General features: G+C 48.9%; 3 protein-coding genes and 2 long non-coding RNA genes across 13 annotated transcripts in view; 3 read left to right on the top strand and 2 right to left on the bottom strand.

Moving 5' to 3' along the window:
- Nucleotides 1–4,988, top strand: part of LOC311519835 (uncharacterized protein) — a 12,844-nt gene extending 7,856 nt beyond the window's left edge. For 2 of the 3 annotated variants that reach the window (XM_084626796.1, XM_084626797.1), the window contains exon 5: nt 1,406–4,988. In XM_084626796.1, coding sequence (XP_084482922.1) covers nt 1,406–2,454 — 1,049 coding nt within the window. In that variant the 3' untranslated portion in view covers nt 2,455–4,988. The remainder of the gene's footprint in view (nt 1–1,405) is intronic. The other variant, XM_084626798.1, reaches the window with a different exon arrangement.
- A 10,874-nt stretch (nt 4,989–15,862) lies between these two features.
- Nucleotides 15,863–24,112, bottom strand: LOC311520003. Of its 2 annotated transcripts, none has more exons than XR_014711444.1 (3): nt 23,998–24,112; nt 16,541–16,644; nt 15,863–16,221 (listed from the first exon to the last, which is right to left on the bottom strand). It is a non-coding gene; the product is annotated as an uncharacterized lncRNA (long non-coding RNA). The 2 variants fall into 2 exon arrangements; XR_014711445.1 differs by lacking the exon at nt 23,998–24,112 and adding an exon at nt 23,544–23,968.
- Nucleotides 24,085–54,099, top strand: LOC311520001 (uncharacterized protein). 3 transcript variants are annotated; one of them, XR_014711443.1, is made up of 5 exons: nt 24,085–24,307; nt 28,951–29,039; nt 29,834–29,950; nt 48,204–50,831; nt 52,158–54,099. XR_014711443.1 is itself a non-coding variant. In XM_084627150.1 (4 exons), exons 1-4 carry the CDS (start codon nt 24,111–24,113, stop codon nt 49,499–49,501), a joined length of 1,701 nt encoding a protein of 566 aa, XP_084483276.1. In that variant the 5' UTR covers nt 24,085–24,110; the 3' UTR covers nt 49,502–54,099. The 3 variants fall into 3 exon arrangements, 2 of the variants coding, with proteins under 2 accessions (XP_084483276.1, XP_084483277.1); XM_084627150.1 differs by having other exon boundaries at nt 48,204–54,099; XM_084627151.1 differs by having other exon boundaries at nt 48,207–54,099.
- A 1,435-nt stretch (nt 54,100–55,534) lies between these two features.
- LOC311520004 lies at nt 55,535–66,619 on the bottom strand. The gene is made up of 5 exons (XR_014711446.1): nt 66,533–66,619; nt 66,145–66,319; nt 60,056–60,110; nt 57,898–58,020; nt 55,535–56,550 (listed from the first exon to the last, which is right to left on the bottom strand). It is a non-coding gene; the product is annotated as an uncharacterized lncRNA (long non-coding RNA).
- Nucleotides 66,620–75,311: 8,692 nt separating this feature from the next.
- On the top strand, nt 75,312–121,534 carry LOC311520002 (uncharacterized protein). 4 transcript variants are annotated; one of them, XM_084627152.1, is made up of 6 exons: nt 75,312–75,461; nt 90,783–90,865; nt 93,940–94,066; nt 113,976–114,092; nt 114,460–120,135; nt 120,838–121,534. In XM_084627152.1, exons 2-5 carry the CDS (start codon nt 90,842–90,844, stop codon nt 115,749–115,751), a joined length of 1,560 nt encoding a protein of 519 aa, XP_084483278.1. In that variant the 5' UTR covers nt 75,312–75,461; nt 90,783–90,841; the 3' UTR covers nt 115,752–120,135; nt 120,838–121,534. The 4 variants fall into 4 exon arrangements, with proteins under 4 accessions (XP_084483278.1, XP_084483281.1, XP_084483280.1 ...); XM_084627155.1 differs by having other exon boundaries at nt 114,499–120,135; XM_084627154.1 differs by having other exon boundaries at nt 113,979–114,092.
- Nucleotides 121,535–142,858: the final 21,324 nt, after the last annotated feature.

Consider the following 142,858-nt stretch of genomic DNA (forward strand, 5'->3'; position numbering starts at 1 on the left):
CTCCCTTCCCCCCAACCCCTGCACTGTGCCCCCTTTGCCCCAAATGCCTGCTCTCCCTCCTGCACCCCAAATCCCTACACCCCCTTTATTCCTAACTTCCGCCCCCCTCCTGCACCCCAGCACCTGCCCCCTCCTATGCCCCTAACCCCTGCACTGTGCCCCCTTCACCCAAACCCCTCCCCCTCCTCCTGCACCCCAGCATCTGCCCCGTCCTGTGCCTTTAACCCCTGCACTGTGTCCCCTTCATCCCAACCCCTGCTCCTCCTGTGTATACCCCTTTCACCTCAACCTTTGCACTCCCCTCCTGCGCCCCAAACCCTGCACTGTGCATACCCCCTTCACCCCAACACCTGCCCCCTCCTGTGCCCCTAACCCTTGCACTGTGTCCCCTTCAGTGTTACCCACTTCACCTCCCTCCTGAGCTCCTAACCTCTGCACTGTGCCCCCTTTGCCCCTAACCCTTGCATCCTCCAGCACCCACTTGGGGAAGCTGACCTGGATGCACAAAGTGGCTAGCATTGCTGCTCACTCCCCCGCTGGACTGCTGCTCCTCCGCCCCCCACCGCCTTAGGGGGCTGGGATGGGGGGAGCAAGGAGCGACATCAGGGCTTCCTACATCCAGGTCACTCTCCCTGCGGGCTGCATACGGGGAAAGCAGGAGAGCAGCAGCTCCTGATGCCTCAGCACAGTCCCGGTAGGGAAGTGACCTGGATGCAGGGACCTCTGCTGTGTGTGTTGAAGGGAGGGTGTAAAGGGGAGTGTGTGTGTGTGCCTGAGTGAGCGCGCTGTCTCTTTAAGAAAGCACTTCAGGTCAGGAGCCTGAGCTAGGCTTGTTCAGACCCACAGATTCCCCTGTCCCATCACCCCAGCTTTGTGGAAATTGGTTACATGGGTGGTGGGGAGGGGGACACCCTGCCATCAATCAGCCCCTGCTACGCCCCTCACAGAGCAGTCAGGAGGACACTCCCAGTCCTGAGTGGCCAGGGATGACTCCAGAGATGAATGGAGGGCAGAGGGGTGGGGGGACAGGCACCCCTACTCCGGAGCCGTCACCTGGTTCCGACGTCTGGTCATCCAACAGCCCCCTGCAGATCGGGTCTCGCCCCCTCCCCCACGCTGCTGCTCGCCTGCCTGCTGTGATGGCTCCATCAGCCCAGTGAGCCCCTCGGCAGCAGGTCAGGTGGGAATCCGAACCCTGCACACAGCACCCCCTTGGGCGGGCAACCCATACAGTCCACCCTAAAACCCAGCCCCAGATGTGAAATAGAATTGATCCCCTCCGCTCTTCCCTATGGGGAAGAGTTTGGGAGAATTCAGTCCCTGATTTTTATTTTCTGTCTCTCCAGCTCTTGAGTTTTCTCTCTGCCTTTCCATCCCTAACTCTGAGATTTCCCTTCTATTCTAGCAGGTGATGGGGTGGTGAGTGAGAATGAAGAGCAGAATCCCCACCAGGAAGATGCTGAGCTAGTAGACGTGCATGGGGCATTACTGCAAAGATCCAAAGGGAATGTGTCCAGCCCCCATGAGCCAGGAACAGCTGGTGAAAGTTACCACAGACCAGAGAGAGAGCAGGGAAACCAGTCAGAGAAGAAAGTGGATAAACCCATTAATTGTCAGGAAACTCACAAGGACCTCAAGGAAACTACATCTCCGGAGAAGATCCTCAGGGAAAAGAGAGAGAATACATGCAGCGAGTGTGGGAAAAACTTCAATTACCGCTCTGCCCTTATTCGACACGAGATAATCCACACAAAAGAGAAACCCTATGAATGCTGTGAGTGTGAGAAAAGCTTCAATCATACCTCAGCCCTTATTCGACATCAGCGAATACACAGAGGAGACAGACCCTATGAATGCTGTGAGTGCGGGAAAAGCTTCACTCAGAGCTCAGACCTTTCTACCCATCAGCGAATCCATACGGGGGAGAGACCCTATGAATGTGGTGAGTGCGGGAAAAGCTTCAATCATAGCTCAGCCCTTATCTCTCATCAGAGAATCCACACAGGAGAGCGACCCTACGAATGCTGTGAGTGCGGGAAAAGCTTCACTCAGAGATCAGCCCTTATCTCTCATCAGAGAATCCACACGGGAGAGCGACCCTACGAATGCTGCGAGTGCGGGAAAAGCTTCACTCGAAGCTCAAACCTTACTACGCATCAGAGGATCCACACAGGAGAGAGACCCTATGAATGCAGTGATTGTGGGAAAAGTTTCACTGACATCTCCTCCCTTATCTCTCATCAGAGAGTCCACACTGGAGAGAAACCCTATGAATGCTGCGAGTGCGGGAAAAGCTTCTCTCAGAGCTCAACCCTTATTACACATCACAGAATCCACACAGGAGAGCGACCCTATGAATGCTGTGAGTGTGGAAAAAGCTTCACTCAGAGCTCAGGCCTTCTCTATCACCAGAGAATCCGTAAAGGAGATAAACTCCATAAAAACCTTTTCTAGAGCTGTCAGAAGATTTTTTTTCTTTAGTACTTTTGACAGTTCCCAGGTAGTGACCATTAAGGCTGTTTGCATCTTTTGCACACTGTAGTCCCTCAGCTCTCAAACGTGAATTGCCTACGTTTGAAGCCTGCCCATCTTTGGGGTGGATCCTGTGGTCCTTTCTATCAACTCCATTGTCCTGCGAGTCATGGGAGTGTGTGTCCTTTCTACCAGGAATGTCCATTATCCGAGATAAGGGGTGTCTTCAACCAGCTACGTCGAGGTAAAATCTAACTGGGCCTCATCACTGTGGTTTCCATGGAGTTAGCTAGCTTGAGTTTGCTTTCCTGATGAAAAAGACAGCTATTCTTGCAGTAAAGACATGGACCATGGATAGGGGGTTGGGTTATCTAGCACATTTCCTCCTGATCTGACCTAACCACCATCACATTTCCACGTCTAAACAAACCTGGAGATTCACATTTATACTCTTCCTTCCAGTGCAAAGTCATCCAGTTCCTCTTTGAGGACAGATTGCCTCATTGCCAGTTGTTCTCACACTACCCTGGATCGAGCTGAAAAGCAGTTATTTTGCTGATTGTTTTTCTCACTTAAAATATATTTAAATATAACAAAGAGCTGGAGCAGTGTCAGGGAAATAAGTGTCATTTCAGACTCTGTGACACTGGAAGGAGACGGGGTGACTCAGATATTCCCTCCTTCCCCATCACCCCAGAACTGTTGCCTCGTGTCTGAGCCATGCAGAGTTCACCCCCTCATATTCCTTCACTTCCCAAAGCATCTGGTGAGGTCATGTTCTTAGCTGTCTGTGCTTGTTAATGGTGCTTGGACATCTTTGATCCTAAATCAGAGTCAGTCTGGCAGGAGATGAAAGTGTCACAGGCATGGAAGGGGATTTCAACTGGATCCCAACCACACTTCAAATCCCATTTTCTGTCTATTGGCAAAGCCACTTCTAGGCAGTTTGGCTGTTTTTCCCCCCATTGTGAAAATTTTGTAAATAACATTAATAAGACAGACTGAGTGAAGCAGGTTTCAATGGATCATGGGGGAATCTCTCATCCTGATTCTGAGACATCAGATGTAACCTACTCTGGAATTTCCCTTCAAATGAAAATGAAAGTGTCTTCTACCTCGATGTGATATGGGTTTTGTATCTTTCATGAAGGCTCCTTGATCATATAACTGCATGTTGGTTTTGTTTGACAGAATGAGGCTCAGATTTATTGGTCAATTTCAGACAAATGACAATCATTTTTTACTTTAGGTTTGTTTTTTCCCTCATCCCTGCATGATGACATGGAGAAAATTCAAATGCAGTTCAGTCAACAAGAGAGAATACTCCAAGCGATTGGACATACTATCAAAGAAATAGTCGTGTTTTTAAATCTCCACTCTGAAAAGGTGAACAGCAGCAGATCCCAAACGGTGCAACTGACGAAAGTAAGTGCCCATGATCACAGTGTAGTTCAGTTGTGTAAGTCAATATTGTCTCAGACGATCCAGGGATAGACTTGGAACTTTGAAAAATGCCCAGGTGTTTGGTTCCCAAAGCATTTCTGACCTGGTCCCTGCAGGAGGTTACTCCTGAAGAGATCTCCTAGCTAATCCCAAAATTTGGGAAATGCTGTCTGTGATGACGTGTATCTACCCGGCACTGGCACTCCTAGGGTTAACTTCACCCTGTGGACTGAAGAAGCCACACCCCCTCGCCTTTCCTTGGCATGGTCCGACTGGAGACAGAGTATAAAAGGGAGCAGTTCAGCTCCGCCCGGGCTGACTGAGGAGGAGAGCAAACCTGTGTTGTGGGCTCCTGCCGGGAAGCTGCTCGACCCCAGGCTGCAGAGGCCAGCCGTGCTGAGGCTCCTGCAGACATGCAGTCGACTGCCAAGGATGGCCAAGAAGAGACGCCGGATGCTGGGAGACTACTGATGCTGGAAGTAAGGGTGGGAAGTGGCCCAGGGAACTGGACTGTTGAAGTGAGAGATCAAGCCTGGACACAGGAGTATTGGTTCCTCAAGGCCATGGGTCAGGACCTGGTGGGGTAGGGTGGTCCCAGGTCCCTCTAGACCCTGCACTGCACCCACCACTGGATGCGGTCACCACCTCACGACAACCTGTCTTGACCCAGGGGACAGATTTCTTCACCCCAAATCCCTGCCTTTTTATGCATCCTGCGACAGTGCCATGGGGTTGATACGTCCTTTCTCATAAGGATGTAGATTTGGAGGAAACAGAAGAGGTGTTTTTGTTGAACTCAACATGTGTGGGTGCTATAACTGTGTGTAAGATGAAATCAGTGTTGAATGTGAGATGGCTGCAGAAAAATAGCTTTTTTAATAGAAACCTCATCTCTTGTATCTTACAGAGATTCTGATCCAAGGCCTGTATCTAATCCCTAACCACAACTGTACTCAAGGGTTCACTGGTGGAAAGGGGGATTAAAAGAAAACTAACATTTTTGAGAGGATTCTTTAATCATTGAGTATTTATTGTTACCAATGAAAATGAAATTAAACATGGTTACTCTTTAACGAGGAAGAGATTTAATTATGTGATCAACTGAATTATACGGGAAAAATAAAACTTGTATTGTTTTTCTTTTAGTTAGTAATATAGGAAATGGTGGCTAATCCTGGAAAGCTTCTTTGATGTAACTTACCCCTTCCACCTAAAATGTCCTCATGTAAAACCTCACCCCACAGGTTGGGGTGGGGGAATGTGCCTGAGAAATAGTGTAGAGGAGAATACTCACAGAATCATAGAATATCAGGGTTGGAAGGGACCTCAGGAGGTCATCTCGTCCAACCCCCTGCTCAAAGCAAGACCAATCCCCAATTAAATCATCCCAGCCAGGGCTTTGTCAAGCCTGACCTTAAAATCTTCTAAGGAAGGAGATTCTACCACCTCCCTAGATAACACATTCCAGTGTTTCACCACCCTCCTAGTGAAAAAGTTTTTCCTAATATCCTAATTTTTCCTAATACTGACCCAGTATAGATTTTAATGATTTGGATTTCAAATTATTTTGTTTAGCTTCAAAGTCAACTTCTGTGTAGCTATGTTAGCAACAAGAAGGTCAGGGAAAGTGTGGAACCCTTACTGAATGGGGAAGGCAATCTAGTGACAGATGATGTGGAAAAAAGCTGAAATACTCAATTTTTTTTTGCATCAGTCTTCACAGAGAAGGTCAGCTCCCAGACTACTGTACTGGGTACCACAGTATGGGGAGGAGGTGAGCAGCCCTCAGCAGTGAAAGAATAGGTTAAAGACTATTTAGAAAAGCTAGACATGCACAAGTCCATGGGTCCAGATCTAATGCATCCGAGGATGCTGAGGGAGTTGGCTGATGTGATTGCAGAGCCATTGGCCATTATCTTTGAAAACTCATGGCGATCGGGGGAGGTCCCAGATGATTGGAAAAAGGCAAATATAGTGCTCATCTTTAAAAAAGAGAAGAAGGAGAATCCAGGGAACTACAGATCAATCAGCCTCACCTCAGTCTCTGGAAAAATCATGGAGCAGGTCCTCAAGGAAAACATTTTGAAGCACCTAAAGGAGAGGAAAGTGATCAGGAACAGTCAACATGGATTCATCAAGGGCAGGTCATGCCTGACCAACCTAATTTGCTTCTATGATGAGATAACTGGCTCTGTGGATGAGGGGAAAGCAGCAGACGTGTTGTTCCTTGACTTTAGCAAAGCTTTTGACACATATCTCACAGTATTCTTGACAGCAAGTTAAAGAAGTACAGGCTGGATGAACGGACTAGATTGTGGATAGAAAGCTGGCTAGATTGTCGGGCTCAACGGGTAGTGAACAATGGCTCCATGTCTAGTTGGCAGCTGGTATCAAGCGAAGTGCCCCAGGGGCTGTCCTGGGGACAGTTTTGTTCAACATCTTCATAAATGATCTGGAGGATGGTGTGGATTGCACCCTCAGCAAGTTCGTGGATGACACTGAGCTGGCGGGAGTGGTAGATACACTGGAGGGTAGGGATAGGATACAGAGGGCCCTAGACAAATTAGAGGATTGGGCCAAAAGAAATCTGATGAGCTTCAACAAGGACAAGGGCAGAGTCCTGCACTTAGGATGGAAGAATCTCATGCATCGCTACAGGCTGGATACTGACTGGCTAAGCGGAAGTTCTGCAGAAAAGGACCTGGGGATTGCAGTGGATGAGAAACTGGATCTACAGTGTGCCCTTGTTGCCAAGAAGGCTAACGGCATATTGGGCTGCATTAGTAAGAGTACTGCCAGCAGAAAGGAGGTGGACAAATTGGAGAGAGTCCAGCGTAGGGCAACAAAAATGATTAGGGGGCTGGGGCACATGACTTACCAGCAGAGGCTGAGGGATCTGGGCTTATTTACTCTGCAGAAGAAAAGAGTGAGGGGGGATTTGATAGACGCTTTCGACTATGTTAAAAGCAGTTCCAAAGAGGCTGGAAGTAGGCAAATTTCAGTGGTGGCAAATGATTTTATTAAAAGGAAAACTATTTGAGGAAATTACTTGTAAAACCTTTTAACCCATTAGACTGTAAGGATCACTGACTTCTCCACTTCTCAAATTTGCAAAGGAAAGGCATAACATCTGTCAAAGGATGTGTCCAGCAGATAGGAAAACTGCAATCATCAACCATCAATATCAAGGAAAAGGCTGAAGTCTGTTGCCTTTCCGGTCAAAAAGCCATCTAATGGCTGGTCTACATGCAAAAGCTATATTGACATGGCCACATCTCTCAGGGGTGTGAAAAATCCACTCCCCTGAGAGAAGTAGTTAAACTGACCTGAGCCCCAGTCTAGACAGTGCTAGGTTGTTGGAAGAATGCTTCCTATGTTTGAAGTGTAGACATAGCCTTAGACAGATTGATCCCCTATGGGAAGCAAGTCATTACATCAATTTGAGGGCTTTTCTCTGCCTTTTCAGTCCCTGCTACAGACACCACCTAACAACTATTCCTGGTCACGGGATGGTGGCATTTCCAGGGACCCTGGCAGCTCTAGCCAGCATCTTGGTGGCTATTTTCCTGCTCAGAGCCACTGGCTTCTTCTCATGCCTTGTCCTGGGGGCCCAGATGTTGCCTGAATGTGAAGGAGCCAAGATGTTGGTGACCTTTCCCTCACCAAGGTGCCTTTGCTCATCAGTCTCCTGAACTCCAACTGGATGTGGTTTTTGTTCTTCTGCACAGCATAGCCCATGGAGAACAGGGATCTGCAAATGTGCATTCATATTATACCTTTGCTTATTGATGAAAACATAAACTAGACACTTAGAGGATTGGAACTGATTTCAGCTGATGGACAGGTTAGCTAGGTTTTTATGCATTTACACAGGATAATGTTGTGTGTTTAAATTCATTCGAAATATCCTCATCCAATGGAACTCATGAACATACTGTACTGGAAATGAATAAGAAAATGTTTTTATTTAAGAAAAAGGCTTCTAAGGGGGTACTTGGATTTGAACCAAGGACCACTTGGACCACAGTTTAACATTCTGTCACTGCACTATACCCCCATGATAATACTATCTTGCAGTCAGTGATCTTAAGGACCTTGAAGGACGGACCCTGCTTCAGAGACCTGTTCCATTACCAGACTATGGGTGGTTTTGAAAATGGGGTTTGACTAAACTTTATATATGCAGGTAAACACCACAGCGTGAATACCCACAGCCGTGGCTTCTCCCACTGACATAGCTACCACCTCTTGGGGAGGTGGATTAACTACACAGAGGGGACAGCTCTCTCCCAACAGCTTAGAGCAGAAGTCCAGACTGGCTCCATTTGGCACATTGAATGGTAAGACACCCCAGTGACTGCTTTAGTTCTGTAAGTGTGTCCATGGCTGAACAGCGAGAATTCCTGCCCATTTCCCTTCTGGCTGGAGCATGGTTAGTGTGTTTGTGGTTAATTGTTCATTCCCTGCCTTGACAATTCAGACAGTCCCTTTTCCCAACATGTTGGCAACACATCAGTGATTCCAGTGGCAGGTTTTCTCTGGGGCACTGAGATTTTTGGGGGAGTTGGTGGCTCCTTTCCTTCCCCACCCTGGAGTAAACTCAGATTTTTATTCCATCCTTGATGATTCATGGAACAACAACAGCAGCATGAAGAAAGAGGAGAGCGAATATCTCACTGTCAGGGATGAAGGTAGCCATGTCCCCTCTGTTTGACCATTGCCAGGGCAGGAGACAAGGTTTCAATGGAATTGAATGCCCAGGCTCAGACAAGAGAGTCAGAAGGATTTTGCCATCTGCGGCGAGGCAGACGGGTAGGGCCAGAGGCGCCCCAAGGACTAGAGCTGGTGCGGCAGCCTGGGTTGGGGGGAGGGAGGAGAAGGGGGCAGTGGGACTAAGTTAAATGTGAGCTCTGCTCTAGGCACTAGATGTCAGTTGCCTCTTGGAGCCAGGGATTGAACCCAGGCTCCCATTGGGGTAACGATATGGCTGGGTTTCCCCCAGACTTCACCTCTTTGATGAGCCTGCTTCCTCTGTCCAGGCAGGGGTCTCAGGTGACCTGCAAAGGACAGATTTTTGCACAGCAAACCAGCTGCAGCTCAGCAGAGACCCTATGGGTCTGATTCCCAATTGGTCCCTGCCCAGCATCCACAGCTGATGGCTTCCTTCCCCTGCAAGCCCCAGCTGCCAGACCCCAACCCCCCAGTCCTGTGGAGAGGACTTGGCAGGGAGGTGGTGGGATTGTGTCTGGGGCTTCTACCAGGAGCCCTGCCATCATGACAGGGAGCAATACTGCTCACATCTGCATTGAGTACCCCCACTGCAGATTGCCCCCAGAGCACCAAACTGTACCCCCAGCAGCTCCACCTGTACCCCTCAGCTCCCCCTTGCAGGCCCAGTGGCAGCAATTCTGTCACGTCCCAGACCAACTGCACTGGCCCCCAAAGTGTGGGGCCTGGAGGGGTCACCACCTGCATGCCTAGGAGCCCTTTTAAATCGCCCAGGCCCCTGGGCAATTGCCTCCTTTGCCCACGCATCCACAGGCCTTCCCAGTTCTACCCCCCCAGCTGCCCATCTACCTCCCCCAACTGTATCACCCAGATTCTCCCCCCACAGTGTCTTATTTTTGGGAACCAGTCCCCTGACTTAACCGATTAGACCCCACTCCCCTCCCAGAGCCAGGCCAAAAACCAGGACTTAGACAGGAATGGGGATTGGCCTGATGCCCAACCGTGCCACTTCCCATTCCTCCTGTCTCCTGGCAGTGGGCACAAAATGGTGTGATGAAGTGGGACTGTTCTTAATGTTTCCTCTGAATACTGTAGGGGTGCCTCAGTTTCCCCTATGCATTTCGCAAGTCTCTACGTGGTGGGATAAGGGAGTGTAATTATTGCAGAGCAAAGGGCCAGTGTACATAAATGGCCGACACTCTGTTTCCTGTCAACTGATGCCCTGGGCCCTTCCCCCCTGAAAGGTGAGAGCGAAAGGGTTGGAGAACAAAGGAATCCGGTGACCTCCTGGCCTGGAAAGGGACAAAGCCCAGAGGAGGAGGGGCTGGAGGAGGAGTCAGTGGGGGCTGGCTGGAGACGTGAAGTGCAGATGGGGTTGTCTGGCTCACTGCCCCCCAAAATGGACCCGGCTGAGGGGTCCTGTTCTCTGTACCTACAAGCTCTGTTCTAGACCGTGTTCATAGAATATCAGGGTTGGAAGGGACCTCAGGAGGTCATTTAGTCTAGCCCCCTGCTCAAAGCAGGACCAATCCCCAATTTTTGCCCCAGATCCCTAAATGGCCCTCTCAAGGATTGAGCTTACAATGCTGGGTTTAGCAGGCCAATGCTCAAACCACTGAGCTATCCCTCCCCCCGTCATCTAATAAACCTCTGTTTTACTGGTTGGGTAAGAGTCACATCTGACTGCGGAGTTGGGGGGCAGGACCCTGTCTTTCCCCAGGACCCCGCCTGGGCGGACTCGCTGTGGGAAGCACACGGAGGGTCAGAGGATGCTGAATGCTCCGAGGTCAGAGCCAGGAAGGGGGAAGCTGTATGATCTTCTTGCCCTGAAGACAGTCTGCTCACAGAGAGGAGACTTCCCCAGAGTCCTGACTGGCTTTGTAGGGAGCAGTTCCAGAGCATCACCCAGGGACTCCGTGACAAGTGGTTCCATTATCTTCCCCCCAACCCCCTGCCGAGGGCATGGAAGTTTGCAAAGAGGGCAGGCAGAGCTGGAAAGGCCCCAGGTTCCCTGGGGCAGTCTTTCACCACCCCCACCCCCACCCATAGGAAACACCACTGGCTTTATGAAAGGGATTAGTGGAGATGAGAAAGACAATGCCAATCTAGGTGGCTTCCCTGAGTGACAGCTGGAGATAGAATCCAGGAGTTCTGGCTCTCAGCCCCCCCTGCTCTAACCACTAGACCTCACTCCTCTCTCAGAGCTGGGGGCAAACACCTTCACACCACTAAACAGTAACTGCTGGTCCAGTGGTTAGAGCAGGGGAGGGGGCGGGGTGAGCAATCTGGGATCCAGGACTCCTGGTTTTTGTCACTGCCAATCTATCGGGAGGGGGGCCTAACTTGGCATTGTCTCTCACCTCCCCTAATTGCTCTAAATCTGGAGCATGGTTCCCACATGCAGGGGTGGCTAAGGGGACACATGGTCCCCCAGAGGGCTTTCAAGGCCTGATCATCCCTGGGTACATTTCCACACTCCCTGCTCCCACTCAGATGGGGGAGGAGATGGGGCTGCCCTGTGCCTACTGCAAGGACATGAGAGGATCAGGAGGTACCTAGGGGCCACAATTGGGCATTGTGCCAGCCCATGCCCCAACTCACTCCTGGGTTCTATCCTGGCTCTGGGACTGCAGTGGGGTCTAGTGGTTAGAGCAGGGAGGTAGGGGACTTGGAGCCCTTTGGGGGATGGTTTCCCCTGTGCCTCAGTTTCCCCTGGGTAACCTGATGCTGATTACTGCCTCTCATGGGGTTATGGGAAAAGAAGGAAGTCTAGGGGCAGTGCGGGAGGCATCCTCTCATCTCCCACACCATGGTTCGTCCTGCTCCCTCTTGTGGCATGGTATCTAAGGCCTTGTCTACACTTGCAGATGTAGAGCACCGGGAGTTAAACCAGCCCTTGCAGACAGCAGGAGGGAAAGTGCTGCAGTGTGTTCACACTGCCAGCTGCATGCGCAGTGGCGTGACCACATTTGTGGCACTTGCAGCGGCATTCGGAGCACTGCATTATGGGCATCTATTTCACAGAGCACCTCTTCCCATTCTGGTGCTGAGGCTTGTGGGGGGGGGGGTGTTGGATCATATTAAAGAAGTTCTGTATTAAAATCACAAATGAGTTTGATTCCCCAGAGTTTAAATTCCAGGGTATTACTAATTAAGAGGTCTCTTGGTTTTTGGTACTGTTTCTCTCCCTCTATGTGTGAAACTTGCAAGCTGCTAACTGTGTTAGTACATCCTAAGACAGAGTCTGTTCTCAAAGCAATTCACACAGAGAGAGACTCAAAGCAATACTCTGTAACAACAGAAACAGCACCCAAGAGACTCCCCACCCTTTTGTTGTATTCATCTCGCTTTGTTAACAATTGTGATTAAAACAGAGATAGAGGATGTATGTAGATGGATGCTTGGTGTGGATAATAACTGAATGATCAGGGAGGTGCCAGCCTAAGAATCCAGTGTCCATTGGCTGAAGAAGGCGTCAAGTAGAAATAACCAGAGGACCCCCGGAGGGCAGACTGGAATCCACCCAACAGCCTCAAGAATGGGAAAACCAAAGAACAAGATAACATCTAGCAGCACGGAGCTGTCAGGAATGTGACATCTGCTGACTGATTCAGCAAAAGCATGATGAAACAATTCCCATAGACTGGCATAGGAAGAAATTCCTATAAAAATGGACTCTAGAAAGTGAGAACTTTGCGGTCTGATTCTGCAAACCAACTTCCAGGAGCATCAGATGAGCATCTGACAAGGCCCTGCTCCCTCCTCATGTCCAGACCACCTGGCCAGTGGCTTGGCATGAGCAACTCTAAGGCTGATAACTATGATAACAACCTTGCAGAACCTGTGTGTGTGTGTGTGTGTGAATGAATGTGTGAATAAATATGAGATTGAATGGAATGTTATAGCTATAACTAACTGCTTACTATGATTCTTTCTGTATTCACAATAAACGTGGTATTTTGCCTTTCCCCCTTTAATAAGATCCTGCTGGTTTTTATTTTATTGGTATAACATTTTGGTGGAGAATTGCGAAAGGGGGAATATTGGTAAAGAACCTCAGTTATTGTAAATATTGGTGTGCACACCGCCAGCTCTAGTGAGCTAGGCATTTCTATTAGGTTAACCAGACCTGCTGGACTCCGGGAAGGTAGCAGGGGACCTGCTGGCCTCCGAGAAGGTAGCAGGGAAGAACAGGTTAACCGGACCTGCTGGCCTCCGGGAAGGTAGCCCTTAATGCCATGGCTCATGAAACCATACACAGAGAGCCTTGACAGCAGGAAGGAGTGGTTCAACAACAGGCTGAGCTAGTGCAGAATGACTGTAGAGTGTGCTTCTGGCCATTTAAAGGCCCACTAGGTGCTGTCTGTATGGGAAACTGGACCTGGCTGATGACAACATCCCTACAGTTATAGCCATGTGCTGTACTCTCCATAACATTTGTGAAGGGAAGGGTGAGAACTTCACTCAGGCATGGACCGCCTGGAGGCTGAAATTGAACAGCCAGAGACCAGGGCTATTAGACGGGCCCAGTGCGGGGCCATAAGGATTAGGGATGCCTTGAGGGAACAATTCGATGCTGAAAGCCACCGGTAATGTGTGGTGCCCTGCACGGGAGTGAAGAACGCTGGTTCCAGTGCTAGCAGGCATCTGTGTTTGCTATGTATGATGCACTGACTTGCAGCGCCTGTAGCTTTCCTGGGCTGTGCTATCATTTACTTAATGCAATAAAGAATGTTTCCAAAACCAAAAACATTCATTTATTGGGAAAAAAACACAACTCCTGGAGAAATACACATCTGTGCTGTGTGGGAGGAAGGAAGGGGGCAGGGTGGGGAATAGAACAATCACAGATTTGCATATGTCCTGTTATCATAGTCAGCCTTCCTGTCTGGAGTGTCATGCCATGAGTGCTGCACTTCAGGCTGGCTAAAATGCCTGGTGATGGAGCTTGAGTGCAGTGGCTAAGGGTCGTAGTTTGCAGGGCTGGGCGGTGAAGGTAAAGGTGTTGGAGGTGGCTGGTGGTGATAAGAAACCAGATGTTGGAGAAAATGGGTTGGCGGTGATATGGGGGTGCAAGGGAAATAGTTTTGGGACACGGGTTGCGGGGGGGGAGGGGGAGTAGTGCTCTGCCTGCCTTGCTACGAGCACCTGCTTTGAGTCTGCTTGGCGCTCCGTAATGCTTATGAGCCGCTCCATGCTTTGGTGCTGGCGCGGGGGTGCCGGTGTAGTGTAGTAAAGTGCTCTCCATAGCGGTGTCCTGAGCATGCTCAATACATCTGCTGAAGCCACTTCATAGAATCATAGAATATCAGGGTTGGAAGGGACCCCAGAAGGTCATCTAGTCCAACCCCCTGCTCAAATCAGGGTTGGAAGGGACCCCAGAAGGTCATCTAGTCCAACCCCCTGCTCAAAGCACTTCCCTTCACCCTGCCCTTATTAGCCGTAGGATTCTGCGGACTGCTTTTGACAGGGGTTAAAAAGTGGCAAAGGGAGCGAATCGGAGCAGGGGGTGGAAATTGACTGGTCGGGGGGGGTCAAGCTTCTGGAGGCAGCATTAGGAGAGGGGCTAAAGGGTAAAACCAGGAATGAAGCGGGGAGGAGGCAGAGTTCAGACCAGGAGTGAGGTGCTGGCAGAGGGTGACAGAGGGCAAAACCCAGCACAGGCAGGGGCACAGGGGGTAGCAGTTACCCCAGTGGGACTGAGACACCGGTGCTTTGCAAAATAGTTTGTTGGGGGGGGAGGGGAGAGGCTTTTTTATTTGAGTAAAGTAGCTTTTTTGTATGGTCACACAAACGGAACATGCTCAATAACATCTGCTGAAGCCACTGCCCTTCACCCTGCCCTTATTAGCCGTAAAATTCGGCTCACTGCTAATTACAGGGGTTTTAAAAGAGGTAAAGGGGGCAAATCAGAGCAGGGGGGTGCCCAGGGTCAGAGCAGGGGGCGGAAATTGACTGGTCAGGGGGGTCAAGCAGCTGGAGGCAGGATTAGGAGAGGAGCTAAAGGCAAAATCAGGGCTGCTGGGGAGGAGCAGGAGAGAAGCTTGGGATGAGGCGCTGACAGAGGGCAAAACCTGGCACAGGGCAGGGGTACAGTGGGTAACAGTTACCCCAGTGGGACTGAGACCCCAGGGTTTCAAAAATGGTGGGGGAGAAAGGGGCTTTTTTAATTTCCCCTCTCACAGACAGCACCTCTCAGCATCTGCCTCCCAGGGCTGGGTTCTTAAAGGCACAGGCATCCCAATGCCTAGTCAATGCAACTCCTCTTTGTCTGATCTAAACTACTGAGCCCTGGTCTACACTATGAGTTTAGGACGGATTTAGGAGCATTAGATTGATTTAGCCTTACACCCGTCCACACTCCGAAGCTATTTTTTCTGACTTTAAGGGCTCTTAAAATCAGTTCTGTACTCCACCCCGATGAGTGGATTAGCGCTGAAATTGACCTTGCTGGGTCCAATTTAGGGTAGTGTGGATGCAATTCAACGGTGTTAGCCTCTGGGAGCTATCCCAGAGTGCTCCATTGTAACCGCTCTGGACAGCACTCTCAACTCAGATGCACTGGCCAGGTAGACAGGAAAAGCCCCACGAACTTTTGAATTTCATTTCCTGTTTGGCCAGCGTGGCGAGCTGATCAGCACAGGTGACCATGCACTCCCATAATCATAAAAGAGCTCCAGCATGGACCGAACAGGAGGTACTGGAGCTGATCGCTGTATGGGGAGACGAATCCGTGCTATCAGAACTCCATTCGAAAAGACGAAATGCCAAGATATTTGAAAAAAATCTCCAAGGGCATGTAGGACAGAGGCTATAACAGGGACCCGCAGCAGTGCCACATGAAACTTACGGAGCTCAGGCAAGCCCACCAAAGAACCAGAGAGGCAAACGGCCACTCCGGATCAGAGCCCCAGATATGCCGCTTCTATGATGAGCTGCATGCCATCCCAGGGGGTGCCCCTACAACTACCCCAGCCCTGTGTGTGGACTCCATTAATGGATTCTCACGCAACAGGGATGCAGATTTTGGGGACGAGGAAGATGAGGAGGAGGAGGTTGACACACAGCAAGCAAGCAGATAAACTGTTTCCCCTAACAGCCAGGACCTGTTTTTCACCCTGGATCTAGTACCTTTCCAACCCACCGAAGGTGGGCTCCTGAACATAGAAGGCGGAGAAGGAACCTCTGGTGAGTGTACCTTTGTAAATATAATACACAGTTTAAAAGCAAGTGTGTTTAATGATTAATTTTCCTCAAAGACTTGGGATGCATTTGTGGCCAGTACAGCTACTGGAAAAGTCTGTTAATGTGTCTGGGGATGGGGCGGAAATCCTCTAGGGACATCTCAATGAAGCTCTCCTGGATGTATTCCCAAAACCTTTGCAAAAGGTTTCTAGGCAGAGCAACCTTATTCCGTGCTCCCTGGTAGGACACTTTACCACGGCAGGCCAGCAGCACGTAGTCTGGAATCATTCCATAACAAAGCATGGCAGTGTATGGTCCCGGTGTTTGCTGGCATTCAAGCAACATCCGTTCTTTATCCCTCTGTGTTATCCTCAGGAGAGTATTCAGGGTCACCTGGTTGAAATAGGGGAATTTTATTAAGGGGACATTCAGAGGTGGCTGTTCCTGCTGGGCTGTTTGCCTCTGGTTGAACAGAAACCATCCCCGCAGTGCGGGGAGTGGTGAAGCGATCATCCCAGAGAGTTCTGTGTGTGGGGTTTGGGGGTGGGGGGGTGGTTAGTTCGGTTTGTGCTGCACGTTAACCCGAAAACCGCAGCCCCTCCTTTTAAAGGGCCAACCCAATGGGTGCTTGGTATGTGAAATGAGGGTGCTGCTGTTTGAAACCATTCCCACATGTTAGGAAGGTTAAAGAAGCCAAAAGACTGTGGCTTACCATGGCTGCCTGCAAGCCGAATTCTGTTGCCCGCCGGCACCTGCGCATGTGATCTCTCACACCATACCAATAGAAGGTCCTCGATATAAGAGGCAAAATGCGACCTTGTAAAGAAAGCACACGTGCTATGTAATGTTAACAGCTTGGTTCACCATGAAAGAGTCTACCAGTTGTTCTCTAAAATGTCTCTTTTTAAAGACTAATCTCCCTTTTTTCCCTCCTGCAGCTGCAAATGTTTCATTGCTCCACGTATCATCTCCGTTCCAGAGACTATCTAAGATTAGAAGCCGAAAAAAATGCACTCACGCTGAAATGCTCTCTGAACTCATGCAGTCCTCCCACACTGAAAGAGCCCAGCACAATGCGTGGAGGGAGACAATGTCAGAGTCCAGGAAAGCACAAAATGAACGCGAGGACAGGAGGGACGAGCGAGAGGAGAGGAGGCAGGATGCAATGCTGAGGCTCCTGGAGGATCAAACTGATGTTCCGGCATATGGTTGAGGTGCAGGAAAGGCAACAGGAGCACAGACCGCCGCTGCAGCCACTGTGTAACTGCCCGCCCTCCTCCCCAAGTACCATAGCCTCCTCACCCAGAAGCCCAAGAACGTGGGGGGAGCCCTCTGGGCACCCAACCACTCCACCTCAGAGGACTGCCCAAGCAACCGAAAGCTGGCATTCAACAAGGTTTGAAGTGCAGTGTGACCTTGTCCTTCCATCCTCCCCTCCTCCACCACCGCACCCAGTGCTTCCCTCTTCCCCCACCCTCCCCAGGCTACCTTGGCAGTTATCCCCCCAGTTGTGTGACGAATTAATAAAGAATGCATGAATTTGAAACAACAATGACTTTATTGGCTCTGCAAGCGGTGATCAAAGGGGGAGGGGAGGGCGGTTGGCGTATAGGAAAGTAGAGTGAAGCAAGGGGGCAGGTTTTCACCAAGGAGAAACAAACAGAACTGTCATACCGGAGCCTGGCCAGTCATGAAACTGGTTTTCAAAGCTTCTCTGATGCGCAGCACACCCTGCTGTGCTCTTCTAACAGCCCTGGTGTCTGGCTGCGTGTAATCAGGGGCCAGGCGATTTGCCTCAACCTCCCACCCCGCCATAAACGTCTCCCCCTTACTCTCACAGACATTGTGGAGCGCACAGCAAGCAGTAATAATGATGGGAATACTGGTTTCGCTGAGGTCTGAGTCAGTAAACTGCCCTAGATGCTTTTAAACATCCAAATGCACATTCTTCCACCATTCTGCACTTGCTTAGCCGATAGTTGAACCGCTCCTGACTACTGTCCAGGGTGCCTGTGTACGGCTTCATGAGCCATGGCAATAAGGGGTAGGCTGGATCCCCAAGGATAACTATAGGCATTTCAACATCCCCAACGGTTATTTTCTGGTCTGGGAAGTAAGTTCCTTCAAACTACTCAAACAGACCAGAGTTCCTGAAGATGTGAGCATCATGCACCTTTCCCGGCCATCCCACGTTGATGTTGGTGAAACGTCCCTTGTGATCCACCAGTGCTTGCAGCACCATTGAAAAGTACCCCTTTTGGTTTATGTACTGGCTGCCAAGGTGGTCCGCTCCCAAGACAAGGATATGCGTTCCATCTATTGCCCCACCAGTTAGGGAATCCCATCGCAGCAAAGCCATCCACTATGACCTGCACATTTCCCAGAGTCACTACCCTTGATAGCAGCAGCTCAGTGATCCCGTTGGCTATTTGGATTACAGCAGCCCCCACAGTAGATTTGCCCACTCCAAATTGATTCCCAACTGACCAGTAGCTGTCTGGCGTTGCAAGCTTAGAATCATAGAATCATAGAATATCAGGGTTGGAAGGGACCCCAGAAGGTCATCTAGTCCAACCCCCTGCTCGAAGCAGGACCAATTCCCAGTTAAATCATCCCAGCCAGGGCTTTGTCAAGCCTGACCTTAAAAACCTCTAAGGAAGGAGATTCTACCATCTCCCTAGGGAACGCATTCCAGTGTTTCACCACCCTCTTAGTGAAAAAGTTTTTCCTAATATCCAATCTAAACCTCCCCCACTGCAACTTGAGACCATTACTCCTCGTTCTGTCATCTGCTACCATGGAGAACAGTCTAGAGCCATCCTCTTTGGAACCCCCTTTCAGGTAGTTGAAAGCAGCTATCAGATCCCCCCTCATTCTTCTCTTCTGCAGGCTAAACAATCCCAGCTCCCTCAGCCTCTCCTCATAACTCATGTGTTCCAGTCCCCTAATCATTTTTGTTGCCCTTCGCTGGACTCTCTCCAATTTATCCACATCCTTCTTGTAGTGTGGGGCCCAAAACTGGACACAGTACTCCAGATGAGGCCTCACCAATGTCGAATAGAGGGGAACGATCACGTCCCTCGATCTGCTCGCTATGCCCCTACTTATACATCCCAAAATGCCATTGGCCTTCTTGGCAACAAGGGCACACTGCTGACTCATATCCAGCTTCTCGTCCACTGTCACCCCTAGGTCCTTTTCCGCAGAACTGCTGCCTAGCCATTCGGTCCCTAGTCTGTAGCTGTGCATTGGGTTCTTCCGTCCTAAGTGCAGGACCCTGCACTTATCCTTATTGAACCTCATCAGGAACCTTCCACAGGGCTAACACCACTCGCTTGTGAACTGTGAGGGCTGCTCTCATCTTGGTATTCTGGTGCTTCAGGGCAGGGGAAAGCAAGTCACAAAGTTCCATAAAAGTGCCCTTACGCGTGCGAAAGTTTCGCAGCCATTGTGAATTGTCCCAGATGTGCAACACTATGCGGTCCCACCAGTCTGTGCTTGTTTCCCAGGCCCAGAATCGGTGTTCCATGGCATGAGCCTGCCCCATTGCCACCAGGATGGCCAAATTTTTGCGTCCCGTACTATGAGAAGTCTGTGTCCATGTCCTCATCACTCTTCTCATCGTGCTGCCATCGCCTACTCGCCTGCTCTTGCAGGTTCTGGTTCTGGTTCTGCATATACTGCTGGATAATGCGCGTGGTGTTTAGAGCGGTCACAACTGCCGCAGTGATCTGAGCAGGCTCCATGCTTGCCATGATATGGCATGAGCAGGAGAGCAGAGTGGCAGTGGAAGCGGCGGGTGGATGACGATGCTGACAGCAATATGGCACCCGCACGGAAAAAGGCGCGAAATGATTGTCAGCCATTGCTTTCACAGAGGGAGGAGCAGGGGGTAGGCTGGCAGCAGATGGTGCAGTACGACGGCTAGCCATCATTATCTCCTGGGTGCTAGCCAGCAGACAGTGCAGCACTAGTGCTAGCTGTCATCGTCTCCTGGGTGCTTGCGGTGCTGCTGGCTGGGAGAGCAGCCTGAGGCAGAATGGCCTCCTCAAGGATTAAACTCACAACCCGGGGTTTAGCAGGCCAATGGTCAAACCGCTGAGCTATCCCTCTGCAAATAGTCCAGGCAGCACTGAATCTCCATTAGACAAAACTTAAAGAAGAGAATGACCTGTAGGAATGTTATCAGGAGGGCCAAATCGCACCTGGAGCTGCAGCTAGCCAGAGATGTCAAGAGTAACAAGAAGGGTTTCTTCAGGTATGTTGGCAACAAGAAGAAAGCCAAGGAATGTGTGGGCCCCTTACTGAATGAGGGAGGCAACCTAGTGACAGAGGATGTGGAAAAACCTAATGTACTCAATGCTTTTTTTGCCTCTGTCTTCACTAACAAGGTCAGCTCCCAGACTGCTGCGCTGGGCATCACAAAATGCGGAAGAGATGGCCAGCCCTCTGTGGAGATAGAGGCGGTTAGGGACTATTTAGAAAAGCTGGACGTGCACAAGTCCATGGGGCCGGATGAGTTGCATCCGAGAGTGCTGAAGGAATTGGCGGCTGTGATTGCAGAGCCACTGGCCATTATCTTTGAAAACTCGTGGCGAACCGGGGAAGTCCCGGATGACTGGAAAAAGGCTAATGTAGTGTCAATCTTTAAAAAAGGGAAGAAGGAAGATCCTGGGAACTACAGGCCAGTCAGCCTCACCTCAGTCCCTGGAAAAATCATGGAGCAGGTCCTCAAAGAATCAATCCTGAAGCACTTGCATGAGAGGAAAGTGATCAGGAACAGCCAGCATGGATTCACCAAGGGAAGGTCATGCCTGACTAATCTAATCGCCTTTTATGATGAGATTACTGGTTCTGTGGATGAAGGGAAAGCAGTGGATGTATTGTTTCTTGACTTTAGCAAAGCTTTTGACACGGTCTCCCATAGTATTCTTGTCAGCAAGTTAAGGAAGTATGGGCTGGATGAATGCACTATAAGGTGGGTAGAAAGCTGGCTAGATTGTCGGGCTCAACGGGTAGTGATCAATGGCTCCATGTCTAGTTGGCAGCCGGTATCAAGTGGAGTGCCCCAAGGGTCGGTCCTGGGGCCGGTTTTATTCAATATCTTCATAAATGATCTGGAGGATGGTGTGGATTGCACTCTCAGCAAATTTGCGGATGATACTAAACTGGGAGGAGTGGTAGATACGCTGGAGGGGAGGGATAGGATACAGAAGGACCTAGACCAATTGGAAGATTGGGCCAAAAGGAATCTGATGAGGTTCAATAAGGATAAGTGCAGGGTCCTGCACTTAGGACGGAAGAACCCAATGCACAGCTACAGACTAGGGACCGAATGGCTAGGCAGCAGTTCTGCGGAAAAGGACCTAGGGGTGACAGTGGACGAGAAGCTGGATATGAGTCAGCAGTGTGCCCTTGTTGCCAAGAAGGCCAATGGCATTTTGGGATGTATAAGTAGGGGCATAGCGAGCAGATCGAGGGACGTGATCGTTCCCCTCTATTCGACATTGGTGAGGCCTCATCTGGAGTACTGTGTCCAGTTTTGGGCCCCACACTTCAAGAAGGATGTGGATAAATTGGAGAGAGTCCAGCGAAGGGCAACAAAAATGATTAGGGGACTGGAACACATGAGTTATGAGGAGAGGCTGAGGGAGCTGGGATTGTTTAGCCTGCAGAAGAGAAGAATGAGGGGGGATTTGATAGCTGCTTTCAACTACCTGAAAGGGGGTTCCAAAGAGGATGGCTCTAGACTGTTCTCCATGGTAGCAGATGACAGAACGAGGAGTAATGGTCTCAAGTTGCAGTGGGGGAGGTTTAGATTGGATATTAGGAAAAACTTTTTCACTAAGAGGGTGGTGAAACACTGGAATGCGTTACCTAGGGAGGTGGTAGAATCTCCTTCCTTAGAGGTTTTTAAGGTCAGGCTTGACAAAGCCCTGGCTGGGATGATTTAACTGGGAATTGGTCCTGCTTCAAGCAGGGGGTTGGACTAGATGACCTTTTGGGGTCCCTTCCAACCCTGATATTCTATGATTCTATGACCTGAGTCACTCCCATTTATGTCCAGGCGCTCCTGACAAACCTCACCAAGATCTGCCAGGAGCACCCCAATCAACCTCACGGAGGCCGGCCAAGAGCAGCCAGGAGACGATGAGGACAGATACCAGTCATACTGCACCGTCTGCTGCCACAAGACAATGAGCTGCTGCTGTGTAGCAATGCAGTCCCACGTCTGCCAGCACCCAGGAGACGTACGGTGACGGTGAGCTGAGTGGGCTCCATGCTTGCCGTGGTACGGCGTCTGCACGGGTAACCCAGGAAAAAAGGCGTGAAACGATTATCTGACGTTGCTTTCACGGGGGGTGGGAGGGCTGATGACATGTACCGAGAACCACCCGCGACAATGTTTTTTGCCCCATCAGGCATTGGGATCTCAACCCAGAATTCCAATGGGCGGCGGAGACTGCGGGAACTGTGGGATAGCTACCCACAGTACAATGCTCCAGAAGTTGACACTAGCCTCAGTACTGTGGACGCACTCCACCGACTTAATCGTCTTATGGGGGGGGGACACAATCGACTGTATAAAAATCGCTTTCTAAAAAATCGACTTTTATAAATTCGACCTAATTTTGTACTGTAGACTAGATGACCTCCTGAGGTCCCTTCCAACCCTGATATTCTCTGATTAGATTCCAGGGCCTTGTACCATCCAGAAACATATGCAGCAGCGAGAGGTCCTACTTTGTAAAAAAGGACATCTCATGTAGCTAATTCAAGCAGTCTCACATGTAAAACCAAACTGATAGCTTTCTTTAACAGTGGAACAAGCCTTGTGGATGGGGGGAAGTGGTTGGCATGGTCTGTCTTGCCTTTAGTAAGGCTTTTGATACTGTGTCCCATGACCTTCTCATAAACAAACTACGGAAATGCAACGTAGATGGAGCTAAAATAAGATGGGTGCAAAACTAGTCTGAAAACAGTTCCAACAGCAGTTCTCAGTGATTCACAGGCTGAAAGGGCTGAGTCAAGCTGAAAGGGCATAACGAGTGGGGTTCTCCAGGGATCAGTTCTGGCTAAGTTTCTATTCAAAATCTTCATCCGTGATTCAGATAATAGCATAGAGCAGTGGTCCCCAACCTTTCTGTGGGAACAGCACATTCCTATTCCCAACAGACTGTGGCGAGCGCCAAACACCCCGCCGCCAAAATGGCGCCGAGAAGTGGCAGCGGAAAGAAGCCTCGCTGCCGAAATACCGCCGAGAAACAGCGACACCTGGGGGTGGCATATCGGCGGGTGGTTCTCAGGTGGCCGCACTCGGCGACGGCATTTCGGCGGGCACCGCGTTGGGGACCCCGGCACAGGGAGTACCGTTGCCGCCACAGGGTGCCCGAGGCAAGCAACCGCTGGGTTTGCTGCCCGGTGTGCGCTGCGCCCATGATCACAACGGGGCGGAGAAGCAGGGAGATTTATTTGGTGCTCCAAATAGGGCGCAGGGAGACTGGGCTGGCTCAAACCCTGCCGCCCCGCACGCAGGTTCCAGTATACCTTTGCCTACCTCACTACACACGCTTACGCAACCAATGCCCCGTTGCCCCGTACAAATACCGCAGCCAATCAGCTAAAGCAGCCAGTTGGGGTTTTCCTCAGCAGCGTTATCCGGGCCTTATTTGGCCCCATCGCTTACCGGCTTTTGCTAAACATTTCCGCCTCACCTATCTGCTTCCCAGGCCGAAGCTGGCCTTGGCTGGCGAGCCGAGCGCGGAGCCGCCTGCCCCCGCGCGCTGGCTCCCTCGGCGTCGCGCCGGGTCCAAGGAGCAAAGGGGCCTCGGTCTACTGGGGCCCAGAGCAGGAGGGCTTCCTCGGCGCTGGCGGGCTTCCACCCCCGCGAGTCACCTAGGGCAGCGCCCAGCGCCCAGCGCCCCCGACGGGGCGGGCGGACGGGGCAAGGGCGGCCCCGGGCGGGGGCCCGCGGGAAGGGTGCGACGCTGCCGCCCAAGCCCCGGGCGGGCGGCCGCCCCGCTCCCCGCCGGGTTAGGCCTCCCGCGGCGCCTTGGGCCCGGTCGCCGGGAAGAGGTGGGCAAACTGGCGGTAACGGCCACCGGCAGCACGTTCCCGGGGGGGGGGGGGGAGCCACAGCGGCCCCGCCCCCGGGTCTCGCTCCGGTACCTGGAGGCTGCAGCTCCCCGGGCCAGGCGGGGGGAGGGGGGGGGTGAATGAAGGTCTCCCCGGCACAGACCCTTCGGCCCCACCTCTGCGCATGCCCCACTCGCCCCCTGCGCATGCCCAGAGCCGGGAGACACAAAACCCTCCTCCGCGTCCCGGAGAGGCTCCGACGGCCCCGCGCGAGCCGTAGCGCCCCCCTCGCGCCTTCGCAGCCCGGCTCGTCCTCGGCCCCCCCCTCCGAACGTCACTTCCGCTCCCAGGAGGGTCAGGAACTACCTCTCCCAGCCTGCCCCGGGGGGCCTTACCGGCACAGGTAAGGGAGGGTTTCCAGCAGCTGTTATTGCGCATGCTCGGTGCGAGCCCTAGTGGGGTTTGCAGCCGGGCCCAGAGCGGGGGGGGGAGCACCTTGGGGGGGGCCGGGAGAACAAAGCCCAGAGCCCGGGGGCGGGGCTCGGGACCGGGCCCGGGCCAGACGCTGCTGCTGCCTCCGTGGGACCCGGGAGCCCGGGCTGGGCAGCGGCTGCTCCCCCGCGCGGGGTCTGTGCTGGGGGGGCCCGTCATTAACCCCTCCGTGCCCGGCCGGGGGGGGGGTTTCTCCAGCCGGGACCAGCCCCCCGGGCTCTGCCCGCCCCCGCCCGCAGCCGGAGCCCCCCGGTGAGTGAGAGACCCCCGGGGCGGGGGGGGGGGGAAGCGACTCTCTGCCCCCGGGAACCGGGGAGAAGCCTCGGGGCTGCCTCAGCCCCGGCGGAGCCGCCGCCAGGATCTGCCCCCGGCCCCGCTGGGATGGGGGGGGGGGGGCAGAGACTGGGGCCCGGCGGGGGGGTCCCCGGGGGGGATCGGGCGGGGGGGGCAGAAGCCGGAGTAGCCGGGGGGGGGGTTGAATTCCCGGGGGGGGGGAAGTGGGGGGCGGGGGAGTTAATTGGATCCTGTCCCTGTTTGTGCCACTCGCCTCTCAGCCCCGATACAAATTCCCTCCGGCTCGTCCCCTTTTCTCTCTCAGCATCTCACGCGTGGCTGCAAACTCCGGGGCGATTCCCCCCCTTTCCCCTCAAATGATCCGCTCTCTCGTCTCTCCTCATCCCCCCCCGGTCTCTCCCTAATTCTCAAATGTCCGTTTAAAATCTCCTCCCATTTGGGGGGGGGGTTCCCACCCATTTTATCTGCAGTGATTTGTCCTTGTTTAGGTGGGAAATTGTTGCCTGGAGTCATTCCCCAAAACATGGCTGCCCCTGGAGTGGGGATGGGCAGGGAAGGGAGGAGCACGTGTCCCCCATGGGGACTGCCCCAGACCCCGGTTTCCCAATCCCAGTTGCTGCCCCCTAACTGCCAACACAGTTGCCCCCCAGTGGCCAGTCACCTGCCCATCCCCCACTACTGGCCCCTCACCTCACCCAGGGGGCCCTCCAGCTCCCCCTCCTTTGCCCTCTTCAATCAGCTCCTCAGAGGGCTCCCTGCTGCCCCCGTGAATGGTGGGGAGGGACCATCACTTTCTGTTTATGTATTGGACACTCATATGAAATCCCTTCAAACAGTCCCCCTTTTCCCTTTAATTATTTAATAGCAATATAAAATCCCCTCCGATCTTGGTGTTTTTCCTCTCATGTTCTCAATTGTGTCGTTTGTGATATGCGTTCTCTGCAAATCTCAAGGATGGATATAAAATACTCTCAACGTTTGCTCCAGTTTTTCTCTAATTGTCTATTTCTAATTATATGTCCTGAGATTTTTCCCTGTCTCTCTAATTATAAAATACTAAGAACATCTCATATTTACACCTTTTCTCAGATTCCTGCGTAGGGATATGAAATGTTTGTAACTGTTGCCCATTTCCGCTCTATTCATATATCAAATATTGATGTAAAATACACTCCGATTTTACCTCAGATCAACAACTGATATAAAATCCCTCTGAATTTCCACTTTCCTCTCTATAATTTGCAAAAATGGATCCAAAATCCTTCCGATTTCTTCCCTTTCTCTTTCATTTCTGAACATTGATCTCAAAACTCAGGTTTTCCCTCTCACTATGTCATTATCAAATGTCAGTTAAAAAGCCTCTTGGGTTTGGGGCTGTTCCCCATGTTTCTAAATCCCAGCAACAACTTCGTCCTTGGAGGGAACCTGTGGCCCTGAGTCGTTCTTCATCCTGGAGGTTGCAGGGGGTTAAATTGCCAGTGATCATCTTCCCCCTCTCCTTTGAGAATCATTTGTTCCCCGCTGTATCTCTGTTAAAATGTTTGCCGATGAAAGAGATCAGCCACATATTTAATACACATCAAATCCAGAGGACTCCCCCTGTTTGGGGGATCAGTGGTTCCCCACTGGTAACAGGAGAGTTGGCTGGACCTTTTTCTTTTCTCCAGCTGGCACAAAATGAGGAGATCGCTCTGAGTGCAGCGTGGGTCCAGAAGTATCCCAAACCCCATGACAAATGGTCTCTGTGGGGGTTGCTTCTGACAGTGCTAAGATGTAGCCAACTGTGGGGTGGATTCATGGTGGCCGGGGGGAGAGAGAGCTCGGTGATTTGAGCATTGGCCTGCTAAACCCAGGGTTCTGAGTTCAATTCCTGAGGGGGCCATTTAGGGATCAGGGGCAAAAATTGGGGATTGGCCCTGCTTTGAGCAGGGGGTTGGACTAGATGACCTCCTGAGGTCCCTTCCAACCCTGATATTCTATGATTATTTGCTGGTGGCAGGGCATGGAAATTTCTTACCTGTCTTGGCCCTTCAGGCCTTCCATTCTCCTGTTAAAGAAGCATCCCCAGGGCTCCCTCTGCCTGTGTGACTGGCCAGCAGGGGGTTGTGGTAACTTTCTATCCACTTATTAGACACTATGAGGTAACACTGTTGCTGGGCGGGGGGGGGGGGTGTCTGTGTGGGGAGTTTGCAGCGGGAGCTGAAGGGGCATTGTGGTAGGGGGAGGCCTTTGGGTGGCTGGGCAGGGGGTACCCTAGTCAGGTTGGTGGGTTCTGGAGGTTTGGGGTTTCGGGGTGTGGTTCTGATGTGCCCAGCCCTGAGGCAATGGGTCCTGGAGGTGTGTATCACCAGGGGCCTGTTGGCTGCAGAACAATGGGGGTGGCTGTTTCTTTGGGGGTAGGGAAGGGGGTTAGAGGGTACCTGGTACTGTGCCAAGGGCTCTCTCTGGGCTTCCCCCGCTGGCTCCTGGGACCATTGCCATGCCCAGTGCACAGAGCTTGTGGGGCGGGGGGGAATCCCCGGCACTAGGTCAGGGGATCCTATTGGGATCCAGGCAAGCAGACTGAGGGGTCCCATGGTAAACCATCAGGGGGTCCCAGGCAAAATGGCAAGGCAGATCCTGCTGGAGGGCAGGCAGGGTGTCGTAGGCAGACAGTGAGGGACTGAGTTTCCAGTGGGGGGTCCCTGGCTGCTGGGGGCTCTTGGTGCGGGGGAACCTTTTGGGATTCCCAGCCTGGCAGTGATGGTCTGGTGGGGGTTCTCTGGCCGGTGGATCTCTGAGGGGTATCTGAGGTCCCTGGCTAGGGACTCTGGGGGCTAGGTCCCAGGGAATATCTGGTGGGACCCTGGCTGGGGGGTCTGGGCTCCGGGTACTGGGGAGTGTCTGGGGGCCCCTGGCTGGGGGCTGCTCCTGACCTCATTCCTTCTTCCTGATCAGCTTGTGCCAGTATCCAGGGGGTATTCCCCAACCACGCCCAGTCACTGTGATAACTTTCTGTCCACTAATCAAACACAGTGAGGTGAAATCACAGAGTTTGCTTTTCTCCCCTCTTGAAAAACAGCAGGAACTTCCAGTTCCCTTGGGAAATTTCCTGCCACCCAGGCCTTATCTCAGGGGTGATAGCAGTGGGCAGGGGGTTAGCAGTGCCACACAATTCTTCTGGACTCATTCTTTCTGATTCTGGTTTCATTGAGACCATTGTTAATCCAGAGTCACTGCATGGAAAGACAAGGAGTGACTCCAGATGGACACTGGGGAAAATGAGATTCTTCCTGTGAGGAGGGGCTCTCATTAGCTGCTCTCCCCAGAGAGCTAAAGGAGGGAAGGCTGCTCAAATGCTCTGTCCCTCTCTACTCAGGATATTGGGGTTCAGTTTCCTGGGTCAGACACTGCAGCCTCCATTGTGATCTGGGAGACCAGGCTTAGCAGCTGCTGCTCCCCCAGCGGGGGTTCTGTGCTGGGAAGTGACCTTTTAATTAAAGCTTCTTCTCTTCCCGGCCCAGGTGATGACTTTCTCCAGCTGGTACTAACCCCATAGGGCAGCCCTGGGCCCTGTTAATACTAAATTCTGAGCCAGAGACTCCAGGTAACTAAAAGAAACCAAGGGAAAATGCTGGAGTCTGGCATTAAAATGACTCTACACAAACAGCCCCCCCATTTCTCCTCCCATTAGCAATTGCAGGAGCAAATCTAGCCATGGTGAGCAAACAACCCAGGAATGGGACTTTCCTACCAGATGGGCAGGGAGAGGGGACAGGGAAAAAGAGATAGGAGAAAGAGAGACTGAAAGGGGCCATGAGAGAGAAGAGTTTCAAGAGAGATTTCCAGATCTTTAATCTGCCCACACAGATGTATTACTGCACCCTGGGTAGAGTCACTTTCCTGTGGACAAGATGAGGATCAGACAGAGGAAAACCCAGTTCCTGACTCCATATCCCTCCTGCTGGGGTGTGGCTCCCATAGGGGCAATGTCAGAGGGAATCATCCAAAGTGATTCCTTTGGTTCTGCTTTTTTCTAGCCTTATGTTCAGAGACTTTGTTATGGGGCGGAGGGAGGGAGAAGGGAGGGTAAAAATGTCTCTCTGGGCTTAGCCTGGCAGGAGGGGTGAGGTCTGCACTGTAATAAAGAGATCAAGCATTTTTCCAGCATGGCAGACACTAGCATGTCTGTCTGCAGGGAAGGAGTCTGGGGTAATAGTGATGTGAAATGAACTAAAGCCTGTTCTGAAACTTCCACAACTGCCCTTCTCTCCCAGACAGACTGCAGAATGACGTCCATGTTTCGCTCCAACTCATCCCATCCTCCCATGGCACAGGGAAGAGACATGGCTGTAGTGGAGCCAGCTCAGGTAGGGATTTGGGGTGAGGGTTGGGGGGGTTCCTGCTGGAGGAGATGGACAGCAAATACCCCGGAGATGGGAAGGTTTGCACCGTCTGGTTTGGAGGTTGGAGCGGGGCAGGAAATGCACAGGGTGGAGAAAGAGAGGAGGACAGGGGTTGGCAAAGCTGCTGGGAGTTGTTTAATAAGTGGCCTAGATTCTAGGAACAGACCCATGAGGTTCGGAGGTGGAAATGCCCTGATCTGTGAAACAGAAAATAACTCACCTACATGGGGCTAGGAAAACTGACCAGACTCATCGTGCTGGAGCCTGACCAGACTAATCAACGGCTGCTGTGAGAGATGAAAGGGGCACCCACCAGTCAGGCTTAGGGAAGCTGTTCCTCACTTCATATCCAACTCCTCAAAATGAGGAGGGTGTTGGGCTTCCTACCAGGGAGCTTTCCCTGGGCCCTGCTAGGGGCTCCATCTCCTGTAGCAGTCGGTGGCTAGTAGGTGTGTGATGGATCTGCTGAGAGAGACAAGCAGCTCTCTCTTCGTCCCCTCACCCTGGTGTTTCCTGGATGCTCTGAGCGGGGTGGGGGTGGGACTCTGTTGACTGCGATCCACCCAGTGCTTTCATTTGGCTCCTCTTCCCCACGAATAATTTAATGATTTAATTGGGTATGGGTCCTGCTTTTGAGCAGGGGGTTGGACTAGATGACCTCCTGAGGTCCCTTCCAACCCTGATATTCTATGATTCTATGAATAGTGGGGCTGTGAGTGGGGCAGCAGGTACTGAGTGTGGGACTCTTGCTCTTTCAGAGGCCGGTGACCTTCGAGGAGGTGGCTGTGTAGAAGAGTGGGCTCTGCTGGAACCTGCTCAGAGAGCCCTCTACAGAGACGTCATGCAGAAGAACTATGAGAATGTGACCTCGCTGGGTAAGGATTTCTGTGTCTTCGGTTATTAGAAGGGGAAATGAAGAGAGAAGGTTCACGCCACCCCCACAATGCCACCTCTACTCTGCCCTATTTCTGCATCACCTCAACATGCCACTGACACATACAATATCACTCTATCCTCTCCTCCTGCAGAACACTTCGGGAGCACAGCACAGGAGCAGTACTGCACAGTGTCAAATATCTCCTGGTAGCACAAGTAAAACTGGGGGTTAGGTCCAGCATAACCAACAGAAGGTTCCTACCCCTGACCTTCTCTCAAACCCTGAGCCTACTCCACCCAAACCAGAAGGTGCTTGGGGTGTAACAAGCAGGCTGCTGGAGTCAGAGCTGCTGGTCCAGGGGTACTGATAACACAGATTTCAGAGTAGCAGCCGTGTTAGTCTGTATCCACAAAAAGAAAAGGAGGACTTGTGGCACCTTAGAGACTAACAAATTTATTTGAGCTTATCCTCTAAGGTGCCACAAGTCCTCCTTTTCTTATCACACAGACACTCAGTGCATCCTTGAATGCTGGCTGGGAGAATCCAGACAAGAGAGCTCCAGCATCAGAATATTGAATCTCACCCAGGATTACAGATGACACAACTCCTCGCTGATCTGGATAGCCCCCGTGCATGTGAAAATGGCTACGTTGTTAATGAAACTTCTTTAGACTTGGAGAGTCTTGCTCCTCCTCACCGTGTGTAATAGCCACAATCTCTCTTCTCTGCAGGCTCTTTGGAGCTTGGGAGTGCGTCATTCCTGAAGTCACATGACCTGATTCTTATTTTTCACATTCTGCCTTAATTAGAGTCTGTTGCTCCTGAATTATAGCTTCTAATTTTCATACTCCCACCCATTACATTGGACTCACTAGATTCCCTAGTCCATAAATCTGGCCATACTGAGTCAGATCAAAGGTCCATCTAGCCCGGTATCCTGTCTTCTGACAGTGGCCAATGCCAGGTGTCCCAGAGGGAATGAACAGAACAGGCAATCAGCAAGTGATCCATCACCTATTCTCCATTCCCAGGTTCTGGCAGTCAGTGGCTAGGAACATCATCCCTGCCCATCCTGGCTAATGGCCATTCATGGACCTATCCTCCATGAATTTGTCTTGTTCTTTTTTTGAACCCTGTTATAGTCTTGGTCTCCACAACTTCCTCTGGCAAAGAGTTCAACAGGTTGACTGTCAGTTGTGTGAAGAAATACTTCCTTTGATTTGTTTTAAATCTGCTGCCTAGTACTTCAGTTCGGTGACTCCCAGTTCTTGTGTTAGGAGCAGGAGTGAATCATAGAATATTAGGGTTGGAAGGGACCTCAGGAGGTCATCTAGTCCAACCCCCTGCTCAAAGCAGGACCAATCCCCAACTAAATCATCCCAGCCAGGGCTTTGTCAAGCCTGACCTTAAAAACTTCTAAGGAAGGAGATTCCACCACCTCCCTAGATAACGCATTCCAGTGTTTCACCACCCTCCTAGTGAAAAAGTTTTTCCTAATGTCCAACCTAAACCTCCCCCACTGCAACTTGAGACCATGACTCCTTGTTCTGTCATCTGCTACCACTGAGAACAGTCTAGAGCCATCCTCTTTGGAACCCCCTTTCAGGTAGTTGAAAGCAGCTATCAAATCCCCCCTCATTCTTCTCTTCTGCAGACTAAACAATCCCAGTTCCCTCAGCCTCTCCTCATAAGTCATGTGTTCCAGTCCCCTAATCATTTTTGTTGCCCTCCGCTGGACTCTTTCCAATTTTTCTACATCCTTCTTGTAGTGTGGGTCCCAAAACTGGACACAGTACTCCAGATGAGGCCTCACCAATGTCGAATAGAGGGGAACGATCACGTCCCTCCATCTGCTGGCAATGCCCCTACTTATACAAGCCAAAATGCTGTTAGCTTTCTTGGTAACAATGGCACACTGTTGACTCATATCCAGCTTCTCATCCACTGTAAGTCCTAAGTCCTTTTCTGCAGAACTGCTGCCGAGCCATTCTTTCCCTAGTCTGTACCACTGCATAGGAATCTTCCGTCCTAAGTGCAGGATGCTGCACTTGTCCTTGTTGAACCTCATCAGATTTCTTTTGGCCCAATCCTTTAATTTGTTTAGGGCCCTCAGGATCCTATCCCTACCTTCCAGTGTTATCTACCTCTCCTCCCAGTTTAGGGTCATCTGCAGACTTGCTGAGGGTGCAATCCACACCATCCTCCAGATTATTTATGAAGATATTGAAAAAAACCGGCCCGAGGACCGACCCTTGGGGCATTCCACTTCATACCGGCTGCCAACTAGACATGGAGCCCTTGATTATTACCCGTTGAGCCTAACAATCTAGCCTGCTTTCTATCCACCTTATCGTCCATTCATCCAGCCCATACTTCTTTAACTTCCTGGCAAGAATACTGTGGGAGACCGTGTCAAAAGCTTTGCTAAAGTCAAGGAACAACACGTCCACCGCTTTCCCCTCATCCACAGAGCCAGTTATCTCGTCATAGAAGGCAATTAGATTAGTCAGGCATGACTTGCCCTTGGTGAATCCATGGTGACTTTCTGATCTCTTTCCTCTCGTCTAAGTGCTTCAGAATGGATTCCTTGAGGACCTGCTCCATGATTTTTCCAGGGACTGAGGTGAGGCTGACTGGCCTGTAGTTCCCAGGATCCTCCTCCTTCCCTTTTTTAAAGATGGGCACTACATTAGCCTTTTTCCAGTCATCCGGGACCTCCCCCGATCTCCATGAGTTTTCAGATAATGGCCAATGGCTCTGCAATCACATCCACCAACTCCTTTAGCACCCTCGGATGCAGTGCATCCGGCCCCATGGACTTGTGCTCGTTCAGCTTTTCTAAATAGTCCCAAACAACTTCTTTCTTCTCAGAGGGCTGGTCACCTCCTCCCCATGCTGTGCTGCCCAGTGCAGCAGTCTGGGAGCTGACCTTGTTCGTGAAGACAGAGGCAAAAAAGGCATTGAGTACATTAGCTTTTTCCACATTCTCTGTCACTAGGTTGTTTCCCTCCTTCAGTAAGGGGCCCACGCTTTTCTTGACTTTCTTCTTTTTGCTAACATACCTGAAGAAACCCTTCTTGTTACTCTTAACATCTCTTGCTAGCTGTAATTCCAGGTGTGATTTGGTCTTCCTGATTTCATTCCTGCATGCTCGAGCAATATTTTTATACTCTTCTCTGGTCATTTGTGCAATCTTCCACTTCTTGTAAGCTTCTTTTTTGTGTTCAAGATCAGCAAGGATTTCACTGTTAGGCCAAGCTGGTCGCCAGCCATATTTACTATTCTTTCTACACATCGGGATGGTTTGTCCCTGTAACCTCAATAAGGATTCTTTAAAATACAGCCAGGTCTCCTGGACTCCTTTCCCCCTCATGTTGTTCTCCCAGGGGATCCTGCCCATCAGTTCCCTGAGGGAATCAAAGTCTGCTTTTCTGAAGTCCAGGGTCCGTATTCTGCTCTCCTTTCTTCCCTGTGTCAGGATCCTGAACTCGACCATCTCATGGTCACTGCCTCCCAGGTTCCCATCCACTTTAGCTTCCCCTACTAATTCTTCCCAGTTTGTGAGCACTAGGTCAAGAAGAGCTCTGCCCCTAGTTGGTTCCTCCAGCACTTGCACCAGGAAATTGTCCCCTACACTTTCCAAAAACTTCCTGGATTGTTTGTGCACCGCTGTATTGCTCTCCCAGCAGATATCAGGGTGATTGAAGTCTCCCATGAGAACCAGGGCCTGCAATCTAGTAACTTCCGTGAGTTGCTGGAAGAAAGCCTCGTCCACCTCATCCCCCTGATCCGGTGGTCTACAGCAGACTCCCACCACGACATCACCCTTGTTCCTCACACTTCTAAACTTAATCCAGAGACTCTCAGGTTTTTCTACAGTTTCATACTTGAGTTTTGAGCAGTCACACTGCTCTCTTACATACAATGCAACTCCCCCACCTTTTCAGCCTTGCCTGTCCTTCTTGAACAGTTTATATCTATCCATGACAGTACTGCAGTCATGTGAGTTATCCCACCAAGTCTCTGTTATTCCAATCACATCATAATTCCTTGACTGTGCCAGGACTTCCAGTTCTCCCTGCTTGTTTCCCAGGCTTCTTGCATTTGTGTATAGGCACTTGAAATAACTCGCTGATCGTCCCTCTTTCTCAGTATGAAGTAGGAGCCCTCCCCTTTTGGGCTCTCCTGCTCGTGCTTCCTGCTGGTATCCCACATCCCCACTTACCTCAGGGCTTTGGTCTCCTTCCCCCGGTGAACCTAGTTTAAAGCCGTCCTCACTTGGTTAACCAGCCTGCTTGCGAAGATGCTCTTCCCTCTCTTCATTAGGTGGAGCCCATCTCTGCCTAGCACTCCTCCTTCTTGGAACACCATCCCATGGTCAAAGAATCCAAAGCCTTCTCTCCGACACCACCTGCGTAGCCATTCATTGACTTTCACGATTTTACGGTCTCTACCCAGGCCTTTTCCTTCCACGGGGAGGATGGACGAGAACACCACTTGCACCTCAAACTCCTTTATCCTTCTTCCCAGAGCCACGTAGTCCGCAGTGATCCGCTCAAGGTCATTCTTGGCAGTATCATTTGTGCCCACGTGGAGAAGCAGGAAGGGATAGCGACCCGAGGGCTTGATGAGTCTCGGCAGTCTCTCCGTCACATCGTGAATCTTAGCTCCTGGCAAGCAGCAGACTTCTTAGTTTTCCCGGTCGGGGCGGCAGATAGATGACTCAGTCCCCCTGAGGAGAGAGTCCCCGACCACCACCACGCACCTCCTCGTCTTGGGAGCGGTGGTTGTGGAACCCCCATCCCTAGGACAGTGCGTCTCATGCCTTCCAATCGGCGGAGTCTCCTTCTGTTTCCGTGCCTCAGATGTATCATCTGGTCCACTCTTCGCATTAGTACCTGTGAAGAGAACATGGAAATGGTTGCTTACCTGTATCTGCGCTGCTGGTACATGGACACTCCCCTTTCTTCTTCTGGAGGTCACATGCTGCCAAATTTCTTCACCGTCCTCCTGTCCCCGCTGCTCAGCCTGCTCTGAATCTTCAGAACGTTATGTCCGTAGAAGCGTATCCTGATGTCTGTCCACGAAATCTTCAGTTTCTCTTATGCAACGCAGGGTCGATGCCTGTTGCTCTAGACCTTGAACCTTCTCTTCCAATATGGAGACCAGCTTGCACTTTGTGCAGACAAAGTCGCTTCTGTCCTGTGGAAGAAAGACAAACATGGCACATCCAGTGCAGGACACAATGCTGAACGCTCCCCATCCATATTACCTTCCTTCTACGAGTTTCCTCAGGAGTTGTAGTAACTACTCAGAGAAGCCGGCAAGATGTAAGCCTCAGTGGGCTCTCCCCAGGCAAACTCCCTGTTTGCCACTCCGCTGGTTCGCAGCTGACTGGCTTTTTATAACAGTCAGGCCCACTCAAGGCTCACGTGGAACAAAGCACTCCCAATTCACACTTTTCAAACAAACAACCAGTCAAGCACACGGTCAAACTGTCCCCACAACAGACGCTCAGATACTCACCAACACAGCCTCCCTAATGCAGCCCTTAGCATACCTCCTCTCAGACAGATCCCAGGCAAACTCCCTCTGTTAGCCTCTCTGCTGTTTGCCGCTCAGCTGGTTTGCAGCTGACTGGCTTTTTATAACAGTCATTTATATTTGTTGTTTACTTTCTCCACAGCAGTCTTGATTTTATAGACTTCTCTCATATCTCCTGTTCTTCGTCTCTTTTCCAAGCTGAAAAGTCCAGTCTTTTAATCTCTCCACATATGGAATCTGTTCCATACCCTTAATCATTTCTGTTGCCCTTTTCTGAACCTTTTCCAATTCCAATATATCTCTTTTTAAGATGCGGTGATGACATCTGCATGCAGTATTCAAGTTGTGGGCGTACCATGGAGTTATATAGAGGCAATATGCTATTTTCTGTCCTTATTATCTATCCCTTTCTTAATGATTCCCAACATTCTGTTTGCTTTTTTGACTGCCGCTGCCCACTGAGTGGATGTTTTCAGAGAACTCTCCACAGTGACTCCAAGTTCCGTCTCTTGAATGGAAACAACTAATTTAGACCCTATCATTTTATATGTATAGTTGGGATTATGTTTTCCAATGGGCTGCAATTTGTGCTATCCTGACATCTAGGACTGCTGAGATCCTGCATTCAGTAATATCCCTGCCCTTCCTGTTCCCTTTCTCCACTGAATCCCACCAGCCCATGCTTACTGTTCCCAGCTTCCTCAGTACTCTTTCGTTGTGTCTGTACCTCTCTGTCTACAAGAAGCAGTGCCAGGGAGACTTGCCCTCTTGTCTGGAGTCTTCAATTTCTGGGGCATGGATTTACCTTCTCTGTGTTGTTAGAGGCTCTGTCATAATGAGTGTCTGTGACATTACCCACAGTACAATCCGGACTGTTGAACAGCTGTATCCAATCAGTTCTCCAACCTGGGGTACCTTTTCCACTGTTTTACTGTGAGAACAGCCTCTCTTGGCCAGTAAACAGAGTCTCCAGCATGTAACTCTCTCCCAGCTACACAGTTTTGAGTGCTCCTAGTCAGCCACTCATGAATTATACCTCAGGAGAACACCAGCAAATTGTCAAGTGCCAGACTTTCCCCCAAAAATGTGCGTCTTGCACTGTCCAGCAAGCTACTGAAAAACACAAGCTCATATTAAATCTTTCATCAGTGGAAAATGACATGCACCAGCCTTGTTATCCCAAATGGAATTCCCCACAAAATTTAATCCAAACACACTGGTGGGACATTCCCCCCCGGTGTTTTCTGGTCTGATGATCTGCTAGGCCTCTCCAATCCTTGACTCTGGGAGCCAGCCTTACCCTGCTCTGCTGTAAGAACCCCCCACTCCTGGGGTGTTCATGCACAGCCTCTGGAATGTAAGCTTTTCCCAGCTATTGGCAAGCAAATGACACTAGCCAATATCTGGTCCCAGACACAACCCTAGGAACCGCTGTCTTGCAGTGTCCAGTAATGCTCGCTGGACGATGCAAGTTCATATAAATTCATCAATTTAACAAAGAAATTCATATGTACCAGGCTTGTTATCCCAAGGGGAGCCTCTGACACACTTCAAACCAAACATACTGAACCATGATGGGACGCAGATCATGCGGGCCAGCATTTGGCTACAGAAAATGATGCGGGAGGATGATGTAGAGGCATACCTCCTGACCTTTGAGAGGACAGCCCTGCTGGAGGCTTGGCCCCAAGAACAGTGGTCTGGCATCCTCACTCTATTCCTATGTGGGGAGGCCCAGAAGGCCTACTATGATTTGCCTGAAGAGGCTGCAGCAGACTACCCCCAGCTGAAAGCAGATACCCCAGATCTGGCCAGGATAACGACCGCAGTGCGGGCCCAGCGATATCATGAGTGGTGGTACCAGGAAAACAAAACCTCGCGGTCCCAATTATATGACCTCATCCATCTCGCACGAAAGTGGTTACGAACTGAGTCCGGAGGAGATACTCGAGGTTCTGGTCATCGACCGGTACATGAGAGGACTACCGCCAGACCTTTGCGCCTGGGTAAGCCAGAATGAACCCTCCCACTACGACGAGGTTGTCGCGCTGGTAGAAAGGCGAAGGACGGCGAGGGAGCTGACCCCACCAGTTAAGGAAGAAGCACCCCATGTTAAACTAGCAGCATCAAGCCCTAGAGCTCGGGTGACTGGGCCACCAGGAGAACCCAGCTGGAAAAAGAGGGGGGTTGAAGGCCCACCAGAAGCCACAAAGAGTCAGAGCACTGAGGGGAAAGAGGATTGTGATGCTACCCAAACCAAGAGACCAGGGAATGCCTAGGGCTCCATACAGATGTTACGCCTGCGGGAAGTGCGGACACATAGCTGCAGGTGTTCTAATCAGCCTGTCTTAATTGTCTCCAGAAAGTTCCTGATTGGGGGACTGGTAAACCAGGTAAAGGCCCTTACAGAGCTGAACCGCGATCTATCATCCGCAGACCGATGGGCAGGTAGAAAGGTTTAACCGAACCCTTAAGGCAATGAGGTTCCTGATTGTTCTGCACAGTGTCCCAATGCTGAGGAGCCTATGCAGTGTAACGTGGGGAACTGGGCAGACCCATGCTCCCTAATCCACCTTGTGGGGGTCTCACTAACCCCACATATGTACACTAGACCAGTAAAGCTAAATAGGGTAGAGACCACAGCACTGGTTGATTCGGGGAGTGCTATCACTCTTGTCTCGGGGAAGCTCATGAAGCATAGTCAGCTGCTGTGGGCTAAACTTACGGGGATAACATATGTCCATGGGACAGTTGGTTATTACCCCACCATCCCAGTAAAAATCGAGATTCAGGGGAACGCTACTGAGGTAGCAGCAGGTGTAGTCCCTAAACTCCCATACCCAGTGCTCATAGGGAGGGACTTCCCAGGGTTTGGAGACTTACTGCCAGAAGGGGAATTGGAGAAAGGGGGAAGCCCTGAAAGTAGTGAGGCTTCCACAGTAGACTGTCAACCCCCAACCTTCTCTGAAATATCCCCAGATTTGTTCTCCACTCCCAGACAGCATAGAAAGACAAAAAGGGAAAGAAGGGCAGCTTAGGCCTTGGGAACCTGAATACTGGCCCAAAGCCTAAGGGTCGGTCTCATAGGTAGGCAGACCCGAGCAGCTGAAAAGGAGGTCACCCAGGAGGGAGAAGCATGCGAGTCTGACCCACACCCTAATGCCTCTGAACCAGTAGAGGCAACAGAGACTGGCCCCCTAGATCTCGGGCAGATTAGCCCCGGGGGAGGAAATTTTGGACGGGACCAGGCTGAAGACCCAAGGTACGACAACATTAGGAAGGAGGTGACCGAAATAGATGGGGTCCCCATGGAAGGGAAAACCCAGGGACCAGGACCCTACTTCATAATGAAGAAGAATCTCTTATACGGGGTTGCACCAGTACAGGGGCAGAAGATACAGCAGATCCTAGTACCTCAAAAACACCAGAATGCTGTATTAAGCCTGGCCCATAGTCATCTTTTTGGGGGGCATTTAGGGGTAGAGAAGACCCTGGCATGGGTCCTGCGACGATTCTTCTGGCCCAGAGTACATGAAGTGCGGAGGTACTGTGCGTCCTGCCCAGAGTGTCAGCTGCACAGTCCCCATCCCCACTTGAGGGCACCGTTAGTACCCCTTCCCATCATAGAGGTTCCCTTTGCGCGAATAGCCATAAATCTAGTGGGACCCCTGGAGAAGACAGCCCGGGGCCACCAATATATACTTGTCTTTCTGGATTATGCTACTCACTACCCAGAAGCCATCCCCCTGTGGAACACAGCCTCTAAAACAATAGCTAAAGAGTTGGTGGGGATCTTTGCCTGAGTGGGGCTACCAAAGGGGAAATTAACAGACCAAGGTACCCCATTTATGTCGAAGCTAATGAAGGACCTCTGTACACTGCTCCATATACATACCCAGAGAACTTCAGTCTATCATCCGCAGACCGATGGGCTGGTAGAAAGGTTTAACTGAACCCTCAAGGCAATGATAAGGAAAGTGGTAAGTCGAGACGGGAAGGATTGGGACGCCCTACTACCCTACCTTATGTTTGCAATCTGGGAGGTACCTCAGGCCTCATCTGGATTTTCCCCCTTTGAATTATTATACGGACACCACCCCCGTGGCATACTAGATATTGCAAAAGAAATTTGGGAAGAGGAACCCAATGAGGGGAGAAATATAATTGACCATGTGTTGCAGATGCGAGAATGGATAGCCCGGGTCGCCCCTATTGTATGGGAACATTTGGAAAAGGCGCAGGAGGCCCAGCGAACCCATTACAATCGCCAGGCAAAAGTCCAACAGTTCCAACCAGGGGATCGGGTGATGGTGGTGGTACCCACGGCAGAAAGCAATCTTTTGGCCCAATGGCAGGGGCCCTATGAGGTGGTTGAACCCGTGGGGGAAGTAACCTACAAGATGCGGCAGCCAGGACGCCGGAAACAAGAACAAATTTATCACATTAACCTCTTAAAGCCTTGGCACCAACGAGAGGCGTGTGTAGTGGCCCAAGAGACCCTGATCCAGGGAAATAATATGCAGGAGCCGATCAGGATATCCACTGATCTGACACCAAACCAGGAGGAGGGGGTGACTGAGATGATCAACTGATACCAGGATGCGTTTTCAACCAAACCAGGCCGGACCACCAAAGCATATCACCACATTATCACAGACCCTGGGCAAAGGTAACTTTAAGGCCTTATCGGGTCCCAGCAGCAAAAAGGGAGGAGATCAAGGCAGAGGTAAAAAGGGTGTTGGAGCTGGAAGTCATTGAAGAGTCCCATAGTCAGTGGTCAAGCCCGATTGTGCCCAAACCCGATGGCACAACTAGGTTTTGTAATGACTTTCGCTAGCTGAATGAGAGATCCAAATTTGATGCATACCTCATACCTCGTATCGATGAGTTAGTTGACCGCCTGGGCAATGCCCGATTTTTGGCCACTCTTGGTTTAACAAAGGGATACTGGCAGATTCCCCTTGCCAAAGATGCGAAAGAAAAGACGTCATTCTCTACACCAGAGGATCTGTTTCAATATACAGTTCTTCCTTTTGGACTGCATGGGGCACCTACCACCTTCCAGCATCTGATGGACAAGGTCCTATGGCCCCATACCAGTTATGCAGCGGTATGCCTGGATGATGTGATTATTCACACCCCCCGACTGGGAAACCCACTTAGGAAAGGTGGAAGCGGTTCTGGACACGCTAAGACAGGCTGGCCTCACAGCTAACCCAGCCAAGTGTGCTATGGGGCTAGCCGAGGCTAAATACCTTGGCTACATTGTAGGAAGGGGCATGGTCAAGCCCCAACTAAACAAACTAGCGGCTATCCAAAATTGGCCCTAGCCGAATCGGAAAAAGCAAGTCCGGGCATTCCTGGGTGTGGTGGGGTACTACCGACTATTTATTCCCCATTTTGCTACCAGAGCGAGTCCCCTGACAGACCTGATAAAAACCTGGGGTCCAGACATGGTGAAGTGGACAGATGCGGCAGAGAAAGCATTCATGGATCTACAGACAGCCCTTTGCATGCTTATAGCCCCAGACTTCAACAAAGAATTCATTTTACAAACAGATGCATCTGAAGTAGGATTGGGAGTTGTCCTATTGCAGATGGTTGGAGATAAAGAACACCCAATCCTCTACCTCAGCAGGAAACTCCTCCTGAGAGAGCAGAAGTATGCCGTGGTTGAGAGTGCCTAGCTGTGAAATGGGCCATGGAAACACTACGTTATTACCTTCTGGGATGACGGTTTACCCTTGTGACCAACCATGCACCCCTCCAGTGGATGCAGCCAATGTAAGAACACCTGCGGCCAATCAAGAAGCTGCTAGAATCAATTGAGGCAGGCTAATCAGGGCACCTGGGTTTTAAAAAGGAGCTCACTTCAGTTTGTGGTGTGCGTGTGAGGAGCTGGGAGCAAGAGGCACTAGGAGCTGAGAGTGAGAATGCGGACTGTTGGAGGACTGAGGTGTACAAGCATTATCAGACACCAGGAGGAAGGTCCTATGGTGAGGATAAAGAAGGGGTTGGGAGGAGGCCATGGGGAAGTAGCCCAGGGAGTTGCAGCTGTCACACAGCTGTTCCAGGAGGCACTCTAGACAGCTGCATTCTATAGGGCTCTGGGCTGGAACCCAGAGTAGAAGGCGGGCCCGGGTTCCCCCCAAGCCTCCCAACTCCTGGTCAAACACAGGAGTCGTCGACCTGGACTGTGGGTTCAGAAAAACGGCCAAGCTGAGGGCTGCCGTGAAGCTCCAAGGCGAGCAAATCTGCCAATAAGTGCAAGACCCACCAAAGGAGAGCAGGAACTTTGTCACACTGTTTACAGGTATTAATTGAAAAGTAGCATTACCATAAGGTTTATCATCTATGTCAAAATTCTTAGCCCCAAAACTTAACATTAATACCAAAGTTTTTGGGTGTTTACAAGTATCTTTATGATACCACGCCCTCTGTTCAGATATTCTAGTTTGAGGTTAGTTTATTCATTTCCCATGTAATTAGTCACTGGCTTTTCCTTCCCTCCAGTGTTCCTTCTGTGTGAGCTCTTAATTTAATCATGTTTCTGGAATTTTGGTGCCTCAGGATCTGGCAAGATAGGTGTTCAGGGGGATCCTGCACATTGGCTGGACCTTTGGGGAGTGGTCTCCCAACCCCATGACTGTACATATGCAGAAAAATCCAGCTCCCCTCTGAGCACTGTGTCCTTCCCTGCCCCCTAGAGGGCTGTGATCTGTGCTCTCTGGGTTAGGTGTTTTTACCCTTTGATCAGATTCACCTTTTCCCAGCAGCTCTTCCATAACGCCTCTCTGTGTCTCACAAGTCTGGGGGAAAACACCCCCTTCTCTGTCAGTTGGGTCATTTGTATTCTGGCAAACTACCACCTGGCAATTTCCTGGTCTCAACTCATCTGCTGTGACAGGCATTGGAGTTGCATCTTGATGTAAAGAGACACAGTTACTTTCCAAAAACTTATCAGAAATAGCATCCTGAAAAATTGGGACCTGGATTGGGGTACCCTCCGCCACCCCGTCTCTGTCCCTGAGAAGTCAGCTGTGTGACTGCTCCCCTCTGGGAGGTCAGTTACACAGTTCCTTCTCAAAACCTGGGTCACAGGCTGAGTGCCTGGGTGCACAGATGCTGACCCAGCCATCCTCCTAGTCTCCTGGGCCTCCTGCCTCAAGTGACTAGTGAGGAGACATTCCTGTACCCCCACTATTCCTTCCCCCGTTTCCTCCTCTGGGCCTCCTCATAAAACACATTTCTCTGTGCTCTGTAAGAAGGAATCCATCTCTTCATCTGCAATACTCTGCCAGCTAACAACTGGGACAGTTTCCTTAATTACAGATGACCTCTCTCCTGCCCCTGTCCCTGAGGGCATGTTGCCTTCTGCTGGTAAGGAGCTAGTCTCAGCCTTTCCCATACTTGGAAGCACCCTGCTTCCCTGTGTTACAGAGTCACAGGAATCCTCACCACCTGAGTGGTTTCTGAGATCCCCCTGCCCCTTCTCTGGGATCTTCTCTGGGACACATTGCTCTATGCTCCCTAGAGTGTGGTTTTTTCCCTCTGCTTCAGCTGTGACCTTGTGGCAGCTAACAACCTGGACAGATCTTTCCCTGGCAGGCATTACACCCCCATCCCTTCCTGATGTGATGTTACTTCCAGCTGCAGTGCAGGAGTTGGTCTCATCCACCCTCTCGCCTGGAAGCATGTGGCTTCCCCCAGCTGCAGAAGAATCAAGGAGACACTCTCAGCAATTCCTGAGACCTTACCCTTTCCCTCCGGGATCCCAGCATAACACTCCCTCCTGCTGCAGGTAAATACTTTAACCTGAGCTACGTGGAAAAAATCCTTACCAGGGAGCAGGTCGAATAGAAGGTGTTCCATTACCCCCCCAGTCAAAACACTTTCCAAACTTTCCCAAACCACATGGATTTTAGCTAGTGGTATGAGGAATTTGCTTTCACCCACCCCCACAATCTCTGTCATTTGGCCAGGCAACATACTGGCCTTTGGGACCACACTCTGCTTAACCAGAGAGATCTGAGCCCCTGTATCCCTCTGCCTCAAGTATTCCCTGCCATCAATTTGGACAGCCATAACGTGATCCATATCTGGTTCTGCAGAGGGTAACCTCACAGAGCCAATATGATAGGCTTCAATTGATTGGGGGCTTTCTGTGCTGAGGACAACGGAACTAACATGAGCTATTGGTTGCCTGCTTCCTCCTAGCACAGGGTATTTATTCCTCAGGTGATCAGTGGAATTACACTGACAGCGCCTTTTGGGTTCTTCTGTTTTTACCAGCGATTTGGAGTGGGGGTTAGAGGAATTTTTTGGGTAAGAGAGTGTTTAGGCTCCCAACCCCCTTCTCTTTTCCCAGGGGCAAAATGAGATCCTCCCTTCCCACCAGTATTAAACCCCTCTTTCTGTGGCCTACCCTCAATAGATGCCTGATTCTGTTAAAAGGCATGAGATTAAAAAAGCCATCTCCTCCACAGACTCAACATCTTTGTCCCACAGACACTGCTTTACGTCAGCTTTACATGTGCATAGGAAATGCTTTTGAGCAACAAGATCCAACATTCCCTCAAAACTTGCCACCTCTCTACCCCTCACCCATTTTCCCAACAGATCTGTTTACATACTCCCCATTACTCATACCAATATCCCTCTTAAGAGTCCTAAATTTAACTCTATATGTTTCAGGGGTAATCTGAAAACTTTGCAAAACAGTATCTTTAAATTTGCAATAGCCTAAAGCAGCTTCAATAGGCATTCCATTGAATACATTTCAAGCTTTACCAGTTAATTTTGTAATCAGGGTAGGAACTCTATCAGGGATTTCATGTATTACACACAGCCTTTCAAGGCAGTCAGATATTCTGCAGTATCATTGGTCTCACTGTATGCAGGACATGAATGTTCCCATTTGTGGATTTTTGGAGTGATGGGACATGTTGGGGTCGGGGGGTTCTGGTTCTGCTTCTCTAGCAGGTCCAGCTGGTGTTTTTGCTCTCTCTGTCTTTCTTTCCTCTCTCTCTCTCTCTCTCTCTCTTTTACCTCCAGTTCTTGCAATAATCTCCGGTGCTCCCTCTCCTTTTCTGCAGACTGAAGCCTGAAAAGCTCCAACTTCACAATCACTTCTCTGCTTTCACTAATTTTCCTGCTTTCCTGTTCTTACTTCCCTTTCCCGAAATAAGCAAACAGAAAGTAACAAAACTGTGACCTCCTCCTGACTGTCCTTAGCCACTGCACTTAAGACTCACTTAAAATCACAAATATCACAAAACAAAGAGTTTTACAAACCGGGAGTGTTGCTTTAGGTCCTAAACACTCCACCTATTGACACAATATACGTTTTTACACAGCTGTACATAGAATACATCTGTATACATTTGGGGGCAGTTAAGTTCCAATAGAAACTCCTTATGGTCTTTTAGCGAATTAGACTAAATTGTTCATAGTCAAACGATTTAAATCAGATTGTCTCTTTGCCTGGCTTATTTACAGACATTCCTTTGGAAAAGGGCCCATTTTCTCTTCAGAATGGCTGCAAAGAAACCAAGAATTCTCTTTCTATAACACTTTTCCTTTTTAACATTTTTACAACGTTCAACTGCTTAATTCCCTCCAGTCTCTGCAGAGTTAACTTCTCACTCTTTTTTAATCACTCGCTTATCTCCCAAAATGATACCTTCATCAACTCGGATTTCACCATTCCAAGTATTGTTCCAGGGATCTGAATTCCCCATGGCCTAGACTTACTTTTTTTTCTTCTTTTGCCACTATGCCCTCAGGGCTTCCAACCTGTTTTCCAACTTTTTTATTTGTTGCCTACCTGCTTGTCTGGGCCTGACCCTGCTTTCCTCGCTGAACCATCCCTTTTCCATGGACACAGGCTTTATTCTACTACCAATTTAGCACAGAGGGTGGGCTCCTCAACTAGCCCCCACCCCTCCTGGTCCCTTTCCTTAATCATTTCTTTTAAAATTGTGAAATCATCACAATATCATTCACAAAACATTACTACACTGCCCAAACTCCTATATCCTTCACAGTTTGGTTTAACAGAGCAAGATCTGTTTAAAAGGAGCAATCTCTTGAACAAAGTATTGTCTTTGGATTGCTTCCTTTTCAACATTTCTTACACAGGTCGTATCACTATTTGTCCACGCTCCTATATCCTTCAGAGTTGGGTCTCGCATAGAAAATACTGCCTCAACATATTATTTTATGAATTTATTTTACCTTTATAACTTTTCCATGCCCACACTCATGCTGGGACTTACAAAACACAAAAGTCTATACCCACTAAAAACAACTCTGGCTGACAGAGCAGAGGGGGGAAATGCTAAGCCCTCTACACTTTGGGCTTGATCCTGCTATGACTGAGGGTATATTCACCTATGCAGTTTTCCCCCGACAGACGTGTAGGAGCGAGGACTCTAACTCTCCCCTTTATGGCCCGGCACTTCTACGACTGGGGGTCAGAGGTGGCAGGTTTGTAGAAATTTTGGTGGTGCTCAGAACCTGCCCCACCAACTCTGCCCCCCCCCCAAACTCCATCCCCCACCCGCCTAAGGCTCTGGGAGAGAGTTTGGGTAGGGTGGTGGGGGGAGGAGGTCTGGGGTGCAGGCCCTGGGTTGGGGCAGGGGATTGGAGTGCAGGACAGGTGAGAGTTTGGGCTCTGGAAGGGAGTTTGGGTGGGGGAGGGGGTCTGCGGTGCAGGCTCTGGGATGGAGTTTGGGTGCTGGGTGCAGGAGGGGGTGAGGGGTGCAGGCTCTGGGGTGGGGATGAAGGCTCTGGGAGGGAGTTTGGGGACAGGAGGGAGTGCAGAGGGAGGGGGTGCAGGTTCTGAAACGGAGTTTGGGTGTAGGCTCTGGGCTTGGGCAAGGGGTGGGAGTGTAGGAGGGGGTGGGGGTGCATGCTCTGGGACGGAGTTTGGGTTCAGGTTGGGAGGGGGTGGAGGGAGGGGGTGCAGGCTGTGGGAGGCAGTTTGGGGTCCAAAGCGGGGTACAGGCTCTGCGGGGCGGGGGGCTGCAGTACTTACCTGGGGCTCCTAGGCAGCGCAGGCCGGGAGTCTCCATGTGCTGCTACCCCCAGGCACTGCCCCACAGCTTCCCATTGGTTGCAGGGGCACTTGGGTCAGGACACAGACCCACCCTGCCCAGGGGCTGCAGGGAGGGTCTGGCAGCCATGTGGAGTGAGCGGGGGGAAGCAGTTCAGCTCCACTGCACTTCCAGTGGTGAGTGGGGGCCCCAGGCTGTTTTAAATGGCCCGAGGGATGCGTGGGGGGACCTGGGGGCGGAAGGTTGGGCCAAGGGAGAAGACCCAGCCCCAAACGTTGTTGGAGCTGGGCCAGGAATATTTCTGTTTCCCAGGCACCATGGGCCCATAGGACTCGCTGCCCATGATATATACCTAGACAGTTCATATATGTCTTATCTGTATAGTTTTCCCCAACAGATAGGTTGGAGCTAGGACGCTAATTCTCCCCCTATTGCCTGGATCTTCTATGACTGGGGGTGTGCACACCTGAGTGATCGATCACTTTATATGTAAGGTATACCTTTTAGCAATATGGAGCAGTATGTTAAACAATCCTAGTGCATGTCTTCACCCTTTTGCAATTCTCCACCAAAAATTTTATGCTTATAAGAAGCACATGGGATCTTTTTCAGGGGAAAAAGCAATATGCTGCCTTTATTGAAGATACAACAATTAGTATATGCATTCAGTCACACCACACACAAAAACACTCTCCTGCCAGTCGATGTTATAGTTACCAGCAGCCAGCTAGGTTGATCCCTGGTAGGGAGGAGCCAATTTCCATTGGTCACTACACAATGCTCCAGGGAAGTCTTGGCAGGATGAACCCAAAGTTTCATGGCAAGGCACCCTGTTTATATAATGATTTTCCTTCATTGGGACCAATGAGTTTTCCACCGTCATACTGTCATCAATTGTTGTTTGAGTGCTTATTTTTTTTATTTGTCCTTCTCAACCTTTATCTTGTTCTTTCATCAAGTCCCTCAGGGAGTTATCCCATGCTGGTTTTGATCACAGCTATCTTGTCCCCACTGATAAGTGACTGTCTCATCTTTAGAGTTGTCAATCTGCCCTTCTCTGACATTTCATTGGGGGCGTGTGGCAGCCTCCTGGTACCCTTGCGTCTGTCTCTGGTTCCTCCTTTGTACATCTGGTTCAGCGATGGCCTTCATACTTATCTCTTAAAACACACATTCCTCATTCACACAAAACAGAATTAATTTACACACAACATTTTGAACAGGAATATCAAATTCCAATGCAAAAGAAAACAATCATGGCATTCTGTTACTTATTTTAAAATGCTAAACCTACAACAAATTGGTGACCCTCAAAGGTCTGTTACTGCCTTGAAATCAGTCCAGATACAGATTCTGGCTGATGGATCTCTACCCGTTGGCCCGTTAGGCCATTCCTTTCTGTTGTTCAAAAAGGGTGACTGGCAGGATATGATCAGATCATACACCAATACATTTAATACATGCTACATTCTTATCCTTTATTCTTCATTCTAAATTACATAAAATGCAAACTTAAAATCCTACTACTACATTTGGGGGAAGAGTTTGGGGGAGTTAAGTTCCTGATTTTTATTTGACCTCTCTCCAGCACTTGTTTTGGTTTGACCTTCCCCTTTCCATCCCTGTTTGAGGTTTCTGTTTCTATCACAGCAGGTGATGCAATGGCATGTGACAAAGAGGAGCAGAATTCTCAGCAGGAAAATGTTGAGCAAGTGGATAAAGACAGAGCACTATCGCAAAGACCAAAAAGGAATGTGTCCAGGAGTCATGAGCAGGAAAAATCCTCTGAGATTCAGCACAGACCAGAAAGAGAGCAGGGAAACCAGCCAGGGGAGGAAGTGGGTAAATTAATTTTGTGTCAAGGAACTCAGAAGGACTTCAAGGAAACCACAACACAGCAGGAAATCCTCAGGGGAAAGAGAAAAAATACATGCACTGAGTGTGGGAAAACCTTACGTCACTACTCAGCCCTTATAAAGCATCAGAGAATCCACACAGGTAAGAAACCCTGTGAATGCCGTGAGTGTGGGAAAACCTTCAAACGCAGCTCAAACCTTATTACCCATCAGAGAATCCACACTGGGGAGAGGCCATATAAATGCAGTGAGTGCGGGAAAACCTTCAATCACAGTTCACACCTTATTACCCATCAGAGAATCCATACAGGAGAGAGGCCATATAAATGCAGTGAGTGTGGGAAAACCTTCAATCACAGTTCACACCTTCTTAGGCATCAGAGAATCCACACAGGAGAGAGACCCTATGAATGCCGTGAGTGTGGGAAAAGCTTCACTTGCACTTCAGACCTTTTTCAACATCAGAGAATCCACACAGGCGAGAGGCCCTATGAATGCGGTGAGTGTGGGAAAAGCTTCACTACCAGCTCAGCCCTTTCTGAACATCAGAGAATCCACACCGGCGAGAGGCCCTATAAATGCAGTGAGTGTGAAGAAAGCTTCCCTAGGAGTTCAGCCCTTTCTGAACATCAGAAAATCCACACCGGTGTGAGGCCCTATGAATGCACTGAGTGTGGGAAAACCTTCAATCGCATCTCGACCCTTATTAGGCATCAGAGAATCCACACAGGGGAGAGGCCCTATGAATGCAATGAGTGTGGGAAAAACTTCACTCACAGATCAGCCCTTTCTGAACATCAGAATATCCACACTGGTGTGAGACCCTATGAATGCACTGAATGTCGGAAAACCTTCAATCGCAGCTCGAACCTTATTAGGCATCAGACAATCCACACAGGAGAGAGGCCCTATAAATGCAGTGAGTGTGGGAAAAGTTTCACTTGCACTTCAGACCTTTTTCAGCATCAGAGAATCCACACAGGGGAGAGGCCTTATGAATGCCATAAGTGTGGGAACACCTTCTCTTGGCACTCAGCCCATGTTAGGCATCAGAGAATCTGCAAGGGAGATCAACACCATAAAAACCTCTAGGGCTATGCATACTTTTTTTTTTAATACTTTTCCTGATTCCCACATAGTAACTTTTAAAGCTGTTTGAACTGTTTGCAGTAACATTATCCCTTAGCTTGTCCAGATGAGTGGCCCATTTTTGCCTTTTGATGTTCACCCTGTTTTGAAGTTGACCCATTTGTCCTTCCTATCAACTCCATTGTCCCATGAGTAATTCAAGTGTCCCCTTCCTACCAGGAGCCAGGGAGCGTCACATTTACACCATTCCTCCTGTTGCAAAGTTATTGTTAGTCACCCATGATACAGTTTGTATCATTGCCAGTTGTTCTCGCGTTGTTCTGGGTTGTGCTGAAGAGCAGTTATATTGGGAACTTTTCAAATGATATTTAAATGAAGAGGAGCAGGGGCAGGAAAAAGTGTCCTTTCAGCCTCTGTGACACTGGAAGGAGATGGGGAGACTCAGAGATTCCCTACTTCCCCATCACTGCAGAACTGTTACCTTTTGTCTGAGCCATGCAGAGTTTATCTTCATCACATGCTATCCCTCCACTTCTCAAAGTGTCATGTGAGGAAGAGTTCTCATCTGTCTGTGCTTGGAGATGATGCTTTGGCTTCTTTAATCCTATATCAGAGTCACTATGACTGGAGATGAATGTCAAAGACCTGGAAGGGGAATTCAAATGGATCCCAAACACAGTGTGATCATTTGGAGTTTAAATCCCAGGTTCCATCTATTGGTAAAGCCACTTCTGGCAAGGTGGCTGTTTTGTCCCCCATTATTTGGATGCTAGGATACTAAAAATGTTGTAAATAACACAACTGACTATTGAGACAATGCTGAGTGAAGTATGTTTGAATGGATCAGAGGAGAATGTGATGGGAGAATCTCTTGTCCTGATTCTGAATAATCAGACGTAACCTGCTCCAGAATTTCACTTGACACTTTCATTGTCATGTATTCTATCTCTCTGTGATGTGCATTTCTATTTTTCCTGAAGGCTGTTTGGTCAACCAATTGGATATTCAGTTTGATAGGATATAGCTCAGATTTATTGGAGAATTTAAGACAAATGACCATGTGCTAAAGTCATAGTTTCTCACTTCAGCTTTGCTTTTTCCCCGCCCCTCCATGATGACATGGAGAAAGTTCGAGTGCAGTTCTGTTAACAGGGGAGAACTCGCCAATTTACTGGACATGCTAACAGAGAAACAGCAGCGATTTAAAACCTCTACTTGGAAATGGTGAACAACAGCAGAACCCCAACTAATTGGAGGAAGTGCATGTGATCACAGTGTAGTTCAATTGTTGAAGTCAATATTGTCTCTGATGATCTGGGAAGAGAATTTCATGGTAAGTGATTTTGAACTAGGCAAAATGCCCATGTATTTTATTCCCAAAGCATGTGTAACCCAGGCCCATCAGAAGATCTCTCTTAGCTAATCCTGTATTATGGAAGATGCTGCCCTTCATGACACTGAAGTTGAGGAAATAGAAGTGGGGTTTTTGTTGAATTTATCCTTTGTGGATGCTAAAAATGTGTATAAAATTAAATCAGTTTTGGAAATCTAATAGCTGCAGAAAAATAGCTATTTCTGAATAGAAACTCCAGCTCTGGTAACAGAGATTCTGATTCAGGCCTGTATCCACCAAATTAAAAAAAAGCTGGGCATGTTTTGGGAAGCCATTTCTCACTAACACTGTTGAGATTTTGAGTGGTTTTGTAAGGGATTCTACTTCAGAGATGTCATAAATATAAAGGGAAGGGTAACCACCTTTCTGTATACAGTGCTATAAAATCCCTCCTGGCCAGAGGCAAAACCCTTTCACCTGTAAAGGGTTAAGAAGCTAAGGTAACCTTGCTGGCAACCTGACCCAAAATGACCGATGAGGGGACAAGATACTTTCAAATCTGCAGTGGGGCGGGGGGGAACTAAGGGTTTGGTCTGTCTGTGTGATGCTTTTGCCAGGTACAGATCAGGAATCTAGCTGGAACGTGCGTTAGATTTTCTTTCGTTTAATGGCTTGTAAAATAAGCTGTGCTGGAGGGAATGTATATTCCTGGTTTTGTGTGTTTTTGTAACATAAGGTTTTGCCTAGAGGGATTCTCTGTTTTGAATCTGATTACCCTGTAATCCTGATTTTACAGAGGTGATTCTTTTACCTTTTTTTAAAATTAAAATTCTTCTTTTAAGAACCTGATTGATTTTTCATTTTTCTTAAGATCCAAGGGTTTGGGTCTGTGTTCACCTGTACCAACTGGTGAGGATTATTATCAAGCCTTCACGAGGAAAGGGGGTGTAGGACTTACGGGAGGGAATATTTTGGCGGAAGACGTCTCCAAGTGGTCTCTTTCCCTGTTCTTTGTTTAAAACGCTAGGTGGTGGCAGCATACTCAAGGACAAGGCAAAGTTTGTACCTTGGGGAAGTTTTTAATCTAAGCTGGTAAGCATAAGATTAGGGGGTCTTTCATGGAGGTCCCCACATCTATACCCTAGAGTTCAGAGTGGGGAAGGAACCTTGACAAGAGAACTGTAAATTTACCCTAACCAGTGCCAAGGATTTGGGAAGAACTGGGGTTGAAAGAGTCCACACCCAGTTCTTCGTTTCCACCCCAGTAAAGGAAACTATGGTGACCAATGACCCAAGGAAAATTGTTTGTACCACTCCACTTCCTAGTGCGGTGTCGCTGATTACAGTTCCAGAGGATACCAGAGTTAGACTGAGAACAATCATCCTTCATTGTTTGGATCCAAAGAGTGAGTGCTTCATAGGACATTCCTTCCCCGTGGATCCCAAACTGGCTGCCTGAGTGGGTAACATGGACTTTCAGGCTGTAGAAATGATGGAAACCAATGAGGCAACGAATGTTTCAGGCTCCAATTTCAGACTTCCGGATACTCGCATGCTGAGTCCTGATTCTCTGGTTTTGTGTCTGACGCGACGGCTACACAATAAAGCTGATGTTGGCCCAGCTGCACCGATTTGTAGCTGTGCTGGTCTAGCATTGTTATTACAGATGCTCTCTGCCAAGGAGAGAGAGATCTCCCGTCGGACTTGATTAGTCCAGGCCCCGCAAGCGGCGGTGGCTGTGTTGGCAGGAGAAGCTCTCCCGCTGACGTAGCGCCATCTACACGGGGGGTTAGAGCTGTGTAACTACGCTGCTCAGCAGTGTGGATTTTTCACACCCCTGAGCAATATAATAGCGTAAGGAGTTCTGGTAGAAAACCTCACTCCAAAGGTTGGGGTCGGAGAATGTGTGTGAGAAAGTGTATATGAGAGAATATTGGCCCAGTATAGATTTTAATTTTTTGTATTTCAATAGAACTTATTTTGCTAAGCTTCAAAGTCCATTTTTATTAAAAGGAAAACTACTCGAGGGGACAAGATGTATAACCTTTTACCCACTTAGACTGTAAGGGTCACTGACTTCCCCACGTCTCTAATTTGGAAAAGAGATGCATGACAATGTCAGGATGTGTCCAGCAGCTAGGAAAGCTGCAATCACCACCATCAATATCAAGGAAAAGGTTGAAGTCCATTGGCTTTCATATCAAAAAGCCATCTAAAGGATGATCTACTCTGAAAAGCTATGTGGACATAGCCACAACTCTCAGGGGTGTGAAAAATCCACTCCACTGAGAGAAGTAGTTAATGTGACCTGAGCCCCAGTGTAGACAGTGTTAAGTTGTCAGAAGAATACTTCTAGTGTTTGAAGTGTAGACATAGCCTTAGTCAGTTTAGTCAGCCCTATGGGAAGCAAGTCATGACATCAATTACAATTTTGACCCTTCTTCCTGTATGTGAGAAAGCTCCTGATATGGAGGGCTGAGCCAATCGCCTGGTTTCTCAGCTGTAGCTACAGCTCTTAGTACCCATCCATCCAAAGACTGAGAGAAATGGAGAGTTCCAGTCATTGTCATTTTAGTAGCTTAGTGTTCCTTCTTTCTGTTATACCAGGGTGTGACTGTATAGCTCAGTGCATGTGTGACAAAAGCTCATTGGTGCCAATTGGCAAAGGGGTCATGGTTATTCAAAAGCAACTCCTGTCTCAGGCCTGACAAACTCGCCACACCTAATACACTGATTTTATTATATTTATCCAGGAAGCATAGCAGTGAGATCTCTACTGAAAGCTTGTAAATTATTCTTACTCCTAATCAGTAGCCAGTCATGCAATGTATTGTGCAATTGTCAACCTTTGCACCAACCCAGAAAACCCTGTGGAAAACTATCAAAGACTAACTATAGACACTGAAACCCTGTGGAAGTGAAAAGGACAATATAACAATGAGATTGTCCTTTCTGTGAATAAAGACAAAAGACTTAATCAGTTTATAACAGGGTGGAGAAAAACACTCTGGATCTATACACCAAGGAGATCCCTAATGACCAGTCGTGCTTCATGAAAGGCAGGGCCCTGTCTCCTAGGGACTAGCAATTACCGCAATAGACTGAAGTTTGAAGTGAGAATCTACTTAGATAGGAAAGGTAACTATTAAAAAGTGTAGGTTGCATTTTGTGATTTTGTTCTGTTGGTAACGGTTGATTTCCATCACTCACGTTTGTTTGTGTTTAAATCTGTATCCCTTGTTAAATAAATTTTCCATTTCTTTGATAACTGTGCTCAAGTACTGTGTGTGATGCAGGAGCAGTGGTCTACAGTAAAACTGGTAACCTGGGATGTACCATTGCTTCGGTAAGAGTGTATCTGGGATTCTTCTAAGTATTTGGTGATCAGGGCTGGACCCGAGAGGGGGACACATTGAAGGAACTTGGGGGTTAGGTTACCTCTATTGTCAACTGGCAGGGCTGCTGTGGCTCAGAGGATGGGTCTTGGAGGGCAGACAGGCCGGTGAGTTTGGTCGCTAACATCCGGCTACCAAATGTAAAAGTCCCTCTTCCTAATGGCAGGTGCCAACAAGGAGACTCTCAGCCCTCAGCAGCCTGAGAAGGGTCATAGTGTGCATCTAGGTTGATCCACCTGTCAAATCCACACAGGGAAAGCACCCTACAGCATAGCTCCCTGAATCAAAATAGCCCTAAAACTCTGCCGTATGAAATCATGGAACATTTGCTCTTCGCTCTGTGAAAGCATGTAAAGAATCTAAGCATTGGAGGGTAGGGATTGGGTCCAGAGTGAGCTAGAAAGATTGGAGGATTGGGCCAAAATAGATTTGATGAGGTTCAACAAGAACAAGTGCAGAGTCTTGCACTTAGGATGGAAGAATCCCATGCACTGCTACAGGCTGGGGACCGACTGGCTAAGCAGCAGTTTTGCAGAAAAGGACCTGGGGATTACAGTGGATGAGAAGCTGGATATGAGTCTACAGCGTGCCCTTGTTGCCAAGAAGGCTAATGGCAAATTGCGCTGCATTAGTCAGAGCATTGCCAGCAGGTCCAGGGAAGTGATTATTCCCCTCTATTTGGCACTCATGAGGCCACATTTGGAGTACTGAGTCTAGTTTTGGGTCCCGCACTACAGAAAGGATGTGGACATATTGGAGAGAGCCCAGTGGAGGGCAACAAAAATGATTAGGGGGCTAGGACACATGACATAGGAGGAGAGGCTGAGGGAACTGGGCTTGTTTAGTCTGCAGAAGAGAAAAGAGAGGGGGGATTTGATAGCAGCCTTCAACTATCTGAAGGGGGGTTCCAAAGATGAGGGAGCTCAGCTGTTCTTACTGGTGGCAAATGACAGAACAAGGATCAATGGTCTCAAGTTGCTGTGGGGGAGGTCCAGGTTGGACATTAGGAAACACTATTTCCCCAGGAGGGTGGTGAAGCACCTAGGGAAGTGGTGGAATCTCCATCCTTAGAGGTTTTTAAGGCCCAGTTTGACAGAATCCTGGCTGGGATGATTTAGTCAGGGTTGGTCCTGCTTTGAGCAGGGGGTTGTACCAGATGACCTCCTGTGGTCTCTTCCAATCCTAATCTTTTAGGATTCTAAACACCTGCAAATAGTCCCCAAATGTTTCTTTGTGTTCACATATGTACAGGTTTTATGCTATACAAAACCAAGGGGATCTTTATAGGGGAGAAGGGAACACGCTGCTTTTATTGAGAATACAACAGTTAGCATATGCTTTTCAGTCACACACACACATGCACATCATACACACAGTCCTGCCAATTGATGTTTTTATAGTTACCAATCTGTTGTAGCTTGAGTTGATCTAATGGCCAGTTAGATTGAAGACGAGTGAGGAGCTGGGCTCTGTCGGTCGCGATCCGATGCTCCAAGGTTTTGGCAGGACTGAACCCATGGAGTACTAATCCATTGTGCTCTGCATGCATGGATTCGAATCCCATCCTCATTGGGTGCATTTAGTCCAGTAGGCCCCAACCTTTCTTTGGGAATAGCACATTCCTATTCCCAACAGACTGTGGTGGGTGCCAAACACCCCATCGCTGAAATGCGGCCGAGAATCGGCAACGGTTCTCGGCATTTTGGCGGGTGGGTCTCAGGTGGCTGCATCAGTGGCGGCATTTCAGCGGCGCATTATCCTGCGGGTGCACACAACTGCCCCGGCAGGCGCCATTGTGCCCATAGGCACCACATTGGGGACCCCTGATTTAGTCTTTTCCCCCCCTTGACAAACAACCTTTGGCACAATGACTGACTAAACAACGTTGCTTCCTGCAAACAAAAACCTTCTCAAGAACTCAGACTTCCCTTGCTTATGTGGGGGGGAGGGACAGCTCAGTGGTTTGAGCATTGGCTTGCTAAACCCAGGGGTATGAGTTCAATCCTTGAGGGGGCCATTAGGGATCTAGGGCAAAAATCGGGGATTGGTCCTGCTTTAAGCAGGGGGTTGGACTAGGTGACCTCCTGAGATCTCTTCCAACCCTGATATTCTAAGCTCAGGTTTAGATTTATTTATAATAAATAATTGTTTGATTCTAGTGTCACAATCAATACAGTTGCTTCAGACTGATAGTTTCCCAGAGGGAAAACTTCACTTCTCTCCAAAGGGAGTTGAAGGAATGCACTTTTCAGAGTCCAAGACAAAACACTTCATCAGTTCTGTGTAGCCCAGAAGGTTGTCTCTTCCATAAACAGCAGCTGGAACTTAAGAACAGAGATACTGAGTCAGACCAGTTCATGTAGCCTACTATCCTGTCTTCCAACAGTGCCCAGTGCCAGCTGCCCCAGAGGGCATGAACAGAACAGGTCATCATCAAGTGATCCATCCCCTGTTGTCCATTCCTAGCTTCTGGCAAACAATGGCTAGGGACACCATCCCTGCCCATCCTGGCTAATAGCCATTGATGGATCTATCCTCCATGCACTTCTCTAGTTCTTTTTTTGAACTCTGTTCTAGTCTTGGCTTTCACAACATCCTCTGGCAAAGAGTTCCTCAGGTAAACTGTGCATTGTGTGAAGAAATACTTCATTTCAAGCCTGCAGCCTATTCATTTCATTTGGTGACCCCTCTTTGTCCTCGTGTTATAAGAAGGAGTAAATAACGCTCCCTCCCTTGGACCTTTGAAATATATTATGTGACCCCCCCCCCCGTCTCTCATATCTAGGGACCAACACGGATATAACAACACCACAAACAACAAGGTTCAATGTCAATGCACATGGGAGAAGCATCTTGTGTTTCATGCCTTACGTCCCAGTCTCATTGTGTGGCCATTTCCTTTCCCTTCTTTCTGTTAAAGGCTTTTGTGTTTTGCCCAGAAACAACATTTCCACAGGAGACACCCAGGAGTGGGGGCTGCATTCCTGTACCAAACGATCACTAGAAGGAGGCAGACAAAGGCCTTTAAGATGAGGTGTCCATCACTGTAAAAATATCATCTACCTCCTGCAGGTGACTGGCAGCCTGAATTTGTTCCTTATTCCTCCCAGAGTCTTGTCTGGAATCAGACCTATCCAGCTCCTCTCTATGTAGCAGGAAAAAACACAAACCTTGTCTTTAAAACAAGCTGTCCCCTTCCTTCTCAGGGAAAATTTTTCTATGTTTGAAATTGAGCTTCAGTTCCCCTCTCCTAGGGGCGGGTTGGGTGTGGGGCCAGCTCCCAATGAGCTCTGTTTTCACCTTTGCCCCCTTTCAGTCACTCTGGGATAGTAACTCTGCTCCCAGCTGTCAGGCAACCTCCACCACATCCAGCCTGCTTACTAGCTCCATGGTTATGTGTCACCGCCTTTGCGAGCACACACAGCATGCAGGAAGGGCGTTCGTGCTAGGTGCATTGGTCGCATGGTGGTGCACAGAGCTGCCTTCCAAGCAGTTGACCTGGGTTTGAGCCTGGAACACTAGGTCTACTTCTTTGTTGTTTCCTTGTCTGGAAGTGGTTTAATTTCAGTCACATTGTGTTGTAATCACATTATCAACAGAATGAGACAATACATTCCCCAAATATCATACAGGTCATACAGGATGGAGGTACACAAGGGGTTGGAACATACAGGGAGCTGCACTGCACATCCTTGTGTCATCAGAGAAAGACACAACGCTTGGAAACCTGCAGCCCCCATCCCCTTGCCTTCACTGTTCTGATTCCAGCTGCGTGCGATGTTTGCATGATGTTCCTGCATGATGGGGAAATAAAGTTTTGGGTCAGTTTTTACTCCTGCAGATTCCTTTGCTGTTACAATTATAATGACATGAACGAAAGGGAGGCAAAATAAAAATAAACCCAAAATTGCAATACTGGTAGGGAAAGAGAAGATCACGGTTAAGCCAAACACTTCAAAATAAAAATTAATACTAAAGAGGGGGAGGGGAGAAGCAATCAAGTGTGTGGTAATCCCCTTGATATTTGAACTCACGTTGCTAGAATCAAAGTTCAGACTTGACACTGTGGAAAACCTACAACTAGCCAGCTCTCTGAACGCCTGTGATGAGCAAGCTCGAGTTGGGACACCTCTTCTGCTTCAATCATTTATTGTCTCACTGTGTTCTCTGTCTCTTTCTTCTCCCCCCATTTCTCTTCTCCAGTGTCTCGGCCTTTCTCCTCTTGCTCCCTCTGCCCCTGTCCTTTCCCAGGAACTCACCGACTACAGCTTCTAGGAAAAGCCAGAGCTTCCATGTTCTGCACATGATCCTGTGTCAGAGGACATGTGGCTCAGGTCAGAACCAGTCACCAGAACAAATTGAAACTTTATTGGAAACTTTTCTGCCTGTTACCCAAATTACACGCCCACCACCGCTAAAGGGGGGTGGGGTACAGCTCTGACTGAGAGGCCTTACAGGAGAAATTTCAGCACAAAGAAAATTTGTGTGAAATGTTGGGAAGTGAAGAGCCCCCTTCCCTCCCCCCCAAATCCCCAGAACTCTAGTGTGACCCAGTGGCATGAGCACAGGGAATCCGGTGGGATGGGGTTACAGAACACAAGGGAGGAGGCAGCAGGGGGGAGAGGTGACAGGGAGTCTCTCTTTTTCCTTTGCTCTTCACTTTCTCTTCTTCTCTTTCCTTCCAGGAACTGCAGCCACAGCAGGGAGGGGTTTGTCTCATTGTAAGGGATCCTTGTTCGTCATGGATGTGGTGGAAGTGACGGATTCTGTGACTTCCTGCGACCTCCGTGACTTCTGCAGCAGCCACTGTGGCTGACTCCAGGGTTGCCAAAGTAGCTGCCAATGCGGCTGGCCCTGGGCACCATTTGACCAGCGGTTCCAAGGGCAGCAGAAGCAGCCGTAGCCCAGTGGTCCCCGGTAGCATTCCCGGGGTGGCCGGAGCAGCAGCTGGCCCCCTGGGGCTCCCCCGTCCCCGGCAGCAGCAGGCCCTCGGGGCTTCTCCCCTGGTCGCTGGTACTCATTATCGATCAACTAAATCGAAACACTTCCACCTGCAAGTGGATTTAGCTCAGGACCTCAGAGTCAGCAGCTCTTACAACCCCCACTGAGCTCTCTGGTCAGGTGTCCTCGCGCTGGAAGCCTCCTGTTTAGATCCTAAAATAGCGTTTTTGCACCAGGGGGACTGAAATTTTGGACTGGACGTTGTAGCTCCACCATTATTTTACTGAATTGCTTCAAAACAGAAAGTCTCCCAAGGGCCAGGCTCTCTGCCATGGAAACAGCTGCCACAGCTCTCCAGGAGTCTGTGCACCACTCAGCAAAGTACAAACCTGCTCCGAACTGAAGTGAGGTCAGACAGTGACAGTAACGCAAATACTTCAGACTATTAACCCTAGGTCCCTTTCTTTCTGTAACCCAGGACATGCCAGTCAACGGTTAGCCATGGCGTTATCTTCATCTTAAAATACCTCTCAGTACGTTTAACAGAGGAAGTGAAAACCCCTCCCACCAATGGCTCCCTGTTAAGGAGTTGTTCCATACCTGCCCCTGGAGACTGGTTTTACACCCTTAGAGCTTTTTCTCTTCAAACCCCTTATCCCAATCTATGGGCCAACCTCCGCATTTCAGAGTTTAGCGTTTACTCTCATCACCCTAGTACGGCACTTTCCATGTGAATTAGACAAAGTAAGTGGGGGAAGCTACAAGGCTAATGAAAACTGATGCTCTGGGTGAGGCCTGAACTCACAACCCCAGCAGTGTGCCTCCCTGCACTGACCAGCTGCACCCCTGTAGGTGCTTTGTAGACTAACTTGGGAAGTAGGCAGTTACCTGTGTCTGTGGTTCACCACTTTGGCTGGTAACTGAAAGGCTGCTGGTTCAAACTCTGTGGAAAATGGAGGTCTTTTTAAGTGATGAGAATCCAGTACATTTTAACAGGCAGAAAATCTCCTCTATTCTGGTCTAGCCTCGTTTGACTCCTGCCCATCATCTTCCTCCTCCTTCAGTGTCTTTCCTTCCCCACTGGGGACATGCAGAGATGAACCCTGGTCAGTCTGTGTCACAGACAGTCTGTATCGCATAGAGCGGTGCTTTTCAAACGGTGCAATGGAAGGCACTGGGTTGCAGCGACTCTGGCCAGCACCACCGACCTGGCCGTTAAAGGTCCAGTCTGTGGTGCTGCCTGGCTAAGGCAGGCTAGTCCCTATCTGTTCTGACACTGTGCTGCACCCCAGAAGTGGCCAGCAACAGGTGTGGCTCCTAGGCGGGGGTGGGGGCACGGGGCTCTGCAAGCTGCCCCCAACCTAGCCAATGGGAGCTGGGGGTGGTGCCTGCGGGCGAGAACCACGCAGAGCCACTTGCGCACCTCCACCTAGGAGATGGACCTGCTGCTGGCCGCTTCTGGGGTGCACACAGTCTGCAGTACCGGGGAGGCAGGAAGCCTGCCTTAGCACCCCCGCTGTGCCGCTGACTGGGAGTCACCTGTGGTAACCTCGCGCCCCTGCCCCCTCTCCCCAGGTGCTTTGGGGGTGGGGGGGGCCTAGAGCCCAGCATGGAGCTGCTGTCCCTGCAGGGTCCCTGGGAGTCACAAAGGGCTGGAAACGCACTGTTTCTGTAAGAGCAAAGGCTGAAATAATCTCATCTCCACCTGACTGCAGGAGCTGGGGCTTTAAGGAAAGCAATAACTCTCATGAGACTCAAGGCAAAATCATCAGCACTGAGTCGGACTGAATTTTCATTCTCTGGGATTCCCTGGAGCAGGGGTTCCCAAGCTTGTTGCTTCTGTGACCCCCCCGCCCAACATGATCTAAAGAACTGCACAGCCCACCTGTGCCCCAACAACTGTTTTTCTGCATAGCCCATAGATTAAAAGCCAGGGCTGTCATTAGGGGGTAGCCAGCAGAGCAATTGCACAGGGCCCAACACCACATGCCCCCCCCCCCCCCCATGAACTGAATTTGCTCCAGCTTTGGCTTCAGCCCCAGGCGGTAGGGCTCAGATTTCAGCTTTCTGCTCTGAGCCCCAGCTAGTCTAACACCAGCCCTGCTTTCTGGTTTATTTTGGTGGACCCCCCTGAAGCCTCCTTGCTGCCCTCCAGGGGGCTCTGGACCCCTGGTTGAGAACCACTGCCTTGGAGCTCTGTTTAGAAGGAGGGAGCAAAGCTGCTGCCTATCCTGATGGCTGAACTGAGGCCCTTAGAGTGGGATATTCAGGCACTGCCAGCTACACCTGGAAAGCTCACTGAGCAGCTGCCTGCCCTCAGGGACAGTCTAAACCTGCAGGGCCCCAGGGGGCAATGAAGCAGCTGGGTCAGGCTGGGAACCTTGATTCCCAGAGAACTGCCCTAGCTCCCTGCTCAGCAGCTAAGAAGTCAATTCCCCCCACCCCTGATGAATCAGCCTGGAGCTAAGTGCAGTGCTGTGGGTTTCTCCTTTCCCTCCTGCTGGAGAGTGCAGGGATCCCAGGGGCATTTCTAGAAGAAACAGAAAGCTCAAGTTCAGATTACATTTTTATTTACAATTTTTTTATAATCCTTCAATCCTAGTGTCACCATCGATAACATTGCTTGTTTACCAGTCTAGACCTTAGAATCATAGAATATCAGGGTTGGAAGAGACCTCAGGAGGTATCTAGGCCAACCCCCTGCTCAAAGCAGGACCAAGCCCAACTAAATCAGCCCAGCCAGGGCTTTGTCAAGCCAGGCCTTAAAAACCTCTAAGGATGGAGATTCCACCTTGTCAAGGTTCCTCCCCCACTCTGAACTCTAGGGTACAGATGTGGGGACCTGCATGAAAAACCTCCTAAGCTTATCTTTACCAGCTTAGGTCAAAACTTCCCCAAGGTACAAAATATTCCACCCTTTGTCCTTGGATTGGCCGCTACCACCACCAAACTAATACTGGTTACTGGGGAAGAGCTGTTTGGACGCGTCTTTCCCCCCAAAATACTTCCCAAAACCTTACACCCCACTTCCTGGACAAGGTTTGGTAAAAAGCCTCACCGATTTGCCTAGGTGACTACAGACCCAGACCCTTGGATCTTAAGAACAATGAACAATCCTCCCAACACTTGCACCCCCCCTTTCCTGGGAAATGTTGGATAAAAAGCCTCACCAATTTGCATAGGTGTCCACAGACCCAAACCCTTGGATCTGAGAACAATGAAAAAGCATTCAGTTTTATTACAAGAAGACTTTTAATAAAAATAGAAGTAAATAGAAATAAAGAAATCCCCCCTGTAAAATCAGGATGGTAGATACCTTACAGGGTAATTAGATTCAAAACATAGAGAACCCCTCTAGGCAAAACCTTAAGTTACAAAAAAGATACACAGACAGAAATAGTTATTCTATTCAGCAGAGTTCTTTTCTCAGCCATTTAAAGAAATCATAATCTAACACATACCTAGCGAGATTACTTACTAAAAGTTCTAAGACTCCATTCCTGGTCTGTCCCCGGCAAAGACAGAATATAGACAGACACACAGACCCTTTGTTTCTCTCCCTCCTCCCAGCTTTTGAAAGTATCTTGTCTCCTCATTGGTCATTTTGGTCAGGTGTCAGTGAGGTTACCTTTAGCTTCTTAACCCTTTACAGGTGAGAGGAGCTTTCCCCTGGCCAGGAGGGATTTCAAAGGGGTTTACCCTTCCCTTTATATTTATGACACACCTCCTCCCTAGAGAACCCATTCCAGTGCTTTACTAACCTCCTAGTAAAATAGTGTTTCCTAATATCCAACCTAGACCTCTCCCACTGCAACTTGAGAACATTGCTTCTTGTACTGTCATCTGCCACCACTGTAGAACAGTTGAACTCCATCCTCCTTGGAACCTGCCTTCAGGTAGTTGAAGGCTGCTATCAAATCCCCCAAAACTGGTGTTCTAGATGAGGCTTGAACTCACAACCGCAACATCACTGCTCTGTAAGTACTGTGTACCAGCCTATTGCACCCACCCTACCCAAACCTTAACCAACAATTTTGGACATTGACAAAAAATAATGGCTTACCCCTAAGAATGGGGTTGTGTTACATTCCTTGTCCTGACACCATCTTGTGGCCATTTCCTTTCCCTCCTTTTGGTAAAAAGCTTTGGTATTTTGTGGAAACTTTATTTCCTCAGGAGAGACCCAGGAGTGGGGGCTGCCTGCATATACCAAGCACCCACTAGATTAGAAGGTGACCGAGAAACACCCTTAAGACAAGGCAGCCGTCCCTGTCAAAAAAATCATCTCCCGTCTTCACTTGAGTGACAGCCTGAATCGTTCCTTATCCGAGCAAAGCCCAAGGACTGGCATCAGCAGGAGCAACAAAACCATCTGTACGTAGCAGGAACCAACGCACAACGTGCTTTAAAAGGAGCTGTCTCCTTCCTTCTGGGGTAAAATTTGCCATTATGGTCATCAATTTCATTGCCCTTTTCTGAGGGCAGAGATGGGGTTGGTGCCACGGCAGGCTAGGATGTGGAGTCCATGCCCCCATCTGTCAGTCACTCTGGAAACCTGTTTCTGGTCAGAGCTGACAGGCCAGCTCCAGTCTCTCCAGCCAGCTCCTTAGCTCTGTGGGAGTGAGTCATTTGGCAAGCATAAGTGGCACATAGGAGATGTCCTTTGGCCAGATGCATTGTTGGTATAGTGGTGAGTCTAGCTGCCCTCCAAGCAGGTGATTGGGGTTTGATTCCCGGGCAATGCAGTGATGTGATGCTTTCTTGGCTGGGAATTGGTTTAATTTCAGTTTATGAATGAGAGAATTATGTCTCAGATAATGTCCCAAATCCCAGCAGGTCGTTAAACACACAGTGGAGGAAGAAAGGGGCGGGACTATACAATGAGCTGTTGGAGTCATCCTTGTATTACAATGTTTGGTTTATTTTATTTTTTTTAAATTCCTTTACTTCCCTCTCCCTTTTAGACTCAGGGCCTTTAAAGTCAGAAGGGACCAGTGTGACCATCGAGTCCGACATCCTGCACCTTCTAGACCAAAAGACCCCACTCACCCACTCCTGTAATAGACCCCTAACCTCTGCTTGAGTTATTGACATCCTCAAATCATGGTTTAAAGATGTCAAGTTACAGAGAATCCACCATTTACACCAGTTTAAACCTGCAAGTGACCCATGCCCCATACTGCAGAGGAAGATGAAAAAAAACCAGGGTCTCTGCCAGTCTAACCTTGGGGAAAACTCCTTCCCAACCCCAAATATGGTGATCAGTTAGACCCTGAGCATGCAGAGAAGTCACACTGGGCAGACACCTGGGAAAGAATTCTCTGCAGTAACTCTGAGCCCTCCCCACCTATTCTCCCATCTCCGCCAGCTGGAGGTATTTGCTGCTAGCAATCACAGATTGGCCACACGCCATTGTAGGCAGTCCCATCACGCTACCCCATCCATAAATTTATCAAGCTCAGTCTTGAAGCCAGTTGGGTTTTTTTGCCCCCACTGCTCCCCTTGGAAGGCTGTTCCAGAACTTCACTCCTCTGGTGGTTAGAAACCTTCACATAATTTCAAGGTTAAACTTGCTGGTGGCCAGTTTATATCCATATGTTCATTAATAGTGGGGGCATGTGATAGTGTGGGGGAGGGAGGGAGAAAGACTGGAGAACTGACAGTGGGAGCCAGAGGGATTCCCTGTTGCCCGACCACCCATCTCTGGGAGGAAGCAATTGGAATTGCCTTTGGGAAGCGGCCGCTAATAAATTAGGTGTAAAATCATTATTTCGTTGGAATCAGATTAAAGCGTCCTCACACCCAGCGTCACAGTCATTGAAATGGCTCATTCCTGGTATGTTATCGGCCACAGCAATACAATGAGTGGAATCAAATCCCTTTTCAGAGCCAAGGCACACAAAGAAATCCTGGGGCTTTTCGTTCCCTAGTTTCTGGCTCCATCATGTGGCCATTTGGTTTCACTCATTTCTGTTAAAACCTTTAGCATTTTGCAAAGAAATGTTAATTCTGTGGGAGAGACTCGGGAGCGTTTTTCTGTTTTGTGTTGTTAAGGATTGAAATGTTCCCCAGGTTACCATTTCATCTGTAACTGGTAGCCTCCTACGCAGAAGACAGGTCACTACTTCAACTATGGCATCATGTAGCTTGGGAAACCTCAGCAAACTACAGGCATGTCAGCAACCAGAGCTCTAATCCTTCTGTAATTGGCAGGATTCAAACCCGTGTAGCCAGACCCCAATGGATCTCTAGTCCATTCCCTTAACCACTCAGCCACAACTACTGACTTTTGGCAGCACTCCCACTGCACACTAGTTCTGTTCTCACTGCGTGATCGTTTCCAATTGTTTCCTCAGACCAGCTTCCCCAGCACACTGACGGCTGTGCCATTGTGTCAGTGGGCCCGTGGCTGAACAGCGAGAATTCCTGCCCATTTCCCTGCTGGCTGGAGCATGAGGAGAGTGTGTTTGTGGTTAATGACGTTGCTGTCGACTATTTCCATTCCCCACCTCAACAATTCGGACAGTCCCTTTTCCCGTCGTATCACCAACACCTCAGCGACGACAATAGCAGGGGGCAGGGTTTTGCTGGGATGCTAAGACTTTCCAGGGGGTTGGTGGCACCTTTCTTTCCTCACCAGGGAGTAAACTCTGCTTCTTATTCCATCCTTGACCTTTCAAGGAACAGCAGCAGCAGCAGGAAGAAAGAGGAGAGGGAATATCTCACTGTCAGGGCTGAAGGTGGCCACGTCCTCTCTGTCTGACCATTGCCATTGCAGGAGAGAAGGTTTCAATGGAACTGAATGCCCTGGCTCAGACAAGAGACACAGGGAGGTTTTCCTGTTCATGCATCTGTGCAAAGGGAATTGTGTCGCTGTGTGAAACTGAGGAGGGACATGAAACGCCCACACGGTGGCACAATGCCCTAAAGAATGGGCGTGAAGGAATCAGGCTGAGCAATGATTGAAATGGACTCACCTGGGATTGAAATGACGTTTGTTTCTTTCCCCCACATCACGAGAAATGTGACATTAATTCAGATGCGGGATTGAGGCTTCTTTAGCTCTTTGTAGAAACTTGAACTTGATTCCCAGGAAGGGCAAGAGGGAAAGTCTGGACTCTGGAGCTGCCTTTAGTCCCTGGCTGGGGTCTCCTGAACAATGGAAAATATCCCTTGTTTGCTGCTGCCAAGGGAATCATGGACAGCTGAGACGTCCCTTGGATCAAAGGGGGATGTTGGATGGAATTTATCACAGAACCCTCCCTGCTCCCCAGCGCCCCACAGGGAGAAACTAGAGACGGAGGAGTCATTCCTCACCTGCGCTCCCAGAAGAGCTGCTAGGACTCCTTCCTGCCAGCTACTCACCCCCTGGATTCATCCTCAACTCCTGGGATCTTTCTGCTCCCAAAGCTCCAGAGTCCTGGGGTGGGGAGGGCGTCACTGCGCAGTCTGAAATACAAGGGAGGATTCTGGAATTGAAGGAACAGGGAACAAATAGAGGGGAAAGAAACAGAGAGAAAATGCCTCTTTTCTCTCCCCTTCCCCACCCAGCAAGAAATGTTATCAATGGGGAAACTCCCCACCAGGACCGGACTTAGGGAAAGTGGTGCCCTGGGCAAAACTTGTATTTTGGCACATCCCCACTGCCCCTGGGGGCTCCCCACTCCCCCTTTGCCCCTAGTTCCTGCACTCCCAATGCTTGCACCTCCGTCACCCCTAACCCCTGCCCCCTCCTGTGCCCTAAACCCTACACTGTGTCCCCTTTGCCCGTAACTCCTGCACTCCCCTCCTGTGGCCCCAGCTGCTGCCCCTCTCCTGCACCTCCTTCACCCCAACCCCTGAACCCCCTCCTACACCCATGTGGAGAAACTGAACTGTGTGCATGGAGCAGCTGGCATTGCTGCCTTCTTCTCCCTGGAATGCAGCTCCTCTGTGCACCCCTCTGGGGCTGCAGGGGTGGAGCGGGGCGAGGAGCAACGTCAGAGCTCCCTGCATCCAGGTCACTTTTCTCCCCAGGGCTGGTCATTTTGGCAAAGCGGACCCATCATGCTGCATAGCTAGGCAGAGTAGGCGTCTCTATGCAAACACAGTCTGTTCCTGAAGTCTTTCCCCCAGCTCCTCACTAGATGTGAAGGAGGAGCTCATTCAGACCCTGCTTACACTTAATATTTAAAAACTCCTTATTGTCCCTATCTCTGCTGGCATTAGATTTCTCCTCCTGTCCCTTCTCTGACAGCTCAGATGAGGCAGCTGAGGTGGTTAAGGTGATGGCGTACTAATCCATTGTGCTCTGCATGCATGGGTTTGAATCCCATCCTCATTGGATGCATTTAGTTTTTTCCCCTCCTTGACAAACAACCATCTCCCCTTTGGTACAACCTGGATACTCTCATAAAAAACCAACCTTCCACACAAACTTCCTCGTGGCTGGACTTTACAAAAACTAGACAAGCCATTTACAACACTGTGACGAAGTGGGACTGTTCTTAATGTTTCCTCTGAATAGTGTGGGGGTGCCTCAGTTTCCCCTAGGCAGTTCTTAAGTATCTAGGGGGTGGAGTAAGGGTGTATGATCATTGCAGAGCCCTAGAGGGCAGGTGTGTGCAGGAGTCTGGACACAGAGAATGGCCAACACCCTGTTTCCTGGCAACTGATGGCCTGGGCCCTTCCCCCCTGCAAGATGAGAGCTGAAGGGTTGGAGAACAAAGGAATCAGGTGACCACCTGGCCCGGGAAAGGAACAAAGCCCGGAGGAGGGGGGGCTGGAGGGGGTTTTCAGTTTGGGGCTGGCTGGGACATGGAGTGAAGTACAGACGTGATTGTCTGGCTCACTGCCCCCCAAAATGGACCCAGCTGAGGGGTCCCATTCTCTGCACCTGCAAGCTCTGTTTTAGACCATGTTCCTGTCATCTAATAAACCTTCTGTTTTACTGGCTGGCTGAGAGTCCCGTCTGACTGCGAAGTTGGGGTGCAGGACCCTCTGGCTTCCCCAGGAGCCCCGCCTGAGCGGACTCGCTGGGGGGAAGCGCACGGAGGGGCAGAGGATGCTGAATGCTCCGAGGTCAGACCCAGGAAGGTGGAAGCTGTGTGAGCTGTGTGTCCTGAAGACAGGCTGCTCACAGAAAGGAGACTGCCCCAGGGTCCTGACTGGCTTCATGGGGAGCAGTTCCAGAGCATCGCCCAGGGACTCCGTGACAAACACACTTTGCTTCTCTACAGAAGAAAAAGGACACTAAACTATCTAAACTACTACATGCCACAAGGGGCCACAACAGTCGTTCATTTAACCCACCCAGCAATATTGTTAATCTATCCAACTATACTCTTCGCCCAGCAGAAGAAACTGTCCTATCTCGTGGCCTCTCCTTCTGCCCCTCCACCCCCATGGACATGATACAGTTCTGTGGTGACCTAGAATCCTATTTTCAACGTCTCCGACTCAAGGAATATTTCCAGCACACCTCTGAACAACATACTAACCCACAGAGACCTTCCTACCAAGACTACAAAAAGAAGGATTCTGGGTGAACTCCTCCGGAAGGTCAAAACAACAGACTGGACTTCTACATAGAATGCTTCCGCCGATGTGCATGGGCTGAAATTGTGGAAAAGCAGCATCACTTGCCCCATAACCTCAGCCGTGCAGAACACAATTCTGACATCATAATCAAAAAGGCTGACAAAGGAGGTGCTGTCGTCATCATGAATAGGTTGGAATATGAACAAGAGGCTGCTCAGCAACTCTCCAACACCTCTTTCTACAAGCCATTACCCTCTGATCCCACTGAGAGTTACCAAAAGAAACTACAGCATTTGCTCAAGAAACTCCCTGAAAAAGCACAAGAACAAATCCGCACAGACACACCCCTGGAACCTCGACCTGCAGTATTCTATCTACTACCCAAGATCCATAAACCTGGAAATCCTGGGCGCCCCTCATCTCAGGCATTGGCACCCTGACAGCAGGATTGTCTGGCTATGTAGACTCCCTCCTCAGGCCCTTCGCTACCAGCACTCCCAGCTATCTTCGAGACACCACTGACTTCCTGAGGAAACTACAATCCATTGGTGATCTTCCTGAAAACACCATCCTGGCCACTATGGATGTAGAAGCCCTCTACACCAACATTCCACACAAAGATGGACTACAAGCCGTCAAGAACACTATCCCCGATAATGTCACAGCAAACCTGGTGGCTGAACTTTGTGAATTTTTCCTCACCCACAACTATTTCACATTTGGGGACAATGTATACCTTCAAATCAACGGCACTGCTATGGGTATCCGCATGGCCCCACAGTATGCCAACATTTTTATGGCTGACTAGAACAACGCTTCCTCAGCCCCTACTCTACTTGCGCTACATTGATGACATCTTCATCATCTGGACCCATGGAAAAGAAGCCCTTGAGGAATTCCACCATGATTTCAACAATTTCCTTCCCACCATCAACCTCAGCCTGGACCAGTCCACACAAGAGATCCACATCCTGGACACTACGGTGCTAATAAGCGATGGTCACATAAACACCACCCTATACCGGAAACCTACTGATCGCTATTCCTACCTACATGCCTCCAGCTTTCATCCAGACCACACCACACAATCCATTGTCTACAGCCAAGCTCTATGATAACAACCGCATTTGCTCCAACCCCTCAGACAGAGACAAACACCTACAAGATCTCTATCAAGCGTTCTTACAACTACAATACCCACCTGCTGAAGTGAAGAAACAGATTGACAGAGCCAGAAGAGTTCCCAGAAGTCACATTCTACAGGACAGGCCTAACAAAGAAAATAACAGAACGCCACTAGCCGTCACCTTCAGCCCCCAACTAAAACCCCTCCAATGCATTATTAAGGATCTACAACCTATCCTGAAGGATGACCCAACACTCTCACAAATCTTGGGAGACAGGCCAGTCCTTGCCTACAGACAGCCCCCCAACCTCAAGCAAATACTCACCAGCAACCACATACCACACAACAGAACCACTAACCCAGGAACCTATCCTTGCAACAAAGCCCGTTGCCAACTGTGCCCACATATCTATTCAGGGGACACCATCATAGGGCCTAATCACATCAGCCACACTATCAGAGGCTCGTTCACCTGCACATCTACCAATGTGATATATGCCATCATGTGCCAGCAATGCCCCTCTGCCATGTGCATTGGGCAAACTGGACAGTCTCTATGTAAAAGAATAAATAGACACAAATCAGATGTCAAGAATTAGAACATTCAAAAACCAGTCGGAGAACACTTCAATCTCTTTGGTCACTCGATTACAGACCTAAAAGTGGCAATTCTTTAACAAAAAAACTTCAAAAACAGACTCCAACGAGAGACTGCTGAATTGGAATTAATTTGCAAACTGGATACAATTAACTTAGGCTTGAATAGAGACTGTGAGTGGATGGGTCATTACACAAAGTAAAACTATTTCCCCATGTTTATTCCCCCTGACCCTCCTCCCCCGCTGTTCCTCAAATGTTCTTGTCAACTGCTGGAAATGGTCCACCTTGATTATCACTTCAAAAGGTTTTCTCCCGCTGCCCCCCAGCTCTCCTGCTGGTAATAGCTCATCTTAAGTGATCACTCTGCTTACAGTGTGTATGGTAACACCCATTGTTTCATGTTCTCTGTGTATATAAATCTCCCCACTGTATTTTCCACTGAATGCATCCGATGAAGTGAGCTGTAGCTCACGAAAGCTTATGCTCAAATAAATTTGTTAGTCTCTAAGGTGCCACAAGTCCGCCTTTTCTTTTTGACTAAACAATGTTGCTTCCTGCAAACAAAAACCTTCCCAAGAACTCAGACTTCCCCTACTTTTAATGACATATGTCTAGTTCTGCATATCTTAGATTTTAACTCAAAAGGTAACATCCTCATAATCTCTCCTAAACACCCTGGGATCTCCCCAAATTATTAAAATGCCCCCACCTCAGAAACCAGGTTTCAGAGTAGCAGAAAGGCCACGACAGTGAGCCACACCTAGAGAGTCTAGGCCAAGCTGTTCTGAAGGAGGCAACTCAAACATTTTCTCTCTGCTTCCCTTGGCAAGGTCTGACTGGGAAAACAAAATCCCCCAAATTGAAGATTTTCTGCTGAGAAACCAATACTAGTCTGTTTGGGGACTTTGATTTGAATGGATTATTATTATTCTCTTCTGATCTCTGAATTATTTCAGTTCAGTCTTTGTCCTCCAGATGTGTTTCCAGGTGTTGAGTTGTGGGGGAGAAAGGCCAAGTCATGATGTCTCTTCCCCTCTTTCATAGTTTCTTCCAACTTTCTAGAAAGCTCCTTTGCTAGGATGTGAGTCAAGCAGTGTCCATTGTCTCTGTGCTATCTTGGAGAAGTCTGCATTGTACACGGTTCCTGGGATAGACCTTGGGAGTGTGGATACCTTTAACGGGCCAGCAGCAAGTCTGGCTTTTCCATTGACGCACCTGAAAGGCTGGTGGTGGGCATTTCCCAACCTCATAACCTATTTCAATAACGCACCCAGAGTAAAACTTCATCACTTCCCAGACAAGGCTAGCATACGCCATCCAACCCGGTATTAACGTTCAACAGATCAAGACTTTTACAATGATACCTCACAAGGCAGACTTTGTACAAAACATAACATCATTATATGAGAGTGGTGAATATGGGGCTTCCAAGGTGCTCCTTTGCGCACAGCATGCCACACCTGGGCTTACACTGCAAAGGAGAGGAACCCTTAGGGTATGTCTACACTACAAAATTAGGGCGATTTTATAGAAGTCGATTTTTCGGAAGCAGTTTTATACAGTCGATTGTGTGTGTCCCCCTTAAGCGCATTAAGTCGGTGGAGTGCGTTCACAGTACCATGGCTAGCGTCGACTTTTGGAACGGTGCACTGTGGGTAGCTATCCCACAGTTCCCGCAGTCTCCACTGACCATTGGAATTCTGGGTTTTTCCAATGCCTGATGGGGAAAAAACGTTGTACCAGGTGGTTTTGGGTACATGTCGTCAGTCACCCTTCCTTCCCACCCTCCGTCCATGAAAGCAACGGCAGACAATCATTTTGCACCCTTTTTCCTGGATTGCCCATGCAGACACCATAGCACTGCAAGCATGGAGCCCGTTCAGATCACCGCTGCAGTTGTGAGCATTGTAAACACCTCGCACATTATCCTGCAGTTTATGCAGAACCTGCAAAACCAGGTGAGGAGGAGACAGCAGCGGGATGACGAGAGTAATGAGGACATGGACATGGACTTCTCTCAAAGCATGGGCCCTGGCAATTTGGACATCATGGTGACATTGGGGCAGGTTCATGCCGGGGAACACTGATTCTGGGCCTGGGAAACAAGCACAGACTGGTGGGACCACATAGCGTTGCAGGTATGGGATGTTTCCCAATGGCTGTGAAACTTTCGCATGCTTAAGGCCACTTTCATGGAACTTTGTGACTTGCTTTCCCCTGCCCTGAAGTGCAAGAATACCAAGATGAGAGCAGCCCTCACAGTTCACAAGCGAGTGGCGATAGCCCTGTAGAAGCTTGCAACGCCAAACAGCTACCGGTCAGTCGGGAATCAATTTGGAGCGGGCAAATCTGCTGTGGGGGCTGCTGTGATCCAAGTGGCCAACGCGATCACTGAGCTGCTGCTATCAAGGGTAGTGACTCTGGGAGATGTGCAGGTCATAGTGGATGGCTTGGCTGTAATGGGATTCCCTAACTGTGGTGGGGCGATAGACGAAATGCATCTTGGGACCGGACCACCTTGGCAGCTAGTATATAAACTGCAAGGGGTACTTTTCCATGGTCCTGCAAGCACTAGTGGATCACAAGGGACGTTTCACCAACATCAGTGTGGGATGGCCGGGAAAGGTGCATGGTGCTCGCATCTTCACGAACGCTGGTCTGTTTGAACAGCTGCAGGAGGGGACTTAATTCCCAGACCAGAAAATAACTGTTGGGGATGTTGAAATGCCTATAGTTATCCTTGGGGACCCAGCCTACCCCTTAATGCCATGACTCATGAAGCCATACACAGGCACCCTGGACAGTAGTAAGGAGCAGTTCAACTACAGGGTGAGCAAGTGCAGAATGGTGGTAGAATGTGCATTTGGATGTTTAAAGGGTTGCTGGCGGAGTTTACTGACTGGGTTAGACCTCAGCGAAACGAATATTCCAATTGTAATTGCTGCTTGCTGTGGGCTCATAATATCTGTGAGAGTAAGGGGGGAGATGTTTATGGCAGGGTGGGAGGTTGAGGCAAATTGTCTGGTGGCAGATTTTGCATGGCCAGACACCAGAGCGATTAGAAGAGCACAGCTGGGTGTGCTGCGCATCAGAGAAGCTTTGAAAACCAGTTTCATGACTGGCCAGGCTACGGTATGACAGTTCTGTTTTTTTCTCCTTGATGAAAACCCACCCCCTTGGTTGACTCTACTTCCCTGTAAGCCAATCACCCTCCCCCCTTCGATCACAGGTTGCAGAGGCAATAAAGTTTCAAAATCATGCATTCTTTATTAGTTCATTACATAAATAGGGGGATAACTCGCAAGGCAGGCCGGGAGGGGTGGGGGAGGGGGGAGACACCAGGTGGAGTAGTGGATGAGGGGAGGAGGGAAGGACAATGCCACACTACAGTTCAAAACGTATTGAATAGACAACTAGAGAAAAAGTGGGCCAAATGTTTAGGGTATATTTGCAGAGAATATGTGTCACAAACTATGCAATTAATAACATGAGAAAAACACCAAGAACGGAGGGGATTTTATTTTGCTATTAAAGAACTAGTGGGAAAGAGGGACTGTTTGAGTAGATTTTATATGAGTGTCCAATACATAAACAGAAAGTGATGGTCCCCCCACTGCCACCGTTCACATGGGCAGCAGGGAGCCCTTTGAAGAGCTCATTTAAGAGGGCAAGGAAGTGGGAGCTGGAGGGCTCCCTGGGTGAGGTGAGAGGCCAGTAGTGGGGGATGGGCAGGTGACTAGCAACTGATGGCTGGGGGCAACTGTGTTTGCAGTTAGGGGGCAGCAACTAGGATTGGGAAACCGGGGTCTGGGGCAGTCCCCATGGGGGACACGTGCTCCTCCCTTCCCTGCCCATCCCCACTCCAGGGGCAGCCATGTTTTGGGGAATGACTCCGGGCAACAATTTCCCACCTAAACAAGGACAAATCACTGCAGATAAAATGGGTGGGAACCCCCCCCCAAATGGGAGGAGATTTTAAACGGACATTTGAGAATTAGGGAGAGACGGGGGGGGGGGGGGGATGAGGAGAGACGAGAGAGCGGATCATTTGAGGGGAAAGGGGGGGAATCGCCCCGGAGTTTGCAGCCACGTGTGAGATGCTGAGAGAGAAAAGGGGACGAGCCGGAGGGAATTTGTATCGGGGCTGAGAGGCGAGTGGCACAAACAGGGACAGGATCCAATTATCTCCCCCGCCCCCCACTTCCCCCCCCCGGGGAATTCAACCCCCCCCCGGCTACTCCGGCTTCTGCCCCCCCCGCCCGATCCCCCCCGGGGACCCCCCCGCCGGGCCCCAGTCTCTGCCCCCCCCCCATCCCAGCGGGGCCGGGGGCAGATCCTGGCGGCGGCTCCGCCGGGGCTGAGGCAGCTCCGAGGCTTCTCCCCGGTTCCCGGGGGCAGAGAGTCGCTTCCCCCCCCCCGGGGGTCTCTCACTCACCGGGGGGCTCCGGCTGCGGGCGGGGGCGGGCAGAGCCCGGGGGGCTGGTCCCGGCTGGAGAAACCCCCCCCCCCGGCCGGGCACGGAGGGGTTAATGACGGGCCCTCCCAGCACAGACCCCTCGGGGGGGAGCAGCCGCTGCCCAGCCCGGGCTCCCGGGTCCCGGCAGCGTCTGGCCCGAGCCCCGCCCCTAGGAGCTGCCCCGCCCCCGGGCCGTGCCCGAGCCCCGCCCCCAGGAGCTGCCCCGCCCCCGGGCTCTGGGCTTTGTTCTCCCGGCCCCCCCAAGGTGCTCCCCCCCCCGCTCTGGGCCCGGCTGCAAACCCTGCTGGGGCGCACACTGAGCATGCGCAGAAACACCTGCTGAAACCCTCCCTTACCTTGGCTGGAGAGGGCGGAAGCGCGCCCCGGGGCAGGCTGGGAGTTGTAGTTCCTGACTCTCCCAGGAGCGGAAGTGACCCGCTCACCGGCTGCTGTGGGGCGGGGCTGAGCCGAAGGGTCTGTGCCGGGGAGACCTTCATCCACCCCCCGGGCCCGGCCCGGGCCCCGCTCCCGACGGAGCCGCCCCGGGGCCGCCCCGGGCTCCGCCCGCCCCGCTGCGGAGCTGCAGCCTCCAGGTACCGGAGCGAGCCGCGGGGCCGGGCGGTGACGCTGCCCCAGTGTCCGGGGGGGACCAGCCCCCCCGGGGTCCCTGCGTGGGGCCGGGCGGGGGGAGACCTGGGGAAAGGGGCGGGGGGAAAATGTCGGCGCAGCCCGGACATGGCCGGGGGGGGGGAAGAGCCGGGACCCCCGAGGGGCGGGGAGGGAAAGGGGGGGGGCTGAGATCCCCTCGGATTTACCGCCCCCCCCCCGCTCCCGCCCTGCCCCCTTTCGCTCCCGGCAGCAGCCCGGGTGACCCCCCCCTTCCCCCACCTCCCTGAGACGGGCTCTGCCCCCCCCCCGGACCCCGTTTCCTCCCCACTTCGCCCGTGGCCAGTTCAAATCTCCGCCTGGGGGGGGGTGGCCCCCCACTTTACCTGCAGTGACTTGTCCCGGTTTAGGGGGGAATCGTTCCCCGGAGTGATTTCTGAAACGGGCAGAGGGGGGCAGAGCCCCGGGACAGGGACAGGGGCTGGGCTGGGGGGGCCCAGGAAGGGGAGGGAGGAGCAAGTGCCCCCCCCCCCCCATGGAGACGGCCCAGTCCTCGGTTTCCCAGCCCCCGCTACTTCCCCGCCCCCACCCTGCCCAACCCAGCAGCCCCCCGACCCCCCCAAGACACCGCCGGCTAGTCACATTGCCAGACCCCACAGCCAGTGACCGTCTGACTCCAGCCCCACTCCTTTCCCCTGTGAAAGCCACATCACCCAGGGCTCCCTGCCGGCCATGTGAGTGTGGGGCAAGAAGAATCCATCCCACTCTGTTGTTGGTTGAATATCGCTGTATAATCCCCTCAAATCTCCCCTCTTTTCTCTTGAACTGGTGACATAAAATCTCCCCAGATGTTGGTGCTTCTCTCTTATATTGCAAAAGAAAAGGAGGACTTGTGGCACCTGAGAGACTAATAAATTTATTTGAGCATAAGCATAAGTCTCTCAGGTGCCACAAGTCCTCCTTTTCTTTTGCGATTACAACTAACACGGCTGCTACTCTGAAACATCTCTTATATTGGCAAATATTTCGTTTGTGCCCCATTTTCTCCTCAGTTCTGAAATACTGATATCAAATTCTTGAAAATCTTCCCGCTTTTCTCTCCAGGTGTCTCACTGGTTTATTATCCCTGGAGATTTTCCCATCTAATTATCTGAGAACATCAAACCTTCTCAGGTGTTGCCCTTTCCTCAACTTTCAATATTGATTGCTGTAAAACCCTTGTGAATTTTGCCCTTTACTCTCTAGCTTGACCTGAAATCCATTCAAATTTTACCTCTTTCCCTTGTGTCAACTCCTGCTAGAAAATTCCTCAAACTTTTCCCACTTTCCTCTAACTTGTGATAAGGATGCTAAAGTTCTCTATATTTGAAGCCTTTTCTTTTTGTTACAAAACACAGATTTCAAACATCAGATGTTACCACTTCCCGTATTATTATCCAGCTCTGATTTAAAAAGAAATCCTCACTGTTTTGGAGGTGCTCCTCATGGGTTTTAATTGCAGACTCTTCTACTTTTTTGGAGGGAACCTGTTGCCTGACTCTTTCTCCATGTTGGAGGTTGCAGGGTTACCTTCGCTCCCAGACCTCCCCAGTCGGATGCTTGGAATCCCACCCTCTCCCTCAGATCAGGCTCTGTATCTCTCCTCCCCACCCCAATCCCTCCCTGTACAAACTCAGACAGAGATCTGGGCCCCTGATGTGCTGGAGATGGTACAGACCTCAAGAGAGATCAGGCCCCCCCATTGTGGAAGGCTCTGCACAGACCCTGACCAAGAGCTGGATCCGCATTGTGACAAATATGGCACAAACTGTGACTGAGGTCATGGCTCCTATCGTACTAAACATGGCTCTGACCTGGACTGAGCTCAGGGCCCCCAGTGTGCCGGGTTCTGCACAGACCTTGACCAAGTTTGGGGCACTCCTTCTGCCTGGTGCTGCAGGGTCCAAGAACAGGGTCCCCGTTGTGCCACACACTGCAGAGACCCCGACTGACATCACAGACCCTCTTTCGATGTTCCCTCTCATTTTTCCCATGCATGTGTAGAATGAGTTTTGTTATGCGTCTCAATATGGCGGAGATGTGTGACGGGAGTAGGGCTGAGGGTTTCAGAGTGTGGGAGGGGACGAAGGGCTGGGGTCGAGGGTCGGGATGTGGCGGGAGGGGGTGTGAGGACTCCGGCTGGGAGTGCAGACACCCCCCCTACCCCCGCACTCTCTCCCTGCAGCAGCATCTGGGTTGGGGGGGAAAGGTGCTTCTCCCTTTCCGCGGCAGCTCTTGGGCTGCAGCTGGGCAAGAGGTGCCTCTCCCTGGCAGCTACGGGACTGGGGGAGAGCATTTCTCCCTGCTCCGGCAGATCCAGGGCTGGGGAGAGGCACCTATCCCCGGCTGCAGCAGCTATGGGGCTGGGGAAGAGTGTCTTTCCCTGCCATGGCAGGTCTGGGGCTGGGGGAGAGACATCTCTCCTTGCTGCAGCCCTGAGCACTGCACAGCCCTTGATAAGCTGCTCCGCGGCCGCACAGCTTAGAGGGAACTTAGCTCTCTTTTGCCAGGCGCTACATAAACCCCCATCTCAGATCAGGTCCTCTGTTGTACAGGGCCCTGCACAAACCCTGACCAAGATCAGGGTCCCCATTGTGACAGGTGCTGCACACACCAAGGGTATGTCCACCCTGCCGTTAAAAACCCACAGCTGGCCCATGCCAGCTGACTCAGGCTCACAGGGCTCGGGCGAAGGGGCTGTTTAATTGCAGTGTAGATGTCTGGGCCTGGGCTGGAGCCAGGCTGTAGGACCATGGGAGGATGCCAGACCTTGGACTGGTGCCCGAGGAGGTGTAGTGTGTAAAACTGCTCTCCGTCTTAATTTGCTACTTAAGATGTACTGAGCATGCCCACATGAACTGACTGAGCATGCTCAGTAACATCTTCTGAAGCCACTGCCCTTCACCCTGCCCTTACTTGGCATCGGATTGCACGGACTGCTTTTTACAGGGGTTAAAATGGGGCAAAGGGGGTTGGCCAGGGTCTGAGCAGGGCGTGGAAATTGCCTGGGGGGAGTGGGGGTGTCAAGCAGCTGGAGGCAGGGTTAGGATAGGGGCTGAGGGGCAAAATCAGGGATCGGGGGAAAGGAGCCGGGGTTAAGCCCAGGGGAAAGGCGCTGCCAGATGGTGCCAGAGGGCAAAACCCAGGCACAGGCAGGGACAGAGCGGGTCACAGTTACCCTGGTGGACTGAGACACGAGTGTTTGTAAAAATAGGGTGGGGGGGGGCAGAGAGGCTTTTTTTTTTTTAACAAAGAATCCCTTATCAGTGTGTCTGGCTGCATGAAGTGTCGTAGCAGTTCACAAATTTGTCTTATCTGCTGCTGGGATTCCCTGAATTACTCTTAGCACTGCATCATTTACCTTTGATAGGAACTGCTTCTGCCATAAAAAATTTCAGGTGAGCATAGATCACCCTGAGGAAGGTAAATAGGAAATCCCAAATACTTCTCTCTCCTTTCTACCTAGCCCCCAGAGACTAAAATATACCTGCATGGAGACAAACCCATTTGGCTCATCCTTACCCTGCAGATGTCAAAACCTCTTTCTGAACAAGCCCTTTCATCTCCAATGAGATATTACCCCACGAACTTGCTGGAATCTATGCTCCCTTTGATCAGAAACCTTTCTCAGTCAAGGCAACAGGACAAGTGAATTGCTGCCCATGCCTGCCTGCTGAGTTGATGAACTGTAACGATCAGAGATCGCACCATCATAGAAGTATATTGAAGGCAGGTTAGAGGTACACCAGTCTGGGAATGTCTAGGGATACTTGGTGCTGTCTCATTACACGAGGCTTGAGTAGACGACCTCTCAATGCCTACGTTGAACTAATTCTGTTTTGTGCTGTGTTCTACCCTGAGCTGTTTTGCTTTGTGCCATTTGGAACTGTTATCACACCATGCTGTGTTGCATAGTTTTATGGTACATTGTTTTCTCTCAGGTTGGTTTGTGCTGTGTTGTGGTTTGTTTTGAGCTGAGTTCGTTTGTGGAGTGTACTTTTGTCCTAGGTTGTATTAGTTTGCATTGTGTTGCTTTGATCTCCTTTGTATTTGGTCATTTGATGTTGTGGAGTGTATGGGTTTTTGGGGGGAGGAGCGGGGGGAGCTGAATTGCCTGACATTATGTTGCGGTGGGGATTTTTCTGTATGTTGTGGTTTTGTACATATATATTGCATAGCATCATAGAAATGTAGGGCTGGACAGGACCTCAAGATGTCATCAAGTCCAGCTCTCTCTGCCAAGACAGGGCCAAGTATATGTAGATCATCCTTGACACAGGTTTCTCCTCCCTGTTCTTAACAACCTCCACAGCCACCCTTGTGAGCCTGTTTCAGAGCTCAACTACCTTAGCTCTGGTGACACCCACACAGATTTTAGTGGTGAGCAGCTCTGGAGAGAGAGGAGACCCCAGGGAGTGGGCAGCTGGGTGAATAGACTAAAGTTGGGAGGAGAAACATTAACGTGTCCAAGGTCACCCAGGCTGTCCGTGAGAGAGCTAGAAATAGATCCCAGTTCTAGTGCCGCCGTACTGCTGTTGTGGGTACTGAAGGTCTCTGCCACACTGGTGTTTTAGGCACTGGTGAAAACCCGTAGTGTAGACAGAATTTACACGAGTGCACTCTGATTGGCACTGGTGCACCATGTCCCAGTTTGAAGGCTTGCGGCGGTGGGGGGAATAGTGACCTCACTGAGGCCAGGGGCTGGCTGAACAGTGCAGCTGGTAACAGAGGGGCAGCCGTGAGTGTTGGAGGTATAAGCCAGGAGCACAGCCCCCCAGGACTGGACACTGACTTTTCCTGACCCATGACACGTCCCCCACCAGCTGCGTGCAGTGACTGCAGCTGAGCTGCCCTGCCAAGACAGCCCGTGCATCCATGGACAAACCACCTCTTCCTGCAGCCTAAAACAATGGGGTCTGGGGACCTTTCCAAGCTGCAGGTGACTGGGCTCTAGAGTTACTGGGGTCTGTTCCTGGCTCTGTCACTGACCTGCTTGTTGACCTTGGGGAAGTCACATCCCCTCTCTGTCTTCCTCCTACCTATTGTCTGCTTGGATTATGATCTCTTTGGTGCAAGGACTGTCCCTCTCTGTATGTGTAGCGCCCAGGACAATGGGGGTGCTGATCTCAATCAGGTTCTCTGCCATGCGCAGCTCAATGGGGCCCTGGTCTCCATTACTGTCTCTGCAACGCAAAGCATAGTTTATAGGCTCACAGACTTTAAGGCCAGAAGGGACCAATCATGATCATCTAGTCTGATGTCTTGCACATCGCAAGCCACAGAACCTCACTCACCCACTCCTGTAATAGACTCCTAACCTCGGGCTGAGTTAATGAAGTCCTCAAATCATTATTTTGTAACTTGGCTTCAAGTTACAAAAAAATCCACCATTTACACTAGTTTAAACCTGCAAATGACCCATGTCGTGCCCCAAGCTGCAGAGGAAGGCAAAAAAAAAAAACAACCCAACCCCAGGGTCTCTGCCAATCTGAGTCTGGGCAAAATTCCTTCCCATCCCAAACATGGCAATCAGTTAGACCCTGAACATGTGGGCAAGACCCAGCAGCCAGACACCTGGGAGAGAATTCTGTCGTAACTCAGAGCCCTGCCCATCTAGTGTCCCATCACTGTCCTTTGGAGATAGGCTACCTGCCATTGGAGGCAGTCCCATCGTACCAATCCCTCCAGAAAGTTATCAAGCTCAGTCTTGAAGCCAGTTAGGCTTTTTGCTCCCACTGCTTCCCTTGGGAGGTTGTTCCACAACTTCACTCTGATGGTTAGAAACCTTTGCCTAATTTCAAGCCAAAACTTATTGATGGCCAATATCCATTTTTTCTAGTGCCAAAATTGGTGCTTAACCTAAATAACTCCTCTCCTTCCCTGGTATTTATTCTTCTGATGTATTTATAGAGAGCAATCCTATCTCCCCTCAGCCTTCTTTTGGTTAGGCTAAAGAAGCCGAGCTCTTTGAGATGCCTCTCATAAGGCAGATTTTTCCATTCCTCGGATCATCCTAGTAGCCCTTCTCTGCACCTGTTCCACTTTGAATTCATTCTTCTAAAACATGGGTGAGCAGCATTGCTCACAGTATTCCAGATGAGGTCTCATTGGTGCCTTGTATTACAGTACTTATTGCAAAAATTATTGCACTATTAATTTTCATCCCATTTCTATTACTCCAGCTTTCAAGGTCATGCAGATATTCCTGTCCTCCTCCATATTGGCAGTCCCTCCCAGCTTTGTGTCACACTCCCACTTTTTGTGCCAAGGTCACTAATAAAAATGTTGAATAAGATTGGTCCCAGGACTGATCTCTGAGGAATTCCACTAGTAACCTCCCTCCAGCCTGACAACACACTGTTCAGTATGACCCCCTTTTAATCTGATGCTTTTGGTCTCTCACATCACTGGGATTCCCAGAACAAATTGTGAATTACTTAATTAAAAAGCGGCACCTTCCTGATCTCAAAACATGTAACCAATTCCTTGTCGACCTTTCAGTTCTCGTATTAATCCCCATCTTCTCTAGTTTAACGAATAGTTTCCCCTGTGGAAATTCCTGACATCCAAGTAGATGAGAGCTACTGCATTTCCTTTGTCCAAAAAATTAGTTACCTTCTCACAGAAGGAGATCGGGTTTCTCTGGCAGGAGCTACGTTTTGTAACACCATGTTTTCTTTATTTATAGTGCTGAAGGCTGGAAGGAGCTGTTTGCAATAGGCTGAGAAAAGCCATGTGGAGATGGCGGAAGGGGGTGATAGACAGTGTGGAGGTGGGGGAAGGGATGCGGTGTTGGAGGTGTATCTGGGATTTTGTATTTGGGACATTGCCAACTGTGCCCACATATCAGACATGTCCTTGCCTACAGACAGCCCCCCAACCTCAAGCAAATACTCACCAGCAACCACATACCACACAACAGAACCACTAACCCAGGAACCTATCCTTGCAACAAAGCCCGTTGCCAACTGTGCCCACATATCTATTCAGGGGACACCATCACAGGGCCTAAGAACATCAGCCACACTATCAGAGGCTCGTTCACCTGCACATCCACCAATGTGATATGTGCCAGCAATGCCCCTCTGCCATGTACATTGGTCAGACTGGACAGTCTCAACGTAAAAGAATAAATGGACACAAATCAGATGTCAAGAATTATTCATAAACCAGTCGGAGAACACTTCAATCTCTCTGGTCACTCGATTTCTGATCTCAAAGTGACTATCCTTCAACAAAAAAACTTCGAAAACAGACTCCAACGAGAGACTGCTGAATTGGAATTAATTTGCAAATTGGATACAATTAACTTAGGCTTGAATAGAGACCGGGAATGGTTGAGTCATTATAAAAAGTAACCTATTTCCCTTTGTTTATTCTCCCCCCACACACACACACACACTGTTCCTCAGATGTTCTTGTTAAACCCTGGATTTGTGCTGGAAATGGCCCACCTTGATTATCATACACATTGTAAGGAGAGTGATCACTTTAGATAAGCTATTACCAGCAGGAGAGTAGGGTGGGGGGAGAGAAAACCTTTTGTAGTGATAAACACCCATTTTTTTCATGGTCTGTGTGTATAAAAACATCTTCTGTATTTTCCACAGTATGCACCTGATGAAGTGGGCTGTAGCTCACGAAAGCTTATGCTCAAATAAATTGGTTAGTCTCTAAGGTGCCACAAGTACTCCTTTTCTTTTTTTGTGAATACAGACTAACACGGCTGTTACTCTGAAGTTCATTAATGAAAGCACACCAATTATTGACTGCTTTGTGTCTTAGTGGTTCTCAAACTCGTTCTGGTGACCCCTTTCACACAGCAAGCCTCAGAGGGCGACCCCCCTGCATAAATTAAAAACACTTCTTTATATATTTGACACCATTATAAATGCTGGAGGCAAAGTGAGGTTTGGGGTGGAAGCTGACAGCTTGCAACCCCCCTCCCCCCATGTAATAACTTCCCGACCCCCAGTTTGAGAATCTCTGGTGTTCATAAGCATCTGATTAAGCACCTAATTAAAACTGTACCACTGTAAATGAAAATGCATCAACAAAGCTTAGTTCCAATGTATTTAAATGTGAATGAAAAGTTTCTAAATTAAATACATGGCAGGATGGTAAACGGGGAAATTACACAGAAGTGCCTCTACCCAGTCCTGTTGACTTCTAGTCCCAACCCGCCCATAAGTTCTGGCCTCTTGGTCAACTTTGTTCCCAGTCCCACATCAGCTGTGCTCACTCCCAGCCTAATCCATTTCTACTACAGTTCTTCATCCCCCTCACCCAGGCAGGGGGTGGTGCTGAGTTACTGACAGTTACTGACTTACAGCCCCTAAGGCATGTGCGTGCGCTAATCACTGTCTCACATCCTGGGGCTATTTAGATTTCAGGGAACGATTTATCAGAGTTACTGACTCTGGGAGGTGGGGGAGAGAAGAGGCTGAGAGGGAGTTTGCTCCCCACGCTCTGTAGGGCCATGTTCAACCCTGCTGGCCTCCATGTTACCTCATCCTCCACCCTCCCCCATGTGTCTCTGCTCATGCATCAGAGTGTCACCTTCTGATCATAATGCCGCTGGCCTCAGCAGAGCTCCCAGACAGGAGCTACTTCACGATGGGGTTATGGTACTTAGAGTCAAATACATCACAGGGAGGGTGTAATTATCCTCAAAGCAAGCATTACAGTCCAGGAAGTGAAAGAATTCAAGTACTTCATTACTTAAAATTATGTTTGAAAGGATTGGATTTTTATGAATAAATTGCAGTAAATGTTGATTTCACTGTACACACAGAGATGAAAGTATATTTATATAGGTAAAATACAGAAATGCCTCTGGAGAGTGTCAAGTTTGATTTACACTGTATATTTTGCATGTGACACTGACAATTTGTTTTGTACAATGTTATGATTTGGCTTTTGGAATCTCAACATTTACTGTAATTAAATAATTGTCTGACCATCCCCATAACTTCCCACCGCTCTGAACAATGAAATTGTAAACATTAAAAAAAGGACTTAAAATAAATATTGATATCATCTCTTGAAACTGAAAAAAGAAATAGACAAACTGAATTTTCCCAAACCCACTTAACAGCCATCAGAATATGCTAGGGGATGGAAATTCACACCTAAGGCACCCAAGCTTAATTCTGCCCTGTAGTGACACTCAGCAATCGCCATAGGGCTACGAATAAGGCATTTTACTATATAAAGTTCCAGATTAGGTTATACCGACTTGTCCATGCTCAGCGGCTTCTGGAACTTGGTTCAAGGTATTTACATGTTTCCCTGGCCTGTTCTTAAAAGTGCTGCTCTAGAAAGTGGGGAGGGGCAGAAACTCACTGCAGGATCAGTAGCAGAATCTCTTCGCTATTTACAGCTCATTGGAAGAAGTGCGGGGATTGGTGGGTGTCTGGGGATTTAATAACACGCACTCGTATCCTAGTTCTTAATGAATTGTCATTTTACAATTCCCATAACCCACTAATTATCCCTGGCTGTCCCTGGCAGTCTGAGGAGGGAGTGCTAGTAAACTGCTTTGGCCGGTGTGGAACCTAAGGCACAAGGATCTTTCAGTGGCTGGCTCAGTGTCATCTACTTCACTGGATAAATCCCTGGTTGCTGGGCTCTGCAGCAGGGTGGGGAGGTGAATTCCATCCCCCATTCCTAGGCATAGACCCCCTCTACAATCCTCACCCTGATCTCGGACACTACCCCAACCTTCCCCTGGACCCACTTGATGCTACCAGAGCCATCTGCCATGGGACCTAGACGGAGCAGAAGCCTAGCCCCACAACTGCTACCCCTGCTGACAGCCCTGCTGTGCTGGAGTTGACCTGGCTTTCCAGACTGTAGAAGGATCTAGCAGTTTGAGGACCCAGCCTGTGTACCCACCACACACACACTTCCTCACAACACACATTCCAGGATGGGGAAGGACCATCTGGGCTGGCTGCAGTCTCCCCTTGCTGCTGTGAGAGGAGTGGGGTGGTCCCTCATACAGGACAGAAGCATACCCAGGGGCAGAAGGGAAATGTAGTTTCTTCCAGGGGCTTGAAAATGTTTGGTTTAGAGTCCTGAGCTCTGTCTTCCTGTTTTTCTCCTTCTGCCACCTTCAGATCTCTTGGAGAGACAAGGTGGGTGAGGTAATTTTTAGGACCAATTAAAAATACCTCTCTTTGATATCCGGGGACCTACATGGCTACAACAACTCTTTTCCCGTTGTACCCCCTCCCACTGTCTCCTCCCCCTCGGCTGAGACTGTCCCATGTTTTTGGAAAATAAGGGTTCAGTCCTGTCACTGGATTGGGTCTTGCCAGCACTAATGGGAGTGAAAGCCTGTGTGCATTAATGACAGCAGCAGCTCTGGGACTCGGAGACACAGGGAGAAGAGATGGGAGTGAGCAGGCTATGTTTGTGCAGGGTGTGAGTTACTCATGTGGGAATTCTGCAGCACTGTGTACACGCAGAATTCGTGTCCAGCGCAGAATTTCTTTTTTTTTCTTTTGCATGAAGAAGATACGTTCTGCCCTGAGAAGTGCTGTAGTTCTGCCTTTAACCCACTAGAGGCCCCTGTGGCACCAGAACAGCTGGCAGCCAGCCGGGTTCATCTTGGTGGGAAATTGTTGCCCCAAGCAATACCCCAAATGGGAAGAGAGTTAGTGGGTGCAACTTGGGAGAGTCCTGAGACATGGCTCCCTCTGGGGGTGGGGAGAGGGTGGTCATTCTCTACGCGCAAGAGGGTGCGGAAGGGGCACAGGAGGAGCAAGTGTCCCCCATGGAGATTGCCCAGTCCCAGCTGCTTCTACCTGCACCATACACCCAAACCTCTTCACCCTCCCAACTCTCAGCTACCAGTCTTCCCTCGTTGCTACCCCTTCCTGACTGGCAGAGAACATCTAAGCCAGGAGTGCGTCAGGGCTCAACCCTCTGGCTGAGGCCTTGGGGCACTTTCTTCCTCTCTCAGGGTACCAGATGAAATAGCAAAAGAGCCAACTGTCAGCAAACAAGGGTAAATAAAGGAACAAAAGAAAAGAAATGGAGGTGGGAACTTTGGACAGATCCCCTCAGACTATGGGCCCCTTTTACTTCTGGGGGCGCTTGGAGCCTCTCAGTCCCCTTCAGAGTTGACTGGGTCTCCAGCACAAGTTTCAGCCTGCTCCCCCTTTGAGCTCCGGGTATCTCCACCCTCCCTCTGTGAAGGCCAGAGCCCCGAATACTGCCAGCCCTCTCTTTGGGGCTGGAGATGCTTCACAGATGGTTCCCTTCCCAGGGTTGCTCCCCTCTGAGTAGAGTAGGTGTCTCCTGTTAACTCCTGCTCCAGTCCTGACATGGTTTGCAGGTGTGGAGGAGCTGGGCCAGTCTAGACTACAGTGGCAGTTTAACCCCTTCTGTGCCAGCGTGGGTTTTATATAGCCCTTCACAGGCACCCTGGCCCAGGGAATGGCCCCCTATCAGCCTCATGCCTGATGTGGTGGGGTGACCCACTGGCAGCATTGCCTTTGAGGGTGCTTCTCCCACTCCCTCCCCTCCCCCTTTACTGCCACCACAATGCCTGTCCCCTTCATTTCCTGAGGGGTGACCCCCAGAAAGTGTGTGTTGTTATCCCTTTCCCTCCCCCTCCCCCCCCCCAGGATCCATTGTGCACCCTCTGTCACTCACCTGTGTCTCAGGAGACAAGGTGGGTCACGGGGCACGGGTGATGCTATGCTGGAGATCCATCATCACTGAGGGAGTGGCAGCCTTGACCCTCCCTGAAGGTTGCCGGGATGCTGATGTGCACTGGAGGAGACCTGGGGCTTGGATGAGCCCACAGACCAGGGGTGGCCAACCTGGGGCTCCAGAGCCCCAGGCGGCTCTTCAGAAGTTAATCTGCGGCTCCCTGTCTAGGCATCCACTCGGGGGCTGGAACTACAGATGCCAACTTTCCAGTGTGCCGGGGGGTGCTCGCTGCTCAACCCCTGGCTCTGCCACGGGCCCTGCCCCCACTCCACCCCTTCCTGCCCGCTCCCCCCAGAGCCTCCTATGTGCCACGACACAGCTGTTGGGGAGGGAAGAGTGGCTGGTGGGTGGGAGGCGTTGGGAGCGGGTGGGGAGCTAATGATGTATTCCTGTGGCTCTTTGGCAATGTACATTGGTAAATTCTGGCTCCTTCTCAGGCTCAGGTTGGTCCCCCCTGCCATAGACCATTTGGCCCACACTGTGTCACCGTAAAGCCTGCTCTGCATTCCTGCAAATTGCTGCTGGTGGCGTTGCACCCATAAGTCTCTGTAACGCTGTCTTCAGTAACCCGAGAGCAGGAGCACCAGCCTCAGGCAGACTGGTAAGAAGGACGACACAAACCCCAAATTGGTTGTGAGGTCGATATGTAGATTTCACCAACCAAGTATCAAGTGTAAACGCTTCATGCACTGTAGCAGCATGTAACATGGAATCACGGACAGTCCCCTTGGATCATCCCATAGATCTCACCATGCAGGTGAGCTCACTTTTGTGACAGATGGTCCCTTCCACCAGGAGTTCTCAACCTTTTTCTTTCTGAGCCCCCCCCCAACATGCTATAAAAACTCCACAATAACTGGTTTTCTGCATATAAAAGCCAGGGCTGGCGTTAGGGGATAGCAAGCAAGGCAACTGCCTGGGGCCCCCACAAAGCTACATTGCTTAGGCTTTGGCTTCAGCCCCGGGGGGTGGGGCTCAGGGCCCTGGACTTCAGCCCCACGCGCTGGGACTTCAGCTTTCTGCCCTGGGCCTCAGTGAATCTAATGGCAGGTTTCAGAGTAACAGCCGTGTTAGTCTGTATTCGCAAAAAGAAAAGGAGGACTTGTGGCACCTTAGAGACTAACCAATTTATTTGAGCATAAGCTTTCGTGAGCTACAGCTCACTTCACAATGCTGGCCTTGCTTGGCCGCCCCCTGAAAGCTGCTAGCGGCCCCCCAGGGAACCGCAGACTGCTGGTTGAGAACCACTGCCTTTCACCACGAATCACAGCAATGTTCAGGTTATTGCCAGTCCCAAAGGACCAGTCACTTACTTAGGTCAATTGAATCTTCGATCTCACAAGAAAGACAACACTTGTAGCCAGTCCTGTAATAACCTGTATTAAGATTATCAAAAAGAAAACAAAAGTTGTTTACAAAGTTAAAGCAGGTCATCATATAGATGCAGACAAGTTACAGTCTTAAATTTCAAAAGATAATAGAAGCTTCTATAATAAGCAAGCTCTACATACCCTTTAGGACTAACCCAGGCTAAGCAGCTGGGGATTTCTTGCTTATGCCTAGAAACTTTGCCCCCAGAGTCCAAGCAGCATTCAGATAATCCGTTCCTTCTGTATGGGGTTTTTTAATCCCCTTCCTGCCATGTGCTCTGAGCTGCAAACTCAGCTAATGGGAAGTCAAGAGCACAACAACAGTCTTTTGCCTTCTTTAACATCCCATAATAGTCTATCTGGTGTTGATGGACCTTTCCTGCCTGGCAGGGTGTCATGCATTCCATTGACAATCAGCACTTCACACAGGTAAAGTCTCTCTCCTGTCTGGTGATTTACAGAGCCACAGAGGCTCACGATGCAACTAGTCAGATATTAACCCAGGCAGCAACTCACAAGCATTCAATAACGTCTAAACACATTCTTACCATTCTAATACCTGTTTTAACAATACTAACACAGGTGAGCCAGACTGATTCCAGCTCTGCATTTGTCCATGTTCAATTAAGACATGGGGGCTTTTGCAAGAGCTAACATCCCATCTGCCAGTGTCACAGGCAAGATAGGAAGGATGGTGTCCCTAGCCCCCTGTTTGCTAGAAGCCCCTGGCATTGGCCACTGAACTAGATGGACCATTGTTCTGACGCAGTGGGCTGTTCTTATGTTCACAGTCTCTATCAGGAGTATCTACTCATTTGGTCTCACTGGGGAGCCACAGAAAGAAACAAGGTGTGCTGAGGCAAGAAGGCCCAGTCTCAGAGCCCCCAGGGTCATGCTTGTCATAAGCTAAAACCAGCCCATGAAAGGGGGCACTCCCAGGAGAGATTGTATAAAGGCTGGAGCATCAAACAACTTTTTAAACCTGAGACAGCTGCCTTGGGGACATTGTCCTTGGGGACAATGACAGGGAGAATCCCACATAGTGACCTCTTTGATTCTGCTCTTCTCTGACCTTTTGTTTATAGAATCATAGAACTGGAAGGGACCTTGAGAGGTCATCTTGTCCAGTCCCCTGCACTCAAGGCAGGACTAAGTATTATCCAGACCATCCCTGACAGGTGTTTGTTCAGCCTGTTCTTAAAAATCCCCAATGATGGAGATTCCACAACCTCCCTAGGCACTTTATTCCAGTGCTAGGTAGGAAGGTTTTCCTAATCTCCAACCTAAAGCACCCTTGCTGCAATTTAAGCCCATTGCTGCTTATCCTATCCTCAGAATGTAAGAAGAACAATTTTTCTCCCTCCTCTTTGTAACAAACTTTTATGTACTGGAAAACTGTGATCATGTCCCCTCTCAGTCTTCTCTTCTCCAGACTAAACAAACCCAACTTTTTCAATCTTCCCTCATAGGTCATGTTTTCAAGGCCTTTAATCATTTCTGTTGCTCTTCTTTGGACTTTCTCCACATCTTTCCTGAATTGTGGCGCCCAGATCTGGACACAATACTCCAGTTGAGACCTAATCAGCACAGAGTAGAGCAGAAGAATTACTTCTCGTGTCTTGCTTATAATACTCCTGCTAATACATCCCAGAATTATGTTTGCTTTTTTTGCAACAGTGTTACACTGTTGACTCATATTTACCTTGTAATCCACTATGACCCCCCTGATCCCTTTCCGCAGTACTCCTTCCTAGGCACTCATTTCCCATTTTGTATGTGTGCAACTCATTGTTCCTTCCCAGGTGGATTACTTTATATTTGTCCTTATTGAATTTCATCCTGTTTACTTCAGACCATTTCTCCAGCTTGTCCAAATCATTTTGAATTTTAATCGTACCCTCCAAATCTCTTGCAATCCTCCCATCTTGGTATCATCCGCAAACTTGATAAGTGAAACAGAGACTCTGTTACTGGAAGGGTTTCACCATGTCTTAGAAGGTTCCACCCTGGTGGGAGGGGGCTAGGTCTGTACTGGAATAAGGTCACTCTGTGCTTCACAGTGTGGTGGAACCTAGGATGTCCATTAGCAGGGAAAAATCCTGGGGGGGAATTGGCTTGTGGAACAGACAAAAGCCCCGTCTGAATTCTCTCACATTGCCCTTCTCTCCCCGGCAGGCTACAGAATAACATCCACATTTTGCTCCAGATCATCCTGTCCTCCCAGGGGGAAGGAAATGGCTGCAATGGAGCTGACTCAGGTAAGGGATTATCAGGGAGGTGGTGATGGGCTCTGCTTGGAAGGAGAGGAGCAGTAAATGCATAGGAGGGTGGGAGCTGCTAGAGGTGGTGGTAGGCAGGAAATATCTAGGGTGGAGAAAGGGAGGGGACAGGATGTGACAAACCTGCTGAGGCTTGTGTAATCTAGGGTGTGATGGGTTGTCACCCCTGGGGTGCAGTCTGGGGGGGCGGTCCTGGGAACCAGTGTGCCCTCTAACCCTCAAGCTGGGCTGGCCCTTGTCACACTGCTTTGCTGGAGATTCAGCCAGCCTCTCCAGGCCCTGTTATCACCCAACATGACAGCAGGTGGTGCCATACACCCAACTAAGTTACCTGAGTGCTTTACCTAAGCCACTCAAGGACAGATAGAGGACAGCAATCAATTTCCCAGCTCCCCATCCTTGCACATCTGCTGTAGTATAAATCCAGAATTATATCATCTCATAGTGCACAGGGATCTGTATAATGTAAGTTCATAAATATAGTTCGCCTTCCCCTTAATATGGGAAAGATACGCACAACAAACTTGTGTTAACCAAGCTGAGAATTTCCCCAGACACTTCACTGAAAATACACTGTTTAAGATAAAGCATAAAACAAGTTTATTAACTACAGAAAGATAGATTTTAAGTGATTATAAGTGGTAGCAAACAGATCAAAGCAGATTACTTAGCAAATAACCAAAAACTCAAACTAAGCCTAACATACTAAATGGACAGAATTTCAATTAGCAATTTCTCACGCTAACTGATGATACAAGCAGTCCACCAAGTTTCCATACACAAGCTAGAAATCCCTTTGCCCTGGCACCAGCACTTCCCCCAGTTCAGTCTTTGTTCCTCAGGTGTTTCCAGGATTTCTCTTGTGTGGGGAATGGGGCCAAGAGATGATGTCACACCCCACCTTTTGTAGCTTTTCCATATGGTGGGACCCCTTTGTTCCAAACTCAGTTCCCAGTCCAGTTTGTGGAAAAATACAGGTATCAAAATGGAGTTCAGTGTCATGTGGTCTGGTCACATGCCCTAGCATTCCCTGATGAGTCATAGTAGCCATGACACATAGGCTGGCTGAAACATTCACAGGAAGGCTAAGCTCTTCCATGGTCCATTGTCTTTGTTGATGAGCCATCAGCACTGTCTGGCTTCTTCATTGTTGTACCTGAAAGGCTAGTTGTGGGTAAAAAGAAAAGGAGTACTTGTGGCACCTTAGAAACTAACAGATTTATTTGAGCATAAGCTTTTGTGAGCTACAGCTCACTTCATCGGATGCATTCAGTGGAGCTTATGCTCAAATAAATTGGTTAGTCTCTAAGGTGCCACAAGTACTCTTTTTCTTTTTGCGAATACAGACTAACACGGCTGCTACTCTGAAACCTGCAGTTGTGGGTGTTACCCAGAGTAAGCACATTTGAAATACAGATACATAGTCAATATCCATAACTTCAGATACAGACATGATCCATGCACACAAATAGGATAATCATATTCAGCAAATCATAACTTTTCAATGACATCATACATGACTCATCTTGCACAAAATGCATCATAATTATGTCCTAATCATATTATAATCATACCACTTCGCTGAATATGGGATGTAATGTCAGATAGGGCCTAATTTCAAGGCACTGGAGTTGGGAATGGAACTTCCCCTCTTTGTGGAACAGGAAATAACCCTCCAGCCAGGGCTGGGAAAACTTCCCAGACTGCCAGTGATGGAGCCTGAATCTACTGACACTTCATTAGTTACCACCACCCTTAATCTTTGTGGCAACTGCAAACTTTATCAGTGATGATTTTATATTCTCTTCTAGGTCATTGATAAGAATGTTAAATAGCACAAGACCGAATCCTTGCGGGAACCTGCTAGAAATAAATCCACTCGACCATGGTTCCTCATTTACAATCACAGTTTTTAATCTATTTAATGTATGCCGTGTTTATTTTGTATTATTCTAGTTTTTTAGTCAAAATATTGTGCTGAACCAAGTCATACATCTTACAGAAGTCTAGGTATATTACATCAATAATTTAGTTCCAACCAAACTTTTGATCTCATCCAGTAAGGATATCCAGTTAGTTTGATAGGATCTGTTTTCTCTAAACCATTGTTAACGGGTACTAATTATACTACCCTCCTTTAATTCTTTATTAATGAAATCCAGTATCGGTTGCTCCATTATCTTGGTCAGTATTGATGTTAGACTGACACTCTTGTAATTAGCTGGGTCATCTCTTTTACACTTTTAAAATATTGGTACAGCATTAGCTTTATTCCAGTCTTCTGGAATTTCCCCAGTGTACCAAGTCCTAATTAAAATCAACACCACGCTCCTCCACCAGGTCCTTTAAAACTCCTGGATAGAAGTTATCTGGACTTGCTGATTTAAACATGTCTAATTTTAATAGCTGCTGTTTAACGTCCTTGTGAGTTGTTGTTGGAATGGAAAGAGTGTCATCGTCAACATCTTATGATATGAGTACATCATCTATTTGTCCCCAAATCCAGGAGATAAATATTTATTGAACACTTTTACCTCTTCTGCATTATTTTTGATAATTCTGCCATTTCCTTCTAGTAATTTACCACTACCATTGTTAGGATTCATTTTCTGCTTTATATACTTCCTTCTTATTTTCCTTGATTGGTCGTTGATTTCTGATAGCATCCCTTGCCAATTTTCTACAATTCTGACCTCACTTATATTATTTCCTATTGACTTCCCCTTCCTTCCATATATTTTATTTGGAGAGTGTTGTGATACCTACCAGGGAGCCACCAGCAGGGTCCAGAGACAGCCCCATCTCGTATATCAAACTCTGGCTTGTAGGTATGTGATACGTGTGAAGACCCTGCCTCCATCTGTCATCTGGGAGACACAAAGTTTCTCTCTTTCTACCTTCTGATGCCTTCTGGCTGCTCTAAGCAAGGTGTGGGTGGGACTCTGTTAACATGTACCTCCCAGAGCTTCCATTTACCTGGCGCTGCTGTTCCGTGAATAGTGGGGCTGTGAGTGGGGCAGCAGGTACTGAGTGTTGGACTCTTGCTCTTTCAGGGGCCAGTGACTTTCGAGGAAGTGGCTGTGTATTTCACCAAGGGGGAATGGGCTCTGCTGGACCCCACTCAGAGAGCCCTCTACAGAGATGTCATGCGGGAGAACTACGAGACGGTGGTCTTGCTGAGTAAGGAGTCTGGTCCACTTGATTATTAGAAGCTGTGGGGTGTGTAAAGAACCGGAGTAGTAATTACTTTATACTTTTATTCTTCATACAAATTTTGACAAGTTTCCTTGTCCCCCTCCCCCCCTTTTTTTTGTGCCTTATCTCCCACCCAGTAGAATAATATTTGGACATGTGCCCTTTTGGTGCCATCAGTCATTTTGAAATTGCATTTAATGTATCCATATTGGATACATTAATAACTATATTAATAACTAGAGCTTTCATGCCTTTTCCTCATTTTAAGAGGAAGATATGCCACCTGTAGAATTCTAAATTCAGTAAATAGGTGTATGACTCATGCATGGCTTGTGTGACAGCCATTCAGGACCCCATGGGTGAAGGGAAAACAGAGCTGTAGGAGGGGAGGAGAAACAGGGAGTAGAGAATTCTGGAGTGCCAGGACATGGGGAGGGTGTGTGCAGGATAAGACTTAAGAAGCAGCAGGGAGGGATGATTTAGTGAGAGTTGAGGCGGGAACACAAGAAGGTCCCAAGGTGCAGGGAGATGGTGACGGCTGAGAGTAATGGGAAGAAGGGGAGTGGAGTGTGGAAGAAGGGCACTCAGGAAATGGGCTGGGTGGGTCAGTGGGAAGGAGGAGAGGTTTGGGGATCTAGAGCTGTGGGGGATCCCAGACCTTTAACCCCGAATCCCTACCCAGGCCTTGTTACTTTAGAGGCTGCACTCCATTTTTATTTCTGTTCAGTTTCACTTCATTATAATTTTTTTCTCAAATATTATTATTTTAACTCTTGACCTCCCTCTCCCACTCATTAACCCATTCCCACATATAACCTCCCCATCTCTATGCACAGCGACCCTGGCCTCCGATTCTGAGTCCTTGCTGCATTCCTCCCTCCCATAGCAGGGCGACTACCCAGGCACAAATGGGCACCTTGTTGATGATGTCTCAGGATGCTAGTGTAGCCTGAACAATTTTTACACCTATAAGATTACGTATTTGGGGTACAAATCGCCCCTGTACCTGGCTACTCAAAGTTAATTGAGAAGATGAAATTTGGTGAAAGACCCAGAACTCGATTTAATACAGACAGTTATAATTGAAATCATAGGCAAGGATCAATGCACCTAACGATTAGACTAAGATAAGTACAGTAAAGAGGGTTATGGGCACCATTGGAAACAAAGATTGATGGGCAAAGGAGCCCATGAGAAGGGAGGTCCTGATTCAGTTTACACTGTCTTGGGGACCGGACATGCCTCCAGCTTTCATCCAGAACACACCACACGATCCATTGTCTACAGCCAAGCTCTTCGATACAACTGCATTTGCTCCAACCCCTTAGACAGAGACAAATACCTACAAGATCTCTATCAAGCATTCTTACAACTACAATACCCACCTGCGGAAGTGAAGAAACAGATTGACAGAGCCAGAAGAGTACCCACAAGTTACCTACTAAAGGACAGGCCAAACAAAGAAAATAACTGAATGCCACTAGCCATCACCTTCAGCCCCCAACTAAAACCTCTCCAGTGCATCATCAAGGATCTACAACCTATCCTGAAGGATGACCCATCACTCTCACAAATCTTGGGAGACAGGCCAGTCCTTGCTTACAGACAGCCCCCAAACCTGAAGCAAATACTCACCAGCAACCACACACCACACAACAGAACCACTAACCCAGGAACCTATCCTTCAAACAAAGCCCGTTGCCAACTGTGTCCACATATCTATTCAGGGGACACCATCATAGTGCCTAATCACATCAACCACACTATCAGAGCCTCGTTCACCTGCACATCTACCAATCTGATGTATGCCATCATGTGCCAGCAATGCCCCTCTGCCATGTACATTGGTCAAACTGGACAATCTCTATGTAAAAGAATAAATGGACACAAATCAGACATCAAGAATTAGAACATTCAAAAACCAGTCGGAGAACACTTCAATCTCTTTGGTCACTCGATTACAGACCTAAAAGTGGCAATTCTTTAACAAAAAAACTTCAAAAACAGACTCCAGGGAGAGACTGCTGAATTGGAATTAATTTGCAAACTGGATACAATTAACTTAGGCTTGAATAGAGACTGGGAGTGGATGGGTCATTACACAAAGTAAAACTATTTCCCCATGTTTATTCCCCTCACCCCCGTTGCCGGCACCCAGTGCCGAGAGGCTGAACAACAGCTTGAGTTGGTTCGTTACCCGGTGTGCTGCACCCAATAATCACAACGGGGTGGAGAAGCAGAAAAGTTTATTTGAAGCTTCAAAAAGGTACAGGGAGATTTGAATCTCAAATCCTGTACAACAGAGCAGGAAGTTACACAGGCTTTTATACATCCTTTTTCCCAGCATACTTATCCAATAGCAAGCTGCCCCAAGTATCCATATAGCCAGCCAATCCAGTTCCCAGCTAGTTCCCTGATTCTCTGTATCATTTGTTAAACTATACATAAAGCTGCTTTATTCAGCATTGTTCTTCCATATCTCCCCTGTTTGGCCTTGCTTAGTTTCAGGCAGTCTGACTCTGCAACATACTGTTGCAGATTCTCAGCATAACTGCTGTGTGTGCCTCCAGGTGGGGGGGCCAAGGACACTTGGGCCTAGCACGCAGAGCTGCTGCGAGTGCCTCCAGGCAGGAGGGGGGGGGGCCAAGGACACCGGGGCCTAGTGCGAGGGGGCTTCATCGACACTCGTGGTCTTACATCCCCTCGAGTTACCTAGTGGCCATGCTCCAGTGTTCCCAACAACTCCCCCCTTTGAGAACACTCAACAGCCTTGGCTCTGAGTTTTCTCACTTGGGCTACTTATTTCTTTACAATATGACTTTGCATAAGCACTTTGTGATAGCCCTGAAGAGAATGACTTATTAACTTTTGCAAAAGGGCCCTGACACATGATACCGCACAGCATAATACCAGTAATACAAGCAATACAGGAAAGAGAAGTTTCAATAGCAGGCTAAATAAACCACCAAGCCAAGACGACAAACCCCAGCCTGAAAACAAGGTTTGCAACCAATTGTTCTCTGGGGCAGTATAGGCAACCTGTGCTCCGGCTCGGGCCTGGGCCTTAGCCTGTACCACCTTTTCATAGATTTCATAACTGCTATCATTTACATATACGGAACATCGGGGCCCGACGGGGGCACAAACCCCTCCTTGGGATGCCAAGAGATAGTCCAAAGCCAGCCTGTTTTGGAGGGAAAACGTCCTGAGCTGCTGTACCTCTTTATTTAACCTTTTTACTGCTGATCCTAAATCACTAACCGAGTCCTCTAACTCAAAGGCCACTTTCTCAAGTACCATTTGCAGCCTTACAGTATAGCGGCCTATGCCTGCCATGGCTGGCCCGGTAAACAGTGGCGCTATTCCCAGTACAGAGCACCCTACCAGCTTCTCGGTTGTGAGGGGATTCTTCATATTGCCCTCCAATGCCTTAGTCAGTCGCCGCAGGGTCTTTTCTCGTGACTCAACAGAGATATCTCGGGCATTTCTAATCTTTCCTTTGGGCAGCGTGGCAGTTATGGAAAGATGAGGAACTCCATGAGCTATATAACAGCTACCTGTCCAGTTGGCCGGCAGCACCTTGTAAGCCTTTCGGCGACATACAAAATAGTGACCCTGTAGGGCCCAGTAAGGACTGTTTTTTAAGGGGATTCCTGGGATATTTAAGGCTGCTTTTCCAAACAGTTCATATGCCCCTAGGGGGGCATCCCATCCTCCTGATTGGGTACAAGTGGGGGCATTTCTAATTGTGCCGTTCAAATTACACTCGCCATAGGGACCACTACAAACCCAACATTGGCTTGCTACATTGGAGATATTAACTGGACGGCAAGTTACATTTCCAAACCTTTCTTTTGTGGTAAGATTATTTGTAAGTGTTTCCCTAAAAGGGGAGGAACCATTACACCCACACTGTTGGCCTCCCCTGTTGGTCTTTATCCAATACCCATCAGCCCACTGTGTAATAACACAGGAGCTCTTTCCCACAGGATGCCCATAGAGATCAGATTGGTTTCGGGTAAAACATAACACTCCCTCAGTGAGTACTGCAACTGAATACTCCTGGTCCTGATAGGTGGCTTGCTGTAAAGAGGTCTTGTTCCAGAACGGTGAGTTCGTTCTTTCCTGCTCTTTGGTGGTGGCTAATTCTGCTAGGGTCAAGGGCAGCATGTCAAGGGGCATTCCCGTTTTGCGGGGCAGTGGAGTTGGAGCACATACCCAGCAATCAGTCTGGTTTGTTAAATTAGCAACATGGTGCGCAAGCAAAACAAAGGAGTTATGCTCCCAACATGCACAGTTTGGAAATACCAATACAAAGAATAACAATGTTACCCAATTAATTATTACCAGAGTCTTCCCAACCCAAAGTCTCCAATACCTGGGTGGGCCCATTTTAGCATTAAGGTGCCCGCTATTTGTGTCTTTTAAACAGTAGCTTTAGCCCGAGATCGTTACTAGATGAGGAGTCAGCAGGTTGGACGTTCCACTGTCCTGCTGACGAGGGGGCGGTTACTGCCTTCAGACGAGAGTGATGGATCCAGTTCTTGTGGCCCTCGATCTTTGCCGCTGTATGGGAGGTCAGCAGGACGGTATAGGGTCCTTTCCACTTTTCCTGGAGAGGCTCGTCTTTCCAGGTGCGAACAAGCACAGAGTCACCGGGCTGTAAGGAGTGAATGGGAGAGTCCAAGGGGACAGGCTGGGAATCCTTGGTATACCTGTGAAGAGACAAGAGAACAGCAGACAGGGAACACATATACTGTGACAAAAAAACATTACCCAACTCCCATTCCCCTGACAGAACCGGGGTGCCATTTATGGGCCATGCCCTTCCAAACATAATTTCAAAGGGACTGAGCCCTAAGCTACCCTTTGGGAGAACGCGGATACGGAGTAGGATGAGGGGCAAAGCATCAGGCCATCGCAGTGAGGCTTCTTGGCACACTTTTGAGAGATGCCGTTTAAGGGTCTGATTGGTACGCTCCACTACCCCACTGGCTTGCGGTCTCCAGGGCGTATGGAGTTTCCAGGGGATCTGTAAGGCATGTGAGATGCTTTGGATGATTTTTGACGTGAAGTGTGTCCCGTTGTCAGATTCCATCCACAGGGGGAGTCCAAAACGAGGAATGATCTCCTTAACAAACTTGAGGGCCACTGTCCTGGCAGTGCAATTACGGCAGGGGAAGGCTTCTGGCCATCCGCTGAACCGATCCACTATAACAAGGAGATATTTGAACCCTTGGGTCCGGGGAAACTCAGTAAAGTCTATTTGCCACACTTGTCCGGGGCCCGGAGTGGGTTCTAGGGCAGCTGGTGGCACAGGATGTCCCGGTCGGGGGTTATTCTTTTGGCAGACTAAGCAGTCCGCTTGTACCTGGGCAGCCAGGGGTCGGAGTCCGGAAGTGATAAAGTATTTTCCCATTAGCTGGATAAGTGCTTCCCTGCCAGCATGAGTGGTTTGATGTAGTTTCTGCAGCACTGGCCAGATTAGGCCCTTTGGTAAGAGGACCTTCCCTTCTGGGGAATGGAGCCATCCCTCTTTTTCCCAGAGACCGAGTTTGTCAGTTAGCTGTCTCTCCTCCCCAGAGTACTGAGGGGTTGGAAGCTCCCCTACTGATGGGATAAGGGCATGCATATGGGCGTTCTCAGTCTGAGGGGATGGCAGGGTGGCAGCATGCTTAGCCTCTCTATCTGCCCGGGCGTTACCTCTGGGCACATCTTGATCCTCCCTTTGATGGGCTTTACAGTGTACGACCGCCACTTCCGAGGGAAGTTGTACAGCTTCTAGGAGCCGGAGGATTTGGGGCCCGTACTTGACTGGGGAGCCTTGGGCTGTCAGCATTCCCCTTTGCTTCCATAGGCCAGCATGAGCATGCAGCACCCCAAAAGCATACTTTGAATCAGTAAAAATGTTGACCCGCTTTCCTTTTGACAGTTCAAGTGCACGGGTCAGGGCTATTAGTTCAGCAAGCTGGGCAGAGGTCCCAGCAGGCAAACCTTCAGCTTCCACAGTGTCATGGAGGGTCACAACAGCATAACCCACCCTCCTTTGCCCATCTATTACAGTACTGCTACCATCAGTGTACCACTCATAATCTGCATTTGGGAGAGGTACATCCTTTAAATCCGGACGGCTGGAGTACTGGGCATCTATGATCTCTAAACAGTCATGTTTCTGTTCCTCTGTTTCTGGCAAGAGAGTGGCTGGGTTAAGGGAGGGGCAAGGCTGTAGGGTGACTTCAGAGTTCTCTAACAGCTCAGCCTGGTACCGAGCAATCCGAGCCTGGGTGAGCCAAAGCCCTCCCTTTGCATCCAATAAGTCTCAGACCATATGGGGAGTATAGATTTGCATAACCCCTCCCAATGTTAGCTTCTCGGCTTCCTCAAGCAATAGGGCAGTAGCTGCGACCGCCCGTAAACATGCCAGCCAACCCTTTGCAACCTGATCCAATTGCTTAGAAAAATAAGCCACAGGACGCTTCCATGCTCCTAACAGCTATGTAAGCACTCCTAGGGCCACCCCCCTTCGTTCATGTACATACAACTGAAACGACTTAGAGAGATCCGGGAGGGCCAGAGCCGGGGCTTCCATCAATTTTCTTTTCAGAATTTTAAATGCCCTGTCAGCCTCTGGGGTCCAATAGAAGGGGTCATGATCTGCTCCTTTTACACAGTCATACAGGGGTTTTAGCCCACAGTCCAAACTCTGGGATCCATATCCTGCAAAAGCCTGCCATACCCAGAAATGCCCTGAGCCGCTTACAATTACTTGGGGAGGAACTTGACAGATAGCTTCCTTTCTTTCGCTTGAAAGCTGACGTTCCCCTTGCCGTATGTGAAACCCGAGGTACCGTACCTCTGGGAGGGCAATTTGAGCCTTACTCCATGCTACACGATATCCCCGGAGTCCAATAAAATTCAGGAGGCTCACGGTGGCTTTAAGGCAGGGTTTTTGGCCCACAGTGGCAATTAACAAATCATCTACATACTGCAGAAGGAGAGCCTCCTCATTATCCCACTCCTGTAGGTCCCTGGCCAGAGCCTGGCCAAAAAGGGTGGGAGAGTTTTTAAATCCCTGGGCCAACACTGTTCAGCAAAGTTGCTTTTTAACCCTTTTTCGGTCCTCCCACTCGAAGGAGAAGATCTCCTGTGATGGGGTAGCAACTGGGATGGTAAAGAAAGCATCTTTCAGATCAAGGACTTAAAAATGGGTATACTGTCCCCCTATAGAAGCCAATAAGGTGTACGGGTTAGAAACAAGAGGGTGCAGAGTCTTAACCCGTTCATTGACTGCCCTTAGGTCCTGTACCAGCCGATACGTGCCATCAGGCTTCTGTACGGGTAGAATGGGAGTGTTCCAGGCTGACTGACATTCCCGGAGAATATCATACATTAGGAATCGATCTATAGTTTCCTGTAAACCTTCTCTGGCTTCCCTCTTGATTGGATACTGTTTTACTTGCACTGGGCCTTTCCCTGGTATGAGCTGAATAGTAATAGGGGTCTGGTGGGTGGCCTTTCCTCGAATCCCTGATGCCCACACGAGGGGGTACACCTGGTCTTCCCATGGACTCCATTCTGGGGCTTGCATGGCTGAGGGCTCAACTGCAAGGGTCATGATCCAGGCATTCTCAGGGGGTAAGGTAAGGGTTATTTCGTCCTCAGTAAAATGCAGGGTGGCAACGAGGCGACAAAGTAGATCCCGTCCCAGCAGAGGCATTGGACACTCAGGGAGGTATACCAGCTTGTGGGATATAGTCCTGTCTCCCAAAGCGCATTCCGCTGGGGCATACACTGGGCACTTGGTGTCCCTGCCTGTGGCTCCCACCACAGTAAGGGAATCTGCTACTGGCAACTGAAGAGGCTGATTTACGACAGTTCGGGCCGCTCCAGAGTCCACTAAAAAATCTATTTCTGAGCTTCCCACCCGCATCTTTACTCGGGGTTCTGGGGGTAGGGTGGTCCGTCTCCCCTGACACCCCTATTCCTGCTCCACCATCGCCATCATAGGGGCACCCCCCCTTTTCTTTCCTCTTTGGGCACTCATTTTTCCAGTGTCCCTCCTGTTGACACAGGGCACACTGGTTGCGACCCAGTCGTCTCTCCTGCAGGCCCGGACGGTCGCGTCCACGGCCCCTTCCTCCCCGGCCACTTCTCTTAGTGCCGGCCTGTACCGCTGTTGCCATCAATCTCACTTGCTTTCTCTCCTTCTCTGTCTCTCTCAGACTATAAGCTCGGTTTGCAGTCTCTAAAATTTGTGCCATGGTCATACCCATTAAATCCTCCTTTTTTTGTAACTTTCTCTTAATATCAGGGGCTGCTCTGCTCGTAAAAATTCCCTTAATAATTGACTCAGTTGCCTGATCATCGGGGTCTGCATTAGTGTTCTGTCGAATGGTGTCCTGAATACGCTGTAGAAAGGCCCGTGGGCTTTCTTTTAAATCCTGCATTACTTCATATGGCGTTGCCCAATTATTATGTCGGACAGCCGAGTGACGGAGTCCATGTAAAAGCAACTCCTTATAGGAGGTAAGGCGGGTCATATCCCCATGATCATTTGGATCCCACCTGGGGTCTGCTCGGGGGACTTGTGCATCCGGGTTAGGGACATTAATATGATCCCGGTCGTACCGTCTCTGCGCCTCCTCCCTTGCCTTGGACACAACCTGTTGTCTTTCAACCTCAGACTATAGGGTTCGCAGGAGGACGTTACAATCATCCCAGTCCGGCTTGTGACTACTGAGGCACCCCTCAAAGACTGATATAAACCTGCTTGGGTTGGTGGAAAACTCTCCTGCCTGTGCTTTGAAAGCAGCCAAATCCACAGGATTAAAGGGCACATGAGTATAAACCTGCATAGTTGTGGCAGGACGCCTGTCTGATCCAGACAGGGCAACTTTAGTTTCGGTGATTAAGGGGTATAGGCCAACCACTGGGGACTTACAAGGTGTGTGTGTAGGGGCCGAAGGGGACACCGGCTCTGCCATTACAGTGGGGGTGGGAGTCTGGGGACTAACATTAGCTGCTACCGAACCAGTTGGAGTCAGATTACAGCGCTGTAAAATATCTGGTCGAGTACATAAAGTCAGAAACAAATGCGCATACATATGTTCATTCCATTTCCTTGTTCTCTGACAGAACAGGAGTAACTGAAGGATCGTGTTGTAATTAATTGACCCTCCTGGTGGCCACCACTCCTGGTCCTCTAGTTGATATTGAGGCCAGTCAACTGTACAGAATCGTTTTAATTGGCTCTTAATCATCGGATCCGCACCAAATACCTTCCAGTTTGCTAGAATGCACTCTAGGGGCGTACACCGTGCCCTAACCCCCGAGCTCTGTCCCTGTCCCATACCTACAGGGTAACTCTGGGCGTCCCCAGGTTCCAACAGAGCATATAATCCGGATTTTAAAAGGTTCCTACCTTATCCAAGGGACCGGTTCTTCACCGTGGCCTGCAGCTGCTCCTCCCCCACGTCTAAGGGACCGGTTCTTCACCGCCGTCCACAACTGCTTCTCCACTATATGAGTGCGTTGCACCATTGTGCCCTCCGGGGTCGATCAAATTGCGTCTCCTCCGAGGCCCCCGATGAACTCACCGGTGCGCGCTGGGCGTCGGTTCTCGCCGCAATCCTCGACCTCCAGGAGGGGTCCGGGCAAGGCTAAATTGTAGCCTCGTCGCCCACCCAGGGACGCCAAAAGCTGTTGCCGGCACCCAGTGCCGAGAGGCTGAACAACAGCTTGAGTTGGTTCGTTACCCGGTGTGCTGCACCCAATAATCACAACAGGGTGGAGAAGCAGAAAAGTTTATTTGAAGCTTCAAAAAGGTACAGGGAGATTTGAATCTCAAATCCTGTACAACAGAGCAGGAAGTTACACAGGCTTTTATACATCCTTTTTCCCAGCATACTTATCCAATAGCAAGCTGCCCCAAGTATCCATATAGCCAGCCAATCCAGTTCCCAGCTAGTTCCCTGATTCTCTGTATCATTTGTTAAACTATACATAAAGCTGCTTTATTCAGCATTGTTCTTCCATATCTCCCCTGTTTGGCCTTGCTTAGTTTCAGGCAGTCTGACTCTGCAACATACTGTTGCAGATTCTCAGCATAACTGCTGTGAGTGCCTCCAGGCGGGGGGGCCAAGGACACTTGGGCCTAGCACGCAGAGCTGCTGCGAGTGCCTCCAGGTAGGAGGGGGGGGCCAAGGACACCGGGGCCTAGTGCGAGGGGGCTTCATCGACACTCGTGGTCTTACATCCCCTCGAGTTACCTAGTGGCCATGCTCCAGTATTCCCAACACCCCCGACACTGTTCCTCAGATGTTCTTGTCAATTGCTGGAAATGACCCACCTTGATTATCACTACAAAAGGTTTTTTACCCTCAGCCCCGCCGCTCTTCTGCTGGTAATAGCTCACCTTAAGTGATCACTCTCGTTACAGTGTGGATGGTAACACCCAATGTTTCATGTTCTCTGTGTATATAAATCTCCGCAATGTATTTTCCACTGAATGCATCCGATGAAGTGAGCTGTAGCTCACGAAAGCTTATGCTCAAATAAATTTGTTAGTCTCTAAGGTGCCACAAGTACTCCTTTTCTTTTAATGAAAAAATGGTAACTAGGAGAGGTATTTTATCTGCTTCCTTATGGTAATAGTACAACTATATACCGTATCTGCTCCTTTACTCTGATTATAGTAATGTCAATAGCTGCCCCATCCCATATGTGGCCTCTGGGAAGTCCGTAATTAAGCATCAAGCATTAATACTCATGATTTACATCACTTATTTATTAATAATTCCAATATATGAATGCAGTCCAACTGCTGAGATACTGCATAGCAACCTAATTGCTAAAGCCCGCCCCAAACTTCCTTCTTATTGGCTTATTGCACCTGTGGCTTATTGCACCTGTTTGTAGTTACTCATTAGTCTCTCAAAATGAGGGTGCAAAATATCTGACCTTAGGCCTATTCAGGTAAATCCCATACTTTAATATAACTACTCCCACAAAGCCTCAACCTAATATAACAGGCCCTTAACTGTAGTAAGCTTAATAACCCATTTATTTATGTTCGCCTCCTTGCCCCTCCATGTATGTTCCAAGCTAATAAGCAATACTCTGATAATGACATTTTACCTCTAGCGAGTAAAAAATTACCCACAAGACCTGAGACTGGGTCATAGATCATAAAATCAGGTTGGGATCAACAGGAGTGAGAGCTTGGGGTAGCCTTGTCCTCCTCTCCCCATCTGCAGCAGCCACCAGCTGTCTTCCCTCCAGGCTCTGTGGATCTCTGAGCCTGACCCTCCTGAAGTTGTGTGGCCCAGTTCTTGTTTCTTATATTCTCCTTTTCCAGAAGAATTAGAGACTGTTGCTCCTGAATTTTAGTGTTTAATTCCCCAGCCTTTTCCACATTACACATCTCCCTCCCATTAAACTGAGTCACTAGATTTCCTCATTCCCCAAAATGTGCTTTTGCAATGTCACAGTTCTAGGGTTGCTCATCCTTTGTCCTGCCTCCATGCTCTGCTCAAGGAATGCCCTCTCCAGTATCAGGCCTCTAGCCAGCCCCTCTCTATGGCTAAGGACCCACATGCCTCTCCTTTTTGACCAGGGTTTGAGGATTGCAGCTTGTCCTCCACTGTGTTCACGGGACTAATGTCCAGTTCCTGTGCTTTGCTTTCTCTCCAAGGGCTGTGAGCAGTGTGTGTGTGTGTGATAGAGGTGGGAATTTTGGTAATATTTCTATGATGCGAATACACACCTCAGTTTCCCCCTGTGTTTGGGATTGCTATGATTACAAAGAGCAGGAGGCGTGAGGTGTTTTGTCACATAGCTGTCATGGGGTGATATGAATGGGTCATTAAGGACTGCCTGGGCCCAAACTACATCAATGGAATACCCGACAGAGACAAGGGAATAATTGTCACCTGGCCATGGGAGGATCTCCGCTTGGCTGAGTGAAGCATACATGGACTCGTTGTGTTTTTGGGAGCAGGAAGAAATGGGCTCGCAGACGCAGGGAGGTCTACTGGAGTGAAGACAAATGGACAGGCACAGTGAAAGGAAACCAAATTGTTTTCAACAGCAGCATGGCTCAAGGGCATTGTCCAGTATGGGCTATATTGTCTTCTTTGCTTCTCTGTCCTCATCTAAGGACTTTCCAATGCTGTGTTTTGCTTGATTAATAAACCCTGCTATGTTTTAAAAGTCTGCCCAGTGTCACAGCAGAAACTTGCTGAGGTGCATTGAAGCATGAATGAGGAACTGTCTCTGAAGAGGAGTGTAGTTCAGCTGGGCCTGCCGGCAGAGTTCACGGGTTGAAATAGGAGTCTTGAAGCCAGAGGCTCAGTCTCAGGTGTTGAAGCTACATGGCCTATCCTTGTGGAAGAGTGGGACCCCTTGGGGGTCTAGCGCACTCAAGGGGCACCTCCCAAGGACTGTTTAAAAGCCAGGGCATTGCACAGATCCTATGGATCCATGACAGTGTGCCTTATGGGGAAAAGATATAAAACAAGGAAAGGATCTAAATGCATACTTACCATCACCCCCTCATCAGTCCTCATGGGAATCCCTGATTTGTTCCAAAGTGTTTTAAAACCTTCCTTCAAGGCTTACCTCTTGGTTATCAGGTCATGTCAGTTTTGTTAGAGGGCTTTCCCTTCACCCTTCCACTTCCTTGTTTCTTGTCATGCAGACAGCAAGCAGCAAAAGACCAGAAGTCCTAAGTGCAGATAATGCAATGTTTATTGGGGTTCATTTCTAAGCAAGCATAGTCCGAAGCCCTTCACACCAGTTAGATTTATCTCTATATGCCAATACAGTCTGTTTCCCAGTGTTTACCCCGTGTCCCTCTTCCCAACTCTGACAGAGCCTTGTCTGTGTCCCTGTTTCCATTCCCCCCTTAACAAACATGATTCCAATTTCCCTTCCCCGTCCTGTTTAACACCAGTTTATATAGTAATATTTTCAGCTTTACCTTAACCAATCATTTTACTGAAATTTAACTAACCAATCCTAACATATTGTAACATAATTCTCTATCCAATTATATCCCACTACCCTAATTAACTGACACCTAGCAAAATTAATTATACAACACAGAGAAACAATTAGAGAACCAGATTGATTAACAACAGAAAAGTGGGGGACATAAAGATAAAGCAATACAGAAATGAGGGTTTCACAATGATAACGATTGAGAAGTGATTTCTTGCCAGACAGGATGCTATCAAACTAAGTTTTCTTTAACCATCTTAAGATCTGTTTCTTTATCTGATGGTGATGGGCACTATCAGGACAGGATCATCTTCCTAATAACCCAATACCACCTTATTTCAATGTGACTGGTTTGGGATTTGACAATGTGACCGTACACTTCCCAGCTTATGGCTGCCCCTGCAGCTTAGCCAAAGGCCTTAGCCTAAGAACAAAGCCTCAAACTATTGTTGCCGGCACAGAGTGCCTGAGGCAAGCAACAGCAAGGTTCATTGCCCGGTGTGCGTTACCCAATAATCACAACGGGGTGGAGAAGCAGAAAAGTTTATTTGAAGCTTCAATATGGTACAAGGAGCTATTCACCTCAAATCCTGTACCCAGAGCAGGAAGTTACACAGACTTTTATACATACTTTCTTCAGCATACTTATCCAATAGCAAGCTGCCCTAAGTATCCATATAGCCAGCCAATCCAGGTACCAGCTAGTTTCCTTTTTTTGTGTACCATTTGTTAAACCATATATAAAGCTGCTTTGTTTAGCATTGTTCTGCCATATTTGCCTTGTCTGGCCTTGTTTAGTTTCAGGCAGTCTGACTTTGCAACATATTGTTGCGAAATCCCCAGCATGACTGTTGCGAGTGCCTCCGGGCGGGGGGGGCCAAGGACACTTGGGCCTAGTGCGAGGGGGCTTCATCGACACTCGTGGTCTTCCATTCCCTCGAGTTACCTAGTGGCCATGACCAGTGTCCCCAACAACTTCCTTCTTTGAGAACACTCAACAGCCTTAGCTCTGAGTTTTTTTACTTGGGCTACTTATTTTTTTACAATATGACTTTGCATAAGCACTTTGTGATAGCCCTGAAGAGAATGACTTATTAACTTTTGCAAAAGGGTCTTGACACATGATACTGCACAGCATAATACCAGTAATACAAGCAATACAGGAAAGAGAAGTTTTAATAACAGGCTAAATAAACCACCAAGCCAAGACGACAAACCCCAGCCTGAAAACAAGGTTTGTAACCAATTGCTCTCAGGGGCAGTATAGGCAACCTGTGCTCCGGCTCAGGCATGGGCCTCAGCCTGTACCACCTTCTCATAGATCTCATAACTGCTATCATTTACATATACACAACATCGGGGCCCGACGAGGGCACAAACCCCCCTTGGGATGCCAAGAGATAGTCCAAACCCAGACTGTTTTGGAGGGAAAACGTCCTGAGCTTCTGTACCTCTTTATTTAATGTTTTTACTGCCGACCCTAAATTACTAACCGAGTCCTCTAGCTCTAAGGCAACTTTCTCAAGTACCATTTGCAGCCTTACAGTATAGCGGCCTATGCCTGCCATGGCTGGCCCGGTAAACAGTGGCGCTATTCCCAGTACAGAGCACCCTACAAGCTTCTCGGTTGTGAAGGGATTCTTTATATTGCCCTCCAATGCTGCAGTTATTTGCCACAGGGTCTTTTTCCATGACTTAACAGAGGTATTTCGGGCATTTCTGATTTTTCCTTTGGGCAGTGTGGTAGTTATTGACAGATGAGGAACTCCATGAGCTATATAACAGTTACCTGTCCAGTTGGCTGGCAGCACCTTGTAAGCCTTTCGGCCACATACAAAATAGTGACCTTGTAGGGCCCAATAAGGACTGTTTTTAAAGGGGATTCCTGGGGTATTTAAGCTGCTTTTTTAAACAGTTCAACTTAGGGGCATCCCATTCTCCTGATTGGGTACACGTGGGGGTGTTTTTAATTGTGCCATTTAAATTACACTTGCCATAGGGACCACTACAAACCCACCATTGGCTTGCTACATTGGAGATATTAACTGGATGGCAAGTTATATTTCCAAACCCTTCTTCTGAGGTAAGATTATTCGTAAGAGTTTTCCCAAAAGGGGAGGAACCATTACACCCACACTGCTGACCTTCCCCTTTTGGTCTTTATTTAATACCCATCAGCCCACTGTGTAAGAACACAGGAGCTCTTTCCCACAGGACGCCCATAGTGATCAGATTGGTTTCGGGTGAAACAAAATACTCCCTCAGTGAGTACTGCAACTGAATACTCCTGGTCCTGATAGGTGGCTTGCTGTAAAGAGATCTTGTTCCAGAACGGTGAGTCCATTCTTTCCTGCTCTTTGGTGGCGGCTAATTTTGCTAGGGTTAAGGGCAGCATGTCAAGGGGCATTTCCGTTTTGGGGGACAGTGGAGTCGGAGCACATACCCAGCAATCAGTCTGGTTTGTTAAATTAGCAACATGGTGCGCAAGCAAAACAAAGGAGTTATGCTCCCGATATGCGCAGTTTGGAAATAACAATACAGAGAATAACAATGTTACCCAATTAATTATTACCAGAGTTTTCCCAACCCAGGGTCTCCAGTACCTGGGTGGGCCCATTTTGGTGTTAAGGTGCCCGCTATTTGTGTCTCTTAAACAGTAGCTTTAGCCCGAGATTGTTACTAGATGAGGAGTTAGCAGGTTGGACGGTCCACTGTTTGCTGACGAGGGGGCAGGTACTGCCTTCAGACGAGAGTGATGGATCCAGTTCTTGTGTTCCTTGACCTTTGCCGCCGTATGGGAGATCAGCAGGACGGTATAGGGTCCTTTCCACTTTTCCTGGAGAGGCTCGTCTTTCCAGGTACGAACAAGCACGGAATCACCGGGCTGTAAGGAGTGTACGGGAGAGTCCAAGGGGAGAGGCTGGGAATCCTTGGTATACCTGTGAAGAGACCAGAGAACAGCAGACAGGGAACACATATACTGAGACAAAAAACCATTACCCAACTTCCATTCCCCTGACAGAACTGGGGTGCCATTTATAGGCCATGCCCTTTCAAACATAATTTCAAAGCGACTAAGCCCTAATTTACCCTTTGGGAGAACGTGGATATGGAGTAGGACGAGGGGCAAAGCATTAGGCCATCGTAGGGAGGCCTCTTGGCACACTTTTGAGAGATGTTGTTGAAGGGTCTGATTGGTACGCTCCACTACCCCACTGGCTTGCGGTCTCCACGGTGTATGGCGTTTTTAGGGGATTTGTAAGGCATTTGAGATGCTTTGGATGATTTTTGACGTGAAGTGTGTTCCGTTGTTAGATTCCATCCACTGGGGGAGTTCAAAGCGAGGAACGATCTCCTTAACAAACTTGAGGGCCGCTGTTCTGGCAGTGCAATTATGGCATGGGAAGGCTTCTGGCCATTTGCTGAACTGATTTACTAAGACGAGGAGATATTTCAATCCTTGGGTTCGGGGAAACTCAGTAAAATTTATTTGCCACACCCGTCCTGGGCCCGGAGTGGGTTTTAGGGCAGCTGGTGGCACAGGATGTCCCGGTCGAGGGTTATTCTTTTGGCAGACTAAGCAGTCCGCTTGTACCTGGGCAGCCAGGGGTCAGAGTCCGAATGTGATAACGTATTTTTCCATTAGTTTAAGTGCACAGGTCAGGGCTATTAGTTTTCTGTAAACCTTCTCTGGCTTCCCTCTTGATTGGATACTGTTTTACTTGCACCGGGCCTTTTCCTGGTATGAGCTGAATAGTAATGGGGGTTTGGTGGGTGGCCTTTCCTGGGATCCCTGATGCCCACACGAGGGGGTACACCTGGTCTTCCCACCGGCTCCATGCTGGGGTTTGCATAGCTGAGGGCTTAACTGCAAGGCTTATAATCCATGCATTCTCAGGGGGTAAGGTAAGGGTTATTTCATCCTCAGTAAAATGCAGGGTGGCACCTAGGCGACAAAGCAGGTCCCATCCCAGCAGAGGTGTTGGACACTCAGGGAGGTATACCAGCTTCTGGGATATAGTCCTGTTTCCCAAAGCGCATTCCGCTGGGGCATACGCTGGGCACTTGGTGTCCCTGCCTGTGGCTTCCACCACGGTAAGGGAATTTGCTACTGGCAACTGCAGGGGTCTATTTACGGCAGTTCGTGCCGCTCCAGAGTCTCCTAAAAAATCTATTTCCGAGCTCCCTACCCGCATTTTTACTCGGGGTTCCGGGGGTAGGGTGGTCCGTCTCCCCTGACACCCCTATTCCTGCTTCCCCATTGCCATTATAGAGGCACCCCCTTTTCTTTCCTCTCTGGGCACTCATTTTTCCAGTGTCCCTCTTGTCGACACAAGGCACACTGGTTGCGACCCAGTCATCTCTCCTGCGAGCCCGGACGTCCACGTCCATGGCCCCTTCCTCCCCGGCTACTTCCCTTAGTGCCGGCCTGTACAACTGTTACCATCAGTCTCACTTGCTTTCTCTTCTTCTTTGCTTCTTTCAGACTATAAGCTTGCTTTGCAGTTTCTAAGATATGTGCCATGGTCATTCCCATTAAATTCTCCTTTTTTTGTAACTTTCTCTTAATATCAGGGGCTGCTCTGCTCGTAAAAGTTCCCTTAATGATTGACTCAGTTGCCTGATCATTGGGATTTGCATTTGTGTTCTGCCGAATCGTGTTCCGAATATGCTGTAGAAAGGCCCCTGGGTTTTCTTTTAGATCCTGCATTACTTCATATGGTTTTCCCCAATTATTATGTCAGACAGCCGAGTGACGGAGTCCATGCAAAAGCAACTCCTTATAGGAGGTAAGTCGGGTCATATTCCCAAGATCATTTGGATCCCACCTGGGGTCTGCTCGGGGGACTTGTGCATCCAGGTCAGGAACATTAATACGATCCCGGTCGTACCGTTTCTGTGCCTCGTCCCTTGCCTTGGACACAACCTGTTGTCTTTCAACCTCAGATAATAAGGTTCGCAGGAGGATGTTACAATTATCCCAGTCCAGCTTATGGCTGCTAAGACACCCCTCAAAAACTGAAATAAACCTGCTTGGGTTGGTGGAAAACTCCCCTGCCTGTGCTTTGAAAGCAGCCAAATCCACAGGTTTAAAGGGCACATGAGTATAGACCTACATAATCGTGGCCGAACACCTGTCCGATCCAGACCGGGCGACTTTAGTTTCGGTGATTAAGGGGTATAATCCAACCGTTGGGGACTTACAAGGTGTGGGTGTAGGGGCCGAAGGGGACACCGGCTCTGCCATTACAGTGGGGGTGGGAGTCTGGGGACTAACATTAGCTGCTACCGAACCAGTCAGAGTCAAATTACATTGCTGTAAAATATCTGGTCGAGTACATAAAGACAGAAACAAATGTGCATACATATGTTCATTCCATTTCCTTGTTCGCTGACAGAACAGGAGTAACTGGAGGATCATGTTATGATTAATTGACCCTCCTGGTGGCCACCACTCCTGGTCCTCTAGTTGATATTGAGGCCAGTCAACTGTACAGAATCGTTTTAATTGACTCTTAGTCATCGGATCCGAACCAAATACCTTCCAGTTTGCTAGGATACACTTTAAGGGCGTACACTGTGCCCTGCCTCCTGAGCTCTGTCCCTGCCCCATACCTACAGGGTAATTCTGGGCGTCCCCAGATTCCAACAGAGCATACAATCCGGATTTCAAAAGGTTCCTATCTTATCCAAGGGACCGGTTCCCCACCGTCGCCCGCAGCTGCTTTTCCACTATATGAATTCGTTGCACCGTTGTGCCCTCCGGGGTCGATCAAATTGCGTCTCCTCCGAGGCCCCCGATGAACTCACTGGTACGCGCTGGTCGTCGGTTGTTGCAATCCGTTGGCCGCCGGGAGGGGTCCGGGCAAGGCTAAATAGCAGCCTCGAGCCCACCCAGGGACGCCAAAAGCTGTTGCCTGCACAGAGTGCCCGAGGCAAGCAACAGCAAGGTTCGTTGCCTGGTGTGCATCACCCAATAATCACAACGGGGTGGAGAAGCAGAAAAGTTTATTTGAAGCTTCAATATAGTACAGGGAGCTATTCACCTCAAATCCTGTACCCAGAGCAGGAAGTTACACAGACTTTTATACATCCTTTCTTCAGCATACTTATCCAATAGCAAGCTGCCCTAAGTATCCATATAGCCAGCCAGATACCAGCTAGTTCCCTTTTTCTTTGTACCATCTGTTAAACCATATATAAAGCTGCTTTGTTCAGCATTGTTCTGCCATATCTGCCCTGTCTGGCCTTGTTTAGTTTCAGACAGTCTGACTTTGCAACATATTGTTGCGAAATCCCCAGCATGACTGTTGCGAGTGCCTCCAGGCGGGGGGGCCAAGGACACTTGGGCCTAGTGCGATGGGACTTCATTGACACTCATGGTCTTCCATTCCCTCGAGTTACCTAGCGGCCATCCCCAGTGTCCCCAACACTATCCTAGTGAGAGAAGGTCCATACACAGGCAGACTGTGATTTTGATTCTTTGTTTTTATACCCCTGTAGCTAGGTAAGTGATAAAAATACACCTAAGTTCTTAAAGAATAGGCTTTACAGGCAGGCCTCAATATATCTACATTCTAACAGTGGGTTCTACCCCTTCCCCCATTCTGTGTCTGTCTTGTCTATTTAGATTGTAAATTCTTCAGGGCATGGGCCATCTACTATTCTGTGTATGTACTTTGCCTAGCACAATGGGGACCCACTGTTAGTTGGTCCTTAGGCACTAAGATAATGAATATGATTTATAATAATAACTCTCTTGATAATTTGAACCAAGAAAGCTGGCCTTGGGATGTTACTGCTTAAAAATGAGCTGGGCTTAAAACCATGGAATATACTTTGTGACAAATATCCCACAAATTCCACTGACCTCCCTTGTTTTCTTTGCCTTTAGTAGGGTTTCCAGTTTCCCAACCTGATGTGATCTTGCAGCTGGAACGAGGGGAAGAGCCTTGGGTCCCAGACCTCCAGGGCTCTGAGAAAGAAGTGCTCCCGAGAGCTGCCTGCACAGGTAGGGAATTGGTTAAAGCAACTCAGAAACTGTCCATGAATACAGGAAACATTTGCGATGCCCTACAGAGATCTTGTGAGCTCTCCAAGTTCAGAATTGTTCCCTGCGATGTGGAATCATTAGGCAGATGTCACTCATGGCTTCCCACCTATCCTGACTGACAACTGGCAGCAGGTCCCTCCCCAATCTCGCTTTCCCCAGAGTGTTCTGGTGAGATGCAGACCAAAACTGATCCCTTCCTCTCTCCTCTGGGGAAAGGTTTAGGGAAAAGCAGCTCCTGATAGGTTTGATCTCTCCTGCACACGTTTTGGTTTGTTCATCCCTTTTTCCATTCCTGTCTCTGAGATTTCCTTTCTCTCTGGCACAGGGAGTGACCTATGTCTGGATTCTCTCTGTCTCCCATCAGGTGATGGGATAGTGATTGAGAATGAGGAGGAGAAACCCCAGAAGGAAGATGCTGAGCAAGTAGAATCCCATGGAATGTTATCAGGAAGATCCAAAGGGAATGATTCCGGGAGTTGTGCACTCGCAGAAAAAGCAAAAGCCTGTGAGAGTCAGCAGAGGCCAAAGGAAAACTTCAGTAGCCACTCAGACCTTATTACACGTGAGGGAATCAACTTGGAAGAGACACGCTACACATGCCATGAGTGTGGGAAAAGCTTCAATGGGGGCTCAGACCTTTTCATACATCAGAGAATCCACAGAGGAGAGAAACCCTCCATGTGCTCTGAGTGCGGGAAAACCTTCAATAGAAGCTCTACCCTTATCACACATTGGAGAATCCACATGGGTGAGAAACCTTATGGATGCTCTGAGTGTGGGAAACACTTCATTGATGGTTCAGCCCTCATCTCACATCAGCGAATCCACACAGGAGAGAGGCCCTACGCCTGCTCTGAATGTGGGAAAAGCTTTAATCAGAGCTATACCCTTATCACACATAGGAGAATCCACACGCATGAGAAACCTTATGGATGCTCTGAGTGTGGGAAACGCTTCAGTCAGAGCTCACACCTTATCTCACATAGGAGAATCCACACAGGTGAAAAACCTTATGGATGCTCTGAGTGTGGGAAACACTTCACTCATAGTTCAACCCTTATCCCACATCAGCGAATCCACACAGGAGAGACACCCTACACGTGCTCTGAGTGTGGGAAAAGCTTTAGTCGACACTCACACCTTATCAGACATCGTAGAATCCACACAGGTGAGAAACCTTATGGATGCTCTGAGTGTGGGAAACACTTCACTCATAGTTCAACCCTCATCTCACATCAGCGAATCCACACAGGAGAGACACCCTACATGTGCGCTGAGTGCGGGAAAAGCTTTAGTCGACACTCACACCTTCTCAGACATCGTAGAATCCACTCAGGAGAGAAACCCTACACGTGCGCTGAGTGCGGGAAATGCTTCAGTCGGAGCTCACAGCTTGTCACACATCAGCGAATCCACACAGGAGAGAAACCCTACACATGCTCTGAATGTGGGAAAAGCTTCAATCTGAGCTCAAATCTTATATCACATCGTAGAATCCACACAGGAGAGATGCCGTACACATGCTCTGAGTGTGGGAAAAGCTTCAATCAGAGCTCAAACCTTACTAGACACCAGAAAATCCACATAAGAGGGAACTGTAATAAATGCCTTGACTAGGGCTGGCCAAAAAAAAATTTTTTTTTAAAAATCACATTTGCTAATTCCCACATAGTGATCTTTGAAGCATCTTCACCATGGTCTCTCAGCTCCCCCAGAGGAGTTGCCTGCTTCTGCCGTTTGCAGCTCACCCTTCTTTGGGGTCAGTGCTCTGATCTTTTCTATTACCTCCTTTCCTTTTGAGTTGTATGAGTGTGTGTCATAGAATCATAGAATATCAGGGTTGGAAGAGACCTCAGGAGGTCATCTAGTCCAGTCCCCTGCTCAAAGCAGGACCAATCCCCAACTAAAACATCCCAGCCAGGGCTTTGTCAAGCCTGACCTTAAAAACCTCTAAGGATGGAGATTCCACCACCTCCCTAGGTAACACATTCCAGTGCTTCACCACCCTCCTGGGGAAATAGTGTTTCCGAATATCCAACCTAGACCTCCCGCACTGCAACTTGAGACCATTGCCTCTTCTTCTGTCATCTGCCACCATTGAGAACAGCCTAGCTCCATCCTCTTTGGAACCCCCCTTCAGGTAGTTGAAGGCTACTATCAAATCCCCCCTCACTCTTCTCTTCTGCAGACTAAATAACCCCAGTTCCCTCAGCCTCTCCTGGTAAGTCATGTGCCCCAGCCCCCTAATCATTTTTGTTGCCCTCCGCTGGATTTACTCCTATTTGTGCACATCCCTTCTGTAGTGGGGGGGACCAAAACTGGACGCAATACTCCAGGTTTGGCCTCATCAGTGCCAAATAGAGGGGAATAATCACTTCCCTCAATCTGCTGGCAATGCCCCTAATTATACAGCCCAATATGCCGTTGCCTTTCTTGGCAATGAGGGCACACTGCTGACTCATATCCAGCTTCTCATCCACTGTAATCCCCAGGTCCTTTTCTGCAGAACTGCTGCTTAGCCATTAGGTCTCTAGTCTGTAGCGGTGCAAATGTTGAACAAAACCGGCCCCAGGACTGACCCCTGGAGCACTCCGCTTGATACCAGCTGCCAACTAGACATGGAGCCAACTAGACTAGACATTGATCACTACCCATTGAGCCCGACAGTCTAGCCAGCTTTCTCTCCACCTTACAGTCCATTCATTCAATCCATACTCTTTTAACTTGCTGGCAAGAATAGTGTGGGAGACCATATCAAAAGCTTTGCTAAAGTCAAGATATATCACCTCCACCACTTTCCCCATATCCACAGAGCCAGTTATCTCATCATAGAAGGCCCTCCAGCCCGGAATGTTCATCTGCTCCAGGTGGGGGACAAAGGTTTGATTCCCAACAAGCTACACTGAGGCAAAAACTACCTGTCCCCTACATCCACTAGAACTGTACATAGCGTTGGCTGCTCAAGTTAGTTAGATCTTGGTGTAAAAAGACAATTACAGTTGTAGAGCTGATGCAGCCCAGGTGCAGTGGTTGCATTAGCTTTCCCCTTGACCTGACCTAAACTCCATCACTTTTCCTAGTCTAAAGAAACCCTGAGCATCACGGTTCTACTGTTCCCCCATTTCAAAGCAATTGTTAGTCATCGAGTTCCTGTTTCATTTCAAGTGGCTCTCATGTTGCTTCTGGTTGTGCTGGAGAGCAGATATTTTTACCACCATTTTCCTCACTTAAAATATATTGAACTATAACAAAGAGCAGGAACAGGGCTGGGATAGGAAAAAATGTCATTTCACCCTCTGTAACAACAGAAGAAGATAGGGTAAGTCAGAGGGATTCCCTTATTCCCCATCACCATCCCAATCCCCCTGTTGCTCAATCGGTTAGGTCAATATATTTTCAAAAGGGCTGGGAAGAGGATTCCCTAGTAAATGACTTTTAACTAAGCAAAATACCCATGCATTTGGCTCCCAAAGCAGTTGTGACCCAGGCCCTGCAGGAGGTGACTCCTGCAGATATTTCCTTCCAAATCAGATGCATGATGCCTATTATTTGGGAAATACAATCCCTAGCTAGGTGGGATGGGAAAAATGGAAGTGATGTTTCTGTTCCTCTCACCCCTGGGAGATGCTGCAAATGTGTAGAAAATGAAATCCATGTTGAATGTGATAGAGCTGCAGAAATATACCTATTTTTAATAGTTAACTGACATTTGATGTCTTACAGGGATTCTAAACTGCACCTTAATTTAGTCCCTATTTTAAATCTGCGCCACCAGATTAAAGAAATAAAAGGGCATGTTTGGGGGAGTTATACCTCACTGTTGCTACTGATATCTTGTATGGTTGGTGAAGAATTCTATGCCAGAGAAGTGTAAAATTACTCCAAATAAGGTCAATGTTTTGACAAGAACTCAGGTAGAAATTGCAGGTACGAGTAGTTGATTTTCACCCCAGAGATGGACGCTATGGTGACCTGTGGCCCAGGTAAACTATTTTCAGAATGCTGCTCCCTAGTTAAGCGGCATTGATCACGGTCCTAAAGAATGCCGTGATTAAATTGGGCTCAACTGTCTTTTACCATTTGGATCCAAAGCTTCATGAAGCACAGAGAGAAACAGCTGATTGCTTCAGAACAATTCTATGCCTATGGGTCCCAGTCTGGCTGACTTGTTGGACAAGAAGCACTTCCATGCTGGGCAAATGATGGTAGCCAATGGGGGAATGTATCAGATTCCAAGTTCAGACTGCAGGATCCATGAATGCTGAGTCCTGACGCTGTGGTTTTGTCTCTTAGTTTTGCTCTTGAATCTAACACATTTGTATCACTTCTCCACCTCCCACTACTTTGAAAGATTAGAAAGTGTGAAAATAGAGCACAGGTGGTTTTTCTCATGCTGCAACCTTCCTATGTAGTTTTAGACCCTTTCCACCCACGCTTACGGGAGAAGACCCGGGGAGACATGAACTCACAGAAATGGAAGGCTCCTAGGTTATTGTAGAATGTGACTTCACACAGAGCTCACTGGGTGGAAATGGGAATTAAGAGAAAACTGCCCAAAAGGTTTATATTTTGTAATCTTTGAATAAGTTGTTACCAGCGACATGGAAATTAAACGTGAAGTTAATTAGTGTAACGTAAGAGGCTGATTCTGTGATAACTTTCAGTGTTACAGCATAATTCAGATTTTTCTTGTAGTTCTCTCCCTGCCCCCTCCTACTATATCGGAAATGGTGGCTAATCCTGAAATTAAAACCTCACTCCAAAGGAATTAGAGTGGGGGAATATGTGAGAGAAAAAGCATGTATGAGAATAGAGACCCAGTGTAGACTGTAATTATTTCTATTTAAAATGGAATTTATTTTGATAAATTTTAAAATAAATCTTCTGTTAGGAGGAAAATTACTTGAGACAAGGTGTGTAACCTTTTACCCAGTTAGACGGTAACAGCCACAGAGTTCCCCAGGTCTCTTGTTTGCAAAGCAAAGATGTCAGGCAGGAGATGTCAAAATATAAAATGGTGACGGATGTGTGATGGCAGCTTTTCTGGGTTCTTTTTTTGGTTTCTTTTGCTTTTTTAATTTCTGCAGTGTAACGTCTGAGGTGTACGCACGGCCAAGCCACTTTGTGCGCAGAAACTGCACATTGCAGTTTAAAAAAAACACTGTAAAAAAAAAGCCACCCTGACGAGCGGCGTAGAGCTTTCTGCTCCGGGGGTACACTGCTGCGGGGCCAGTGTAGACACCCTGGTCGATGACAGCGCTGTGATTGGCCTCCGGGAGGTGTCCCACAGTCCCTGTTCTCACTTCTCTGGTCATCAGTTTGAACTCTACTCCCTGCCCTCAGGTGACCAACCATGAACCCCACCCTTAAATTCCTTGGGAATTTTGAAAGTCCCCTTCCTGTTTGCTCGGTGAGACATGCAGTGGTCTCAGCGCATCTTTCCAGGTGACCATGCATGCTCCGTGCACCAGGCGATCCTCCACTTGGAGCAATGCTGAGCTGCTGGACCGCATCAGCATTTGGGGAGTGGAGGCTTTCCAGTCCCAGCTGTGCTCCAGCCATAGGAATTATGATAACAATGGACAGATTTCTTAATGCATGAGAGAAAAGGGCCATAACCGGGACACACTGCAGTGCAGGGTCTAAGTGAAGGAGTTACGGAACGCCTACCACAAAGCACAGGAAACAAACCACCACTCCAGTGCTGCAGCCATAAGCTCTTGGTCCTACCAAGAGCTGGACGCGTTACTAGGTGGTGACCCCACCTCCACTGCAAAGGCCACTGTGGATACTTCGGTGGCTCGCGTGCCAGTCGAGAGTGGACCAAGACAGGAGGAGGAAATCTTAGATGAGGATGTGGAGGCAGAGAGGGACCCAGAGGCAGAGGACGACTCGGAGGTCAGAGATGCATGCAGCCAGGAGTTCTTTTCTTTCCCGGAGGAGGCTAGCAAGTCACAGCTGTCGGAGGTTGGTGAAGCGCAAACAGGAGAGGAGGCCCCTGGTAAGTGCCTTTGATGTTGGGAATCGCTGAAGCGAGTTGTTGGGGGCAGGGGGGTTTCAGAAAGGAGGCTTGTGTCTGTATGATGTGCATACCACCACATGCCTAGTCTGAGCAGCGGAACAGGGTGTTGATTGACTCCCTCACTTCACGGGAATGTGCCCCAGAGATCTCCCTGAAACTCTCATGGAGATACTGGGAAATCCACTGCCGCGGGTTCTTTGGCAGAGCTCCTTTGTTCCTTGCCCCACTAAGGGTAACTTTCCCATGCCACTCTGCTGTCACAGGGTGGGTGGTGGAGACCATTCCTGCACACAGGTGAGCCACATAAGGGCCGGGGTGGAAGCCACAGTCTTGGAGAAGACCCTCCCTTGATTCCCTGCTCACCTTCAGCAGCGAGATATCTTCTATAATGAACACAGTCTGTGGAGAATGTGGGTACAGGAATGATTTAAGGCCCCCCCCATAGTGCTGGCTCTCCCCAAGAGCTGTGTGCCCAGTGTACTGTACCATCCTGGAACAGTGATTTCCCCTGCCCGTGTGGTTACTCACCATTTTGGGGGTCTTGTGGCTCATGTGATTGCCTGGGGTCAGCCAGGTAGTGATAGGTATGTGCATAGTGGCTGTGTTTTAAATCACTGAATCAGTGGTCTGTGTGTTGCAGACAAGACTGCTTCTGTCAAATGTTTCATTTTGGCTTCACAGAGATGACCGTGGGAGCCCAGCCGCCCTCTCTGTTATCACTGGCTGAATGGCGGTGCAGAATTTGAAAGCAGCCGTGAAGAACTAAAGAGAACTTTCTGCATGATGTCATGATGCACTCTGCAGCCGACAAACAAGAATTGCAGGAGTGGCCGGACAGCGAGAAGAGGGACCGAAAGGAGAGCGCGGTGCCCCAGAACAAAGCCGCGGAGCCGCTCTTAAACGTTACGGACTGCCAAGCGGACACGCTCCAGGTGCTACTCGCTCTGCAAACCAAGCAGCTCCATGCCCGCCCTCCCCTGCGCCTGCTGTCACAAAACTCCTTCCCATGTGCCCCCAGATACCGCCAACACACTCTTCTCAACCTCCTGGCTCCAGTCGGTACCCGCTGCGTTCCACTCCTGCCCCGTCACAGTCCAGCCCTGTGGACTCCCAGTACCCACTGCACTCCACACCCGTCCCTCGGCAGTTTATTCCTGCCGAAGTACAGATACCCGCTGCACTGTACTCCGAAGGATAAGGTTGGATATGATAAATGGACATACACAAATCTTTAATGGTCCCGGGACTCCACCTCCTCATGGGACCCTCCTTTCCCCATCCCCCACAGCGCTGATGTGGGGTTTTTTTTGTTTTCTTTTCTTTTTTTGGTCTCTCTCCAGTGGTTGTTTTTAAATAAAAGAATGGTTTTGGTTTGAAAGCAATCTTCATTCCATTAACTGAAAGCAAACAGAGCCCTGCAAAGCGACGGGCAACTTTCTTAAACCTCCATAGTGCATTTTCTCTCCACCAATCACAGACACCTCCTAGCATTAGAAGCATTGTACTCCTGTGGATAGCAACAAATATGCGTGGCTTTCAGCTTCAAATTGCTGCCTCAAGGCATCCCTGATCCTTATGGCCGTGCTCTGTGCCCGTCTAATAGCCCTGGTCTCTGGCTATTCAAATTCAGCCTCCAGGCGCTAAGGCTCAGTGGTCCAGTCCTGAGAGAAGCTTTCACCCTTCCCTTCACAAATATTATGGAGCATACAGGATGTGGCTATAAGCATCGGAATATTGTCATCAGCCAAGTCCAGCCTTCCATATAGGCAGTGCCAGCAGGCCTTTAAATGGCCAAAAGCACACTCAACAGTCATTCTGCATTTGCTCAGCCTCTTTTTGAACTGTTCCTTGCTGCTGTCAAGGTGCCCCGTGTGTGGCTTCATGAGCCACGGCATTAAGGGGTAGGCAGTGTCTCCCAGGATCAAAATGGGCAGTTTAACTTCCCCTACCGTGATCTTTTGGTCCGGGAAGAAAGTCCCTGCTTGCAGCTTCCTGAACAGGCCAGTGTTCCGAAAGATGAATGCGTCATGCCCCTTAGCGGGTCAGCCTGTGTTAATGTCCGTGAAATGCCCACGGTGATCCACAAGTGCCTGGAGAACCAGAGAAATACCCATTGTGATTAATGTATTTGGTGGCTAGGTGATCTGGTCCCAGAATTGAAATAGGTGTGCCATCTATCGCCCCTTTGCAGTTAGGGAAGCCCATTTGTACAAAGCCATCCACAATGTCACTCATGTTGCCTAGAGTCACAGGCTTTCGGAGCAGGATGCAATTAAAGGCCCTGCACACTTTTGTCAACACGTGTCCAGTGGTCGACTTTCCCACTCTGAACTGGTTGGTGACCGATTGGTAGCAGTCTGGAGTAGCCAGCTTCCACAGTGCAATTGCCAAGTGCTTCTCCAACTACGGCAGCTCTCATTCTCGTGTCCTTGTGCTGCAGGGCTGGGGCGAGCTTATCGTACAGTCCCAGGAATGTGGCTTTCCTCATCCTAAAGCTCTGCAGCTATTGCTCGTCATCCCAGATATACATGATGATGTGATCCCACCACTCAGTGCTTGTTTCCCAAGCCCAAAAGTGGCCTTCCACTGTGGTCAGCACTTCTGAGAATGCCACAAGCAATCTCGTGTTGTAGCTACTTTTAGGGGGCTTATTCCTTCACCTGCTTACTTCCCTGGTCCTTCTCGCATGAACAGAGAGCAACAATACCCGAAGTCCAAAGGTGCAAACAATTCGATGTTTATTGGGGTGAACTTCCAGCAAGCATGATTCCAGTTTCCTTCCTTAGTGTCCCCCTTCCCAGCTCTGACTCCACAGAGCCTTACACCTGTGTCCCTGTTCCCATTCCTGCCCTTAGCCAAACATTATTCCAATTTCCTTACCCCCACTCCCTGTTCCCATTTCCCCTCTTTAGCAAAACATGATTCCAATTTCTGCACCCCCATTCCCTGTTCCCATCCCCCCACCCACACACCCATCCCCTCCCACCCACACCCACTCACTTCCTCATTGACTACAGATTATATAGTAAAACTTGAGTTCTGCTTAGCTATACCTTAACCAATCATTTTCCTGAAATTTAACTAACCAATCCTAACATATTGTAACATGATTATGTAACCAATTATGTCCCACCTTAATTAGTTTACACCCAGCAAAATTAATTATACAGCAGACAGGAACAATCACAGAACCAGACAGAGATTACACAGACAAACAATAGCAAAGTGGGAACTATAATATATACCTCTAGAACTAGCCAAGTGATAAGAATACACCTAAATTCTTAAAGTACAGGCCTTTGCAGACAGGCCTGAATATCTATATCCTAACACTTGGGTCACAGAGCCCCCCTTGGGACTGCAACCTGATGTGACGGGACGGGGGAGGGATAGCTCAGTGGTTTGAGCATTGGCCTGCTAAACCCAGGGTTGTGAGTTCAATCCTTGAGGGGGCCATTTAGGGATTTGGGGCAAAAATTGGGGATTTGTCCTGCTTTGAGCAGGGGGTTGGACTAGATGACCTCCTGAGGTCCCTTCCAATCCTGATATTCTATGATTCTATGATACCTGTGAGCCCGTTTTCCCTGCCATCTTGGGACTTCAGTGCCCTGCCTTGTTGAGCCAGACATGCTAGCCTGCTACAAACACAGGCCCAGGTCTGAACCACCTCTCCCAAAAGCTGCAGGCTTAGCTGAAACCAGCTTAAGAAGTGTTCCTGTCTCAACACCCAGATACCCAGTTCCCAATGGGGTTCAAACCGCAAATAAATCCCTTTTACTCTGTATAAAGCTTAGACAGAGTAAACTCATAAATTGTTCCCCCCCTATAACACTGATAGAGAGATATGCACAGCTGTTTGCTCACCCAGGTATTAATTGCTTGCTCTGGCTTAATTAATAAGTAAAACGTGATTTTATTAAATACAAAAAGTTGGATTTAAGTGGTTGCAAGTAATAAAAGACAGAACAAAGTAAGTTACCAAGCAAATTATTACTATGTAAAGGCAACTGTACCTTTCTTATCAGGAACATGCACAAGACTAATGACTGGGCAAACGACTATTCCACACTCTGGTGTCTCTTAAACTAGGAGACTCCAAATTGAAATGGAATTATGTGTTTCGTTTCAAGATTATCTGAATCTGGAGCATCTATTTGGAGCACAGTAATATATATATATACATATATACGTAAAACAAAACATTTACTATTTTGACCACTGTGCAGCAGAAACTGTCTTTGCAACTATAATTCATGGTATTAAGGGCTTGGCTACTGAAGAAACCTTTTAAAATGTGCATGGCATTGCTAAACTGTTTAACGAACACAAGTGAAAATTAATAAACTAATTTCAGGAAACAATATGAAGGCAAGGAATAAAACAATTTCTTAAAGAAATTATTTGTACTGCTTAGCAGAGTTATACAGCAACAACCATAACAGCTCATGAGAGAACTTTAAAAAACAACGGTGAGGAAAGTTGACAAACCTTATTAGTAATAAACAGCTAATTGGGATTCCCCTTAGAGTATAACCAAACAGTAGTGAATCGGCAATGTGCCAATTTTTTAAAACAAATTCCCCATTAGGACCAGTCACAATCTGGGGTCAGTAACACTGCATCCTAACTGAGGTACATCTTATTCAAAACAGTCTTGTTCACTGCCCAGTTACCCATATTGAAAGCAGACACAGCAATATTTGATAAATTGGTGGCTGTCCATTCAGTAGGTGATTTCCTACTTATTCATAAATAATGAAGATGCTCTAAGGGGATGGGAGAGAGCTGTCCTGTCCGTGTAGTTAATCCACCTCCCCGAGAGGCGGTAGCTATGTCAGTGGGAGAAGCTCTGTTGGTGGGTGGGCAAGCTGTGGTGTTTACCGGCATAGATAAAGTTTAATCGAACCCCATTTTTAAAACCACTGTGGTCTGGGAATGGAAAAGGAGCTCGCTGAGGTAGGGCCTGTCCTTCAAGATCCTTAAGACCACTGACTCCCCTATGCAAATGGTATGGGGGTGTAGCACAGTGGTAGACTGTTTGATTGGCGATCAAATAGTCCTTGGTTCAAATCCAAGTGCCCCTTTAAAACCTTCTTCCTTTAACAAAAATATTTGAATATCCATTGCCATTTTGTTGAGGATTTTCACCTAATGGGGATGCTTGAAATGAATGGAAACACTCAATGTTTTCCTGTGCAAACGCATAAAAACCTAGCAAACAGGTTCCTCAGCTGAAATCAGTTCCAATCCTCTAAGTGTCTAGTTTATGTTTTCATCCATTAAACAAAGGTATAATATGAAGGCACATTTGCAGGTCCTTGGTCTCCGTGGGCTACAATGTGCAGAAGAACAAGAACCCCATCCCCTTGGGAGGAATGGACTAGTTTGTGCTACATTTGGTAAGTAAGTTGCCATTGGGACTGAAAACTCTACTGGAGGTGGACAGGAACCTCTGACAAAAATAAAATAACCAAGATTTACCAAACTACCTGTTACACATTCAAACCTCTCTTTGTGCGCACAATACCAATTGGGGCTCTAATAAATGGCAACCTTCCTTTAACACAGATCGCTGTTCCTTGTAACTTTCAGATGCATTCAAATACCAGGTGTTTAAAGGGAATGTGCTTCTCGTTCCTGATCAGCAGCAGGGACTCTGGTTTCAGAGGGGCAGCCAGGTTCGTCTGTATCAGCAAAGATAATGTTGGGGACACTGGGGATGGCCACTAGGTAACTCGAGGGGATGGAAGACCATGAGTGTCGATGGAGCCCCCTCGCACTAGGCCCAAGTGTCCTTGCCCCCCCCACGGCCGCCTGGAGGCACTCACAGCAGCTCTGCATACTAGGCCCAAGTGTCCTTGGCTCCCCCAGCCTGGAGGCACTCCCAGCAGTTATGCTGAGGATCTGCAACAATATGTTGCAGAGTCAGACTGTCTGAAACTAAACAAGGCCAAACAGGGCAGATATGGAAGAAAAATGCTGAATAAAGCAGCTTTATGTATAGTTTAACAAATGATACAAAAAACAAGGGAACTAGCTGGTAACTGGATTGGCTGGCTATATGGATACTTAGGGCAGCTTGCTAATGTATAAGTATGCTGAAGAAAGGATGTATAAAAGCCTGTGTAACTTCCTGCTCTGTGTGCAGGCTTTGAGATTCTATTCTCCCTGCACCTTTTTGAAGCTTCAAATAAACTTTTCTGCTTCTCCACCCCGTTGTGATTATTGGGTGAAGCACACCGGGTAGCGAACCAAACCCTGCTGTTGTTTTGCCTCTCGGCACTGGGTGCCGGCAACAGCAACGAGGAGTCCTTGTGGCACTGTAGAGACTAACACATTTGTTTTTGGCATAAGCTTTTGTGGGCTAAAACCCACTTCATCAGATGCATGGAGCGGAAAACACAGAAAGCAGTATAAATATTACAGCACATGAAAATATGGGAGTTGCCTTGCCAAGTGTGGGGTGCATCAGTGCTAATGAGACTAATTCAATTAAGGTGGAAGTGGCCTATTCTCAACAGTTAAGCCCAGGGGGAAAGCGCTGCCAGATGGTGACAGGGGGCAAAACCCTTGCACAGGCAAGGACAGAGGAGTAACAGGTACCTCAGTGGACTGAGACACCAGTGTTCCCAAAAATGGGGGCGGGGGCAGAAGGGCTTTTTTATTTCCCCTCCCACAGACAGCACCTCTCAGCATAGGCTTCCCAGGGCTTGGTTCTTAAAGGCAGAGGCAACCCAAGGCCTAGTCACTGCAGCTCCTCTCTGTCTGATGTAACCTACTGAGGTGCTCTGGAGACTTAATTCAGTGAAATATTTTACGGAAACAAAAAGAATCCCTTATCAGTGTATCTGGCTGCATAACGTCTCAGAGCAGTTCACAAATTTGTCTTGTCTGCTGCTGGGATTCCCTGAATTACTGGATTCCCTGAATTACTCTTAAGACGTCATCATTTCACTTTGTTATTCTGCAGATGCATGTCATTGCGCTATTTAATTTATATTTTACCAACAAGTACTCATTGAAAATCTGCAGCAGTCTAGTTTTAGCAACGACAGCTGTTTCTAGTAGTGCTCTGGCTATGTTTTTTAATGAGATTTCTCATTTGGAATTTTTAATTCTAAATTTTTCTTCTTATTTTCAGAGCAGAAGTTTATTCTGCAGGATCATCCGACTTCCAGCCGGACTGAATTTCTGGCCTGGCCTCCGAACTTTGTTTTCATTCAATCCACCAGTGGTGATTGCCTTTTGCAACTGCTATTTTGCCTCTCAATCCACCCTTAGTGCTTTTCCATGTGCCATTGCTTGGGTGTAGAATGCCAGCTCCTTTCCCCCCATCCCCGATTTTGCTCCTCAGCCCCTCTCCTAACCCTGCCTCCAGCTGCTTAACCCTCCAGACCAGTCAATTTCTGCCTCCTCCTCAGGCCACCCCCTCCTCCGATTTGTCCCCTTTGAACTCCTGTAAATAGCAGTCTGCAGAATCTGATTCCAAGTAAGGGCAGGGTGAAGGGAAGTGGCTTCAGCAGATGTTACTGAGCATGCTCAGTTCATGTGAGCATGCTCAGTGCGCCCTAAATAGCAAAGTCCTACAGATAGCAGTTTCTCACACCACACCTGAGGCAGCATGAGGGCAGTGGCTCCACCCAGGAGCAGATCCCCAGGGGCTGCGAGACCCTCGGCCTCTGGGGCCTTTGTGTGGAGTCTCTCTCCTGCCAACCCAACGCTGCCCCTGGGGTCTCTCTGGCCCCTGGTGCCGGCAGCCCTTAGCTGAGGGCAGCAGAGCCTGGGACTGGCCCAGCTGGGGAAAGTCCCCACCTCGGATGGGCACAGAAAGTGCTTCAGTGAAAGTCTGTCCGTGGGCCAGCCCCTCTGGGGCCGCAGCAGCAGCCCGGAGCTCAGCCCGGGCTCCCAGCTCACACTGGAGGCAGCCACACCAGTACCTTATGATACTTCCTTCCTTCCTACTAGCTCCCTGCTGCTCTGGCCCCTTCTTGGTTCCTTCATAGAATCATAGACTTTAAGGTCAGAAGGGACCATTATGATCATCTAGTCTGACCTCCTGCACAACACAGGTCACAGAATCTCACCCACCCACTCCTGTAACAAACCCCTAACTTATGTCTGAGCTATTGAAGTCCTCAAATCATGGTTTAAAGACTTCAAGGTGCAGAGAATCCTTCAGAAAGTGACCTGTGCCCCACGCTGCAGAAGAAGGCGAAAACCCCCCAAGGCCTCTGCCAGTCTGCCCTGGAGGAAAATTCCTTCCCGACCTCAAATATGGCGATCAGCTAAACCCTGAGCATGTGGGCAAGACTCACCAGCCAGATACCCAGGAAAGAATTCTCTGTAGTAACTCAGATCCCACCCCATCTAACATCCCATCACAGGCCATTGGTTATATCTACCGCTAATAGTCGAAGATCAATTAATTGCCAAAATTAGGCTATCCCATCATATCATCTCCTCCATAAACGTATCAAGCTTAGTCTTGAAGCCAGATATGTCTTTTGCCCCCCCTGCTTCCCTTGGAAGGCTGTTCCAGAACTTCACTCCTCTGATGGTTAGAAACCTCTGCCTAATTTCAAGTCTAAACTTCCTGATGGCCAGTTTATATCCATTTGTTCTTGTGTCCACATTGGTACTGAGCTTAAATAATTCTTCTCCCTCCATGGTATTTATCCCTCTAATATATTTATAGATAGCAATCATATCTCCCCTCAGCCTTCTTTTGTTTAGGCTGAACAAGCCAAGCTCTTTGAGTCTCCTTTCATAAGACAAGTTTTCCATTCCTCAGATCATCCTAGTAGCCCTTCTTTGTATTTGTTCCAGTTTGAATTTATCCTTCTTAACCATGGGAGACCAGAACGGCACACAGTATTCCAGGTGAGGTCTCACCAGTGCCTTGTATAACGGTACTAAAACCTCCTTATCACTACTGGAAATACCTAGCCTGATGCATCCCAAGACCGCATTAGCTTTTTTCACAGCCATATCACATTGACGGCTCATAGTCATCCTATGATCAACCAATACTCCAAGGTCCTTCTCCTCCTCCGTTACTTCCAAGTGATGCATCCCCAGTTTATAATAGAAATTCTAGTTATTAATCCCTAAATGCATGACCTTGCACTTTTCACTATTAAATTTCATCCTATTACTATTACTCCAGTTTACAAGGTCATCCAGATCCTCCTGTAGGATATCCCGGTCCCTCTCTGTATTGGCAATACCTCCCAGCTTTGTATCATCCGCAAACTTTATTAGCACATTACCCCTTTTTGTGCCAAGGTCAGTAATAAAAAGATTAAATAAGATTGGTCCCAAAACCGATCCTTGAAGAACTCCACTAGTAACCTCTCTCCAGCCTGACAGTTCACCTTTCAGTGTGCCCCGCTGTAGTCTCCCCTTTAACCAGTTCCTTATCCACCCTTCAATTTTCATATTGATCCCCCATCTTTTCCAATTTAATAATTCTCCATGTGGAACTGTATCAAACGCCTTACTGAAATCAAGGTAAATTATATCCACAGCGTTCCCTTTGTCTAAAAAATCTGTTACCTTCTCAAAGGAGATCAGGTTGGTTTGGCACGATCTACCTTTTGTTAAACCATGTTGTATTTTGTCCCAATTACCATTGACCTCAATGTCCTTAACTACTTTCTCCTTCAATTTTTTTTCCAAGACCTTGCATACTACAGATGTCAAACTAACAGGCCTGTAGTTACCCGGATCACTTTTTTTACCTTTCTTAAAAATAGGAACTATGTTAGCAATTCACCAGTCATACGGTACAACCCCTGAGTTTTCAGATTCATTCATTAAAAATTCTTGCTAATGGGCTTGCAATTTCATGTGCCAATTCCTTTAATATTCTTGGATGAAGAATATCTGGGCCCCCTGATTTAGTCCAACTAAGCTGTTTGAGTTTGGCTTTTACCTCAGATGTGGTAATATCTACCTCCATATCCTCATTCCCATTTGTCATCCTACCATTATCCCTAAGCTCCTCATTAACCTCATTAAAGACTGAGGCAAAGTGTTTGTTTAGATATTGGGCCATGTCTAGATTATCCTTAACTTCCACTCCATCCTCAGTGTTTAGTGGTCCCACTTCTTCTTTCTTTGTTTTCTTCTTATTTATATGGCTATAGAATCTTTTACTATTGGTTTTAATTCCCTTTGCAAGGTCCAATTCTATTTGACTTTCAGCCTTTCTCACTTTATCCCTACATGTTCTGACCTCAATAAGGTAGCTTTCCTTGCTGATCCCTCCCTTCTTCCACTCCCTGTAGGCTTTCTGCTTTTTCTTAATCACCTCTCTGAGGTGCTTGCTTGCTCATCCAGCTTGGTCTACAACTCCTGCCTATGAATTTTTTCCCCTTTCTTCGGATGCAGGCTTCCGATAGCTTCTGCAGCTTTGACTTGAAGTAATCCCAGGCCTCCTCTGCCTTTAGATCCACAAGTTTTTCAGTCCAACCCACTTCAAGCCCAACCCGGGCTGCAGCTGCCGCACTCACCGGGCCAGGGACTTTCTGAGGTGGGAACTGGCCCCATCTCTGCTCCTCCTCCTCCCTCTGTGTGTCCCAGAGCCGCTGCAGGGAGTGACCCGCACCCAGGTGCTCACTCCTATTAGCACTCGCAGGGGCCAACCCAGCTATGGGAGAGTGAGCACCCCTGGGAGCAGGGAAGTGACCAAGTCTCCCTGCCAGAGGGTGGGGGGGAGGGGGAAGAAAGGGAAAGCGGAGAGACTGAAAGGCGATATGGAGAAATAAGAGGGGAAAGCAGCACCCAGCTCTTTTCTACTGCATCACCCCGGAGTAGACTGCTCCTGAGCTCTGGGTAAATATCCCCCATGTCCAGGGTCTCTCAGATCCCCCTGCCTCCCAAGGGAATACACATAGGGGTCTCCTTCCTGCCAGGCATGATTACAAGCAGCTGTAGGTGTCACCCTCATGCCATGATTTGAGAAAGACAGCAAACCTTGGGAACAGGCGTCTGTATTTACAGTCCAGTGTTACAATCCCTGCTCCAGGAGGTGTTTGTTCTTTACTCCTGCTGGATGGGCACAGAATGGGGCAGCAACAGGTTTGTGTCCGTTTGCATTGCTGCACGTTCCTTAACTTAGAACAGTAACGAAATGCAGAAAATGGAGATTGAATTAAAGCAAAATATACAAATAAAAGTTCCAGCCCCTGTTGCTTATTGAAAGAAATGACTCAGATACATGTTTTATTAACATGAAAAAATAAATCCAAGGGCACACATCACTAAGGCTAAATGACTATAAACACCACTCAGCTATAAAGTTCAGGTCAAATCAGTAAATCAATGAGTTAACAAGGATATTGCATTGGAATCAAGTCATCAATGTAGCCAAACCATCAGATTAATACAGCAGAAAATCAACCCTTACAGATCCTAAAAGAGCAACCCAAGAAGGCAGGTGCATATTTAGTGATGTCAAAACCCCAACGAGAGACTTTTACCCAGGCAGTGCAACCCAGATCTAGCCAGCTAATATTTCAACACCGAAACCAAATTATTGCTTACATTTAGCCTACAACCTCAAAGCTAATTACAGTTTTCTTCTTAGATTTCACTCTTGTGCAGCTAATACTTCTCATCGCCCTCTCACCCCAAAACACATACAGACCTTATAGAGACATTAGTAAAAGAAGTTCATTCAAACAGCTCTCACTGAACAATATATATCTGACAGCCCAACTCCTTGCAATGCTTCCATAGGTGAGGAGCATGCATTCAGTCATTTCATAGGGCAGAGTTTTCAGGCTATTAAGATTTGGGGAACGATTCTTCCTAACATCTTCCCTGTGTAGATTTCAGAGGTGTTCACACACTCACCTCCACTGAGCCGCACGGTTACACCCCAATCTAATAGAAGGCTGAGAGGTCTCCAAGTTCATAAAAAGAGACAGACAAAAAATAGAAAACGAAACAAAACCTTTCTAAGGTTATAAGGGGTTGGATCTCTGCACCTCTCGGCCTTTGGATTCCCCTGGAGCAGGAACTGTACCTGCAGTTGAGGAACCAGGTGCTGGCGTAGATGGTCCAGCACGTTGGGCTAGCAGGGTTTACAGGTGCAGGAGACGAGTGAAGGCTGCATAGCCTGTCGACGTTGTGCTTCATTCCCCAGAGGGGATCAGTCCTGGGATCCTGGCAGCCTGTCTCTCTGAGGCTCTGTCTACACTGGCAGAGTTACAGCACCAGGAGTCACAGTGCTGCTCAGAGAGCGCTGAAGGGAAACCGCTGTTGTGTGTTCACACTGTCATCTGCCTGCACAATAGTGTGTTCACACTTGCGGCACTTGCTGCGGTATTCGGAGCGGTGCACTCTGGGCAGCTGTCCCACTGAGCATCTCTTCCTCTTCTGCCGCTAAGAGTTGTGGGAAGGTGGAGGGGGTCACGGGGCATCCCGGGACCTGTCCCAATGCCCCGTGATGCCTTGCTTCGCATCCCTGCAATCCCTGTGCTTCCGTCCGCATTTGGCGCCATCTTTCAATGGTTGGTGTACTGCGCGCTCTGCCTCTTCGGGCAGCAGGAATGGATCCCGCGCCGTTGACCAATATGCTCCTTTTTCTTACTAATACGTTGTAACGATGCTGCCTTTGGTGAGACACTTCTGAGAGTATCAGCTCAGGACAGATTGCTCAAAGCAGGGCAGTTACAGCCCCAGGCTAGGGTTTCTCCACTTCGAAGGCACACGAAACCAGGCAGACAGAGAGGACTTTGGTCTCACCCCACGGGCTAACCACAAGTCACACAAGCACTCCAGTTTCCCAGTATCTCCACCAATTAGTATTAGACACTCCAGTTTCCCAGTATCTCCACCAATGCCACTTGTTATGGCAACGAATGGTTATGAAAACCAATACCCCAGTAAAAGAAAAAAGGTTCTCTCGATCCGAAAGGACCAAGCCCCAGACCCAGGTCAATATACAAATCAGATATTACCCACAAATCACACTGTTGCCAATCCTTTAAAATCTAAAATCTAAAGGTTTATTCATAAAAGGAAAAAGATACAGATGAGAGCTAGAATTGGTTACATGGAATCAATGACATACAGTAATGGCAAAGTTCTTGGTTCAGGCTTGTAGCTGTGATGGAATAAACGGCAGGTTCAAATCAAGTCTCTGGGGAACATCCCCAGCTGGGAGGGGTCTTTCAGTCCTTGGTTCAAAGCTTCAGTTTGCAGCAAGCTTCCTCCAGAAGTAAGAAGCAGGACTGAAGACAAAATGGAGGGGTTTTCAGGGCCTTTTATATCCCCTGCCATGTGGAAAGACACCCCTTTGTTCTTACTGGGTAAATTACAGTAGCAAGATGGAGTTTGGAGTCACATCGGCAAGTCACATATCCTTGCATGACTCAGTTCTTTAGAGGCTGACGCCATTGTTTACATGTTAGTTTGACAATTCCCTGGAAAGCTCAGATGTGGATTGGCATCTCCCAAAGTTCATTGTCAGTTAAATATTTCTTGGTTGGGCACTTACTGAGAACAGTCCTTTCTCAAGAAGCTGACTAAATGCTTCACTGAGGCTACTGAGAATTAAACCACATTGAGATACAAGTACATAGCCAATATTCATACCTTCAACTACAAAAATGATACAGATATACAGATAGCATAATCATAATCATAACCTTTCCACAGCCACCTTACTGGACCTCCTTTGTACAAGATTTGGTGGAAACATATAATGGTTGCAATGATCTATATGGTCATAGTTTATGTCAGTAACGTCAGGAGTGGCAGTGGAGTTATTCCTTAAACTACAAAAGCAAGAGGAGTTCGACATTGATCTCACCATGCATAGTAGCTGTTAGGATATAGATATTCAGGCCTGTCTGTAAAGGCCTAGACTCTAAGAATTTAGGTGTATTCTTATCACTTGGCTAGTTATAGAGGTATAAAAGAAAGAATCAAAATCACTGTCTGCCGATGTAAGGGCCTTCTCTTACGGTGACAGTCTGAGGCCCTGTTCTTAGGGCTAAGCAACAGAGGCAGCCATAAGCTGGGAAGCGACCGGTCACCTCCTCACATTCCAAACTAGTCACATTGAAATAAGGTGCTATTGAGCTGTTAGGAATACAATCCTGTTCTGATAATGCCTATCGCCTCCAGAGAAAGGGAAGTGCCTAGAAGATTTAAAAGGAAACTTGGTTTGATAGCATCCTGTCTGGCAAGAACTCACTTATCATAGAATCACAGAATATCAGGGTTGGAAGGGACCTCAGGAGGTCATCTAGTTCAACCCCCTGCTCAAAGCAGGACTGATCCCCAATTAAATCATCCCAGCCAGGTCTTTGTCAAGCCTGACCTTAAAAACTTCTAAGGAAGGAGATTCCACCACCTCCCTAGGTAACACATTCCAGTGTTTCACCACCCTCCTAGTGAAAAAGTTTTTCCTAATATCCAACCTAAATCTCCCCCACTGCAACTTGAGACCATGACTCCTTGTTCTGTTATCTGCTACCACTGAGAACAGTCTAGATCCATCCTCTTTGGATCCACCTTTCAGGTAGTTAAAAGCAGCTAGCAAATCCCCACTCATTCTTCTCTTCCGCAGACTAAACATCCCCAGTTCCCTCAGCCTCTCCTCATACGTCATGTGTTCCAGTCCCTTAATCATTTTTATTGCCCTCTGCTGGACTCTCTCCAATTTTTCCACATCCTTCTTGTAGTGTGGGACCCAAAATAGCTGGGATGTGAAATCCTCATTTCTGTGTTGTTCTATCATTGTAGTCCCCCATTTCCCTATTGTTTGTCTGTATCATCTCTGTCTAGTTCTGTGATTGTTTCTGTCGGCTGTATAATTAATTTTGCTGGGTGTAAACTAATTAAGGTGGTGGGATATAATTGGTTAAATAATCATGTTACAATATGTTAGGATTGGTTAGTTAAATTTCAGGAAAATGATTGGTTAAGGTATAGCTAAGCAGAACTCAAGTTTTAGTATATAGTCTGCAGTCAATCAGGAAGTAAGTGGGTGGGTGGGGGAACAGGGAATGGGGGTGGGGAAACTGGGTATTGTTGCTCTCTGTTCATGCGAGAAGGACCAGGGAAGTAAGTGGGTGAAGGAATAAGCCCCCTAACACCAAGCTGTCACAGAGACCCACTGCTCCCATCCCTCAAATGGGTGTGCAGAAACATGCCAGCAGCGCTAAGGTAGCTCCCTGCCCACTCTGCCTCCCTCCCATCTTGCCGCGCTGCTCCCAGAAGTGGCCGGCATGTCCCGGCACCCCTCCTGCACCCCAACCCCTTGCCCCAATCAAGGTACCTCACTTTATGTTCATTTACTTCTCATTTCTTATAATATAGGAGGAGGAGGAACAAAAATAATGAAAAACAGGGGGAGAGAAGAAAGAATGTTCTTTTTCTTGAGTGGGTCCTGAGGGGGGCCCCCAAAAAATGAAGCTGCGCACAGGGCCCCACAAACTCTAAATCCTCCACTGTAGCAGGAACTCAGAAAGTCACACGGTCAACGGCAGGACTCGGGTTTGAAAAAGAGATTTTTTCCCCTCCCCTTCATGAGAAAGAAAGTGATACCACTTGTTCCTCTGGCTGAGGAGCTGGAAACCAGGCACAGACGACTGGTGTCTGCCGAAAGAGGTGGGGGGGCACAATTTCAAGGTTCAGCCCCACCCCCTAATGATCAACAGCCGCTCCCAGGTGTGAACAATGCAGGGAGGGGAAGCAGCAAAGGCAGCCCCCCTCCACTTCCCCCTCCAGCAGCTGCTGTGCAGGGAGGGAGCCTGGCCGCACCGCATGATGTAGCAGGGATGCTAACCCAGGGAGGGCTCATGACCCCACATAGCGCCCTCTGCAAGTGTTGCCGCTGAAATTAGGGGAACTCGTGAGTTCAAGGCACAGCTGCACAGCCAGAAAAAAGCCCAGCACTACACGCCCAGGGTGAGGGGTGTGCTAAAGCCTGGCATCGAGCCAGAAACCTTCAGATCATCCATCTCATGCACTCTCAGCTGAGCTACTTTGGAAACGACTGGGCCAACCAGGAAGCCTTAATACACGTGCTGCAGCTCACGTTAGGAAGATGTAAATCTGGATGTCACAATGCAGGAGACAAACAGCGGACTTGACCCGGAGGGGCAGGCTGGGGTTTCCTATATCCCATTCACTCAAGCCAGCACCTGTCCCCTCGAAAGCTGTGACTGGCGCCCCCAGGTCAGCCAGAAAGAAGCAGCTGTTCTCACTGGAACAAGTCCACCCACGGCTCGCAGGCAACTCCCAAGCCCACCACAGCACACCATCATAGCCAGAAAGGAGCCCACTCGGACGCAGCTTGGCTTATCTTCCTTTCACCCAGAACCATCCTTCTTCTCCTGGGCTGCAAGTAGCCATCTCTGGGAAGCCAAGAGGCAGGAACAGGATTCTACCTCCCAGCAGCCAACTCCACCTCCCCAGGCTTTGGCAGAATGAACGGTGGCACTCTACTAACCCCACTTACCCTCACTGAGGAGCTTAGCTTCTGCCCTGCCTTCCTCAGCAAGACTTTCTTCTTTTGCCCCATTCCTGCCTCCCTTTCTCCTTTGGCAAGTCATGCAAAGGAGGCCAGCCTCCAAGGGCAGAGGAGGCCAAGCCACAAGGCTCCAAAAGGTGACTGGCCTAGATCCTCTAGCTTTCCCCAGCTGATGTGGGATGGTTTTTCAACTCATTTCACCACCCTCTGTCCTGCAAGGTTTGGGGTTATCCCAGGGACAGGCCAGTGGCAGAAGACAAGTGTCTTGTTGGACAGCTAGGAAAAATAAGCCCCCATGTTTCTGCCCAGTTTCGAACAGGGTGCCTTTTGTGTGTTAGGCAAATATGATAACCGCTACACTACAGAAACTCTGTCAGAGTGCTCTGCCCCTCCCTTCAAATTCCACCCACTTCACTGGTGCCTGCCCTCGGACAGAAAAATGGGTGAATTTGGAGAAAGTGGTGGCAGCCCTTCGATAGGTCAGCTGGTAGAGCAAAGGACTGGAGCCAGCACTCAGGAAGTCATCCTTACGTTGCTCTTGTGACTTCAGCTTGAAGGAGAGCTTCTTTTTCTTCCCCTTGCTGAGAAAGAGCAAGAGAAGAAAGAAAGCTCAGGTGGGCCAATTTGGTGCACAAGCCCACGCTGTCTTTTCCTGCTGGGGAACCCAAAATGAGGGACCCATGGTGGGCAAAGCACTGCTGCACTTCCAGAAAACAGCCCACTCCTGCACACAAAGGGACCAAAGAGAAGGCCAAAACCTGGGATTGAACCAATTACCTCTAGATCTTCAGTCTAACGCTCGCCTGACTGAGGTACTTTGTCACCTGGAGGGCATCTTTTTGGCCTGCTGCTTCTCTGTCCGGGATGTTTTTGTCAGCCATGCCACACAAAAAACAACATCATTGCGAGTGGCCCACAAAGGCAAGATGAATTTTTGTCTGCCTTACTCAGGTTGACTTGCTTCTTCACCCCATTCCTGCCTTAGTTCCTGGGTTACCTGGTGGCTGAAGGCGACTGGGGCCCAACGGCACAGGGAGGAAGTTGGGCAGCTAGACCCCGGCAGCAAGAGTCTTTCAACCCCACCATGTTGTCCCAGCTTCACCTACTGGCTGCCAAGGACTTGGGGCCCACTAGCGTAGCGGAAGGAAGTGGACAGATCCACCCTCGCCTTGACGCTCAGGCTCATTAAACCATATCTTTAATCGATGATGGCCAACGAGAGACCGACATCGCTTGCTATTTTATCACTTGAAAATGCCATTGGCCAGTGTTTCGATCTCTCTAATGCTGAGCTTCAGTTCATGAGGACAAAGGCGAGAAAGCGACCTTTGAACTAAAGGACTCGGGTTAACAGTCTAACATTGTTTCTCACTGTAACTCTAGTTAAGACTGGTCCACCCTGTGCTGGTGGCCGTTCAATTTCTAGATGTTTGCACATTTCAGTTACTGTTAAAATTAAAAAAAATCTATATGCTTAAAAGAAATGATTTTTTTTTATTTGCTCATATATGGGATGAATAAAACCAGATGTACAGATCCGAGCCTGCATATTTATCATCTTCTGTGATAGACAAAATCATGCAACCAAATTGTGCATGAAAATCATAAAATGAGCTACACATGCAATAAAAAATACGGTATTCAATGGTTTACCATATGGGGGGAGGGGGGCAGCGAACAGACTTTTTGCCTGGGGTGCCATTTGGTCTAGGGGAGGCCCTGTCAGGGAGAGCAGGAGTTAGTTTCACATGCCTGTTTTCAGGCTGTAATCTCTGGGCACCCTGCTCTGGGGGAGGGATCCCGGTAGCCCACACTCAGGGCTCGAACAGGCCCCTGATTTAGGGGGTGGCTGCATGGTTTACAGCGCTCTGATGTCTCAGACAATCTCTCTCCCCCAAAGCTTCAGATCGGTGTCCCCAGAAGGCTCCTGCACCGCCTCCTCTCCCTTCACATTCTATAGAAAGGAGCAGCATCCAGGGCACTAGGTGGGTGGCAGAGGCTTCAGGAGCCCAGAGTGCTTGCCTGTTTGGCTGAGCACAAGACTGGCTGAGAGCTCAGGGACACATTGTGAGGCAGAATCCCAGGTACCTATGTGAAAGGAGCATAAGGACGTAAAAATGGCCATACTCGTTCAAATCAACGGTCCTGTGACAGGTTGGGTCACAGAGCCCCCCTTGGGACTGCCACCTGATGTGACAGGATTAACTCTGAGCCCCTTTTTCCCTGCCAGCTTGGGACTTCAGTGCCCTGCCTTGTTGAGCCAGACACGCTAGCCTGCTACAAACACAGGCCCAGGTCTGAACCACCTCTCCCAAAAGCTGCAAGCTGAACTGAAACCAGCTTAAGAAGTGTTCCTGTCTCCAACACCCAGCTACTCAGTTCCCAATGGGGTCCAAACCCCAAATAAATCTGTTTTACATTGTATAAAACTTAGACAGGTTAAACTCCTAAATTGTTCGCCCTCTATAACACTGATATAGAGATATCATAGGCTATCAGGGTTGGAAGGGACCTCAGGAGGTCATCTAGTCCAACCCCCTGCTCAAAGCAGGACAAATCCCCAATTTTTGCCCCATACCTGTAAATGGCCCCCTCAAGGATTGAACTCACAACCCTGGGTTTAGCAGGCCAAAGCTCAAACCACTGAGCTATCCCTCCCCCCGTTGCACATTGTTTGCTCCCCCAGGAATTAATCACTTGCTCTGGGTTAATTAATAAGTAAAACGTGATTTTATTAAATACAAAAAGTAGGATTTAAGTGGTTGCAAGTAATAAGAGACAGAACAAAGTAAGCTACCAAGGAAAACAAAACAAAAACACGCAACTCTAAGCCTAATATAGTAGGAAACTCAATACAGGTAAAAACTCACCCTCCGAGATCTTCCAATAAGCGTCTTTCACAGACTAGATGTATTTCTAGTCTGGGCCTAATCTTTTCCCTGGTACAGTCCTTGTTCCAGCTCAGGTGGTAGCTAGGGGACTTGTAATCTGGGGGTCCAGGGATCAAGTCCCTGGTCAGGTAGAGGGACAATTTTCCCCTGTGATATCCCCCAAGAACTTTTGAGGGCCCTCCTTGACTTTACTTTTTTCCTTTTCAGGACTTGGCCTTTCCTAGGAAGGGCCCTTTACAGTCTGGGACTGAAGGGGCAACTTCCTCACATGCCTACTGCCCTTGCAGTCAGGAGGAAGAAAGGCCTCTGGGCCTGCAGCAAAGCACTGTGTGCTGACTTGTTAAGCAAATGCAGGGCTGGCCAGAGAGTCATGTTCCCACAGGGTCCTGCCTGCCAGAAAAAATTGTCCCCACAGAGTCCTCACTGCCAGAAGTCGACAAAGTTTGAGGGGTCTCCTGCTGGTCCCATAGTGTAAGGGCCAGCACTCAGGGCTTTAAACCCTGCGATCCAAGTTTATGTCTAAGTGGGACCTTGGGGTCCTTTGTTTGCCAGCTAGCCCTACGAGGATTTCCAAAGCTTCATCTTGCTCTCTCAAACGACATGGGAGCCTGTCTTTTGCCCGCCAGCTGTTGTGACTTGAGTGCAAGAGGGGACGTTTGATCCAGAAGGCTGGCTATACCTGGAGCCCTGAAGCTAGGGATACGAGCTCCATTTCCTCTGAGTCCTGAAGCTGGGCTGCAAACATCCCTATTGGTTGACCTACTGGCTCAAAAGTCACTTGGGCGGCATTGGTGTTCCCCAGGAATGCTGAAGGGCAGGCCTAAGGGAGGGAGGCTTAATACTCCTCCCTGTCAGTCAGGGCCGAAGAGGAGGGCTGCAAGAGTGACAGCATTTTTTTTTTGAGCCCACTGGGTGCAGCACCGGGTATGGGATGGCTGATGGTGGTGAAAGGGGGAGGAGATTAGGAAGGCCCCGCCTTTTCGTGTTCATCCACTCCCACCTTACGTCCTACAGCATTTTCAGTGGGTGGCTAGGTGGAAGCTGCTTGCGGGATGGCTTCAGCCACAACAGTGGCTGCCCTCACAGCAGCATCAGCCACAGTGAGGTCCCCCTTTGGCTTGGTCCGAATGAAGGTCAATGTACCACTGGGTGAAACAGGCTGATTTTAGGGAGCTTCCTCTGAAGGTGAGCAACTGTCCCCAGAACTTACTGACAGGAGCTTTAAAGTATTTGCAAATGTGCATGGCTGGTACGTGCAAAGCAAAGGCTGCCCAGGGGCGCTGTGTCAGGCTATGGCGCCACTTGAGACTATGGACCACTTTCTGGTGGCTTGTTTTTTTACCCAGCAGGTCTGGGGACTCCTGGCTCCACGAGGGGCAACTTGCCCACTGGCCTTGCAACCTGGAGGCAAAAAGACCTTGTGCTCTTATGAAAAGCACTGGGGGGTTGTTGTGTCTCTTCGATAACGGCAGACACTGTGCATGGAAGCGGGAGCCGTGTCTCTCTGCCTCCATCTTTAAGCGAATTTGCTGACTTGGGTTTCCTTTCGGAGGCATGATGTGTGGAGCGTTTGGCACTTTTGCTCCTCAAGTGCTCTCTCCTGCAGCAGTCCAAATTGCGCTCTACCCAGAGCCGGAAAGAAATCCGCCTTCGGTGATCATTCTTTGTTTAAACCCCATTTTTCATCTATAGGCAAAGCCACTTCTTGTCTTTCCCCTTCTGAGTTGGGATTGTTTTTGGATGGGAAGGCTGGCTGTTTTTTCACATTATGATGATGCTAAAACTTTCCTAAATCACATGACTCAGTAACTGTGAGACAGCATGGAGTGAAGCAGGTTTCAAAGGATGAGAGGAGAAGATGATGGGAGAATCTGTTGTCCTGATTCTGAGTCATCAGGTGTATCCTGCTCTGGAATTTAACATTCTGTGAAACAAAAAAGGTTCTTACCCCTCGGTGAGAGGTGGGTTTTTCTCTCTCTCCTGAAGGCCATTTCGTTACATAAATGGACATTAGTTTTGTTTGACAGAATGTAACATATTTCCTGGGGAATTTGAACCAAATGGTAAAATAGATTCCATTTTTTTCTTTTTCTTTTGCTATTTTCCCACCCTGCCATGATGATCCGGAGAAAGTCCAAGTGCAGTTCAGTCAACAGGAGAAAATATGCCAAGTTATTGGACATGCTAACAAAGCCATAGTAGTTTGTTTAAATCTCTGCTCTGAAATCGTGGTCTACAGCAGACCCCAAACTGTGCAACTAACTGAAGCAAGTTCAGATGATCACACTGGGGTTCAATTGTTTAGGTCAATATGTCTCAGACGATCCAAGGAGAGAATTCCAAAGTAAGAGGTATGGAAGGGTGCAAAATCCCCTTGTATTTGGTTCTCAAACTGGTTGTGTCCCAGGCCCTACAGGAGGTTACTCCTGAAGATCTCGCCTGGCTAACCTTGTGAATTAGGAAATGTTGTCCCGAACTACGCAGATGTGGAGGAAAGAGAAGTGGTGCTTTGCTGAACTCACCCTTTCTAGTTGCTGCAATTGTGTATAAAATGAAATCAGTTTTGAATGTGAGACAGCCGCAGAAAAATAACTTTTTTCTCATAGAAACCCCATCTCTGGTAACTCAGTGAGACTCGGATACAGGGCTGTAATCTGGTTCCTAAATTAGATCAATGACACCATCTTGAAGAAATAAACTGGGCATGTTTGAGAGGCCATTCTTCACTACAATTACCCAGATTTTGGGTGGTCTGGTAAAGGATTCTACCACGGAGAAGTGTAAATTTACCCTGACCAAGGCAAAGGATTTGCAAGAACTCAGGTAGAAATAACAGGCACGCACTTGTTCATTTTCACCACAGAGAAGAAGCTGGGGTGCACTATGACCCAGGTCAAACTGTTTTTGGAACACCACGGCTGCTACTCTGAAAACTGCCCAGTACAGTGGCACTGATTACAGCCCCAAAGGACGCCAGGGTTAGATTGGGAACAATTGTCCTCTACCATTGAGATCCAAAGTTCCATGAGGCAAAGTGAGAAATGGTTGATGCCTTCAGAGGACGTTCCTTCCCCATGGATCCCAGTCTGGCTGCCTGGTCGGACAACAAGGACTTTTGTGCTGTGGAAGGGATGATAACCAATGAAGGAATGAATGGGTCAGGCACAGAATTCAGACTGCAACATTTACAAATCTTGTGTCCTGATTCTATGCTTTTGTCTCTTAATTTTGCTCCTATGTCTTATCCATTTTGACCTCTTCTCCTCCACCTCCTGCTATTTTGGAAGATTACAAAGTGTGAAAAAAAGTACAGGCTGTA

The sequence above is a fragment of the Lepidochelys olivacea genome (assembly GCF_965140295.1).
Source record: "Lepidochelys olivacea isolate rLepOli2 genome assembly, chromosome: 4".
NCBI classification, from domain to species: Eukaryota; Metazoa; Chordata; order Testudines; family Cheloniidae; genus Lepidochelys; species Lepidochelys olivacea.

Excerpts from the sequence above, each read along its gene's own strand:
- LOC311520001 (XM_084627150.1), top strand. The coding sequence starts at position 24,111 with ATGCCCAGAGCCGGGAGACACAAAACCCTCCTCCGCGTCCCGGAGAGG. Across the intron at positions 29,040-29,833 it reads CTGTAGTGGAGCCAGCTCAG|AGGCCGGTGACCTTCGAGGA; the intron begins GTAGGGATTTGG and ends TTGCTCTTTCAG. Across the intron at positions 29,951-48,203 it reads TGAGAATGTGACCTCGCTGG|CAGGTGATGCAATGGCATGT; the intron begins GTAAGGATTTCT and ends TTTCTATCACAG.
- LOC311520002 (XM_084627153.1), top strand. The coding sequence starts at position 90,842 with ATGGCTGCAATGGAGCTGACTCAG. Across the intron at positions 94,067-113,975 it reads CGAGACGGTGGTCTTGCTGA|TAGGGTTTCCAGTTTCCCAA; the intron begins GTAAGGAGTCTG and ends CTTTGCCTTTAG. Across the intron at positions 114,093-114,459 it reads CCCGAGAGCTGCCTGCACAG|GGAGTGACCTATGTCTGGAT; the intron begins GTAGGGAATTGG and ends TCTCTGGCACAG.